This window comes from Lissotriton vulgaris, chromosome 10 (assembly GCF_964263255.1).
Source record: "Lissotriton vulgaris chromosome 10, aLisVul1.2, whole genome shotgun sequence".
Lineage (NCBI taxonomy): Eukaryota > Metazoa > Chordata > Amphibia > Caudata > Salamandridae > Lissotriton > Lissotriton vulgaris.
In genome coordinates this window covers 216,681,597-216,825,775 of record NC_141698.1, presented here as the reverse complement: position 1 = coordinate 216,825,775, position 144,179 = coordinate 216,681,597, and positions in this window count along the sequence as shown.

Sequence of the window (144,179 nt, the reverse complement as noted above, 5' to 3'; positions counted from 1 at the left end):
CCAGCAAATGCTCTTAGCCATGTTATCCACTTCCTATTAAATAACATGGCTAAGAACTGCTCAGGGCCCCATGAGGAATGCTTTCCATTTAAAAAGGGAAAAATAACATCAAAGACACTAAAATGCCTTCTAAATATGACCCCAAACAACCTATGAAGCTCTAACAGTACATATCCTGAAATTTAATTGATTTCAAAATTCGTTTTTAAACACAACATATAAATCAATTGTATACCTGCATTCATGAAGAAATGACTAAAAATGTCCTTGAGACACATGAAAGTGTTTTCTGGAATGCCCTAGCACCATTTTTGGGACACTATTAACATGGCTAGGTAACTCCCATAATCAAAATCTAAATTTGCCAAGCACAAGTGGGAGCGTATTTACAAGACACTTGCCCCATGAGGAACACTTTACATTTTAAGAGGTAAACATAACATCGCAGAAAAGTCAGCGATATTCATGCATTTTCCAGCAAATGCTCTTAGCCATGTTATCCACTTCCTATTAAATAACATGGCTAAGAACTGCTCAGGGCCCCATGAGGAACGCTTTCCATTTAAAAAGGGAAAAATAACATCAAAGACACTAAAATGCCTTCTAAATATGACCCCAAACAACCTATGAAGCTCTAACAGTACATATCCTGAAATTTAATTCATTTCAAAATTCGTTTTTAAACACAGCATATAAATCAATTGTATACCTGCATTCATGAAGAAATGACTAAAAATGTCCTTGAGACACATGAAAGTGTTTTCTGCAATTCCCTAGCACCATTTTTGGGACACTATTAACATGGCTAGGTAACTCCCATAATCAAAATCTGAATTTGCCAAGCACAAGTGGGAGCGTATTTACAAGACACTTGCCCCATGAGGAACACTTTACATTTTAAAAGGAAAACATAACATCTTAGACACTCAAATACCTTATAAATATGGCTCAAAACAACCTATGAAGCTCTTGCAGTACATATCCAGAAATGTAATTGATTTCTTAAATCGTTTTTAAAAGCAACATATCTGTTTCAGCTTACATAACAGACCATGGAATGGGCTCCATATATCACAATATCTTGTGTTACTGCATGCCAGAATGTTACACCAAATATGCAATTACAATTTCTCTATGAAACTAATTCTATTACTATATCACTAGAGACAAAACCACATTTTAAAAACACAGCTTTCTTCATCATTTTCTCCTTAAATCATACTATTCTCTATCTAAATTAAATAAATCTTTTCTCACCTTAGCAAATATTTTTGGAGTTTTGAAAACAGTCTCAGAAATACACCAAATTGTCTTCAGCAGAAGAAAAAGGATGCACTCCAAAGGCTGCAGCTATTGAAAGCACAGAAATACAGATATTCATTTCACATATCTCTCATATTAGCCAATCATACCTCTTCCCTCACTTTTTTCAAATCAAAACCCTTCCCCCCTCTGCCCTATCTGCCTTGTTTCCATAGCAACCACCTCCTGGAAGACCTCTCATGTTTGCAAATTCACACAACAATGTTTCAATTGAACTGTGAACTCTCAGTGCACCTGCGTATCCAGTGCAATCTTTCATTAAATGTTTCTTCCTTGACCATTCAAATGACATGTTTCAAAGAACACATCCATGCACCCTAACTTTCTGTTTTCAGAAATGGAAATGCACCAATCACTGCTAATGAATCATTAGCATTGTAAATCCACAGTTTTTTTTCTTTAGAAACTCCTACTGTTTCAACTGCCCTTTCATTACCACACTTCATCTGACTGCAGAACAACCTTCTCCCACCATGTTTAAGGTCTGGATTGTTGGACATAGTTACATCCACTGGGCTCAAAGGTATGCTGAGAACAGAAATTTACCTAACCTCAATTTACAAGATGTGGAAATTAAGTGGTTGGGCCAAAGAGGATTAAAATGTCACCAATTGATACCATTGGTGAAAACCTTTATGCATTTGCCAAAACCTGACCTGTTAATAGTGCACTGTGGAGGTAATGATTTGGGCACTTTGACAGGGGTAGGTCTGGAAATGCTTTTAAAGGACACCTTTGAGCAATTAATGGCACTTTTTCCTCAAACTGCCTTGGTATACTCCAATATATGCCAAAGACAGAAATGGAAGTGGTCCAACCAATTTTGTCCACAAATTGAGAAAGCGAGGAAGCATGTAAACAAATCTGTTTCAGCTTTCATGAGAGACCATGGAATGGGCTCTCTGTACAACAATAACTTGCGTTACTACATGCAAGATATCTACAGAGGAGATGGAGTTCACTTCTCAGATGAGGGCAACAGAATTTTCATTCTGAATTTAAGACTGTGCATTGGTACCTACTTATAAGTACCTAAATGTACCATAAACCCAAAAGCTCTTCTCAGAGCTACCCTTCATCTGATCACTCACAATTATTATGTTTTTCTAATTTTTTTCATTATTTTTCCACAAAATTCGCTCCCCGGGGCGCTACCCGGTTCGCGAACCGAAAGCTAACCTCGCGGAATTTTTTTAAAAAAAGTTTTTTTCCGCACATATAAGCCTCCTCAGCCACCCTCAGAAAACCTAGAGGGTCAAGATAAGTCTACCATGACCCCTTCTACCCATTCTAAACATTATTTGCCCTCCATCTTGTATCTTAATGCGCCCGAAACACAAAATGGTGGACTCCCGTGACGCTTAAGGTTCGCGAACCGGGCCGCTTCCCGGAAAGCGGTCCAAAAAAAAAGGTGGGAAAGTAATTTACAGAAAAACGACTAGAGACACTCTCACCAAATATAGATTAGCTCATACTACATAACAATCCCTTCCATTCTCACAAATTTCATTGAAATTTCATTTAGCCATTTAGCCTGTAGACCTCTCCAAGTACCATGAGGTAAATTACTTCACAAAACACATCTGAAGTGTTGGAATTGACAACCAATGAAAATGTTACTTACATTTTCTACTTTTATTACCTGACATTTGATTGGTTATATACCTGAATATATATAAAGGAAGAGAAGGAAACACAGCCATTTTGACTACTACTTGTTGTTGTATATATCATTTAGAATACCACTAATAACATCAACTTGTTTCTAAAGGTAAGTTGTTATTTTTAAAACTGAAGTATATTGTGCACTATAAGTAAATATGGTAAACTTTTTCAGATAGTTATATACTATCCCTCTGTAAGAGTTAGACATTGAGAAAGGCTTCTTTATTATAATTATGGACTGATTTAGGTTTCCGTGGTATAATTATGAATTTACTTAGGCTTCTTCACAGGCACTTTTTAATAGTACTACTTCACGCCTGAAACCATACAGTGCCCATAGATTACTTCTCTGTTATAAACTCACAAGTGCCTGTCTGAACTTAAACCCAACAGTGCCCTATCTCTACTGATATATTTATTTTTTATGCAAATTACAGCAATAAAATGGAAGGTGAGCAGAATGTTTCCTTCGAAATTGTTCTGGAGAACAACACAGAAAAAGTTAATGAGGACAATGATGACTCAGATTTCATGGATGAATCACGGGACCATGAATTAGTTCAATGTGTAGAATCTGTGGATCATTTACTTTATTATGATGACGGACAAATGTTGGAACTTATGTTCACTGAACAAGAACACATATCAGACAGTGAAATGCTAGACGTTGTATTAAATTTTGAAAAACAATCCGAAAAATAAAATTGTATGTAATATTAAAAAATTGTTTGAGTCTTTAATCATTTTTATATGTAATTCATAAACTAGTTAAATGTTAGAAATGTTATTAAATTTTGAAACACAATCACAATAATAAATAATTGCTTAAAAAATAAAAAAATTAAAAAATAATCAACAAAACCAACAAATAATTAACATACAGTATTAGAAAAGTCTTTCATTCTTTTATCCATAAAGTTCGCTGCCCAGAACGCTTTCTGGTTCGCGAACTTGGCGCTTACCACGCAAAAAAAAATTTTTTTTTTTTTTTTTTTTGGACCCTCCTAGGCCCTTTTAAAACCTCCACATAAAACCTAGGGGGTCAACGAGGATCTACTATGCCCCCTTATGGTAATTTCCCCCTTTGTTTTGGCCTCCTCTTGTCTCTCGATCCTACCGAGAGACAAGATGGCGGCCGCTCCGGACTGTTTAGAATGTTGACAGACACCAGAGGGCCAATCAGCTTCGCATCGCAAAGTTCCGATACGCGAAAAGTTCGCGAACCGGATCGCTGCCCGGAGCGCTGTTACAGATATATATCTTGATTTAAACGTTAATTTCTCAAAATCCACTGAAGCACATATATTGAGACCTAGCAAAGGCACATCGGGCTAACAGTCCCTACAATTTTGAAAAAGTTTCGTGCAAATCCATTCAGCCGTTCGGGCTGAAAGTGAGTCCAACCGCCCTATGGAAATTAACATGGAAAAAACGCGTTTTGGGACCCCCCTTTTTTCTCGGCCCCCCCTCCACAAAACCCCCCCTAATTTTCAAGGGCTGCTCAGAAACAAAATGTGCCATTTTCCTGAAAATTTCAGCCAATTCCGTCCACAAACGCAAAAGTTATTAGGCATAGAATTTTCAGAAATCCCATAGGGAAAAAATCCTAACTATATATACCTACTGGCGACCGCCAGTAGGTAATATATATATATATATATATATATATATATATATATATATATATATATATATATATTTCACACACTCCTAACACCGGCACCAGAATCAAACCCCCAAAGCATTAACATAAACAAGTAAGCAAGGAGCCAAGCAAGGCTAGCCTCAAAGCTAAGAGCCTGGTCCAGCTGGGGTTGAGAGGATGAGACAGTGTGAGGAGCAAGGGCAACCAACCATTCAAGTAAGGCTTGAGCGGCAGGCAACTGGTGGCAGTTTTTATGGGCTGCCATCGGAGGGTGGAGCCAGGGGGAGCGGAGACAGCCTGGCTAGGTCCAGGTGCGGTCTGTAAGCCCCGATAAGCTCCCCTGAACTTGACCACAAATTAGATCCAGAACCAAAGCTGATCACAATACTGACTTTAAAACAATTGCCTTGACTATCTCACAGTTTATCGCACCACTCTGTGCAACCAGCTGGTTGAACCAGCCATCCATTCAGTGCAGGAAGCCCTGGAAATCTTCCCCTCTGTACCGTCAGTGCACTGTGGGTCACAACCACTGTTTTGGGAAGTAGGGCAGCACTCTCATCACTCTTTTTCACAAAGCCCTGTCTAAAACTGAACAAACAGCCTTCCAAGTCAGGTAGATCAAACAAAGTGTTTATGCAAAGACCCAGCATTATGACCAAAAGAAAGGCCTTACCTTGGAAAAAAAGGAACGCTCTTGTAGATGACCCCTTCACACCATCATCAGTATCTTCCCCCCAGGAATCCAAGCTTTGCGCCCCCTCCCTTACTATGCTGAGAGACCAAGGGTGATGGAGATCAGTCAAGCGGGTTCACCCATGCCCTTACTTACGGCCACAACTGAGTACTGAGCGGGATTCAAGGGTTGATTAGTGAACATCTTTATAAAACCCCTGTCCAAGTAACCCAACCACCCTTTCAGGGACTATTCAGTGAATGTTTTCGAAAGTTTCAGCTCCATGAAAACTGACCACCATCCCAATAGAGCCTGTGGGAGTCCCAAAACCTTTCAATGACTTTGGTATAGTGAAACCCAAGAGGGGCCGCCTGCAGTTGGGCTAAAACCTAGCAAGTCGCGTTCCTGCCTAGGGCCACACTGGGAGGATCAAAGCAATGAGGAGATACCATTACTTCAGCCTCTATCAGGCCATAAAAGGATGTCGATTCAAGGAGCCATCCCTGAGAGAGCAGCAATGTAAGGAGAAAAGAGACAATCACCTCCCTAGCGAGAATAGGAGCTTGAGAAATGGAGAAGCCACTGAGCAAACAGTGCTTGCGGGTGGTGACAGGAACAGCAAAAGTGTATGCAATTGCAGCTGTTTCTCTGCCTCAGACAAGATAAACGGAACAAGATCCGGGAAAAAACATATCGGAGGCTAATTTCACTCAGCCAGATACCCAGGAGGGAAAGCATATCTGATCAGGAGCTGATTAACCTATCGAATCGCTTTCTAGCTACACTAGAAGCCCAAAGTGAAGCATCACTAGCACAAACACCAGTATTAGGCAGGGAGCTCCAAGGCAGCTCCATCAGCTCCATGCAGGCAGGGGTACTAGCATCACCCTCTCACTGGGCTTCTCATCCCCTCTCTGGTTTCTCTGAACTCCATTAGTTTCAAGCAAGACACGATTGCTAGTGCACTTTTATGGCAATCTCAGAAAATGGAACTACGGATAGATTTAATTCAATCTATCACCTTGAGTTTAGTGGACTTGGAACTCAGATTAAGCTCATTGGAAAATCTTACAAGATGAGCTGGTGGATAAATCTTGATCATGCTCCCCACTGATCAACAAATGGAGCACTTTACCAGAAATACTATGGTCACTCATGGATAGCATTAAGAGCAAGACCTGGAGCCCTGGAACAAATACAAACAAATTGCTCTTCAACAGCATGATCTCATCCCAGCCAATCAATACTTATTACTGCCCTTCTTCAGGCACTTCAATAACGGCCTTCCTGGAAACCGAAAAGTGGTCCCACTCTGCCATTACTCAGCCCACTCACATCTCCTGCACCACAGTGGGAGTGTCCTCCCAGAGTCTGTCTGAAGAATGTAAACTTGTCAAATCATGCACCACAGTGGTTTTGTCCACCCCAAGCCATACCAAAGAAGGTGAGCCAGTCCTACACTAGAGACCAACCCACGGACATCCGGGGATGATCTACTGCTCATACCCATTGCCAAGCTATCTAAGGCAAACAAGGAGAGCCTCAAAGGTGCACATACATTGAGCTGTGTGTAGGGAGCAATAGGAAACATCGCCCTTCCGATAAGGCAGACGGGTCAGCACACAGAGGTCGTGCCCAAGGCGTCTTTATCTAGTGCATTACATAATCAAACAGCAGCCACTCAAGGGTTCAACAGGACTCAGCCATCAAAGGTTAACAAGCAGGAGTTTTGGGATCTTACACCCACAATTGCTTCTGGGAAACAAATGTCAGAGATAAGCACCAACACAATCCTTCTCTACATTGACTTAATCAACAGGCCATCCCTCACAAAAGATCCTCTTAGTTTCACCAGTTGTGGTCAAAACACTTCCTGGCCCAAACCCTCTCTGTCCAACAATTTGGTTCATGGGGCTCCAGAGTACGGCCCAAGCAGTAACCTGCAACAAGCTCAGCTAACTTCCCACAGACCCCATCAAGATAATCTGCCAAATGGTCAGAGGAATAATGGTTTCACAAGCAAACCTTCACTGGACCATATGAGCTGCTTTTCCGTGGAACTCTGGCCCTCACGCTCTCAAACTCCATGTATTCTAGAGCCCTTAGATCATGGGACGTTATCCATGTAAGCACCACGGAACAGTGTGACTTGGTGTTTATTCCACACTAAACTCCTAAGGGCTCTAAAGATATACTTAGCATAGGTAACCTTTTAAGCCTATTTTAACACATTTGAACATTGAGGGAGTGTCCATTGATTTAACAGCTGTAAAGTACGCTCAAATCCAATAAAAAGGTACCTCAGATGCCACCATAACCACATGGTCGAGAGAGAGCCTCAAGGACATAGTTTTGAGCAAAAAGAAGATCTTTACGGATTGAGTTATTTAAGCCACATCTGACCAAATACTCCAATGTGCTATGGCAGCAGGATCATCCAAGGTCACACAGGAGCAAGTTGTGAGTCGTGTGGGGCCCTAGCCATGATTGACTCCATAGTACTTCAAAAAGTTGCAAAGATCTTAGAAATATCATCCGCTCATAATCAAAGAACTGTAAGATGTTTCAAGAAGGAGCAGCAATCACGACGGGCAGAGCTCCATAGTGGCAGCTGTGAAAATGATTCCTAGCTTCCACTTCCCAGGCCAACCTCAAACCCAGAAATTCATTTTGGGGCCTTGGCTCATAATTCCAACTTGGAACATGGCAAGCCTTAGGTCAACCCTGACAAGTGAGCTTGTGCTGGCCTGCTTGGATAGCAGCAATATACTCTGCTTACAGGAGGCATGGGAACTTACTCTATCAGATTTATACGGCTCCTATGACCTTTTTAAGCCAGCAAAACGTACCAATTCATTTGACCAGCGATCGGGTTGAGGGGGTTGTCTCAATTTTTGTTACGCACTCTTGCAAGATTGACTTCTTGCCCCTCACCCAAAACTCCCCAGCCGTGCAAGTAGCAGTAATTTCATGGATAACAACATGCTACCACAGTTCGACCAAAGCATCAAACTTTAAACTACTGAAGCACTCCACGACAGTTTGGAGGACCTTTTTTGGGAGTTTACCAAACCTGAAATTCTGTTGGTAGGGGATTTCAGCATCAGGAATTTAGGGTAAATCCAAAGTACAGGCAAACATGAATAATCTTTTTTGTGTTCCAATTTTGTATTGAACAAACAGAGGTTACACATCATGAACACTTAATGACATTCAAACATAATAATTCTGAACAGTGATAGGATGGTGCGATACAATTTACCGAAGGGAGGGGTATATGGACATTTGGAAAAAGACAGAATCCAAGAGACTCTAAGCCCAGTATTGCTAACCTGGGAGAGACTACCTCCCCAGTACAAGTCCATCCCTTAGAAGTCATATGTAGAAAGGGGCTGGCTGGTCAGGTGCCCTCGTGTAGGGGAGTGCAGGTGTAGAGGTACTGGGGTTAGTTTCCTGTGAGGAGAAGTGGCAGGGCGGTCGGGTGTGTATCCAGGGGTCGGGTGTTGCAGACAGCAGGGCTGGAGGGAGGCTGGAATCATGTTGAGGGGGAGAGAAAGCACTCTGCTGTTGGTGTGAGTAGATCCCATGTCCATTGCTAGGAGGGTGGGTGGATTCTTTGTGAAAGATGGGGCGAGAGGAACTGGGAGCAATGTTGGCTGCCCTTGGGGAAGGAGGGGATCTGTCGCCTTTTGGACCTGAGTATCCAAGGGAGGGAGGGAGGGAAAAGAATGATGAAAGGAGGAGGTGGGGAAGATGAGAAAGATGAAGGGGGAAAGGGAGAGGCAGGTGCGGAAGGGAGAGTAGGAGAGGCTGTGGAGAGAGATATGTAATCACAAGGGAGGAGAAGGAGAAGGGGAGATGGGGAGGAGGAAGAGGGGGAGCTCAGGAAAGCTGAAAGACTGGATAAGGAAGGGTGGAGGGTGAGGGGGCATCATCCTTACGTGGGTAGCAAGGGGGAGGGAGGTGGGGGATAGCTCTTGTCCAGTAAGACAGCAGTAGTCAGTTGTACGATTCATGGGGGTGGAGGTCCTGGGCCAGCGTGCCAATCAGAGGTCTCAACACTGAGGAAGGGTGCCCCCGTCTGTAAAAATAGCTCAGTCTGGTCCTGTCAGTTGTAAATGATGCGTTCATGTGAGGCTGTTTGGATCATGGCCACCAACCAAGCTTCCTGAGATGGGGGTATGGGAGACCTCCACTGGGGGAGAATACATATCTTGGCTGTAGTCAGGGCTGTGTGATGGAAATGCCACTGTGGGCGGGAGAGTTCTGGTGAGTCCCAAGCTACGTGGAGTTCCACGAGTGGCTGAGTGGGTTACCTTGTGCCGTTCGCACTTATTTTTAATTCCAGGTGTTTGTTCTGCGCTGTAAAATCAGTGCAAATGGCATCTCGCACAGTGCAAGAGGGCATTGATTCTTTCTGCTGCTCGAGCGGCAGCTTCCTCAACGCTCAATGCGAGCGGTAACAACCATTTGCGACCGCCTGCATTGACAAATCTCTCAGGGAAGTGGTCTAGCATTAGATTTTCCTCACTCACGCTCACCAGCTTACCATTGCTGAGCACGAGAAAGGATAAAGCTCCGCTCTGCTACGTTGAGTGGAGTTTTTTGGAACTCTGCAAGCTCTGCAGAGTGTAAAAAACTCCTCAAACTCTGCAAATGGAGAGGAGTTCACCACCCAGGCTTGTGTATTACTCACTCTCCAAACAGCGCAACAGTAGGGAAAGTGTTTGACTTTAGAGGGGATAGATTTACTATTCCCCCTCCAAACAGAGCAACAGTAGGGAAAATACTGTACTTTGAAGGGGTTAGATTTCCTATTTCTACTCCAGTCAGCGCAACAGTAGGGGAAGAGTTAGACATCAGAGGGGTTACATTTACAATTCTTCCCAATCCAGTCTAAGCAACAGTCAGAAAATCGTAAGACTTTGTTTACATTTACTATTTTTACTATTCCTACTCCAGTCAGTGTAGCAGTAGGGAAACTGTTGGACTTCAAAGGGGTTAAAATATTATTCCCCCTCAAAACAGCGCAACAGAAGGGAAAGAGTTGGACTTTAAACAGGTTCGATTTACTAATTCCACTTTAGTCTATGCAACAGCAGGGAAAGCGTTGGACTTCAGAGGGGTTACATTTATTATTCCCACCTCACTCTAAGCAACAATAGGAAAAGTGTTACATTTTGGAGGTGTTACATTTACTATTCACTCCAGTCAGCGTAACAGTAGGGAAAGTGTTGGACTTCGGAGGCGTTACATTTGGTATTCCCACTCCAAATAGCACAACAGTAAGGAAAGTGTTTGTCTTCAGAGGGGTTACATTTACATTAACAGTGCAATTGTTGGAAAAGTGTGAAAATTTAGACTTAGGAGGGGTAAAAATGTACTTGTCCGACTCCAGTTCATGTAATGGTAGGAAAAGTGTTGGACTTCGGAGGAGAAAGATTTATTATTCTCCATCCAGTCAGTGCAACAGGAGGGAAAACAATGGACTTCGGAGGGATTAAATCTGTTATTCCTACTTCATTCAAAGCAACAGTAGGGAAAATACTTATCTTCAAACACATTACATATTTGAATAACCCTAATAATTTAGAAAAGATATTAAACTTTTAATATACGCATTATAAATTAGCATTAAATATACATATTTAGATATTAAAAAATAAAAAAAACAGTAAAGCAGTTAACATAATTATTAATGGATTTAGTAACTAATTATCAGTAAAATGAGTAAATACTAATTTAATAATAATAATTTACTATATAGAATTCATTTAAATAATCATTTACTGTTTTGAAAAAATAAATATACAGACAATAATTTAATTCATATTTAAATAATTACCAACCCTATACCTCTACAAACCTAGCAGCCCACACCTAGAATAAAACTAAAATTATCAAGCGTATAGTACAATTTACATTAATAATAATAATTAAATACATAATTAGCAATTATTAGTTAATTATGTGTCACTTAATTAACTTCCCAACCTACACCCCTACAAACACAGAAGCTGCACCTAAAATATTATTTATTTATTTATTATTTTATTTATTTACTTCACTTCTAAAGCGCATTATCACCTAAAAAAGGCATCCTGGCGCTAACAAGCTCATATTGAAAGGGGGCCCTCTAATAGCGAGCTAAGGGTTTGGGAAAAGCCATGTTTTCAAGTGCCTCCTGAAAGCAAGAAGGTCAGGGACATGCCTAAGTTAAGCTAATATAACTATAATATGTAAATATTTTACAATTTACACAATTAATAATCAATAAAAAAATGTAATTGCCAATGAAACCTTAATTGTTGAATAAAGTATTACTTAGTTAACCCCCTATCTTAAGCCCCTAAAAATCGAGGAACCACATCCCAAAAATAACTAAAATATATAAGCATCACCCAATTTACATATTTAGTAATTAATTAAATAATTAATTCCAAATTAATTGGTTATTAATTACTACTTAATTAACTTCCCATCCTATAGTCCTATAAACATAACAACCTGAATCTAAAATTTAACTAAAATAAATCAGAATAATATAATCTACAAATTTAATATCAATAACATAAATAATTTAAACAAATGAATTAATGATTAATTATTACTTAATTAACTTCACATTGTAGCCCCCTACAAACTGAACAACCCGTTCAGCACTATACATTACTATTGACAATATGATAGAAAAATTCTAAATCACTTACAATCAGAAACTATATAAAAAAAGAATAACAAGTATGCAAACAATAGTACCACAAAATGTATGTATGAACTACAACAAATAATTAAAAAAAGATAATATTTAGAACATTATTTCTGAAACCGACATTAAAAGATTATTACGTACTTAAAAAAATGTGGATAGGGCAGGGTGCTCCTCACACACAAAGGTTGTCAACAGGCATAAATATTTAACCACCGGAAAAACTCTTCATTTATTTATTTAAGAGGTTTTATAAAGCGCTGGCCAGACACTATACACTCCCGTACCTTTGGACATTAGAGCTGAAGGATTGATGTACTGCCAGAGCAGTGCCTTGCTGCTTGAGGACTGCCTTGCTGTCGGAGAAGGATGGCTGGAACTGCAGGCTTTTATCCCAGGCTAACCTGAGTGACTACAAGAATCAGTTGGCTGTCTTCTTGTTTGAGCTATAGAAACATAGGCCTCCAGAGGTCTCCCTTCATCTGTTCCAGTTGATCTGTTGTAGCTGGACCTGCTACTTGACCTACCCGAGCCCCGCTTTCCTCTGCTGAAGTGAGTTCCTGATCCGTAAGAGGTGCCCCAAGGATCCTGGACCCTTGTCTAGAATATGTGTGAGCTCCTACTAAAAAGAAGAAAATTTGAAATCCTGAAGTTTAGGTTCTTCGCAACTGCAAACGAGCCACTTTGTGCTACTGCCAACGTGAAGCTCTGGTGAAGACCTCTCCATTCCACAGTGACCTCCAGCAATGACAAGCAACATAAGATATGCACATCATGCTACAGCAATGACAGCCCACGGTGAACGTCAAAGAGGAACTCCAGCAACAACTGCTCACAACAGCCAACTGATTGTTCGTGCTACAGTGACGACAGCCCACACCACCGGCCTGCTTTTTGGACTACAGCACTCTCCCTGCTCTTCCCGGCCTCCTCCACCACCAACAGAACTCTTCATGCCAGTCTTTGAGAAGGTAATTCTTCTCAGTTGGACTGACGTGATCCCCTCATCACAGTTTTTTCTTGTGTTATGTTGTCACATTATTACTGTTTATGTATGGCATAATTACTTTATACATTTCCTCTTGGTTAAGCCTGACTATGTCTGTGAAAAGCTACCAGAGTTTTAAGTGTAGGTCTATGTTGAAAAGGATGGTGGTTGTTGCTTGAGCAGGGCTTCCACACCTCTCATGAAATAACGCAATTTCTGACATTGGTGTTCAGTGGTGTTATCCAGTACTTGTGTTTGTGCAGTGCCATTCAGGGATTTAGTGCAAACTCAATATCCCATAAATAATGTAATATCAGATGTATATTTTCTTAAATGAACCAAAAGTATGGACAGTGTCCCCGCCAGAAGAAAGGAGGTGGAAGGAAAATATAAGGAGTTCTCTAGAGGCCCTCTAAACAGTTCTCAGGAGAAATATCCTCAGTCCCCACCTGATCAAAAGAAGAGTTGTTTTCCTTACCTGATCAAAAAAATAATAGTTTTCTTGAGAAGAAATCCTCAAGGAAGGTCTCTCCCAGATGATAAAAATGCTACAGCTACAGGCATGTCAAGGGGAACGATCCTAGATGCCGGTCAAAGCGCTGCGCTGATCCTTTTGGACCTCAGCGGGGCCTTTGACACGGTGTCTCATAACATCCTTCTTAATCGTTTGGAGACCTTTGGAGTAGCTGAGCATGCCTTGGAGTGGTTCAGATCTTTCCTCGATAACAGGTCTTTTCGAGTCTCCGCCCCCCCCTTCCTGTCCAAACCCCACCCCATCCCGCAGGGAGTTCCGCAGGGCTCTGCGTTGAGCCCATATCTTTTTAATCTCTATGTCCAGCTATTGGCGGCAGTGGCCAAAGAATGGGGCTTGACATTAGTGTTGTACGCCGACGACACACAGCTGGCCATCGCTCTCTCAGAAGGCCCCTCCAGCTCATCCGCTAACTTTAAAAACGGACTCTCTGCGGTCGCCCAATGGATGACAAAGAACTGTCTTCAACTCAACGGCGGAAAGACAGAGGTGCTATTCCTTGGCAAAGACACCAGCCTCTGGAATGAGCACTGGTGGCCGTCTTCCTTAGGCACCATCCCTCCCCCCAAAACCCTAGTAAAAAATCTAGGTGTTTGGATGGACGCCTCACTCAACTTTCGGTCACATACCAAAAAAGTTGCCGGCACCTGTATTGGCTTGCTGAGAAGCCTCAGCCACATACTAGGCTTTTTCAACGCTAAAACCCGCCAACTCATTATCCAAGCCACAATCCTCTCACGTCTGGACTACGCTAATGTGCTCCTTTTGGGTGCCAACAAATGCGAGATAGCACGGCTCCAACGCGTGCAGAACTCTGAGGCTAGAACTCTGGTCGGCCTCCCCCGCAGATGCTCAGCCAGATCGACCATCAAAAAACTACACTGGCTCCCCGTTGACTCCAGAATCAAGTTTAAGACCCTCATTCTGTCCTTCAAAATCTTCAAACTCAACAACCCTCCTCTGCTTCGACCCCTTCTCACCCCCTATGCGCCGTCACGGAACCTAAGATCCTCCAACCAAAACCTCCTACGCGTCCCACGCATAAAACTTAGCCGCATGGGCGGCCGCTCCTTTAAGTTCCTCGGAGCCAAGCTGTGGAACGACCTGCCACAACACATTCGCTCCATTGACAGCCTACCGGTATTCCGGAAAGCAGTTAAAACGTTCCTATTCCCTTGCCTGTAAAACCCCCCTCCTGCCTGGCTCTATCTACTCAGACTAGGACCCTGGGTTCTTAGCGCCGGGACGCCTCATTGCTGGGGCAGCTGTCGCGCTCTACCAAAACCGAATAGAATAGAATAGAATAGACTCCCAACCGATTTTATAGGTGACTATGCCTGCTGTAACCAGGCTATCATGGGAATCTTTACCGAGTGCATTTTCCCAAAAATCTGGTGACTAGCCGGAGAACCAACTTTATGTTAGCATACATGGAGTCAATATGGGCTGATTGTGGAGTAAACTACAAGTACTCCACACCCTTTCACTCCCAAACTAATGAGCTTATTGAAAAAAAAACAAGATTCTCAAAGGCATGATCAGAGGCCTATCAGAGCCCTTAAGCCGGAAGTGGGATATCCTGAAACCATGAATGTTGTTTGCTTACACTGAGTTGCTGCAGATGGAAGTAGGGTTCAGTCCCTTTGAGCTTCTGTACGGACATCCTGCAAGAAGGCTTTTCAGCCTTTTGAAGGAGGTGTGGGAACAAGCTCCCAAGAAAGAGCCACAAGATATAGTCAGCTATATGTTGGCTCTCCAGACTCAGATGGAGCACTTTGTAAGCTAACCACTGAGAACCTTGAAGTCAGCATGTTATGAAATGCAGGCATGACCAGACAGAGACTCTAATTGAGTTTCAGCTCTGTAAATATGTGTCGGTGATAGAGTCGGGGGAACTCCTAGAATTGCAGGACTAGTGCACTGGGCCCTGTGGGGTGAAGGAGTGGATGGAGGAGGTCATCTATCTGGTAGATCTAAAGGTACCCCAGGAACCCTTTAAAGTTCCTGCATTTCAATCTCCTTAAACTCCACTTTGAGAGGTCTCAGGTAACATGCTCCTGGTAAAGGAGAACAAACCTTTCCCTGATCTCCTATCTTCAAAGTAAAAGGATGAGTCCGGGAAAGGTGTTGCCCTCTCCCTTACCCTGATCCAATAGCAATAGAGAGACTAATGCAATTTGCTGGGGCTGTTTGCCTCACTGTTCTCACTAACCCCAGGGCTCACCACTTGGTGTACCGTTGATATTAACACCGAAGACAGCAGGCCTGTGAAGAATAAGATCTGCAGGCTATCTGACAAGGAAGGAGCCAACATAAAGGAGGAAGTATCTAATTATTGAGCACTCCAGTTACCCTTCGTTCAGTCCAGTGGTGCTGCTACAGAAGGCCACTCCACTGGGTGCAGCACTAGCACTCTGGTTTTTTGTGCATTGTAGGGGGCTCAACTTAGTCACCATGACTGATACACACCCAAACCGTGCGCAGAGGAGCTCATAGATTGGTTGGGAGCTGTCATGTTTCTGAGCATATTTGATTCTCGTTGGACTTGGCCCTTTTTGCAGAGTCATCCCTGAACTTTTTGTCTTCCTCCTGTATTTTTCTGCCCTTTTGTTGGCTGTTTTATGACTCTGGGCATTTTACCACTGCTGATCAGTACTAAAGTGCATATGCTCTCCCTATTGTAAATTGATGTATGGATTAGTGACTCCATGATTGGCTGATTTGGTTTACTTGTCAGATCCTAGTACAGTGCACTGCGTGTGCCCAGGGCTTGTAAATCAAATGCTGCTAGTGGGCTTGCAGCACTGGTTGTACCACCCACAGACGCAGCTTGTAAAGTGTGTCTCAGGTCTGCCATTGCAGAGCCTGTGTGCAGTCTGGTACTGCCATGTTGACTGGGCAGGTGCACCCACTTGCCAGTCCATAAACCTTCCCTTTTCTGCATATTAGTCATATTAGCCTCATGGTAGGCCTAAGGGCAGGGTCCATTGTAGGTAAAAGGTAGTACATGCCCTGATGTGTGTGGCATTTCCTTATAAAAATTCGAATTTACTATGCCTGAACTCAGAATGATAAAGTACATCTTTTAGTGAAGTTGGCTTTAACATTCTGTGTTTGAAAATACCACTTTTGGAGAGCAGGTATTTTCTTGCCTAACCATCCAAGCCTACCTCTGCTGGCTTGTGTATTCCTTGTCTGGAGTTTGAGTGACAGGGGCTGGGGGATTCCAGGAGACAGGGTGAATCAGCACAGGGCTGAATAGAGAGATCTGGATGTAGATGGGTGATAGGAGTTGCACCTGGTACCAGAATAGGGCTGTGCCTCCCTCCACAATGCTGGCTCCACCTGCTGTGGTGGGTCTGATGTCCCTGGCCTGCACTGAGAAAGGAAAGAAGGAGTCTTGTCAACAATTTGCTCCAGGACTAACCAGAACCTGTTTGGATTAGGCAAAGGCCTCTCTGCCTTCAGAGAACATAGAGAAAATGAGGATAAAAGGGGGGACCCAGAACCCAGAACTTTAGATCACTTTTGGGAAACAAGAAAAAACCTCTTCTGACTAGAGGAACCAGAGAGACTGAGGAGGAGATTATTCCTAAGCTGAGTGCTGATTGGCCTGCAGTGGTTGCCTGACTGCGAAAGAAAGGAGAAAGAACATTGTGCTACATCCACTCCACTTGTGAAGTATCTCCAAGGGCTTGAGATAGAGCTTGCCTCCAGCTGAAGTCTCAGGGACAACAGACTTCACCCACCAGCTCCCCAAGAGTTCTTTGGAAGTGCCTGCTGTTGCGTTGGGCCTTCTGAGGGACTGCGTGTTGCAAGGAGCTGGAAGCGCGACTCACGAAGGAGAAGCGTGTCGCAGCCGCTGTTGACGCATCACTGAAGAAGGGTGTCGCCGCTGCCGCTTCGCAATACAGAAGTGCCTCGCATCGCTGGAGAAGAGGATCGCCATCGCATCAGATTCCGCCCTATCACCTGGAAGCGTGTCGCAGGGCCTGTCATGGCTCAGAAGGATTGTTGAGTTGCCACACGGCCGTCGGGCGTGCACACATCGTTTTGCATCAAGAAGAAGACGCCATTTTGTTCATTGCACCAGATCTTCATCGCATCACGGCGCTGCTGGTCACATCGCCTTGGAAGCAAAGTAAGAAACCGACGCATCACCTCCACACGCCAAGAAGAACCGACGCATCTCCTATGCAAGCAAACAGTTGTTCCTAAAGGAATAATTTTACGTTATTTATAATTTCAAATTTGTCACAATAGTGAACATGAAATCACAGTACTCAAGAGTCAATTTATCAAAACCAGTTTCTTTTTTTATATATCAAATTTTTTAAACATACACTTTTTCATTTGCATACGTCTTATTCCATATGTACATCCATGTACTGCAACATAAATCTGTACTGCTACTCAGTTTTTTGATACGTGCAGTACGTTTTGACACTTTTCCCAGATATATGGACAATATTTACATCAGCCATATATACATTATTTAACATTTATATACATATTCATAATCCATTCAGTTATAATAGTATATACAAAAAAGCATCAGTGTCGTCGACGTTTCGGTCTCAAATAAAGCCATTAATCGAGACCATCCTCAGGACATGTGTTGCACCATGAATCTATTACAAAACAACATATCAACAAACAACAATCAATTATGTACATACAATCTCTTGAGAACATGATATAAATCGTCTGCTCCCACCAATCTAGGTGATATTGCCAATTATAGTGCCAGTTTATATATACAATTAATCCCACATCTCACCAATGGTGTCAAAAACAATGTGCACTAATTAACTAATATGTGTAAAAACAAAACAAACAGATACACTCAGTGTCATGCCCCTTCTTGTCATGCACCCACTGGTTAGATCGTCATATTGTGATACTCACAACAACTATTGGCACAAGTTCTTTGGTCCTATAAAACAAACCACAAACAATAGCCATTTTACATGTGTTACCAACATACAGAAGACCAAGCCTCATCTTGCGGTCTTACCTTCTGCCTCTAATGCTATAATGTTCTAAATGAAACAAACCAACCTATGAGCATGGAAACCTCAGACTACAAAAAAGGTTTGTACACTTAGAAAAACGCAGTAAATAACAAACGCGCATGTGTACTCACAATTACACGGCAGTAACGAAAGCCACAAAGTTTGCCCTCGCAGTATGTAAAACGAAGATAAAGAAATACTCGGTTATAGAAAACCGGAACAGCTCCATCAAAATCTACCTCTACTACGTGCGTAAACTAGAAGTTGCCTTACTTGTGTGAAAAATTCACTTCAACCTCGTCTGCCCTCTCTTGTCAGGAACATCGAGCAATTGCCGACATCATTCCCCTCTTCCAAATACAACCGGGATCCAATCACGTGACCCGGACCAAATCATGTGACTGCATCGATGGCCTAAACAACGCGCCCATATTAGAATGGTCACTGTGGCATTACTATGCCCATAATGCATGTCTAGGATGTTATCAACTGAAGCCTTCACTCACAATAAATCGATGACTTCATTCACAAAAAATCACAGGAATCTGTACATTCAAGCGTTTGGCTCCATAACGATGTGTATCCGCATCCGTGATATTACAATTTTAGCCGCATCTGTATCATAGTCAATGCGATATAGCTATGCGCCCAAATGCATGTCTTCGATGTTACTAGGCCACGACTATACTCAAAAAATCGGCTGTTTAAGGGTATACTACCGCATCCATGATAATATATATACTCCGATTCAGTCGATTCTGTATTGCACCATTGTTGGCCAACGTTGGAATGAAGCATTCAGCTTTGCAGTTCCTTATGACATACCAACTAAAAACGGCAATGACTGTATATATATACATACAGGCAGTAATATTCAATATATGAGTATCCATAACGGAGAAGGATCAAACCCATTTACTAAACAGTGACACTCATTCATATAAAACAAATGAATTCAGTTTCATATATAAGCTAGTCCATCAACGAAGGGATGATAACACTTGCCATTCCACAAAACAATTCAACGCTTTCTTCACTGTGTTAGCTGACCAAATCCACCTATTTTCTTTTTCGGTGAGCAGGTGATCTACATCATGTCTCCTTTTTGATTGTTTCACAGTTTCCAAAACAAACCATTTCATTTCACTTGGAGAATGATCTTTTTTAATATAATGTTCTCCCAAGGGGGCTGTCTCTACTTTACATTGTATGCGGGATTGGTGTTGCATGATCCTCTTTTTGACTTCCTGTGTTGTTTTCCCTATATAGTATAGGGCACATGGGCATTCTATGCAATAGATCACATTTTGCGTCAAACAATTTGTATGTTATCGAATTACCCAGTTTTTTCCATTTATACAGCACATCTTTACCACTGAAGTTGTGTTGCATGCTACACACGAGCCACACGGAAAGTGTCCAACCACGGGCGTTAATCCCCATAGATTATGGATTGTGCTAACTGTGGATTCTTTGTATGCATTTACAAGGTGGTCCCTCAGATTATGTGACCTTTTAAAGGCGAACCGAGGTACTGGGAGTTGAGGTTCAACTTTTTGAATGAGATGCCAGTTCTTTGTCACTATCTTTTTAATCGCATTTGATTCTGATCTGAATGCAGTGACACATGTAACTGAATCAGCATCGGCATCATGTTTTATTTTTGGTTCCAGTAATGCCTGCCTGTCATAATACCAGGCCCTTTTCATAGAGTGTTTCACCTTTCTATAGGGGTATCCCCTCATTGACAGCTTCATTTGCAGTATTTTCGTCTCTTTAAAGTAATCATCCTTTTTGGTACAGTTCCGTCTCAAACGCAAGAACTGACCAAAAGGGAGATTATCCCGTAAATTACGTGGGTGGTGACTTGTGTATTTTAAAAGCGTATTACGCGCCGTTGGTTTTGTAAAAAGACTAATTGACAGTTTGCCCTCATCATTCCATATTTTTAAGTCCAGGAAATGTATGCTCTCCTTATCATACTCCATGGTGAATTGTAAATTTTAATCCTGGTCATTAAGCCACACATGGAATTCTTGAAGTTGTGCAATTGGACCCTCCCAAATTAGACACACATCGTAGATGTAGCGCAGATATTCATTTATATGGTTTGCGAAGGGATTGTTGGTATAGATGACTCGGTCCTCAAATGCCGCTACAAACAGATTCGCTATATCTGGGGCAAAAATTGCCCCCATTGCTACGCCTTTTATTTGGCCAAAGTATTCATTGTTAAAAATAAAATAATTTTCATTTAGTGCAATTATGGCGCAGTCGACAATAAAATCAGTCGGTACTTGGTATGGGGATGGTCTATTTTACAATACACTTCTGATTACATTCACAGCCTCTTCTTGTGGAATACTAGTGTAAAGGCTTTCGATCGATGTCCTTGGTTACAAGGACATTTATTTGGTTGTTAAATTGTTTGCCTTCCAAACAATTGATCACACTAGTGCTATCTCTGGTATAGGATTTTGTCGATGCCACTTCTGATTTAATAAAACAATCCACATATTCAGCTAGGGGTTGCAGAATTGATTGACAACCCGCAACAATAGGTCTACCTGGGGGTTTCGTGTTGTCCTTATGCACCTTTGGAAGCATGTAGAATGCCGGAATTGAGTAGTCTTTTTTGTTTAGATAGTCAAATTCTTTTTGACTAAGCCACCCACCATCCAGGCCTTGTTTAGTAAGGCATAAAAGGTTAGATCCAATTCTGTCTGTGGGATCTCTTTGTAATCTCTTATAATGAAGAATATTTTGCAATTGTCTCACAACTTCCTGGTCGTAATCAACTTTGTCCTGTACAACAATGCTTCCGCCTTTATCGTCCGGTTTGATCACTTTTTCGTCTCTGCTGGCAAGGTTTCTCAGTGTTTCAAACTCATCTTTTGTGAAATTGTATTTAATGAACTTCTTCTCACTGAACATCTGTTCAATCTCAGTTATTATCACATTTTCAAATGTAATCAGTGTAGGAGAGTAGGGTCTGCTATCCTATGGTCACCCCAAATTTTTGCTTTTTGCTTCACTGGTTTATGACTTTATGTGGCTGTGGGCCTGCTAATCAGACCCACAGCCTGCTGTTCTCTCTCTAAAGTACTGCCAATGCACTCTAGGTGCATTACGAATTGGAACTGGTTCACCTTATAGGCCCCTGTAACAGTGTACCACAGGTACCCAGGGCATAGGTGTAGCCAAGGCCTACCAGGGGCATGTATTGTGCCACCCCTGGCCTGGCCTCCATATTTTGACACAACTGGCTTATCACTCAGCTGGGGTAAGTTGGTGTAATCACCTCTTGCTTAGATATAGTATCCCTATATCTAACCTTAACTGGACACATGTTAACCTATAAGCCATTCCTATGGAAGGCCCCTGCAATCCTTGGGGCAGAGTGCGTGGTTTCATGTGAGATGGTGCTCTAGCATGAGCTGAGCATGTCTGCAGCTGTCGGGAACAACTCCCTTAGCTGTTCCGGGATATTGCCATACCATAAACTCTTAAGAGCATTATAATCTTCGCGGTTATATGCTAACTTTGGTTTGGCTTCATCAAACATGTCGAGTAAGGTGTCATACGATTTGGAATACTATCCCCTCGACAGTTCTGTCGATGGGGATAGCATTCCACCCTTCTAGAAGGACACGACATGTACATAGCCTTAACCCCGGTTAAAGTTAACCAGAGCCTCAGCATCACAAAATGGGTGCTGCCACCACAGACACAAGTCTGACCTCCTGCTGCTGCGAGTCCTTCCAGCGAGGGAGGCTTGGACAAAGGGTTTCCTGCCTTGGGAGATGTGAGCACCACCCCAGACAGGATTTTGTGTATTGGGTAGGACAGGGCTGAATAGAATCAGACATGCCTGGGGCACACAAGGTGTCCTCATGCATAAGCCAGTCCAAACCGGTCCTGGGACTTTTCAGACCCAGGCCTGGTGAGGAGCTGGACAAAGGAAATGGGGTGTAACCGCCCCCTTCCTGGTCCCACCCAGAGGAGGGACCTAGCAGGTGATCCACCCCTCAGATTGGGAATAAGAGTGGGAGCAGTGCCATAGCACCTCAGATCATCCTGAATCAACTTTAAAATAAGAAGACGACTGGACTTCGACATTCTGCTGCACAGAAGACTGAAGAGCATCTCCCTTGTGGCCTAGGAGTGGCCACCCTGTGAACACAGGCACCATCCAGCAACTCGAAGTCTGCTTTGCCGCTGCCTCCTGCTGGAGCCCGAGCCCAGAGCCTGACGAGTCCCAAACTCCCAGACTTTTTACCGCCCGATCCACAGTCCCTGCAAAGAAGGGACCCGTGGAGGCACCGAGAGACGTGGAACTGGACACCTCAAAAGACCCCCGAGAAGCTGACTGCGCAGCACCCGAGACACCCTCGATGCTGTGCTTTGGGGATTGAGAAGCCCCACAACCGAGCAGCCCTTGCACCGAAGATCAGCCCCCCAGCATCGCCACAATCTGCTTGGGGCCCTTTTGCATCGTGCCACTCGACGTACCATCCCGGCCATTTGCCACGCGGTCAGCGGCCATCTTGGCAACGAAACCTACAATCTATACTGCGAGTCTGGTTGCTCCAGACTTGCCCTCGCTCCTGTAAAAAGGAGCACCCGCTCTGACCTTGCTGGTCCGAGTGATAAGCTTTTTCTACTTCCTGCGTGGCTTGTATTAGCCAAGGCCTGTTTGCTCCGATCAAGTTGCCGACACCGCCATCAGCTAGAGCCTTTGTGGGACAGCTCGTGATTGGACATCCTAGACCTCTTCGTGTCCATGTGGCTGCAGAGAGAAGCTACACCTCATCGCCTGTTTGCACCCGACATCGCCTGGTTCTATCCTGGTTCCACGGTAGTCACTGGCTAGTGACTTTGAACATTGTCCCCTCTGCTTTCAGGTCTTCACCACTTCAGATCCACCCTTGAGTCCACCGGAACTCTTCACATCGAGCCGCCTGCAGCTTCTTCAGCTGCAAGCACCATCGACCTGCTTGACGAAACCCGACACTACTTCCCACCTGTGCACCCGCTTCCTCTGGGTGAGGTAACTCAGCAACACTGGTGTTCCTACACTGGTACACACCTCTAGTGTCAGTGTCTAAAGTTTCATTCTTCTAGGTCACTCGGAAGGTTCCTTAATAACTAACTTTGTAACTTTTACACACCATTGACTTAACATTGGTATATGCGTGCACTTTCCGCACTGCACCCAAGTCCTGCGGGCCTTTCCCGACTTCTTCACTGTTAGTCCCGAACCGCTCCAGCTATTCCCCAGGCCCTAGGCCTACTTCCTTTCAGTGGGGTGGCTCTTATACCACTATTTTAGTATATGGTTTAGGTGGCCCCTAGGGCTCATCCATATTGTGCAACTTTCGTATATTTAAACTGTGTTTTGTTTTAACGCATTTGCTTCTGTGCTCATAAAGAGTATAGGGGATTTTGTAGTAAATAAATATATATATTTTCAATATATATCTGTGTGGTGTCTTTTCATTTGGTATTCAAGGGGATAGTGTATGGTAAAACAGCTTGCTTCACATGCCTTTACAGAGTTTAGCCTAAGACTGCTTTGTCCACGCTACTAGGATAGCTGGTCTATAAGGTTGACTTACAACCAATCATCATAAGGGTTGCTTGGCATGGTACAAGGTGATCACTAGACTTAGTGAGCATCACATACCAGGCCAACTTCTCACAATCAGTTCTTTAGGCATCAAATTGGTAGCAGGATAAAAAGTGGAAGGACAACGCAAACCTGTCACTGTCAATTGCAATGGTAAGGGAGCTTTGTTAAAGAAATGTTTTAAGTGTATAGTTCTAAATAGTTTGTACATTTCCACATAAGTGTTAAACTGATCATTTCTGCTTGTCGGCACAAATGACAAACCATAGCGTAAGACATCTAATTCTTTTTTACTCAATGTGTGAGTGGAGATGTTAAAGATCGGTACTACCTCCAGATTTGAATTAATCTGATCATTCCTTTCTGATAGATTGGTCATTGTCAATAAGTTATCAATACAGGTATTGTCTATCATTCGTAGTAATTGTTCCTCGTTTGCCGAAAGCCGGGAGTGTATTGGTTCCTGTACCAACCCCTCCTGGTACTCCGAGTTCGTCCTCTCTGGGGGGCCTGACCTCTCCCTAAAAAAGTGGGCGGATTTTGTCCTCTACCTCCTATATAGTTGGGGTTGGTCCCTCTACCAGCGCCTTCGTCAGAACTAGAGGATGCTGTGTCTGAAAAATTAGGGTGATTTGGAACCCAGTTGGATTGATTTTGTACAAAGAAATCTGTCTTCAAATAAGGATATGCACGATCCCTTGCGTAATTCTTTATATCCTTTTGCAACTTTTCAGTCTTTTTTAATATATTAGTTCTCTGGAAATCAGCAATTGTTGTTTCCAATTTTTTCAGGTACTCTTGATTATCTGTAGAGCTTGTATCTTCTAGAACTTGTTTCTCTAGCTCTGCAATTTATTTTTTCAATCTATCTATATGCTTGAGGGCAGTCGCATTACTCAACACCATCCAGCTTCTTGAGCACTTATTTGAAACAAAGCTGAACCCGACTTTGAAATCTTCGTCGTTTACAAAGATTACAGGGATGTTTTGTACCTGTAGTCCCACCGGGATGATGTTATTATTGAGGCAGTCAGCAAGGACCTTTGCATGTAATTCAGTTCTTATTAACTTTTTATGTAACCTTTCTAGGTTATTTCTTAATGTTGTCTGTTGGGTACTTAGACCTATATTACTCGTTTGTTGGCCTAGCAGGGATGGACCTCCTGCGTGTCTTGCAATGTATTCATCTGTGTATGAAAGTGTTTCAAGTTCAGACATTTGTGGGCTAGACCTACAATATATATAAACAGTGCACCCAAAGCATGTGACCACAAACCCACACCTAATTGCAAAAAAGTTACAAAGAATTCAAAAAAGCAGACTAATAAAATAAATGAATTATACACAACCACTTCTCTTACAAAGGACCCTTGCAGACAGCGTCCGCGCATCAATTTAAAAAAACAATAGGGCGACCCAATAGGCCCAAGGAACTGGGTATAATCAATAACAAGCAAACAGTTGTTCCTAAAGGAATAATTTTACGTTATTTATCATTTTAAATTTGTCACAATAGTGAACATGAAATCACAGTACTCAAGAGTCAATTTATCAAAAACAGTTTCTTTTTTTATATATCAAATTTTTTAAACATATACTTTTTCGGTAACTAGACATAATATCGACTCCACAATATCAAATGGACAAAATATCGAGTTAAAAATATCGACAATAATAAAATATCGATATCAAAAATATCGTTGGTCAAAATATCGACTAAAATAATGATTAAAAAATATCGATTAAAAAAATATCGACTCAAAAATATCGACCAGACAAAATATCGATAAATAGTCAAAGTAAAAAATATCGAGATTATGTAGAAAAAAGGTTAAAAAATATATATATATATGATTAATAGTAATATAAATTGTAGTTAATGTTTAGGAGCGGGTTGTGGGTTTATAGGGGAAGTGGGTGGGAAGTAATTTAATAATAATTAATTAATTAATATATGTTTGTAAATTTTATTTATTATTAATTAATTGGTAATTAATTAATATTAATTAGTTAATTAATTAATATAATTTTGTACATATTTTTTATTAGTAATTAATTGGTAATTAATTAATTTTAATTAGTTAATTACATTAATTACAGTAATTTATTATTATCTATAATTTTGTGTTATTGTTAATTAATTAATTGGGAAAAATGAATATTAATTAATAAATTCAATTAATTACAGCTAACGAGCTAATATATTTACTTTATTGTTATTGTTAATTATTAATTAATTGGTAATTTAATAATAATAATTAATTTTGTGTAAAGGAGTATTTTTAGGGTTCAGGGTCAGTTTTCAATTCTTGGGTAAAGGGGTATTTTTTTGGGTTCAGGGTCAGTTTTCAGTTTGTGGGGAAAGGGTTTTTTTTAGGATTCAGTGTCAGTTTTCAGTTTTTGGGTAAAGGTTTTTTTTTAGGGTTCAGGGTCAGTTTTCAGTTTTTGGGTAAAGGGATATTTGTAGGGTTCAGGGTCAGTTTTCAGTTCTTGGGTAAATGGGTATTTTTTGGGTTAAGGGCCAGTTTTCAGTTTGTGAGTAAAGGTTTTTTTAAGGGTTCAGGGTCAGTTTTCAGTTTTTGGGTAAAGGGGTATTTTTAGGGTTCAGGGTCAGTTTTCAGTTCTTGGGTAAAGGGGTATTTTTTGGGTTCAGGGTCAGTTTTCAGTTTTTGGGTAAAGGGGTATTTGTAGGGTTCAGGGTCAGTTTTCAGTTCTTGGGTAAAGGGGTATTTTTTGGGTTCAGGGTCAGTTTTCAGTTTGTGGGTAAAGGGGTTTTTTAAGGGTTCAGGGTCAGTTTTCAGTTTTTGGGTAAAGGGGTATTTTTAGGGTTCAGGGTCAGTTTTCAGTTCTTGGGTAAAGGGGTATTTTTTGGGTTCAGGCTCAGTTTTTATTGTTTAGGTAAAGGGGTATTTGTAGGGTTCTGGGTCAGTTTTCAGTTCTTGGGTAAAGGGGTATTTTTTGGGTCCAGGGTCAGTTTTCAGTTTGTGGGTAAAGGGGTTTTTTTTGGGTTCAGGGTCAGTTTTCAGTTTTTGGGTAAAGGGGTATTTTTAGGGTTCAGGGTCAGTTTTCAGTTCTTGGGTAAAGGGGTATTTTTTGGGTTCAGGGTCATTTTTCAGTTTTTGGGTAAAGGGGTATTTGTAGGGTTCAGGGTCAGTTTTCAGTTCTTGGGTAAAGGGGTATTTTTTGGGTTCAGGGTCAGTTTTCAGTTTGTGGGTAAAGGGGTTTTTTAAGGGTTCAGGGTCAGTTTTCAGTTTTTGGGTAAAGGGGTATTTTTAGGGTTCAGGGTCAGTTTTCAGTTCTTGGGTAAAGGGGTATTTTTTGGGTTCAGGCTCAGTTTTTATTGTTTAGGTAAAGGGGTATTTGTAGGGTTCTGGGTCAGTTTTCAGTTCTTGGGTAAAGGGGTATTTTTTGGGTCCAGGGTCAGTTTTCAGTTTGTGGGTAAAGGGGGTTTTTTTGGGTTCAGGGTCAGTTTTCAGTTTTTGGGTAAAGGGGTATTTTTAGGGTTCAGGGTCAGTTTTCAGTTCTTGGGTAAAGGGGTATTTTTTGGGTTCAGGGTCAGTTTTCAGTTTTTGGGTAAAGGGGTATTTTTAGGGTTCAGGGTCAGTTTTCAGTTCTTGGGTAAAGGGGTATTGTTTGGGTTCAGGGTCAGTTTTGTGTTTTTGGGTAAAGGGGTATTTTTAATTAATATTAATTAGTTAATTAATTAATATCATTTTGTACATATTTTTTATTAGTAATTAATTGGTAATTAATTAATTTTAATTAGTTAATTACATTATTAGCTTGACTGGAGTACGAATAGTAAATAATTATTGGTCAGTGTCCAGCACCTTCCATGATATTAGCTTGACTGGAGTAGCAATAGTAAATATTAATTGGTCAGTGTCCAGCACATTTACATATATTTTTACATTACTGTGTTATTATATTACAAAATAATGCAAAATGGATGTTTTCAAAAAACTTTATTAAACATTTTTTATTTTTTAATGTGTACTACAATACAATCACAAACAAAAATAACAAAACATTATTTTGAAATGTAGTATTCGCAGAATAACACATTATCATTTATATACATGTTGTAAATTATCACACAAAATTATTTAACAACATTTTTTCTGTAAATAAAAAATATTTTCATCATTAACTTTGAGTAACAAGTATTTATATTGAATTAAATAAAAAATAAAAAAATTTCAGCTTCTTCCATTTATATTTAATAATGTTAATATTATATATAAATATTATTAAATATATTTTTTTTACATTTACATTTTTATAAAGTAACATGACAATTATTATATTTGCTCAAGAAATGGAAATACAAATTAAGACATTTTTTGGTACATATTTCAGACAATGTTGTTTTTAAATGAAACATATAAATATATTATGTTGTAAACTTTATAACAGTATAGGGGAACAATATGTTTAATAATAATATCTGGTATTGGCAAAAGATTATTTATGCAATTATATACTTTAATCATACTTAGAAATTATTATAAACCATTTTGTAAACATTAATAAAAATAATAACAAATATAATTATTATTATTATTATTAATTAGTAAACATAATCATTTATTTCTTCTTTTCAGAAAAACATACATTCAGAGAAAAAAAAATACATTAATTCAGGGCATTTTTTATATATTAAATGGTTATATTTTTGATATTAATAACAATAAATAAGTTATATTATTTATTATTATTAATTATTAACATAAACAATTATAATGTTTAGTTAAAAACAAACACAAAGTTATTCCTATAAATGTACACAATAAGAAATTATTTACATATATTATTTCAAGTCTTACATAATTTTTTAATATTATTAATATATAATAATTACTATATATTAATTAATATTAAATATATTTATATTTTTTAAACATGTTAAATTATAATGAGTCTAGTGTATTAATTTGTTAAAATAACAATGTGTATGTATTATATTTTTTAACTATAACATTGTATTTTCTATGATACCTTTTCAAAAATGGTTTAAGGGGACTACTTTTTTACCGCGTAAGGTTATTGCGCTTCATTCAGGACTGGAGAAGCTCGCGGTTGGGAGTTGCTTCGCGTGGAGAGAGGTAGGGTTAATTTTACATACAAATTATAACTGAGTGGTAATGTTTGAGGGTATATTCGAACTGTGTAGTGTTTTGTGTGTATGTATGAATTGTTTAAGTAGCGTTTAGGTGAAATGTCGTCGTTAGAGATGCGTCGTGTATGTTTTAGTTCTAGTGTTATTTTAAGTGTTAGGAAATGTCTTCTTACATGGTTAATGTTAATTGTGAGTGTATTTACAAATGTTATGGGCTATTTGTGGGTGGGTTTCGTTATGTCTGTTTTTTTACAGGTTCCGGTTCCTCGCATGAAAACTACATGGAAGGAAGCGTGTTTTTTTCCGGAGAAACTAATGTATGACTTATTATGGTTATATTTTGACATGTATCTCCTATTTTTCGTGTTTGCCAGGAGCGGATTTTACATTTTTTAAACATTTTTCGGGTTTTTGGAGGGTTTCGAATTGGATTGATACATTGATATGCGTGACCGTTTTTTAAAAGTTGTGTGTATATCACTTTAAATAGTAAAGTGTCCACACTACTGTTTTCGGGATTTCCTGGAGCGTTTATTTCTTTTTTACTTAATTTTCGGGTTTTTGAGGGTTTCCCATATTGGAATTGTCCTATATTGGAATGGATTATATGGATTGTATTTTGCTTGATTACGTCTTTTTCATCTACAAAAATTGTAAGTATTTAAAGTACTTTTTTTATTGGGTGGGAAATGTTGATATTTATGTAATGTGTATGTGTGATGTAATTATAAATATTGCATATTTGTTCAGAAATAATGTCCCAAATTTTGATAAGTTTGTTAAACAAATATGTATTATTTATAATTGTTTACAAATGTTTATGATTTTTAAATTTACCATTATTGTAAGAAGACATTAGTATATTTTGTAGACATTTTTATAGCAGGCTTTTAGCTATTATTGACAGGTATTCTAATCCTCTAGTTGTAGGATATAGTGTGACTTGACTTTGCAGTAGTCGGAACATTTGTTTAGTTTGTTTAGTGAGTTTTGGACCAATTTGGGTCACAGATTGTTCCATTCTTAGTTCTTGATAGCTTTGTTCTTTTTTCAAAGCTTCTAGTAGGTTATGAAATGTGGGTTTGCCTCTGCTTGTGGTAGCTTGGAAAGCATTATGCCACCCTTCTACACTGTTGTTTGTTTTAGCCTCTTGGTTTAAAGTACTATGATAGACATTCCACCAAGGCATTTGGAATTTGGGTTGGCGTCGATGTCCAGATCTGTGCAACCTTCCCACCCAAGTATCTTCGAAATAGTCCAGTAATGGGGTTAGTTTATCTTCATTCCTCTTGTAATATGTGCTGTCAATTAATAAATTGTAGTGTTCCGCTACATCGGTAACAGGAACGTAGGCCAGTGCTATACATTTTTTAACTTGATAGGCAAAGGTGCTATCTGTTGAGTATAGTATACTTAAAGTTGATTTCTGGAGATGCCTCCATATGCTCTGATTGAAATGATAATAGCAACCCTGGATTGCTGTGTGGGGAAATGTTCTCAAAATGCTATTAATCATAGCTAATTCGAAATCAATAATTATTTTTTGTGGAAAATAATGATTGATTTCAGTTTTGAGAACATTTAATATTTCTGTATAAGTGTTTTGCTGTTTGTTGGGTAGCAAACAGTAAATGAAAGGGATGTTATAGTTATGGTATAAACCGTGGATGGAATATTGTTGATAAAAAGGTTTTGGGCATGGTTTAAATGTTCCATCCATCATCCATTGGGTACACTGTTGGATTTTTCTTAAATTACTTGCAGTTGCAAACATAATGATTCTGTTTGTACTGCTTTCATTGCCAAAAAGGATAAATTTGTCTTTATTGTGTGTGATGCACATTTCTGGTGAAATGATAATTTCCTCAAAAGTAGTAGGGTTGGGTTGGGTTGTGCTAGTGAGTCTTTTAGTGCGTGCAATTGTGCGTTTCAGGGAGTCAATAGAGGGTAGTTGACCTGAAGCATGAGCTGGGACTTTTAACAGTTCTTCTTTAAGGATTTGTGTTGTTGGTTTATCACTTTGTGTGCTAGCAGTTTTTATACTTTCTAAAGCATCTCTTATTTCGATTTCTGTGACATTTGGGGGATGATTGTGTTCCCTGGTAAATAACACATTAGTTTCCTCAGTAGTAGCCCTCCCATAACATTTGTTTGAGTAATATTTGGTACACTTCCAAAAAACTTTTCTACCACTTTGTCTTTCCTGATTATACACATAACCCATATAACATAATAGTAATTTATTTTTCTGTGACATAACAAATTCTGCACCTTCTGTCATTTTGTTTTACTTGTTCTAGGAAAGAGTAGAAAGAAACAAAATCAAAAAACATATATTTCACTTTGTGGTGCAAACATAATTAATGATGTATTTATACTTACAGTTACTAAAAGTAGTAATCACAAATGCAGAATGGAAAGGGGCGACCATTCGGTCCCCCCGAACGTATGGTGGAGTACCCCGATCCCCCCGGGAAGCCATTTTTGGGCGGGAGGCGCGTCTCGGCTGGTATGCCCGAAGCGGCGTAGCTGGGGCGCGCATTTTTTCCCGCCCAAGAGAGGGTTGTCCTAGACACCGACACCGCTAGCCACACCCAGGAGGCGGATTGGAGGTGGGTCCACGCCCGCCCGAAGAAGGATAAAAGGAGCGACAAGCCAGGAAAGCATCCTCTTGTTCCTGTGCTCTGAAGCTGCACCTCCCCGTTGCACGTGAGCTCGAGACGGAACAAAGAGCCAATTTTGACCCACCCACCAGCCCCTGATGACAGCAATTTGTTTTGAATAAAGTTGAGTGACGTGATATGGTTTCTCTTACAGGTTGTACTGAATAAAAATTGTAATTAGGTATGTAATAAAGTGATAATGTTTCTTTTTCAGCATGTTTATTCAGCAAAAGTGGTTGCAACTGAACTGAACAGTGATGCCCAGTAGAGATTATATTTTGAAGTGCTTAAATGTGATTGTCTTTTCTCCTCGTTAGCTTAGATTGTCGTATTTATTTTGGTCGGGCGGTAAGGTCATGATCGGTGAGCAGTAATTGGAAGATCCCTAGAGGTTTGGGCGTCACCCATTATGGATGGGAGCGCCCGGGGGAGGCGGCCATTGGCCCCTCAAACGGGGAGGCAGTCCCCTCTAAGGATGGGGACGCCGAAAGGGAAGGCGGCCATGGGCCCCTCCCTGGGGAGGAGGGGCTACGGCCCCCTCCTGGGAATTTCCCGGGGCCAGGACATCTGCGACGGCAGATGTGGTAAGTTGTGTGGGGTGGGAGGGGGGTCTACGCTACCTTCTAGACACCTCACACGAGTCCTCGGATGACCACTAAGATAGCGTCGAGTTAACAGGGGCCCCCGCTAAGGCAAGGGAAATTGGAAGTAGGCACAGAGGTACAGTCCGCTGTGTGACCGCCCCTCACAAGTGAGGGGGGAGTTCTGGTATTGGGGATCTGACACCGGTTACGACCTTGCCGTTGGCCCGTAATGTTAGGATGTACAATTTCAATGTTGAGAAATGCATTTGCAGGATGTTTAGTATCGGCCAGGAGAACCTTTGTATTAGAGATATGTTAAGGTCAGCCAAGAACATCGTAATGTGTAAATGAAAATGTACATGATATGAAACTGTTATTTTAATGTTTTTAATTTTGTTTCATATTTTAATAAATACGGCCGGGAGGGTAACTCCCTCCCGCCTTCCAAAAGTTCAGAACCGTTTCCGTCTTCCCATCCTTGGGGATTGTGTTGAGAGGGGGTGGCGGGTATCTCAGCCATACAAATGCAGAACTGTATTTTGAAGGATTTTCTTGTATGTATTTCTTTATTTACTGTTGGTATGACAATATAGAAATGCTAAGTTAATTTTTACAAATAACAAACGTTTTTCCTAGGAAAAAGCAGCTATTTTGCTTAGTAGTACATTTGATGTAAACATTACATATACTTACTTGTTTAAATAGTTGAGTTGTAGTATTTGATGGAGTACATCAAGGTAGTAAAGTTCAGATCTGTAGAGAAGATAGAATAAATAAATGTAAATTATTATAAATAATATTTGGAACCGTTGGGAAATGGGAAATATTTAAAAGTATACTAACTTCTAAATAAGTAGTTTTCTTTGCTGTAGGTAGAATAGATGTATTATGTATTCAGAATATCTGTAGAAGAAATATAAAATATATAACATGGTGTTAAGAACATAGTTTGCGTTTTTTTCGGAAGTTTTAGACAAATTACAAGTATACTTACATATTTTTACAAGGGTAGTCTTGTCTTTTGGTATAGTTGATGTTGGATGTTTTTATAGGATCTGTAGGGAAGATGTAATATGCAAGATATGTTGTTTAGAGAATAGCATTTTTAATATTGGTTGTTTAATAACAAAAACATATATACTTACATGTTTAATTAGTGTAGTTTTATACATTTGTAGTGTAGAAATAGGAAAATCTCAGAATATCTGTGAATAAAATGTTTAAAATAAAGAATGAATCTTGTGAAATAGTGTTTAAAAACAGCAGTTGGTGTATAACAGAGCATTAATATATACTTACTATCTGATTTTCCAGGTGAAGAAATATGAGCATGTATTAGGAATTTATTTGGAGTAGTTTCTATCAGAAATGTAGGACGAGATAAAAATAAAATAAATGCAAGAGTTAGGAGATATAAGTAAAATAGTACACTACTAATTTAGATTTCTAAATAATGCACTGTAACTTACTTGAATAATTAGCTAGTGAGCTGGATCTTTAAAGATGTTTGTTCAGGAACAAAATCTTCAGAGTGTTGGCATCTTCTTTCTATAGAGTTAGCAGCAACAAATGGTAGAATGCATGTATCCCTTTTATAGTATGTGTATTTTGTGTGCTTTGATTTGATTGGTTGTAGGATGTAATGAAGCATTGTATAGGCTAGTTTGAATTTTTTTGTTTGTTAATTGGTGTGTTTGTTGATGTGAGAATGGTGGTATGTGGTGATTTCCGCATTAAAGCAGGTTAGTTGTTAAATAAAATAGATGTGTAAGTGAAAATAAGTAATGAAAATGTTTGTTAAATATAAAGAATATTTTTAAAATGATAGAACGCATTTAATAGGATGTATAGCAAATGTAGATAAATAGGAATGTTATAAAAGTAACAGGTATTATATGTAAAATGTATTTTGTATAGAGCAATGACTTTTATTGATGATTAATATGGTATTTTAGACATGAAAGGGTACAAAAATGAACTCGATATTTTTTTGAAAACGATATTTTAGTAGTCTATATTTTAGTTGTCGATATTTTTGTAGTGTTAGGGGTAATTTCATGTAAAACGATATATTTGTAGTCGATATTTATTAATGCGATATTTATGTTCTCGATATTCTAAACAGTCGATATTTTTGACTCGATATTTTTGTAGTTTGTCTAATAAGTATAGAAAGTCGATATTTTTGTCGTCGATAATTTTTTAACGATATTGTAGCAAGTCGATAATGTGACCGTCGATAATATTTTAGTGATCCATACTTTTTCATTTGCATACGTCTTATTCCATATGTCCATCCATGTACGGCAACATAAATCTGTACTGCTACTCAGTCTTTTGATACGTGCAGTACGTTTTGACACTTTTCCCAGATATATGGACATTATTTACAAATCAGCCATATATACGTTATTTAAAATTGATGTACATATTTGTTATCCATTCAGTGATAATAGTATATGCAAAAAAGTGTCAGTGTCGTCGACATTTCAGTCTCACATAAAGCCATTCCTCGAGGCCATCCTCAGGACATGTGTTGCACCATGAATCTATTACAAAACAACATAGGTATCATCAATTATGTACATAAAATCTCTTGAGAACATGATATAAATCGTCATCTCCTATGCATCAGTAGGGACCCGACTAATCACCATTCTTGTGTGTAAAAAAACCACGCATCACCTTCCCTGCAACACTTTCGTTGTATAGTGTTACGCATCCAAAGGTACATTGAACTCAAAGTGTAGCATTTGTCATCTAAAGAGAACTAAGATAATTCTACCATTTATGAAGTACAGTGTAGTGGATTTTCGTTGTTTGTGGTCTAGTGTTAAGTCTATATAAAGATACGTATTTTTAATATACAACTTGTGTGGTGTCCATCTGTAGTGTTATCACTGGGTTACTGTATGTGTTCAGAAATGCTTTACACACTGTCTCTGAGATAAGCCTGCCTGCTCGTGCCAAGCTACCAAGGGGGGGAGCAAGGGTTATTCAAGGAGTGTACCCCCTTTCCCTGACTAGAAGCAAGGGTCCTATTTGGTTAAAGGAACCTACCTCTGCCAACTAGAGGCCCCCAAATCCAACAATTTGACATCCATGTACTGGCAGATTGCCATAACTAAGTGGCTAACCAGAGGTCTGCATTCTCCACCCCAGGAAGCTACTTTCAATTTAGGTTATGGCCTGCTGTTTACAGAATGCCCCTTCCCCCTTCCAGAGTTTGGAAAACATAGTCCTGGCTTGGGTGGAGGCTTTCCATGGAGCCTATCTAGATGACATTGCAGTCTTTAGCTCCAGTTGGGAGGACCACCTGTTCCACCTCCAGCAAGATTTTCAGGCCCTGCAAAGACAGGCTTGTCTATTAAAATCAGTAAATGCCAGATAGGGCAGGGATTGGTAGTCTACCGGGGACACCAAGGTGGTGGGGCAAGGAGCAGGCCCTCCAGGCTAAAATTCTGACCATCTTGACTTGGGAATCTCCCTGAGACCTAGATTGAGAGCCTTCCTGGGCCTCACTGGTCATTACAGAAGATTTTCCAAGGGGTATGTCTGCATTGCTGCTCCCTTGACAATTCTAGCCTCTGCAAAGCAGCCCATAAAGGTGATCTGGACAGAGGAGTGCCAGATTGCTTTTGACACCTTCAAGGAGGCTATGTATAGATCCCTGACTTCTCCTACAAGTTAATTGTCCAGGCAGATACCTCAAATCATGGGGTCGAGGAGCGCTCTCATAGCAAAACAAAGAGGACCTACACAAATTTGCAGGCTTCATTAGCAGGAGACTACTTCCCAGGATGCAGAGGTGGAGTGCTACAGAGAAGAAAGAATCTGCAGTGGTCTGGGCACTGATAAAGTTGAGAACATACTTGTTTGAGACTCACTTCCAGTTTCAGATCGACCACAGGCACCTCAGATGGCTAATGCGGATGAAGAGTGAGAATCCCAAACTGTTGAGGTCATCCATCTCCTTACATAGAATATATTTTATGGTGGAACATCGCCCTGGAATTCACAACGCCAATGCTGATGTTCTTTCCAGGTTCTTCTGCTTTAGCGATGAGTACTCCTTTGGGGGTGAGTTATTCTCCTTGCTTTCAGCTGGTGTGGACGCATGTTGGACCTGACATCCTTGACATACTATTCCCTCCAAAACATTTTGCCTTCACCCCTCCTGTTTTCTAAATATATGTTTATTGGCATTAGAACTCTGTGAATTTAACTCCTTCCAACCAGTGCGAAAGTGCTTTTGCTCTCTTTGGAAGATATGCTAAAATTGGCCTAAATCTGATTGGCCCATTTAATTTATTTGTACGCCCCTATTGGATGATTCTACATGGATCCAGGAGCCAGGACCCTGTAAATTAAATGCTACTAGTGGACCTGCAGCAATCATTGTGCCATCCATAAAAGAAGAATTTTAGACCTATCTCAGCCCTGCCACTCTAGCCTGTAGGACAGTTTAAACTGCCATATTGACCTAGCAAAAGAAACCTTTTGTCAGGCCTGAACATTCCCTTTTAATACTTATAAGTCACTTCTAAGGTAGGCCCTAAAAGCCTACAGGGCAGGGTGCATGGTATTTAAAAAGTAGGGCATATGTATTTATATTTTACAGGTGCTTGAAGTAAAAACTCCTAACATAATATTTCACTAATGTATGGGCTATCTCTGCCCTCATGGCCAATGCAAGCAGGGGAGCTGAGCTAACCTTTGATGAAGTCAGTTTTTCCTCACCCCTCGTGCCTGAGGATACTGCCAGAGGCATACCTGTAGGAAATTTTAGTCACCCATGTTTAAGGATTGCGTGCTTAATAATGTTTTGGCATTTTCCTCTCCGTATACTTAGTGTGTGAATACAAGGCCTCCCTCTCGTGCCCCTGTAGGAGCAGGTGCAGTTATAAATGTGGTTGAGTGACCCTATGACCCCAAATACGAATATTGTATATTATCACTTTAAATATTCGTTCTTTTTTTTTTGATCCTCATTCGACCTGTTCCACCTCTGGCGCATATAACTTGGTAATTCCAATTTCAGCCGATGTACTTACAGGGAATACCCGTAACACACAATCTGAGCTGACCAGATGTTTTAATCATTGGAACTTATCCTGACCCTTAATCTAACATGACTCATCCAGTTAAAGGGTCATCCAACAAAATCCAAAACATCCCCGTATCTGACTTTTCTCTATGTGCATTTACTCTCTGATCTAAAGCTCTAAAGTATCTTACAGAGTTCCACCATGCATTCCAAGTAGGAGGTACAGTCTGACGCCACAATTTACAAATCTCTCTCCTGGCCAACAGGGTTAAATAAAACACCAATGTATGATGCGCCCCCCCAACAGGACTAGCACTCCCCCCGGCCTAGGGATAATACCAAATAATATAAGAGATGGGCTTACCTCTACGACAGAACCCAGAGCCCTTGAAATAGTCTTACCCACACTTCTCTCGAATTCTTGTATCTTAGAGCAAGAAGCAAAAACGTGAACATCATCTGTATTCTGGCTGCCACATCTCAAACAACTAGCTAGGCCATTGCCCTTTATTCTGGCTGTCTTAAGAGGTGACCAATAAATCCTGTAGAGTGTAAAAAATGGTTTCATCAAAGTGCAGCAAATGTAACCAGTGAGTAAAGAATATCTAGAGATACCAGCCATAAATCCTTCAGCTCGTCCCTCGGCAAGTAGTTCTCCCAGACCCGGTATGGCTGTTCCATGCTGCTTCCAGAAGATGATTATACCATTGAGCCACATCTTTCTTCCTTGGGGCCAAATCTTGTAGCTCATTTTCCATGTAATTATCTTCCATTAGGGGCCAATGTTGGCTCTTTCACCAAGACGAAAGTTGATTAAACTTAAATCTAGACAGAGCTCCATTCATGATTTGAGTCCAAAAGTCCCAAGAATAACATTCATTCCCCGCTACAAGATCCTTCGAATTTAAAACTCCGGCCTCTTTTAGTGGGTAAGCTAGAGCGTCAAAAAGGCATTCCGGTGTACCGGGAGAATCCCACACTGGGGCCCATTCACTATAATAAGAAAGTTCCAGACAATCGCGACAGTCTGACCGTAACTTGGCCACCATACGCAGCGTCTTCAAACTGACTTTTTAAAAAAAATTAAGAGAGCCAAATTTATACATGAAGCCTTGCTCCACTATGCCCACTAGCATAGCTTTAAACATAACATCTATCAATGAGCCATCTGGAGTGAGCAGCAGCATCCTACAATTATTTAGTTGGTAGGCCCAGCAATACAACTGGAGATCTGGTAGGCTCATGCCATCTCGTAGCAATTCGTGCCTAAGTTTTTTCCAGGACAGTCTAATCCCTTTGCTTTCCCAAATATAAGAGGCTATCTTACCCCTGATTTTAAGAATATGAGCTCTCGCAAACTCTAGGGGAATATTATTAAACAGATAGGTGTATTTCGCGAGGACGCACATCTTGATCAGGTTAACCTGCCTATAATGGGAGAGTGGGATGTTCTGCTATCTTTTTAATTAAAGATCAACCTCTTTTGAGACTCTAGCTAGATTGATTATAGCGATTTGAGTATGGTACTACATTATTATAATTCCCAAGTATCTGAGCTCCTAAGCAAAGATCCCCTCCTGATCTATGATATTCTATGCCATGATCTCAGTTTTGCCAATATTTATTTTGTAACCCGACAATTCCCCAAAAATCTGAGCTTCGCAGGAAGCTCCGAGAAGGTAAAATTAACATTAGAGGATAATAAGATCAGATTGTCAGCATATAGCGCTAATTTCCTCAAGAACCCATTTATTTGAAAAGAAGCGATCTTCTGATTTAGTCTTAAACTCTGTGCTAATGGTTCTATACACAAATCAAACAAAATGGGGGACAATGGGCAACGGTGCCTAGTGCGGTGCCCTATTCTGATAACAGGGGAGAGGTTACCGTTAACCAAAATCCTCGCCCGCGGAGACTTCAATATTTTTTTAAGAACCTCCCTGAAACCGCAGACGAAGCCAAAGATCTTCAAGGTCCTATCCAAGTGCCAGTTCACACGATCAAAGGCTGTGGCTGCGTCAACAGTAATGATTGAAAGAGGAAGATCCTGGATGAAGCCAGATCGACTGCCCCAATTAATGTATGTATTAGGCCCAACATCTTCCGTCCCGGCAAGAAAACTTTTTGGTCCTCATGGATTATTGGACCTATGATCTTACAAAGCCGATTATTCAATATTCCAGCAAAGACCTCATAGTCAGCATTTAATAACGAAATCGGACGATATGTCTGGCACTGAGTAGGATCCTTGCCAGCCTTAGGATCAAGGCAATAACTGCATCATTCAGAGAGTCGGGCAGGAGTAAACCTTAATCAGAATCGTGTTCGGCCTTGCTGCTTTCCCTTTTTTGGTGGAATCTGATACTGTTAATATCTCGCTCCCAGTTATTTCTAAGGTGAGGCTTTTCTGACTGCCCTCAGTTAGTTTAGGGAGCTGTTTGCCTTTGAGCCTCCGATCTATATGTTCCTCCTCCACCTGAAGATCTTCTTGATATAAAACCTGAAAAAAATGCGCAAAAGCTTGTCCTATATTCTCTTTATCTTCGGAGGTTTGTATGCCTACTTTAATCTTAGTAATATAGTTATTAGAACTATCAACCCTACTCTTCATGGCAAGAAGTTGGCCACAGTTTTCCGTCTGCTCGAAATCCCTCATTTTGCCTCGAGGGAACATGGCAGCCAGCTAGTTCGCCGGTCTCTGGTCAGTTGCCCTCAAGCCTTTACCTTGCAGATTTGATTTAGTTCTGATATTCTGATGTTGGAATCCCTGTATTCTCCTTAAAACGGTTTGTGCCTATCAGTTTTGACACCCTGTCTCCTCTGCCCTCTGTCCCCCTTGCAGTGCTGCGTCTCCGTTTGCCGTGAGTGTGGTGTTCGGAGCCGCGTTGGGTTGATGTTGGGTCTCTCAGACTGCCGCTGGAGCTCTGAGTGGTCCTGCCCAATTCCGGGTGATTTCGGAATGATTCCAGAGTGAGGAGAACTGAAGTGGAAGTTCGGCCAGCGGGATGGTGCCTCTTAGTTTACAGCAGCTTAGGGGGTCCATGGTGGAGACGACGCGAGGTCAGAGATGCTTTCTCAATGCTTCCTCTATGCGATGCGGTAACGGGCGGGCGGGTTTTCATTGAATTTTATCGAAGCCTAATCGAAGCCTTGGGCTACTGAGCTCTTGGATGTGTGGCTATTCCATTTACCCATTGTTTAGGGCAGCGGGGGCACTTGCTGAGTGCCGGTGTGTCCGAAACCTGCCTTATGTTCAGCTGCCTAATTCTGCCTAATTCTTGCCTGAACTATTGTAGAAACAGCAAATGTGGTGCAATCTACCCAGAAACAAAGCCTCCCATTATCAACGTCAGGCGCCAAACACAGCTGGATTTCGGCATTAAGCTTGGGTCTAGAGCTGTGTCAGAAGAAAGCTATCTAGCATAGCCTCTGATAACATGTTGTATATAAGTTAACTAAATTAAGGAATGAGACCGCCCCTTGCTCTATGGAGTTAGCCACACAGCAAACTGGACAACCTGACGGCTTGAAAAAAGAGGGGATCAGCCTATCGAGGTGGGCCCATCAAAACCAAATAAACCAGAGGTTCCTCTAGGCAAAAGGTATAAATTAAAGTCGCAAGCCCTGGTAGGAGGTGAGGCTCCTGTACAACAACCTGAACAATTGCGCCAAGTCGTGGATACCTCAGTAACAAATCACAAACATAGAAAATCGCTTAATAAATCTGGGAAATCCACGCCTGTGAAGAGTCGGAAGAAAAATCAAGTCCCTATTAAAATAACTAACTGATCTAAGTGACTCCCTCACTTAGATCATACTTTATGGCTAATCCTCAGGGTGTTGGGAGAACTGTCAAACAGGTTGCATAGAGTGAGTCCCAGGAGTTAAATATCGCTATTACTCTATCTAATCGATTTTCTGCAGTAAGTGAGAACACAATGACCTCCAGGGCAGGGAGTGTGTAGCCAAGCTGAATCCGATGAGCCAGGTGATACGTCCCCAACCCCAGAAACACAAAGTCCGGATACATTACATGGGATGTTAAGGCAGCTATCATTAGAGATTGGGGTTCGTTTCTCCACTTCTGAAATGAAGCATGAGAAAATTCAAGACACCTGCACTACCCTAGAGGAAAATATGTTTCCACTGACGCACCGGATGGAGGCCCTAGAGGAAAAAGTCGGGGAACTGAGGGTAGAGGTTAATGGTAATACCCAAGAAGTGCTCAGATTGAAAGAAAAGGAGCAAGATTTAACAGAAAGAATGGAGAGGCTGGAAGATATTTCAAGAAGAAAAATCATTAGGGTCTTGGATTTGAAAGAAGGACTGGAAGGTGATAATTTAAAAGTCTATGTTATTGATATTTTAGTTAAATCCTTTCGCCAGATTGCTGCAGCCTATGTTTGGGAAACTGAGATCCAGAGAATCCACGGGGACCCTTTTAAGTTGAATCCTGCTCGGAAAAAACCCAGGAAAATCTTAGTTTACATTCAGGCCTATCTTCTTATAGAGCAACTACTGGGGCAGCTCTTAAATATAAATCTATCCAGGTTCAGGATGCCTCCTTTAGAATACGGTCTGATATCTCCCGAATTACAGAGGATAAAAGATGGGATTTGGGCAAGAGAATGGACGCACTAAGGCACCAGGGAGCACAAGTGCAGCTGAGATTTCCTGCCTTTCTAAAGGTTGTTTGGGCTAACAAGATGTTCAATTTCAGGTTTCCGGAGGAAGTAGATAGCTTTTTGGCGCAAACTAAATCTAGCATGTAGTCTTTAGTTTAAGGGGATTCAACTCTTATTTTCTAAATCTTTTTTTCTTCTTCCTTTTCTTTTTTAGGCTGAGGGCTTCGACTCGAAAGGCAATAGTTTATTGCCAATGGGTAGTCAGGCAAGGTTCCCGAAGTTGGGTGGGGGGGTGGTGAAGGGTTTTCACAGTTGTTGGTGGGGAGCATTGGGGGGAAAAAAAGGCATAACAACAATCTCATGTGACATAACAACCTCCAGTAGTCGTAGCAGAAGGCGGAGTCAGGATAATGATGGGAGATAGATCGGCTCAGGGAGGTAAACGACATCTCGAATTCCTACGCTGGAATGTAAACGGCTTAAGGGTTAAAGGGAGACAGCATCTAATTCTGCAGTACTTATAAAACAGCTCAGCTAGGATCCTTATGATCCAGGAGACCCATCTTTTACAATCAGAGTCTAAGGCATTATTTGAGAAGATAAGGTGGGTAGACAACTTTATAGCTACAAACCAGCAATGTTGCTCAAAAGGAGTTGCAGTCATACTTAAAGTGAATTTGGGAGTCGAGCTCATTAAGTCCAAGGATGATGATAAAGGGCGCTGGGTTATTCTGGAAATCAAGTGTCAGGAGTCTAAATATACACTTGTTAGCCATTATGGGCCCAACGAGGATGATATAACCCCTCTGAATAATCTCTGTCTTACCCTGGCTGACTATGAGTTTCCTTTCATTTTGGAAGGTGATTTGAATGTACTTTTAAATAACCAACTCAATAGGTCATCCCCTAGAACACAGATAGCAGTTCCGCGTGTCAAAGCCTATCTCGTATTTAACAACAAGGGGTGGTGATGGACAGAGTTTCTGAATGAAGCAGAATACTCTCACCCAGTCAAGAGATCAGGGCTAGATCCAACACCGTTTTTTAGCTCACTGCACCATCCCAGCTCAGAACCTGGCTATATGCAAATTAGTCCGTTCCTGTCCCAGTGCATGATGGGAACAGGGCAAACCAAACTACCAAGCCAATTCTTACACTGGGAAGGAAACAAGCTTCCGGGGACCGGTTTCTGGCATTTCAGCCGTCGTCGGCCCGGCTTGCTTGAATCCTGATGGTGCAATGAGCAAGGGACTCGCATCTGAGTATACCCTTCCACGCTTATGGTGGACAAAATATTTAACAACAAGGGGTGTGATGGACAGAGTTTCTGAATGAAGCAGAATACTATCACCCAGTCAAGAGATCAGGGCTAGATCCAACGCCGTTTTTTACCTCACTGCACCATCCCAGCTCAGAACCTGGCTATATGCAAATTAGTCTGTTCCTGTCCCAGTGCATGATGGGAACAGGGCAAACCAAACTACCAAGCCAATTCTTACACTGGGAAGGAAACAAGCTTCCGGGGACTGAAATGCCAGAAACTGGTCCCCGGAAGCTTGTCTCCTTTCTGGTGAAGAATTGGCTTGGTAGTTTGGTCTGCCCTGTTCCCATAATGCACTGGGCCAGGGACAGACTAATTTGCATATAGCCAGGTTCTGAGCTGGGATGGTGCAGTGAGCTAAATAACGGTGATGGATCAAGCCCTGATCTTTGGACTGGGTAAGAGTGGTCTGCTTAATTCAGACACTCTGTTCATCACCACCCCCTTTTCTGAATCGTTTTTGGCCACTATAGGTGTGGCAGGGTATACTCAGACATGAGTCCCTTGCTCACTGCACCATCAGGATTCAAGCAAGCCTTACCGATGACGGCTGAAATGCCAGAAACCGGTCCCCGGAAGCTTGTCTCCTTTCTGGTGAAGAATTGGCTTGGTAGTTTGGTCTGCCCTGTTCCCATGATGCACTGGGCCAGGGACAGACTAATTTGCATATAGCCAGGTTCTGAGCCGGGATGGTGCAGTGAGCTAAATAACGGTGATGGATCAAGCCCTGATCTTTGGACTGGGTAAGAGTGGTCTGCTTAATTCAGACACTCTGTTCATCACCTTCCCTTTTCTGAATCATCCAAAGCCTATCTCGTTACTAACCCTGGGCAAAGCACTACGCTATGCTGGCGTAGTTTGCGAAGTTTGTGCAACTTCGCACTACGCGAACTGTCCGTAGCACAGTGCAAACATGCGTATCATAGTGCAGCGGGCATTTCTTGCTTGCTCGCGGTCCTCAACGTCAAGTTGGCAACCACGAGCAAGCAAAATTACATCCTCACGAGACTTTTTCCTTGTTCCCGATCAGCAACATAAAGTTGCCAATCTCGAGCATGGAAAATAAATATCCCGGTGAGATTCTCAATGCGGGGAGGTCAGGTTTCTCAATGCGAGTGGTCGTGCATGATCGCGACCGCTCACGATGAGAAACTACCAGTCCGTGTTGAGAAAGCTGCAGCTCGAGTAAAAATCTAATCGAGCGGCAGAAAAGTACAGCTTGCACTGTGCAAGATGCCATTTTTAATGATTGCACAGTGCCGGATGCTTGTCCACACTGTGCAATCATTGAAAACGACATCTTGCACAGTGCGAACATGCTTGTACGTAGTTCGCGTAGTGCTACGCGTAGCTCGCATAGTGCGAAGTGCACTTTGTGTAGCTACGTGTAGCGCTACTTCACGAACTACGGCCACCCTTACCGTGACTATATTAAAAACTTCAATCTTTGTGATGTATGGCCGAAAAAAATGGGAGGGATTACAGAATACTCTTTATATGGCAAGAAGAAGTCCCACTACTCTAGAATAGACTATATATTTATGGACCACTCAGACCTCGAAAATGTTAGCTCAATTGAATACCTGCCCATACATCTATCTGCTCATGGTGCCATAGCACTAAACCTAGAACTCCCCCTAGTCCCCACCCAGAGGAGGTGGACTTTAAATAAGAGATTTCTTCTGCAACCCTCAACCCCCGGTTCTTTAAAATTTGAAACATTCCACTTTCTTCAGGAAAATTTGGGGTCAGCGCCCTGCAAGTGGTTTGGGACACTTTCGAGGCCTGGATGAGATTGATACTAAAAGGGGCGGTTGTGGGGTGGGTTAGGGCTGAGAGGAAAGATCTTGCCAATCTAGAACTACAGATAGCAGGGGCAGAAGCAGATTTAAAGTTGAGCTGTTCTCTCAGCACGAAAAATGAGTATCTAATTAAGAGAGTTAAGGAGTTGCAGAGAAGTTCAGACTTGAGGGAGTCAAGTAAAATGTGAGATTTTAAATATTCATTCTGTTTGCAAGTGATAGTTGTGGAATTGGTGTAAGTTTGAGCAACCCTACATTGAGGGTCTGTATGTGTGAATGAGACCACATGTGAGTTCACATTCATTTCACTCACCTTGACTTGTAACTGAAAGCAAAAAGATTTATGAGTGAGTGCATCTGGTTTGATAGCACTGGGATCACTGAAAGACGCGCTTTCCAAATGGTAATATCTTAATTGTCACAGCACTTATCCGCTTGGGGACTGCCTGTGAAGTTTCATGGCAACGGTACGGCAACTATTGGCTTTACAGCAGAAATTACAGCCTGTACTTTTGTACCATTTCTTTCCTACAGGTAATTCCCTCAGAAAGCAGGGGCAAGCATATGCCTTTTTCAAAATTCTTTCACGTGCAAATTGCATGCACACACTATTCATGTCTTTGGGGGAATTGACACCATCGCTACCCACCCGGACGAAGGCACGGGACCTCATATAGGCCGTTAGGAAAGGGCTGAAACATGTTGGTGTTTTAGGGTCATACGACCATCACATCCTTTAGCCTACATCCTTTTAAACCTTCCCTCCCATCCCACAAATAAAGGATACTTTTGGAGTGGGAGAGGACTTTTATCTTTATAGGTAATGCCCCATACACCCAGTATTTATAAGTGCTCCTTGAAACATGGTTGAGCCCACACCAACTTTTAGGAGTTGGGGTGAACCCGATGATGAAGTATGTCACTACTAGAGTGAGTAAGGGTTATATAAAAAAAAGGGTCTCTTTCCCTTACCACCCACAATAGTGGGTGTGCTGCCATCTGATGTACTGACCATCCTCCATCTCTTTACCTCTACAACAGAAACCTTCCTGCTTCCAGAGGGGATACTACTGTGTTTTTGAATAGTACATTTTATCCCTACGCTACGAACACTTTCCCTACTGTTGCACCCACAGGAGTGGGAATAGTAATTTTTACTCCTCTGCTACCCAACACGTTCCCTACTGTTGCACTCCTTGGAGTGGGAATAGTAATTTATACCCATTCACTCTCCAAAACTTTCACTACTGTAGCACGCACTGGAGTGGGAATAATAATTTATACTCCTCCGCTATCCAACACTTTCCCTACTGTTGCATTGACTGGAGTAGGAATAGTAATTTTTACCCATCCACTATCCAACACTTTCCCTATTGTTGCACTCATTGGAATGTGGAGTGGTAATAGTAATTTTTACCACTCTGCTATCCAAAACATTTCCTACTGTTGCACTAACCTGACTGGAGTGGGAATAGTAAATTTTACCCCTCTGCTTTCGAATAATTTCCCTACTGTTGCATTGACTGGAGTGGGAATAGTACATTTTATTCCTCCGCTATCCAACACTTTCCCTACTGTTGCACTCAGGGGAGTGGAAATCGTAATTTTTACCCCTCCGCTATCCAATACTTTCCCTACTGTTGCACTCATTGGATTGGGAATTGTACATTTTAACCCTCCACTATCAAACAATTTCCCTATTGTTGTGCTCATTGAAGTGGAAATAGTAATTTTTACCCCTACACTATCCAACACTTTTGCTACTGTTGCACTGAATGGAGCGGGAATAGTGAGTTTCAAACCTCCACTATCCAAAACTTTCCCTACTGTTGCATTCACTGGAGTGGGAATAATAATTTGTACCCATCCGCTATCCAACACTTTCCCTTCTTTTGCACTGACTAGAAGTGGGAAATTTAAGTTTAATGATTTTAAAATGTTTAATGTTTTAATTTATATTAGAATGTTTTTAATAGATTTGATGTTCTTATTATATGTACATATATTTATTTAATTAATTTTCATATACTTTTTAAATTATAAAATAAATTAAAATTAATAGTTTATTAATTGTTTTAAAGTATATACATATATATTAATTAATATTTATGTGTTTATCTCTTGTTAATTAAGTTTATTTGTTATGTTTGTTAAAATTTAAAGTAAAGCCCATTTTTTAATTAACGTTATTATTTAATGTATTCATTATTTTATTTATATATATATATATATATATTACCTACTGGCGATAGCCAGTAGGTATATATAGTTAGGATTTTTTCTCTATGGAACTTTTGAAAATTCTATGCCTAATAACTTTGGCGTTTGTGGACAGAATTGGCTGAAATTTTCAGGAAAATGGCACATTTTGTTTCTGAGCAGCTCCTGGAAATTTGGGGGGGGTTCGTCAAGGGGGAGCCGAGAAAAAAGGGGGGTCCCAAAACGCGTTTTTCCCATGTTAATTTCCATAGGGCGGTTGGCCTCACTTTTAGCCTGAACGGCTGAATGGATTTCCACGAAACTTGGCAAAATTGTAGGGACTGTTAGCCCGATGTGCCTTTGCTAGGTCTCAATATATATGCTTCAGTGGATTTTGAGAAATTAACGTTTAAAACAAGATATATATCTGTAACAGCGCTCCGGGCAGCGCTCCGGTTCGCGAACTTTTAGCGTATCGGAACTTTGCGAAGCGAAGCTGATTGGCTCTCCGGTGTCTGTCAACATTCTAAACAGTCCGGAGTGGCCGCCATCTTGTCTCTCGGTAGGATCGAGAGACAAGAGGAGGCCAAAACAAAGGGGGAAATGAAGGAAAGGGGGCAAGGTAGACCCCTTCTGACCCCCTAGGATTGATGAGGGGGATATTATAGAGCCACGCCGGGCCCAAAAAAAAAATAAAAAAATCCGATTTTTTCGCCGTAGAGACGCGTCTTAGTTCGCGAACCGGGCATCTAACCGGGAAGCTAACCGGCAGTGTAACGGGAGTCTGAGGAGTAGCTGATTGGCTGTCAACATTGTAAACAGTCCAGAGCGGCCGCCATCTTGTCTCTCGGTAGGATCGAGAGACAAGAGGAGGCCAAAACAAAGGGGGAAATGAAGGAAAGGGGGCAAGGTAGACCCCTTCTGACCCCTAGGATTGATGAGGGGGATATTATAGAGCCACGCCGGGCCCAAAAAAAAAAAAAAAAATTCCGATTTTTTCGCCGTAGAGACGCGTCTTGGTTCGCGAACCGGGCAGCTAACCGGGCAGCTAACTGGGAAGCTAACCGGCAGTGTAACGGGAGTCTGAGGAGTAGCTGATTGGCTGTCAACATTGTAAACAGTCCGGAGCGGCCGCCATCTTGTCTCTCGGTAGGATCGAGAGACAAGAGGAGGCCAAAACATAGGGGGAAATGAAGGAAAGAGGGCAAGGTAGACCCCTTCTGACCCCCTAGGATTGATGAGGGGGATATTATAAAGCCACGCGGGGCCCAAAAAAAAAAATCAGATTTTTTTCGCCGTAGAGACGCGTCTTGGTACGCGAACCGGGCAGCTAACCGGGCAGCTAACCGGGAAGCTAACCGGCAGTGTAACGGGAGTCTGAGGAGAAGCTGATTGGCTGTTATCATTGTAAACAGTCTGGAGCGGCCGCCATCTTGTCTCTCTGTGGGATCGAGAGACAAGAGGTAGAAAAAAAAAAGGTGTAAATGAATGAAAGGGGTAAGGCAGACCCCTCCTGAACCTCTAGGATTGATGAGGGGGCTATTAAAGTTCCCTGGGGGTGAAAAAAAAACAAAAATTGCGATTTTTCGCGGTAAAGGTGCTTCCTGGTACGTTAACCGGGCAGCTAACCGGCAGCGTAACGGGAGTCCGACATATTGTGTTTTTTGAACGTTTGTGATATGTGCACGTGTGGATTTTGTCTAATTAAGGTTAAAAATATATATATATATCTTTAAGTGTGTTCTGGCGTGCTTACATTTTGGGTTTGATTTGCGCTGCAGAGACGATACGTCACGGTTATGCGATGCATCATGAGGCGTCTCACGGGCTACGTGATACGTCACTTAATAAAGAATATATTTTACAGCTATAGATATTAGCTTTTAAAAAAACAATGAAATTCACAGAAAAAACCATAGGTTATAGACCATATATAGTTAGGAATTTGCATTTACAAAACCTTGAAAATTCACTGAAAAAACCATAGGTTATAGACCATATATAGTTAGGGATTAGCATTTAAAAAACCTTATTTTATTTGCACAAAACCATTGAAATTCCATATATAGTTAGTTTCACTAACTATATATCGCGGACCCGCAATCCACTGCTAATGATGTCACATATTACATCATTCATGACATGGTCAGTGACATCACTGATGACATCACTGATGACATCTCAAATGACATCACTGATGACATCACTGATGACATCACTGATGACAACACCCAGTGACTGTATGTTTCTGTAAAGTTAAAATATGTCTTACATATTGAAGAATGAGTGGATGTATAAGTGTCTGGATGAAGGATTTAGTAGGTGCATGACTGACTGTATGAGAGAATGATTAAATGTGTCTCACTGAGTGCATGGGTTAGTGATTAAAGTGTCTTAATTTGGCAATCATTATTTATTTTCTTCTGTAAACTGCTGCATGTTTAAATCAGTAGCTATATCAGTAACTATATGGGTTATTGAATGGTTGCCCAAGTATTTGTATGGGAGACTGAGTATGTGTGTGGGTGGCTGGGAGGTGTATAACTCTGTGCATAGATGTGTGAGCAGTTGATTCCCTAGGTGTATGGGTTCAAAAGTGCATGTAGAAACAGCTGAATGGACAGTTGACTGTGTGCATGAGTATATTGGTGAGTGAATGGATATCTCAGTGCTACATGTCAAAGTAAGTACATATGTAAAACACACTCCATGTGAGAGTTGACATATATAAATAACTGAACATAAGAGCCAGTGAATGTGAGAGTGGCTGTATGAATCATTGTGAACTTGTATCAAGGATTGTATAAGAGAGTAAATATGTGTTAGTATATGTTTGAATAAGTAAGGTGTGTATAACTGTATAGTTGAGGAAATGGAGATGTGATTGATTCTTTGCATGACTGACTAGGTGTGTGAGTAACTCCATGGATGTGTGACAGTCTGTGAGTGCCTGTTTACACTGAGTGTATCTAAGGTTATATTAGAGTCTGAAGATGTATTATCACATAAATGATATCATCAGTGATGTAATCAGTAATGTCAAATGAGATGTCAGTGATGTCATCAGTGATGTCATTTGAGATGTCATCAGTGATGTCATCAGTGATGTCATTTGAGATGTCATCAGTGATGTCATCAGTGATGTCACTGACCATGTCATGAATGATGTAATATGTGACATCATTAGCAGTGGATTGCGGGTCCGCGATATATAGTTAGTGAAACTAACTATATATGGAATTTCAATGGTTTTGTGCAAATAAAATAAGGTTTTTTAAATGCTAATCCCTAACTATATATGGTCTATAACCTATGGTTTTTTCAGTGAATTTTCAAGGTTTTGTAAATGCAAATTCCTAACTATATATGGTCTATAACCTATGGTTTTTTCTGTGAATATATATATATATATATATATATATATATATATATATATATATATATATATATATATATATATATATATATATATATATATATATATATATATATATATATATATATATTACCTACTGGCTATCGCCAGTAGGTATATATAGTTAGGATTAATTCCCTATGGGATTTCTGAAAATTCTATGTCTAATAACTTTGGCGTTTGTGGACGGAATCGGCTGAAATTTTCAGGAAAATGGCACATTTTGTTTCTGAGCAGCCCCTGAAAATTTGGTGGGGTTTCGTCAAGGGGGGGCCGAGAAAAAAGGGGGGTCCCAAAACGCGTTTTTCCCATTCATTTTTCCATAGGGCCTTTGGCCTCACTTTTAGCTCGAACGGCTGAATGGATTTGCACGAAACTTGGCAAAATTGTAGGGACTGTTAGCCCGATGTGCCTTTGCTAGGTCTCAATATATGTGCTTCAGTGGATTTTGAGAAATTAACGTTTAAATCAAGATATATATCTGTAACAGCGCTCCGGGCAGCGATCCGGTCCGCTTACTTTTCGCTTATCGGAACTTTGCGCGCAGAAAGCTGATTGGCTCTCCGGTGTCTGTCAACATTCTAAACAGTCTGGAGCGGCCGCCATCTTGTCTCTCGGTAGGATCGAGAGAGAAGAAATTGTCTAAAAAGCAACTCAACTGTATAGTTGAGGAAATGGAGGTGTGATTGATTCTTTGCATAACTGACTAGGTGTGTGAGTAACTCCATGGATGAGTGACAGTCTGTGAGTGTCTGTTTACACTGATTGTATCTAAGGTTATATTAGAGTCTGAAGAGGTTCATCGTATTATCACATGAATGATATCATCAGTGATGTCATCAGTCATGTCAAATGAGATGTCATCAGTGATGTCATCAGTGATGTCATTTGAGATGTCATCAGTGATGTCATTTGAGATGTCATCAGTGATGTCATTTGAGATGTCATTTGAGATGTCATCAGTGATGTCATCAGTGATGTCACTGACCATGTCATGAATGATGTAATATGTGACATCATCAGCAGTGGATTGCGGGTGCGCGATATATAGTTAGCGCATCTAACTATATATGGAATTTCAATGGTTTTATGCGAGTAAAATAAGGTTTTGTAAATGCAAATTCCTAACTATATATGGACTATAACCTATGGTTTTTTCATTGAATTTCAATGGTTTTTTAAAAGCTAATATCTGTAGCTGTAAAATGTATTCTTCTTTAAATCTTAAAATATATTTTACATGTTTTTTATACAATTTTTTTTTTGTTTCGCTCCCAGTCCACGAACCGGTCAGCTTCCCGTTAGCTCAATTTAAAGCCGCGACTCGGTCCGCGAACCGGTAAACGTTCCTTTAGCGTAACTGTTACGTTAGAATGACGTTTTGCGTTGTCGCGTAATACGTCATTTGACGCACCAAGTTAGCGGACCCGGAAGCGGACCGGAAAGCGGAGCAAAGCGCGAAACGTAAACACAGCAGGTCATGTGACTCGGTAATAACATTTTTCATTGGTTCAATTCACTTTTGGTTTCCTAATGATGTAATACTAGGTCATGTGATCTAAAATTAACACTTTTCATTGGTTTAGAACTTATACTTTTACCAAATGATGAAAACCCCTCCTTCTTTCCTCACTCTGAATTTCATCTTGGTGAGAGAAAGACCCTTTATTAACATTGTGATATGGCTTCAATAGTAGCTACAGCTGGTTCTAACCCACCACCTCCACCAGATCCAAGGAAGAGAGGACCACCTGCTGAAGTAATCATACAACAAGAAGAGGAAGATCAGGAAGAAGAGGAAGTGCAGGAAGAGCCAGAGTTTTTGCCAGAGGAGCCCAGGAGGTATAATCGAAAAGAGAACTACATTTGGCAATTTTTTTAATTTCCTGAGGGGCAAAAAAAAGTGAATGCACGCTATGTGTTTTGCTGTATATGCGATGATAGACTGTCAAGGGGGACTGATAAAAAATACAGCTACGGCAATTACACTATGTATAGGCATATGAGTAGGTGGCATCCAAACAACTATAGTGCTGCCCAGCTACGTGATGAGCAACAAAATACCCCTGCGATGGCAAGAAGATCGGTTGTTCAAGAAGTGTCGGGACCAGAGGCGAGGGAGATGGTCCCAAACATTCAAATGAACTTTGGGGAAGTGAAGCAAGTGTGCGTGCGCTGTAACCAACTCATTTGCTACAGAGAAAGTAGCATTACTCTAATTATGAAAGCTATTAATAATCATGTTTGCCCGAAACGCCCCAAACAATAAATTCTTCTTTTTTTCGTTGCTCCTGTTGAGCCCTTTTCAATGAATCGTTTTTGTTTCCCCCCTCCCCCAAAAAAAACAAAAAAATATCAAAATGTTCAGAAAATACAAAAAAAATAAAAAAAATGTTCAGAAAAATAATAAAAAAAATTTAAAACAACAAAAACAAAAAAAAAGTTCTTTTCAGAACTACCTCCCCATTATAAAAAAATTGGTAGAATTTTTGAAACTCTGCCAACCTCTATTTCTTTTAGTTCGCTTCCCGGTTCGCACTCCGGTACGCGAACCGGGAGCAAACCAAAAATTTTTTACTGATGACATCACTGATGACATCTCAAATGACATCACTGATGACATCACTGATGACAACATCCAGTGACTGTATGTTTCTGTAAAGTTAAAATATGTCTTACATATTGAAGAATGAGTGGATGTATAAGTGTCTGGATGAAGGATTTACTAGGTGCATGACTGACTGATTGAGTGAGTGATTAAATGTGTCTCACTGAGTGCATGGGTTAGTGACTAAACTGTTTTAATTTGTGCATCATTATATCTGTTGTTCTACAAACTGCTGCATATGTTGTTCAGTAGCTATATGAGTAACTGTATGGGTTATTGATTGGTTGTCCAAGTATTTGTATGGGAAACTGAGTGTGTGTGTATGGGTGGCTGGGAGGTGTGTGACTCTGTACATAGATGTGTGAGTAGTTGATTCACTATATGTATAGATTCACAACTGCATGTGGAAACAGCTGTATGGGCGGTTGACTGTGCATGAGTGTATTAGTGAGTGAATGGATATCTCAGTGCTACATGTCAAATTAAGTACATATGTAAAACACAGTACATGTGAGAGTTGACATCTATAAATAACTGTGCATAAGAGCTAGTGAATGTGTGAGTGGCTGTATGGATCATTGTGAACATGTATCAGAGATTGTATAAGAGAGTAAAGTAAATATGTGTTAGTATATGTTTGAATAAGTAAGGTGTGTATAACTGTATAGTTGAGAAAATGGAGGTGTGATTGATTTTTGGCATAACTGACTAGGTGTGTGAGTAACTCCATGGATGAGTGACTGTCTGTTTACACTGATTGTATCTAAGGTTATATTAGAGTCTGAAGAGGTTCATGGTATTATCACATGAATGATATCATCAGTGATGTGATCAGTCATGTCAAATGAGATGTTATCAGTGATGTCATCAGTGATGTCATTTGAGATGTCATCAGTGATGTCATCAGTGATGTCACTAACCATGTCATGAATGATGTAATATGTGACATCATCAGCAGTGGATTGCGGGTGCGCGATATATAGTTAGCGCTTATAACTATATATGGAATTTCAATGGTTTTATGCGAGTAAAATAAGGTTTTCTAAATGCAAATCCCTAACTATATATGGCCTAAAACCAATGGTTTTTTCATTGAATTTTCAAGGTTTTGTAAATGCAAATTCCTAACTATATATGGAGTATAACCTATGGTTTTTTCTGTGAATTTCAATGGTTTTTTAATAGCAAGTATCAAAAGCTGTCAAATGTCAAGTACGTGATAGGTAAAAGCGTTTTCGTGTTTATGCACGCTGATGTGCTTTGAACGCTGCCCCCCCCACTCCCCTCTTTTCTCTTAGTAGTACTCTCTCTTTGCAGATAGTGAACGGTAGTTAACTCAGACCTTTACCCCTGTTGTAATCCATCGTACCTGCTTGTCTCTCCATTTGATTGATTATTATCCAAGCATTTACTGTTTTACAATTGGTTCTCTTTGGATCATTCTCTATTTACAAACAAGCACAAAGTCGCAATACTCTGTTTAGTCTTTGCAGATAGTGAAAAATCGTGTAAAAAAATAAAAGTAATCGAGCAAAATCAGTAGACCACTAATTCGATCTCTTTTTGACCTCGGTAAAATACAAACATTAGGAATAACCCTTCATGAGAAATACGAAAATAGTGAAATGAACTGAGCTCCACACCATGAGGGCTGCAAAACAGCTTGACTCCGCCACCCACACCGCCCAAAATAACGGCAAACCCTATGCAAATATTATAAATATACACAACACACCACCAAAGAAACAGAGTAAAACATTTTATTAAATAACTATTTACATAACTATTTTATACTTTTTATTGCCCGATCCGGCTAGCTCAATCGATCGAGCATGAAACTCATGCACTGATAACAAGCGTTGAGAGTTTGTAGAATGATGGCTTCAGATTTTCCACATACGGTGTAGTGGCGCGAACTGGCAGGGGGCGTTTGGATTCTACCCCTTCTCCAAATAAGATTTTCATACGTGAATGTTCGTTCATGCTTTTTGTCCCTGAGTTGCTTCCATGTCACTGCCTTACATAAATGGCATAAGTCCTGGTTGTTGAGTGCCATACTTCAGAGTTCTAAGCAGCTCTTGTAACACTGTTTAAACCTTATTTGCACCTGCTGCAGCTTCACTATTCAAAGTAAGTGGGGTCCATTTGTGGACCTGACTGCATTGGAAAACAATGTGATACGGTGCCTCCCTAAACCGCTTGACGGAGGCCCCCGAGGGGCGGTGAGATGGCGCGGACTGAGAGGGGGCGCTTGGCTCCTGCCCCCTCCCCAAGTCGTGTTGCCCTGGTGAGGCCTGAGATCGCCCCCGGCATAGGCGGCCGGCTCCCGGGGTCCAGCGGAATTTTTTCCCTTTTGAAGAATCTTTCATTCTGGACCTTGTCCCACAATCCGTTTCACCTGAAGACACGCTGTCGTAGGGCGCCCCTTTACCGTTTTAGTTGCCATTCCGCCCGCTTTTGGTACTCTGTGCCTCTTCCGCCATTCAGCTGTTTACCGCTCGCTCTTGCGACTACAACGTCTCGCTCACCATGTAGTTGAGTTGCTCCCGCTCTTAAGATTTGACCGAACTTTTTGGACTGCTGAAAGCGGTTGTATTCCGACCGCTGGTTGGTGGAGACATTTTGACTATATTCTGCACCTGCATTGTCGCGTAATGCGTCATATGACGCGACGCGTTAGCGCACCCGGAAGTGCTCCGGTGCGCAAGGCGCAGCTTCCCGGAAACGATCCAGAGCGCGCCGCGCAGCGCGTAACGTAAGCATAACAGGTCATGTGACTTGTTAATAAAACTTTTCATTGGTTCATTTTACTTTTCTTTTCCTAATTATGTAAGACTAGGTCATGTGACCTAAAAATAACACTTTTCATTGGATTAAAACATTTTTTTTCCCCAAACGATGAAAGCCCCACCTTGTTTCTGGATGTTTCAGACTGAAGCTGGCGTCACCATGAGAGCACCACCATCTCGTAGCTCCGTCGTGGCCATTCCGCAAGCAATCATGGCAGCCGCTCCCCACCGGAAGCCTGCGGGAGTCGAGGGCCCCCAAGACTTTTGTACAATCTTCAAGGCTGAGGGGACGCTTTCGAGAATGGAACCCAAGCCCTGGCAGACAAGCGTCCGAGTTCCAAGGTGTCCCAGGGCCATTTTACTGGACCAGGCCCAAATCCGAAGAGCCGGCCGCCATTTTAAGAGTCCTGTGGCAGCCGCCTATCGCTGCACCGCAAGAGTGGGAGCAACTCAACTACATGGTGAGCGAGACGCTGTAGCCGTAAGAGCGGGCGCTAAACAGCTGAATGGCGGAAAAGGCACAGTGTAGCAAAAGCGGGCGGAATGGCGACTGAAACGATAAAGGGGCGCCCCACTACAGCAGACAAGCCTCCGCCATGTGCTTCAAAACTGCATATGTATCTCGTGATATCAAGGTTGGGCAACCAGTACAGAACAAGCAGTTACGAGTCCCATTTACACCGGCGCCATTTTGGGCGCGGCCGGGCAGGTCCAGGATCTACTGAAACATAAAAAATGAGGCTGACGTCTCTGAAGCAGTTGACGAACAGCAGGACATAGTAAATAAACATGAACTCTCTAAAGCTGTTAACTCACTGCAGGACAAAACAAGTGAACCTGAAACCTCTGGAATAATTGTCGCTCAAAAGAACAACACACAAAACTCTGTAGAGCCTGAAGAAAAAAAAACAGAAGGGCACTGTAGTTTCAGACACACTTAACACTAATGACTAAACAAAGATATCGTCTGTTTATAAAGCAGTTATCATCTTGACAGAATTGACAAAGAAGTGTACAGACACCAATGCATCAGCATTCTCGGAGATAACATCTTAAGGAACAAAGAAAGACCTGTTCACTCTTGACACCCCAGGTGCTGTGTATATTGCACTATAGTGCTGCATCGAGAAAACGGGCAACCCTATTGATGTGGATTTTTCATTATTGATTATTGTAAAGAAATGGCGACTCCCCCCTTTAGCAGATTAGCTAAATGTTTGCGTAATTTAGGCATAAAAGTTATATTATTGTTGTTGTTGTTGTTATCGTTATAGTTCAGGTTAATTTCTAAAAATGGTTAAATATATTTACAGTTTTTGTTGCGTTCGTTATATTTAAATGTTAATAAAATTTTAAAATGTAACTGTCTTGGAGTACTATATTTTTTTTAAAAATCGGGTGAATGGGGCCTTGAATCGGGTTATTGTCATGTGTGGGCTTTGCAAGTGTACTGCTACAAGATCGGACATTTCAAACTCAAATGCACGTTCTTTTTCTTACCTTTCCGAAGCATGGAGCGCAATAGCAGGCAGAGAAAGGGTGATGCACGTGTTGAACACTGCCTGGCCTGCAAATTGCTGGCAGTGCCCCCCCGCCCGCTCCTGAAAGAGGGCACACACACACCGCCGCCCCGAGTACTTCACAAATCTTTAAAAGACCATGCGCTTGTTCAATGGGAAGTGGATAACATGGCTAAGAGCATTTGCTGGATAATGCATGAATATCGCTGACTTTTCAACGATATTCATGCATTGCGGCCGTTTTTTATCGCATTTGCAATAAACCTTGCTAATAGCAAGGTTTATGTGCGATAAAATTCGCCGAAGTGCGGCGATAATTTTTGTCTCTAAACAAGTTAGAGACAAAAATTACCGCTAGTTTTTGGTAATATGCCCCCGGGTTTTTCCTTGCAGGAATCGGGAAGCGAAAGACTACCACTGAAATAAGTAGTCTCACGCCTGAATCGGGAGGGTTGGCATGTCTGGATACTCTACAGCTGGGGCCATAAACTACATCCGCAGGGCTAGGTGATAGCCTAGGTCCGGCCTGGACAATCGGACACAGAGGAAGAGGAGTGTCAGAGGGTGCGGTAGTGAATAGGGTGAAAGGGAGGTGTCGAGCGGGCACAGGGTGTGATTCTCAGAGAAGAGCAGCGCAGATGGGGGAAGTATATGTCCCATGCATGAGAGAGAGAGCGGGGGTGACCATTGCGTGGGGGAGATGCGTGCGAGGGTGGGGAGCCATGCTGAGAATCGGCGGCGTGCAGAGAGTGGCCCTGGTCAAGGCATCTAAAATGGCTGCCGTGCACGACAAAATTGTGGCATTGGACAAAAACGCAAGATGGCGCAGACAATGTTTATCAATAAGGATTCATTTATAACAAAATATTTACTCGCAGTGACAAAATGGTGTTCAACACTTCCTGATTTCCATCGAATCGAACGATAACAAACGTCACGCACAGAGCAGTTTTTAGCCATGTTATCCAATGGAAGGTGGATAACATGGCTAAGAGCATTTGCTGGATAATGCATGAATATCGCTGACTTTTCAACGATATTCAGCGGGGCTAGGTGATAGCCTAGGTCCGGCCTGGACAATCGGACACAGAGGAAGAGGAGTGTCAGAGGGTGCGGTAATGAATAGGGTGAAAGGGAGGTGTCGAGCGGGCACAGGGTGTGATTCTCAGAGAAGAGCAGCGCAGATGGGGGAAGTATATGTCCCATGCATGAGAGAGAGAGCGGGGGTGACCATTGCGTGGGGGAGATGCGTGCGAGGGTGGGGAGCCATGCTGAGAATCGGCGGCGTGCAGAGAGTGGCCCTGGTCAAGGCATCTAAAATGGCTGCCGTGCACGACAAAATTGTGGCATTGGACAAAAACACAAGATGGCGCAGACAATGTTTATCAATAAGGATTCATTTATAACAAAATATTTACTCGCAGTGACAAAATGGTGTTCAACACTTCCTGATTTCCATCGAATCGAACGTTAACAAACGTCACGCACAGAGCAGTTTTTAGCCATGTTATCCAATGGAAGGTGGATAACATGGCTAAGAGCATTTGCTGGATAATGCATGAATATCGCTGACTTTTCAACGATATTCATGCATTGTGGCCGATGTGCGGCGATAATTTTTGTCTCTAAACAATTAAAACGAAGCACAAAATGGCGAATTCCCGTTTCGCTACCAGTTTGCGGCCCAGTTCGCGGCCCGAGAAACGCTTCTACCGTGAAAAATCATTTTTTTTTTCTTTTCCCCACGGGACCCTTTAATAACCCCAACAACATTCCTAGGGGGTCAAGAGGGGGATACCTTGCCCCCTTTCATTAAATTCCCCTTTCGTTTTTCACCTCTTCTTCTCTCTCGATCCTACCGAGAGACAAGATGGCGGCCGCTCCGGACTGTTTAGAATGTTGACAGACACCGGAGAGCCAATCAGCTTTCTGCACGCAAAGTTCCGAAACGCGAAAAGTAAGCGGACCGGATCGCTGCCCGGAGCGCTGTTACAGATATATATCTTGATTTAAACGTTAATTTCTCAAAATCCACTGAAGCACATATATTGAGACCTAGCAAAGGCACATCGGGCTAACAGTCCCTACAATTTTGCCAAGTTTCGTGCAAATCCATTCAGCCGTTCGAGCTAAAAGTGAGTCCAACCGCCCTATGGAAAACTCAATGCAAAAAACGCGTTTTGGGACCCCCCTTTTTTCTCAGCCCCCCCTTGACGAAACCCCACCAAATTTCCAGGGGCTGCTCAGAAACAAAATGTGCCATTTTCCTGAAAATTTCAGCCGATTCCGTCCACAAACGCCAAAGTTATTAGACATAGAATTTTCAGAAATCCCATAGGGAATTAATCCTAACTATATATACCTACTGGCGATAGCCAGTAGGTAATATATATATATATATATATTTATATATATATATATTCACTGAAAAAACCATAGGTTATAGACCATATATAGTTAGGAATTTGCATTTACAAAACCTTGAAAATTCACTGAAAAAAACATAGGTTAGAGACCATATATAGTTAGCTGGACATTTTATTGACATAAAACCAATGAAATTCCATATATAGTTAGTTGCACTAACTATATATCGCGCACCCGCAATCCACTGCTGATGATGTCACATATTACATCATTCATGACATGGTCAGTGACATCACTGATGACATCACTGATGACATCTCAAATGACATCACTGATGACATCACTGATGACATCTCAAATGACATCACTGATGACATCATCTAGTGTCTGTGCGTTTTTGTAAAGTTTAATTATGTTTTACATATTGTAGAATGAGTGGATGTATGGAAGACTGATTGTGTGTGTGGCTGGCTGGGAGGTGTGTGACTCTGTGCATATCAATGTGTACTTGTATCAGTGATTGTATAAGAGAGTAAGTATGTGTTAGTATATGTGTGAAAAGTATGGTGTTCTGTGTTTAACTGTATAGATGAGGAAATCGAAGTGTGATTGATTCTTCACAGGACTGACTAGGTGTATGAGTGCATATGATAGTCTTGTAATAATGAGTGACTGTATGTATGAGTGATTGTATGGGTGAATGAGTGAATGTGTGTGTAGACGTAGGAATCAGTGAGTGCTTATGTAGTAACTGGTATTGGTGTGTCATGATGTCATCAGTGATGTCATTTGAGATGTCATCAGTGATGTCATTTGAGATGTCATCAGTGATGTCATCAGTGATGTCACTGAAGTATGGTGTTCTGTGTTTAACTGTATAGATGAGGAAATGGAAGTGTGATTGATTCTTTACAGGACTGACTAGATGTGTGAGTAACTCCATGGATGAGTGGCAGTGTGTGAGTGTCTGCATAGGTGTATGAGTGCATATGATAGTGTTGTAATAATGAGTGACTGTATGTATGAGTGATTGTATGGGTGAATGAGTGAGTGTGTGTGTAGACGTAGGAATCAGTGAGGGCGTATGTAGTAACTGGTATTGGTGTGTCATGATGTCATCAGTGATGTCATTTGAGATGTCATCAGTGATGTCATCAGTGATGTCATTTGAGATGTCATCAGTGATGTCATCAGTGATGTCACTGACCATGTCATGAATGATGTAATATGTGACATCATCAGCAGTGGATTGCGGGTGCGCGATATATAGTTAGTGCAACTAACTATATATGGAATTTCATTGGTTTTATGTCAATAAAATGTCCAGCTAACTATATATGGTCTCTAACCTATGTTTTTTTCAGTGAATTTTCAAGGTTTTGTAAATGCAAATTCCTAACTATATATGGTCTATAACCTATGGTTTTTTCAGTGAATTTCATTGGTTTTTTAAAAGCTAATATCTATAGCTGTAAAATATATTCTTTATTACGTGACGTATCACGTAGCCACGTGAGACGCCTCATGACGCGTCGCATAACCGTGACGTATCGGCTCTGCAGCGCAAACAAAACCCGTAACGTAAGCGTGCCGGAGCACGCTTACAGATATATATATTTTTTTTTAACCTTAATTAGACAAAATCCACACGTGCACATATCTTGAGGCCTTGCAAAGGCACATAAAACAAACAGTCCCTACAATTTTGTCAAGTTTGCTGGAAATCTATTCCCTTAATTTTTTTTTTACTGTTTCTCTTGGTTTTCCCCTTGTTACGCTTACCGGGACGCTACCCGGTACGCGAACCGGAAGCTCCAAAAACACAAGATGGCGGACTCCCGTTACGCTGCAGGTTAGCTGCCCGGTTCGCGTACCGGGAAGCGCCCCTACCGCGAAAAATCGCGGGGGACTTTAATATCCCCCTCATCAATCCTAGGGGGTCAGGAGGGGTTTACCTTGCCCCCTTTCCTTCATTTCCCCCTTCTTTTTTCACCACATCTTGTCTCTCGAACCTACCGAGAGACAAGATGGCGGCCGCTCCGGACTGTTTACAATGTTGACAGCTACGCTGCCGGTTAGCTGCCCGGTTAGCTGCCCGGTGAGCTGCCCGGTTCGCATACCGGGACGCGCCTCTACGGCGTAAAATCGCAAAAAAATTATTATTTTTTTTTTTGCCCCGCGGGGCACTTTAATATCCCCCTCATCAATCCTAGGGGGTGAGGAGTGGTCTACCTTGCCCCCTTTCCTTCATTTCCCCCTTCGTTTTTCACCACATCTTGTCTCTCGATCGTGCCGAGAGACAAGATGGCGGCCGCTCCGGACTGTTTAGAATGTTGACAGACACCGGAGAGCCAATCAGCTTCGCTTCGCGAAGTTCCGTTACGCGTAAGGTACGCAAACCGGGGCGCTAACCGGAGCGCTGTCACAGATATATATTTTTTTTAAACGTTAATTTCTCAAAATCCACTGGAGCACATATATTGAGACATAGCAAAGGCACGTCGGGCAAACCATATCTACAATTTTGCCAAGTTTCATGTAAATCTATTCAGCCGTTCGAGCTAAAAGTGAGTCCAACCGCCCTATGGAAAAATGAATGGGAAAAACGTGTTTTGGGACCCCCCTTGTTTCTCGGCCCCCCCCTTGACGAAACCCCCCCAAATTTTCAGAGGCTGCTCAGAAACGAAATGTGCCATTTTCCTGAAAATTTCAGCCAATTCCGTCCACAAACGCCAAAGTTATTAGACATAGAATTTTCAGAAATCGCATAGAGAAAAAATCCTAACTATATATACCCACTGGCTATCGCCAGTAGGTAATATACATATATAAACATATATAATCTGCATATCTATATAAATATAAATGCATGCATACATATACATATGCATGTCATTTACATGAAAGTTTTAAAAACACTAATAAAAGCAAAGCTAAAAAGCCACCTCATTACAAACAGAATGGCTTTAACTTAAACGAGGGCGAGATCTATTGCATTTTCAATGCTTGTTTACTTTGGTTCTATCAAGAAGGCATTCAGATGTTTCACACATTTGCCATAAATTCTGAATGTTAGCCCTCTAGTTGCTCATTAGATCACTGTAGTAAAGCTAGTGCTCACCAGGGAAGTCTGCTGCTAATCATGGTTTGCAGCCATTTTCCAGCATTTTTTATCCCGCAGACTTTCAGTCCGCATACCATTATCCGGCAAGGTCATTGACCTCGCATACCATTATCCCGCATTTTTTCAAAACGCATGTGCATTTATCGCGCATGCCTTTACAAAGAATTGCGTTTTAAAGACATGTATGGTAAATGCATTTGCGTTGTGAAAACCACGATGACGAGAGAGGTAAGTGGGTTTGTGTTAATTTTTTCGTGGGTTAGTGATTGTGTAGTGTAGTGTAGTGTTGTGTAGTGTAGTGTTGTGTTAGTGTAGTGTAGAGTTGTGGTGGTTGTTTAGTGTAGGGTCATGCTGGGGGTAGTGTTTTAGGGTTTAGGGTTGTGTTGTAGTGTTTGCGTAGTGTAGGGTCATGCTGAGGGTAGTGTTTTAGGGTTTAGGGTAGTGTTGTAGTGTTTGCGTAGTGTAGGGTCATGCTGGGGGTAGTGTTTTAGGGTTTAGGGTTGTGTTGTAGTGTTTGCGTAGTGTAGGGTCATGCTGGGGCTAGTGTTTTAGGGTTTAGGGTAGTGTTGTAGTGTTTGCGTAGTGTAGGGTCATGCTGGGCGTAGTGTTTTAGGGTTTAGGATAGTGTTGTAGTGTTTGCGTAGTGTAGGGTCATGCTGGGGGTAGTGTTTTAGGGTTTTGGGTAGTGTTGTAGTGTTTGCGTAGTGTAGGGTCATGCTGGGGTGTAGTATTTTAGGGTTTAGGGTAGTGTTGTAGTGTTTGCGTAGTGTAGGGTCATGCTGGGGGTAGTGTTTTAGGGTTTTGGGTAGTGTTGTAGTGTTTGCGTAGTGTAGGGTCATGCTGGGGGTAGTGTTTTAGGGTTTTGGGTAGTGTTGTAGTGTTTGCGTAGTGTATGATCATGCTGGGGTGTAGTGTTTTAGGGTTTTGGGTAGTGTTGTAGAGTTTGCGTACTGTAGGGTCATGCTGGGGTGTAGTGTTTTAGGGTTTTGGGTAGTGTTGTAGTGTTTGCGTAGTGAAGGGTCATGCTGGGGGTAGTGTTTTAGGGTTTTGGGTAGTGTTGTGGTGTTTGCGTAGTGTAGGGTCATGCTGGGGGTAGTGTTTTAGGGTTTTGGGTAGTGTTGTAGTGTTTGCGTAGTGTAGGGTCATGCTGGAGGTAGTGTTTTAGGGTTTAGGGTAGTGTTGTAGTGTTTGCGTAGTGTAGGGTCATGGTGGGGGTAGTGTTTTAGGGTTTAGGGTAGTGTTGTAGTGTTTGCGTAGTGTAGGGTCATGCTGGGGGTAGTGTTTTAGGGTTTAGGGTAGTGTAGTGTTTGCGTAGTGTAGGGTCATGCTGGGGGTAGTGTTTTAGGGTTTAGGGTAGTGTTGCAGTGTTTGCGTAGTGTAGGGTCATGCTGGGGTGTAGTGTTTTAGGGTTTTGGGTAGTGTTGTAGTGTTTGCGTAGTGTAGGGTCATGCTGGGGGTAGTGTTTTAGGGTTTAGGGTAGTGTTGTAGTGTTTGCGTAGTGTAGGGTCATGCTGGGGTGTAGTGTTTTAGGGTTTTGGGTAGTGTTGTAGTGTTTGCGTAGTGTAGGGTCATGCTGGGGGTAGTGTTTTAGGTTTTAGGGTAGTGTTGTAGTGTTTGCGTAGTGTAGGGTCATGCTGGGGGTAGTGTTTTAGGGTTTAGGGTTGTGTTGTAGTGTTTGCGTAGTGTAGGGTCATGCTGGGGGTAGTGTTTTAGGGTTTAGGGTTGTGTTGTAGTGTTTGCGTAGTGTAGGGTCATGCTGGGGGTAGTGTTTTAGGTTTTAGGGTAGTGTTGTAGTGTTTGCGTAGTGTAGGGTCATGCTGGGGTGTAGTGTTTTAGGGTTTTGGGTAGTGTTGTAGTGTTTGCGTAGTGTAGGGTCATGCTGGGGGTAGTGTTTTAGGGTTTAGGGTAGTGTTGTACTGTTTGTGTAGTGTAGGGTCATGCTGGGGGTAGTGTTTTAGGGTTTAGGGTAGTTTAGTTGTTTAGTGTATGCTAAAGGCATATTCGTTCTAAAAGTTTTCGTTATTTTAATTTGCGGCCTAATAGTACATGCAGGATTTTTTTTGCGGACTGATGGTATGCAGGATTTCGTCATATATTCGCTAATCATACTTTCTATGGCAAAATGAACCCCCTCATTTTGTTCCTTTTTAAATTAAATGTTTTAAGAGTTACCACTTTATTCCAATCAAGATGGCTTCAGGTGTGCCATACCTTTGTAATAAGTAGGACTGTTAGCACTCTAGTTGTTCTTTAGAACACTCTGGGACATTCTGTCATTGGGCTATAGTTGGGCTACATCTGGCTGATATTTGGGCTACATTTGTTTTTTTTGTCTCTGGTGGCCATCTTTGGGCTACATTGGGCTACATTGGGCTACATTTGGGCTCCAACATATATATAGCCCAATGTAGCCCAATATATATTTTTCAAAGTTAATTTTCGTAAAAACCACTGGAGCCTATATCTTGAGACATAGCAAAGGCACATCGGGCTACCAGTCCCTACAATTTTGCCAAGTTTGGTGTAAATCCATTCAGCCGTTCAGGCTAAAAGTGAGGCCAACCGCCCTATGGAAAACTGCATGGGAAAAACACGTTTTGGGACCCCCCTTTTTTCTCGGCCCCCCCTTGACGAAACCCCCCCAAATTTTCAGGGGCTGCTCAGAAACAAAATGTTCCATTTTCCTGAAAATTTCAGCCAATTCTGTCCTCAAACGCCAAAGTTATTCGACATAGAATTTTCAAAAATCCCATAGGAAAAAAATCCTAACTATATATACCTACTGGCTATCGCCAGTAGGTAATATATATATATATATATATATATATATATATATATATATATATATATATATATATATTACCTACTGGCACCAGGGCGCGTACCGGGAGCGACACGCGAGGTGCGCACGGAAAGCTGATTGGCTCGCGGGTGTCTGTAAACATTCGAAACAGTCCGGAGCGGCCGCCATCTTGTGTCTCCGTAAAATCGAGACACAAGAGGTGGCAAAAACAAAGGGGGAAATGACCATAAGGGGGCAGAGTAGACCCCCCTGACCCCCTAGGTTTGATGTGGGGGTCATAAAAGGGCCCCGCGTGGCAAACATTTTTTTAAAAAAAAATTCTTTTCGCAGGGGGAGCGCCCGGTACGCACACCGGGGAGCGTACCGGGGAGCGTACCATGGGGAAAAAGAATGACAGTTTTTTTAAAAAGTAGCTGTTTAACAAAAACATTTTTTTTATTTTTTATTTTTTTAACTAAGTACCTACATGTAGGTACCAATGCAGAGACTTAAATTTAATGTACACGGTCTCCTCTGTAGATATCTTGCATGTTGTTATAGAAGTTATTGTGGTATATGGAATCCATAACATAGTCTGTCAGGAAAGCAAAAACAGATCCTTTAAGCACTCCCTGAAAAGTCCTAGGGGATCATGGGTAGTCTATCCTGCTCCCTTATGATGAAAAAGAGATGTAAAATACACATTGGAGATAATATAGTGGAAGAAAGGTAGTAACTATGAGTAAACTTACTATGTAACACAAAAAAGTTGCACAGTATACTAGAAGTCTCATTTTATAATATAATCATTTTGGTACTACTTCATGAATTACATATAAAAATGAATATTGTCTCAAACTATTTTTAATTATTAAATATAAATGTATTCTTCCGATTCTTTTTCAAAATTGCGATTCTCCTATTACCATGACCAGAGAATCTGGATTTCATTAAAGACACGGAGGCTCACATTATGCATACAACTTTTAATGCGTCTCCAAGCAGCCGCAAACATCATAATAGAAAGGTTCCATTGAGAACATTCAAAACAAATAAACTCCAAGAGCCATCAGAAGACTGCCTCTTTTAAATGAGGAAATTACAGAGAAGTCATAAAACAGCAAAAGGATCCAAATAAAGTTCATAAAACTGTAACAAGTTCCAAATTATCCAATAACTTCAGGTGGAAATTCAATCCAAAGGAGATGGAGTTCAACGAGGATCCAAGCATCCCAAGATTTAAGAAGGAATATCTGAAAAGAATAAAAAATGTGTAAGTTTGAGAGTAAACAATATCAAGGAATCATTTATAATGAAACATTTTAACAAAGTATATTCAATAATATAAGCTGTATTGAAAAGGAGACAATTGTAAATAAGTACGGTTCAAACAAATACACTTCACATCCCAGGGAGGGATGGGTGGGATAATGTGAGCCTCCGTGTCTTTAATGAAATCCAGATTCTCTGGTCATGGTAATAGGAGAATCGCAATTTCATTACAAGACCGGAGGCTACATTATGCATGTTGGTAGCTTTGTAAAACTACATCAGACATATGTTCTATAGGTTTGCAGTAATGACGAGCAAAGGTGCTAGCGTTTGACCAATCAGCAGCCTTAAGAATATCATCTAATTTACCTCCAGACCAAAGTGATTTGCTAGCCATAGCACCTCTTACAGAATGAGCTTGAAATTTACGTAAATTAATACCAGCTAGACCCATAACAGATTTAACCCATCTAGAAATAGAGCTAGAGGAAATGGCTTTATGAGGTTTAACAAAAGAAACCAGTAATTGATTAACGTTTGGAAAACGGAGAAGGGACATTCTGTGTTCATACTCCCGTAAGCAGTCAACAACACAAAGCTTAGGACATGAGTCAAAGCGGGGATAGAAGATAGAATCAGACATAGTCTTAGTTCTACGATAAATTTCAAACTTAACACCAAACATGTTGAAAGATCTATTAGAAATGTCTAAAGCTTTAACATCAGAGACCCTTCTACAAGAAATGAGACAGAGAAGAGTAGCGAGTTTGAAAGAGAGAAATTTTCTGGTGAGAAAATTGTTGTGAGGCCAAGAGATAAAGAGGTCTAAAATTAAGTTAACATCCCATAGGGAATCATATTTCGGCTTTGGTGGTCTTCTCAGACGGATGCTCTTCATGACTCTACAAATAATAACATTCTTACCTACCGTCTTACCATTCACCAGAGTATGGCCAGAAGAGATTGCAGATCTATAGCAATTGATGGTTCTGTAGCTAAGACCTCTATCAAATTGTTCGCCAAGAAAGTTAACTATGTGGACAATAGGAGCCTCAAGGGGATCCAAGTTTCTTTCCAAGCACCAACGAACCCATGTTCTCCAGATGTTGTTATATCTGTAATGGGTTCCTGGAGACCATGATTCAGAGAGGAGAGTTGAAGCCGTTGTCGAAAGTCCTGAGACTTTGTTAGATCTCCTGACACTCTCCAAGCAAGAAGGTTCAAATTGCCTGTCTGTATTAGAGGATGAATTTCGCCATCTACGCCTATTAGTAGATGATCCTGGCACGGGATTAGGAAAGGGGTGTCGTAACTCAGTTCCAGAGCAGTTGGGAACCATGCTTGGGAGGGCCAGAAGGGAGTGATTAGAACAAGGCAACATTGTTCGACTCTGACTTTCTGTAGAACTCTCTGGATCATTGCGAAGGGGGGAAAGGCATAACACTTCAGATTCTTCCATGATTGAAGAAATGCATTCACGGCTAGAGCTGCGGGATCGGGCATCCAACTGAAGTATTTTTTGAGTTGGAATGTTAATCTGCTTGCGAAAAGATCTATTTCTAAGGGTCCCCAAACTGTATTGAGCGAATTGAAAACCGAAATATCGAGTTTCCAGTCGCTGTGATCTCTGAGGAATCTCGAGTTCCAGTCTGCAGAAATGTTCATTTTCCCAGGAAGATATTCCGCTTTCAGGGCGATCTTGTGTTCCAAGCAGAACATCCAAAGTTTTTTGGCCAGATTCGAAAGGTCTGCAGATCTTGTGCCACCCAGGCGCTTTATATAGGCTACAGCCGAGATATTGTCCATCTTCAAAACGACCGATCTCTCTTGTAAGGAGTGTCTGAAACTCATTAAGGCGTAAAGACCAGCGGTGAGTTCCAAATAATTTATGTGTTGGAGAGATTCTTCCTGAGACCACGTTCCACCAGTATTCTGGTCTAGGAGGCAAGCACCCCAGCCATGTAAGCTGGCATCTGACTCCAAAACGAATTCGGGTTTCGTGCCAAAAATCGCTTTTCCGTTCCAGGCATCTAGATTTTCTAGCCACCAGTTCAGTTCTAGGCTGGCATCCTTGTCTAATGAAATGAGGTCCTCGTACCAAAGACCGGATCTTAGAGCTCTCCCTTTCACTCTCTGGAGAGCTCGATAATTCAAGGGTCCCGGGAATATTGCTTGGATAGAGGAAGAAAGGAGACCAAGGAGTCTTGCAAGATCCCTGAGGGGAAATTCTTTGAGCTTCAGAACACGACGTATTTCTTTTTTGATTTTCGTAATTTTTTGGGAGGGGAGAAGAGGGAGACACTTGGATGTATCCACAGTGAACCCCAAAAACTCCATCGACTTTGAAGGAGTTAAGACAGATTTCTCTTTGTTGATTATGAAACCTAAATTTTCTAAAAGGTTCATAACAGTTTCCAGATCTTTGGAGATTTGAGAGAGTTCTTGAGACATAATTAGAATGTCGTCTAGATAAATGATTAAACGTATTCCTCTTTCTCTCAGAAAGGAGGCAATAGGTCTCATCACCTTGGTAAAGCACCAAGGGGCTGATGAAAGACCGAAAGGAAGGGCTTTGAACTGGAATAAACGATCTTTCCAAATGAATTGTAGGAAGGGTTGGTGAATTTCTGCCATGGGAATGGTGAAATAGGCATCCTTCAGGTCTAGTTTTACTAGCCAGTCTCCTTCTAGAAGAAGATCCCTTAAGAGATGAATCCCTTCCATTTTGAAGTGTCGGTACACCAAAAATTTGTTGAGATGTTTTAAGTTTATAACTGGTCTCCACCCTTTTTCTTTTTTCTCCACAAGGAAGAGAGTGCTTACGAATTTGAGTTCTTCCATTGGGACTTGCGTGATCGCCCCTTTTTTGAGCATGGAAGAGATCTCTTCCTCTATTATAGTTTCTTGATCTGAGGGTATCTGAAAATTCTTTGGAAGAAAGGACTGTTTTGGGGTTTCTGTGAAATCTATCTTGAAACCTCGGACGGTGCTCAAAACCCAAGAATCTTGAGTGATTTTTTCCCAGTTCCGGGAAAAGAATTTGAGTCTCCCTCCCACCTCTGAGGGGAAAGAAAGAGGGATAGGAGGGGAAAAGGTACTCACTTGGTGTGGTGTCACTTGAAGATTGGCCGCGGGATCTGTAGCCTCTTGAACGAAAACCACGTCCTCTTTGCGGAAAGAATTGTGAGTAGTTGGATTGTTGGGAGCCTCTTCCAAAACCTCTTGATCTTGAATTGGACCTTTGATTATATCGGCCGGAAGAGCGGCCCCTCGTTCCGGCCCGTCCAAAAAGGTTGTTGTTAAAAACCTTACGCATATTCTGTTGCGCCTTGTCCAAGGCTGTAAACATGGAAACATATTTTCCCAGATTTTTAATGAGTTCTTCGCCAAATAGAAGACCTTTTGGATTTAAAGATGTTTCTTTGTCGGCCAAATCCGAAAGTTTTGGATTAATCCTAGTTAGGACAACTCTCCGTCTTTCAGCATTCAAGCCTGAATTGGCATTTCCGAGGAGAATTAGGGCTCTTTGACTAAGACCTCTTATCAAATCAGTGTCAAGTGGAGTTCCATTAAGATGGCTCTCCTCTGCGGCATCTATAATCCTTGCTAAGGGGCCAAGGATATCTAGGACAAGGTCTTGGCAACCTTTAAGAGACCTCTCCAACCCTTTTCGGGGGTCTCGTCCAAGTTTAAAAAGAAACTTAATTAATTCAGGGTCCAAATTAGGAGTCTGGCACACTTTATCGCCAATAGAGGGTCTTGCGCACTCAGCCCTTAGGATATTACGAGTATTGCGCTCGAGAGGAAACCTCAACCATTTGTTAATGAATTTAGCCACGTGATCGTGGGGCCACCATTGAGAGCTCCTTGGGTGTGTAAGATTAAGGGGTGAAAACATTTCTTCCCCGAGAGGGTCAAGAATTATATCTTTGGGAATGGAAGAAGAGGAAGATTCTGGGGGATTAAAGAGATCTTCATCATAATCGTCATTCAAATCTAATACGTATTCGTCAGGGGTGCTATCGGAGTTATCGTCTCCAAAATCATTGAGGATCTCAGGGTCATTAGCACTTTGTTTTTGTGTGCCGCTAGGGACACCAAAATATCTTGTGCCGCGTTGGACACCATAATATGTTGTGCCGCGGTGGACACCATGATATGTTGTGCCGCGGTGGACACCATGAAGTGTTGTGCCGCGGAGGACACCCAACTGGTTTGAGGTGCGAGGACCTCCCATATACAGCGAGGTGCGAGGACCTCCCATAGTGCTTGAAGGGGGTAAGTCTTGTAAATTTTTAATCTTTTTGGCTTTTTTACCCCCTTTTGATTCATAAGAATCTTGAAAAAAATTTAATAAAACTTCTAACATAATATTGTCCGGAATTTCTTCATAATTATTAGTACATGATTCTATTTGTTCCAAACATTCTATTAACTGTTGGTCCAAAGATTCATTCATGAAATCAAGTTCATCTTTTTGTTCTTCTGGATTTTCCACCTTTCTTTCGAAAGAAATAACAGTTGATTGTTTTTCTCCTTCCATTTTCTTTCTGAAAATTGCATACAAATTAACTATATTAGTAGAGTTAGGGTACTGTTGGGTTTAAGTTCAGACAGGTACTTCTGAGTTTTTAACAGTGAAGTAATTTTTGGGCAGTGTATGGTTTCAGGCAGGAAGTAGAACTATTAAAAAGTGCATGTGATGAAGCCTTAGTAAATTCATAATGATACCAGAGAAGCCTAACTCAATCCATAATTATAACAGACAAGTCTATCTCAATCTCTAACTCTTACTAAGGGACAGTATATAACTATCACAAAACGTTTTCCCAAATTAACTTAAAGTGCACAACATAGTTCCCCTTCCAAATTAACAACTTACCTTTTTCAAAGTAGTTGAAGTTTTCTGTGAAAATTCTTTCAAAATGTACCTCAGGTAGTATTAGTCAAAATGGCTGTGTTTCCCTCTCATTTTTCATATATATTCATGTACTTAACCAATCAAATGTCAGCACATAAAAGTACAAAATGTAAGTAACATTTTAATTGGTTGTAAATTCCAACAGTTTCATATGTGTTTTTGTCATGTAATTTACCTCAGGATATTTAGACAGGGCTACAGCCCAAATGGCTCAATGGAATACCATCAAATGTGGGATAATGGTAGGGACTGGTATGCAGTAGACTCTATTCTATATTTGGTGAAAGTCTGTCCAGTGGTTTTTATGTAATTTCGTTTCCCACTTTTTTTGGGAGCGCTTACCGGTGCGCGCCCCGGTACGCGAACCGGGAGCGCTACGGGAGTCCGCCATTTTGTGTTTCAGTCGAATTGAGACACAAGATGGAGGACAAACAACGTTGGGAATGGGTAAAAGAGGGGCACAGTAGACACCCCCTGACCCTCTAGGTTTTCTGAAGGGGGGAGTTTAGGAGGGGCATATATGCCAAAAAAAAAAAATTAAATTTCCCAGGGGGAGCACCCGGTACGCGCACCAGGGAACGTACTCGGGAGCGTACTCTGATGAAAAATAGTGAAAAAAGTTAGAGAAAGATAATCATTTTGAGTGATCAGAGGTAGGGTAGCTCTGAAAAGAGCTTTTAGGTTCTGTGGCTGATTTAGGTACCTACAAGTAGGTTCCAATGCACAGTCTTAAATTCAGGAGGAATATTCTATTCCCCTCATCTGAGAAGTGCACACCATCTCCTCTGTAGATATCTTGCATGTTGAAACGCAAGTTATTGTTGTACATTGAATCCATTCCATAGTCTCTCATGTAAGCAGAAACAGATTTATTCACATGTTTCCGTGCTTTCTCAAATTGTGGACAAAATTGGTTGGACCAGTTCCATTTCTGTCTTTGACATATATTGGAATATACCAAGGCAGTTTGTGGAAAAAGTGTCATCAATTGATCAAAGGTGTCCTTTAAAAGCATTTCCAGACCTACCCCAGTCAAAGTGCCCAAGTCATTTCCTCCACAGTGCACTATTAAGAGGTCAGGGTTTGGCAGATGCAAAAAGGTTTTTACCAATGGTATCAATTGGTGACATCTCAATCCTCTCCGGCCAATCCACTTGATTTCCACATTTGTTATATCAAGGTTGTGAAAATTTCTGCTAGCTGCATACCTTTGAGCCCAGTGGATGTAGCTATGTCCAATAATCCACACAGAATACATGGTGAGAGAAGGTTCTGGTGCAGTCAGATGAAGTGTGGGAATGAAAGGGCAGTTGGAACAGTAGGAGTTTACAAAAAAATAATTGTGGAGTTTCACTGCTCTTGAATCACAAGCAATGATTGGTGGATTCAGATAGTTGAAAACTAAAAGTTAGGGTGCATGGTTGTGTTTTGTGAAAGAAGCAATTTGAATGGTTAAGAAAAAGTCATTTAAAGAAACATTTCATTGGATAAGCTGGTGTATTGAGAGGTCAAACATCCTTGCTTAGTTCATTTGCAACATTGTAGAATAAACTTTTGAACCTGAGAGTTAAGTAAGGCGGGAGTTGCTATGGTAACATATAGAAAGGGCAGAGGGGGGAAGGGTGTTGGTTTGAAAATAGTGAGGGAAGAGTTTTGATTAGTTGAAATGAGGCATATCTGTGTAGAATTAGAGGTTTTCTGTGCCAGTCATGGTTGCAGTGTGTGGAGTGCATACCTTTTGCTCTGCTAAAGAAAAATTGGTGGGTGTGTCTGACATTGTTCTCTATCTCCCAAAGCATTTGTAATGGTAATAAATGATTCATTTAATTTAGATAGAGACTTGTATGCTCTATGGAGAAGATTTGGAAGCAATTGTTTTTTTTAATGTTGTTTTGTGTCATGTTTTTTGTTAATGCTTGGTTAAAAACATTTTAATGCATAGAGGAATTGTATTTTGTGAAATAGTGAAGTTTCAGAAGTGAAATTGAATGCTTGTACATAGGACCTGTGCTGTGTTTCTAAGATGTTATTTAAAAAACGATTTTGGGGTAAATGAATGCCTTTTATATTTTTGAGAAGGAATCATTAGTGTTTGCCTCATTAAATAAATATATTTGAACCTTTTACAATGATGTCACCTGCATTACCTTAGATTAGTATGCAGATTGAGCTTCTTTCTGGTTGGTTTGTGTCATGTTTTTGGATAATGCTTGGTAAATAGGTTTTGCAGCATAGGGGAATTGCATTATGTAAAATTGAGAAGTTTCTCTAGTGACATGGAATGCTTGTACATAGGACCTGTGCTGTGTTTCTAAAATGTTATTTAAAAACGCTTTTGGGGTAAATGAATGCCTTTTATATTTTTGAGAAGGAATTATTAGTGTTTGCCTCATTAAATAAATATATGTGAACCTTTTACAATGATGTCACCTGCACCACCTCAGATTAGGATGCAGATTGAGCTTCTTTCTGCTTGGTTTGTGTCATGTTTTTGGATAATGCTTGGTAAATAGGTTTTGCAGCATAGGGGAATTGCATTATGTAAAATTGAGAAGTTTCTCTAGTGACATGGAATGCTTGTACATAGGACCTGTGCTGTGTTTCTAAAGTGTTATTTAAAAAACGATTTTGGGGTAAATGAATGTCTTTTATTTTTTTGAGAAGGAATTATTAGTGTTTGCCTCATTAAAAATAATATATTTGAACCTTTTAAAATGATGTCACCTGCATTACCTCAGATTAGGATGCAGATTGAGCTTCTTTCTGGTTGGTTTGTGGCATTATGTTTGGAAATACTTGATATCAACATTTGCAAGATAGAGGAATTGTGTTTTGTGAAATAGAGAGGTTTCAGTAGTGAAATTGTATGCTTGTACATAGGACCTGTGCTGTGTTTCTTAAATGTTTTGCGAAAAACGATTTTGGGGTAAAGGAATAGTTTTTGTATTTTTGAGAAGGAATAAATAGTGTAGATGAAGTGAGGCCTGTCCAGGGGTATAGATGAGGTGAGGCTTGCACAGGGGTGCAGAGGAGGTGAGGCCTGTGTTCAAGAGTGTAGTGGGAGAGAAGTCTGTTCAGGGGTGCAAAGGAGGTGAAGTCTATGTTTTAGTATGCAGTGGGGGAGAGGCTTTTTGAAGTCTTGTCCATTGCACTCTTCGACACAGGCCTCACCTCCTCTGTTCTCCTGGACAGGCATCACCTCATCTGCACTCCTGTTTAGGCCTCACTTCATGTGCACCCTATCACTTTTAATTATACCCAATACATTGAGGTCTGTCAAGGGGGCACAGAGGAGGTGAGGCTTGCCCAAGGGTCAGATAAGGTAAGTCAAGTCCATTGCACTATTGGACACAGTGTTGAACTCTTTTGCACCCCTGGATAGGCCTCACCTCATTTGCTTAATCTGTTTACTAATCTGAGGAAACGCAGGTGACATGATTGTGAAATGTGTTAATATATTTATTTAATGAGGCAAACACTATTAGTTCTTTCTGAAAAATATAAAAGCCATGCATTTACCCCAAAATCGTTTTTTAAATAACATTTTAGAAACACGGCACAGGTCCTATGTACAAGCATTCCAGGTCACTAGTGAAACTTCTCAATTTTAAATAATACAATTCCCCTATGCAGCAAAATCTTTTTACCAAGCATTATCAAAAAACATGACACAAACCAACAAGAAAAAAGCTCAATCTGCTTCCTAATCTGAGGTAATGCAGATGACATCATTGTAAAAGGTTCAAATATATTTATTTAATGAGGAAGACACTATTAATTCCGTATCAAAAATATAAAAGCCATTCAATTACCCCAAAATCGTTTTTAAAATTACATTTTAGAAACACAGCACAGGTCCTATGTACAAGCATTCAATTTCACTACTGAAACTTCACTATTTCACAAAAGACAATTTCTCTATGCAGCAAAATGTTTTAACCAAGCATTATCAAAAAACATGACTAATCTGAGGAAACATAGATGACATGATTGTGAAATGTGCTAATATATGTTTTGAATCATGCAGATACTATCTAATCAACCTTTTTCTTTGTAATATTCTAGCCTTGAGTTACTCCCTATTACACCTTTTGTCTGTTTTATACCGTCTCTCTCCCTCTTTCTGACTTTTTTTCTTTCTTCTTGTTACACCCTCTGTCTGACCTACTTCTTGTCACATCCTGTCTCTGATTTACTTCCACTTACACCCTCCCTCAAACTTACTCTCTGTCTCTTCCTTTACAGGCTCTCTCTGTTTTAGTCTCTTTTACAACCTTTTCCCTTCTAACACCCTCTCTCTGTGTTACTTCCCGTTACAACCCTCTCTCTGTTTTACACCCTGTTACATCCTTTTTCTGACTTACTCCCTTTTTGTGACTTACATCCTTTTTCTGTCTTTCAACATATTATACACTCTCTCTGCCTTAGTCCTTTTGTATGTTTTACTCCCTCTACCTGTTTCTTTGTCTGAGTCTCTCAGTGTTTTTGTGTTACTCCCTCTAGCTATTTTTTTTGTCTGACTCCTAGTTACATAGTTGCTGTGGTATAAACTTAGATATGTTGCAAATTAGTGTTTATATCGTTTGCTTATTGTCATTGCTTTGTTGTTTGCTAATAGTGGTCTATAATGTGTTATTTTTTTCTTTACCACAGATTGAAATCAACATTTCAAAAGTAAGCAAAAATGCCGTCAAAGCAAAGGAGAAGAAAAAATACCATACGGAAAAGAACAAAATCAGCAACGGAATTAAAGGAATCCTCTACAACAAGTACTTCAAAAAAGCTCCTGGTAAGACAACTAAGTCTTTTTTTCGCAACATATGTAGAAGAAAAAAAAATGTTAACGGGAATGTGAACATCCAGAAGGAGAGAGCAAATTTGAAAAGGAAGAAGAGGCCCTTAAAAAATGTTCCTACTGGAGCAGGAGAGAAGAGTATGGATAGCAATAGAAGGCAAAATCAATTTAGGGACATTCGTAGACGAATGTTTCGCAATAGGGTAGTTTTAAATTTGCTAAAAAATGAAAAGAAAGGTAAACAGAGAGCTGCTTTTTACAAGAAAAAGAAAAGTGTAGAGAAGATTGTTGATCAGGCTTTTGAAGTTAAGAAAAAATTATTTATTTTAGTAATCAATAGAATTAGGATACTTAACAAGGCAATTGATGTTTTCAAATCGAACAGTAGATGGAAAAGAATAATTAATCAGACTAATTTTTGTGAAGTATTTTCTGGAGAATGGATGCATAGTTCAAGTTCTGAGCCATTTTTTAATGAGGAGAGTTACATTCAGGAAAATTATTTGGTGCATGCAGTTGACACCAGTGGTCGAGCATATGAGGTGAAAGATGGTTGTGTGATGGAAAAAGAGAAACTTGTGTCTAGAGATGCAGAAGAGGTGTTAGCTGATGAAGTTTTAGGGAGACGTACCAAGGGTCCAGTGTACACATGGAAGTGCAGTAGTATTTGTAGTGTGCAACAGGATTCAATCGATTTGCTTCGAAATTTCTTACGTACATATAGTAAGGAAAGTGTAAAACAGAAAATGAACATCTTGCAAGAGTTTGATCCTTGCAGAGTGAGAGAAAACACAGGTTTGCATGGGCATTCACTGGCTTGTCTTTCTAGAAAAGTATGTCAGAGTGTTTTTCATCATTTTAGGATATTAGAAGTGCATCATAATAAAGGTGAGGAAATTGGTGAGAAGGTTGTATTATGCAAAAAGTCCAGCACTTAAGCTTAAACAGTTAAACAGTGCTCTTTTGCATGGATCTGAAGTAGATGTGAAGACTATTTGTGAAGAAATTGAGTTTTGTTATTTTGGGAACAAAGAGGACAATGTAGAAATGGATATAGTAATGGATGGTAATGTGGAAGACAATGTACAGATGTCAAGTATAGAAAAGTTTGATGAGGAAATTACCAAGTTTAAGGTGAAATCAAGTGAAAGGCCTAATTTAACTTGTGTGTGTTGTACAAAAGAAACTCTGGTACATGTGTGAATAACTCTATGTATAAGGGTAGGTGTGTAACGTGATGCATAGGTGTATGAGTATATATGATGAGTGAGTACATGTTTGAGTGACTTTATAGAACTATTGGTGAATGAGTGGATGTGTGTGTAGATGTTGGAATCACTGAATAGGATGTTCTAACTGGTATTGGTATCTCTATTTTTCTGAAAGTTTTAGTTTCTATGTTTGAATATGTGTATCAAAGGTTATATTAGGGTGAGAGGAGGTCTGCCACTCTTTCACAAGGATGATGTCATCAGTGATGTCATCAGTGATGTCACTGACCATGTCATGAGTGATGTAATATGTGATGTCATCAGCATTGCATTGCGGGTGCGCGAGTTATAGTTAGCTGAACTAACTATAACGGGGAATTTCAATGGTTTTGTATGAGTGAAATGTCCAGCTAACTATAACATGTGTGAAACCTATGTTTTTTTCAGTGAATTTGCAAGTTTTTTTAAACGCTAATTCCTAACTATAACGTGGCTGAAACCTATGGTTTTTTCAGTAAATTTCATAGGTTTTGTAAATGCTAAATCCTAACTATAACGTGGCTGAAACCTATGGTTCTTTCAGTGAATTTCAAAGGTTTTGTTAATGACAATTTTTAAATGTATTAATTGTTATATATTTTTTTTATACTGATTTACTACATTTTTTAAACTATTTATTTTTAGATATTTGATTTTGTAAATTACATTGTAATTACATTATACATTACATTACAAAATATACTTTCTCAGAATGAATTACTTTAGTTTAAATACTTTGCAAATAGGGAATAGACTTTTAAGTACAGTAGTTACAGTTGTTGCAACGGGCAAGACAATTTCAAACACAATGCAACATTGACCTCAATGTGTTTTTCTAGCTTTGTGCAATTAGTTACTTTATGGATTACTTTTCTAAACACAGGATTGGATCCTAGATTCAGTCCTTGGATATCTCCTGTAAATGGTTGAGTAAAAGTGTTTTAGTTACAGTAATTATTTTTATGGAATATTATTGTATTTTAAAAGTTGACACTTGGAAATGTTTTCACATAGAATCACTAATATTATAGTATGGGAGGAAATTCACTTAGCAGGTAAGTAGTGTTGTCATTACTTTTTCTTACTCGGTGGTGGATCCTGGTTCCAGCACTGGTGCATCTCCTATAAAGAGTTGAAAGAATGGAAAGGGGCGACCATTCGGTCCCCCCGAACGTATGGTGGAGTACCACGATCCCCCCGGGAAGCCATCTTGGGCGGGAGGCGAGTCTCGGCTGGTATGCCCGAAGCGGCGTAGCTGGGGCGCGCCTTTTTCCCGCCCTAGAATGGGCTGTCCTAGACACTGACGCGGCCGGCCACGCCCTCGGAGGCAGGCGGGGGCGGGTTTACGCCCGCCCTGAAGACGGATAAAAGGAGCGGAAGCCAAGAAAGCATCCTCTTGTTCCTGTGCTCTGAAGCTGCACCTCCCCGCTGCACGTGAGCTCGAGACGGAACGAAGAGCCAATTTTGAGCGTTGTAATCTTTCTTTTGTCTTACAGATATCCCGTCTGAGAATGCCCAAGAAAGTCGGAAAGCGGGTCGGTACCGAGCAGATGCTCCGCATGCTCATGAAGGAGATAGCCGATTTGAAGAAAAAGGTGGAGGCTAAGGACGGGGAGGGAGGACCGAAACGGCCTTTGCAGGGAGCAGTCCCCGGTGGAAGAAGCAAGAGGCCCAGAAGGGGGGCACTTGGGGGGGACACCCCGGTTCCCGATACCCCACGTGAGGAGCCAATCCCGGTGCCGAAAGAGGGGAATCCAATCCCTGTGGTGGTCACCCCCGTGAACAGGGAGGATATGCCCCCCGAGTTAGCGGCACAATTGGCAGCGTGGTTGGGAAAAGATAGCGAGGGCGCCACGGCTGACGACGCCCGGGCAGTAATGAGGCAACTCCGGGAATCTAGGGAGGCTGCGAAGGCACCACCTTCTGTTCCCCCACAGGTTCCGGCGGCTGAAAGTGCAGCAGGCCCAAGTTCGGCGGCAAGTGCAGGGTCTACTTCAGGTAAGCGGCCATTGCCGATTGCGGGGGAGGGGTCTGTACCTTCTCGAAGGGAGAAGATTGCCCAGCATGTTCCACTAGAAATTAAGGAATTGATTTGGGCGGATAAGTATGTAAACATGTTTTCATTGCTTACCGACCATTACGAGATAGAGCATGTGAAGAGCCAAAAGGAGCTCATGCATCCGAGTGTTTGGCGCACAAAAATGGCCGCCTTTAAGGTTGACGAGAACATTGGTACGTGGGGCAGAGCGTGGGGCATATTTACCTCCATCATGGGCGAGCGCAGGCCCGAGTTGCTGACCGAGTTACCTATTTATCAGTCACGTATTATGGAGTATTCTGTGGCATATGGGGGCAATCAGTGGTTCTGCTATGACAATCTTTTTAGAAAAGCTAAGGAACACGACCCATTGTTGACTTGGGATTGTTCCGACTCCGTGTCATGGCAAAAAATGGAGAGTACAGGAATGTTGAAGGTACCATTGGTAGGGAGTAACGGAGGGGAATCTTCCCGCCAAAACTCTGGGACACCCTTTCGGACGGGTGCAGGTAACGAGTACCACTCGAAGCCGAGTGGCAACACAGGGAAAAGGGGGATCTGTTGGAATTTTAACAGAGGGAAATGTACGAGGCCCCAGGGGTCATGCAAATTCAGACATGAGTGTGGGGGGTGTGGGCAGCCATCCCATCCTGAGTCCTTGTGCAGAGCCAAAACGGGTGATAACGGTGGTAAGGGAGGCACCAAACAGGTCTGATATAGTCCGAGGGGCGCCTTTACCTACCCCGATTGATACCATGGCAATGATTCCTTGGCTCAACGAATACCCGGATCATGCTTCCGCTGGGGTGTTGCGAAACGGGTTCTCATATGGTTTCCGCATCCCAGTGGGGGATTTTCAGGGTGTAGCAAACTGTAAGAATCAACTATCGGTCTTGCAGCACGCGGCGGTGGTACAGGTAAAGATTGGGAAGGAGGTGACTCGAGGTCGTGTCGCCGGTCCATTCGATTTGCCACCGGTTGCTAACTTTGTTTGTTCCCCTCTAGGGGTGGTCCCCAAGAAGGACCCGGGTGAGTTTCGGCTGATACATAACTTGTCAGCCCCACGTGGTCTTTCTGTGAATGACGCGATAGACCCGGAAGTGTGTTCAGTGCGGTACGCATCTTTCGATGAGGCCGTAGTCATGTTGAATCGCCTGGGGCCCGGGGCGCTGATGGCGAAATCAGACATCGAGTCAGCGTTCTGGTTGCTCCCGGTACACCCAGACGATCAGCGTCTTCTTAGTTTCATGTTTCAGGGTCGCTATTACATGGATAGATGTATGCCAATGGGGTGCTCGATTTCATGTGCCTATTTCGAGAAGTTCAGTTGTTTTCTGCAGTGGGTATTCACAAGGAAGACAGGTTTTCAACATGTTATGCACTATCTCGATGACTTTCTGTTTTTGGGGGCAGCCGGGGATCCTGAGTGTGGACAGGCTTTACATGAATTTTGTGTCTTAATGAATCGATTTGGTGTGCCATTGGCGCCAGGTAAGACTGTGGGTCCCTCGACCTTGATCGAGTTTCTGGGGATCGAGCTCGACTCGGTAGAAGGTTGTTTTCGATTACCCAAGGAAAAAGTGTTGAAATTCAGGTTATCCCTTGAGACATGTATTCGTGCAACAAAAGTAAACCTGCATCAATTGCAACAGGTGGTGGGTCAGTTGAATTTTGCCCTGAGAGTGATACCAATGGCGCGCCCCTTTTCCCGCTCGATTGCACAAGCCATGGTCGGCCTGAAGGAAGGACATCACCGCACGAGACTCTCGGCAGAGGTTCGCCAGGACATGCGCATTTGGTTGGCATTTCTGGCGGATTTCAATGGTCGAATTGTCTGGAACAAACCAGCGGTGTCCTCCGAGGAGCTGGGGCTTTGGACAGATTCGGCGGGGAGTATAGGTTTTGGTGCCATATTTGGTACACAATGGTCGGCTCAAAAATGGCCGTCATGGTGGCATGAGTGCGGGTTGACGAGTAACATTGCTTTTCTCGAACTTTTTCCTATTTTGGTGGCCCTGAAAACGTGGCCCGGGGGTTTCCGTGATCACTCTGTGGTGTTCTGGTCTGATAACATGACCGTGGTTGAGTGTATCAATAGTCAGGCAGCACGATGCATATTGATTCTGAGACTGCTCAAGGAAATTGTGTTGTTATGCATGCAACTGAATGTACTGTTTAGGGCAAGACATGTGCCGGGGGTGATGAACCAAGCGGCTGATGCGCTTTCTCGTTTCCGTATGCAGGCCTTCTGGGGTTTTCTGCCCACAGCGGACCCGGTGGCGGCACCCTTTCCCGAAGCTCTCTGGTCTCTCGGTGCCCCGAACTACAAAACCTCGTGGGAGAGAGTTTAGCACCCAGGACGAGGAAGGCATATGAAGGGGCGTTCCGTTCCTATTGGGACTTTTTGGGTACTGCTAGGGGGGAGCTTTGGGGTCAGGAAGAGTTTGTAGTGAAATTTCTGCTCTCTTTACATCAGGCAGGCAAATCAGTAGCTACGGCCCAGAGGCATCGGGCCGCCATTTCCTTTATGGCAAAGGCTCATGGGATCCAGGACCCGACAGCGTCTTTCGTTGTGCAGAAAGCGCTACGTGGGTGGCAACGCCTTGAGGGTCGCAGAGTGGATGAGAGGCACCCGATAGGTCTGGATAGGTTGGCCCTGTTATTCTCCGTACTCCCTGCAACATGTTCATCCTAGTATGAAACTGTGTTATTCCGAGCCGCATTTGCGCTAGCATTCCATGGGGCTATGCGGGTAAGCGAACTAGTGGCAAAGAACAAGCGGGATACGATGGGGGGATTGTGCCGGGAGCACATTCAGGTCAGGGGGGAGACGATGACGGTCTCATTTGTTAGGTCCAAATCCGATCAAGGAGCAATCGGGGACTGCGTAATCATTCAGAGGATCCCCGGGTCTTCCATGTGCCCTGTGGTATGCGTAGAGGAATATTTGGCACAGAGGGTTGCAGCATGGGGGGGGACCTTCTTGAGACACGCTGACGCCACCCCACTGACGAGGTTTCAGTTCCAGAGGGTGCTTGCGATGTCGATTTCGGCCGCGGGCTTGAACCCCGGCGAGTTCGGGACCCATTCCTTTCGGATAGGGGCTGCTACTGAGGCTACAGCCAGGGGTCTGAGTGTGGAACAAGTAAAACGTGTGGGGCGTTGGTCCTCGAACTGTTATAAAAGGTATGTGCGGTTGCACATGTTGTGAAGCTGTAATGATATACTCACGCTTCTTGTTTCTGTTTGATTTTCAGTTACGCAAGCTTACGAAGCGGGGCGGACTGTACAGTCGACCCGACTCCTGGGGACCAGCGGTCGGAAATCACCGTCTGCGAATAAGGAGGTGTGGGTCGTGGGCCACTCATATGTGAGGCGTGCCGCGGACATATTCAAAGCAGGTGATATGATTCACGTGGCTGGGGAATACGGGTACAGGGTGTCCTTCTACGGAAAGGGCGGGCTCTGTATTGACCAGTTTCAATTCTTTTTTGAGGGTTTGTTAGAGCGGACAAGGTCACCGCCGTCTATAATCATAGTCCATCTTGGGGGTAACGATCTGGTGGCCACTGGTAGACGACTTCTTCTTGAGGCAATGCTTTCCACAGTAAGTTGGTTGGCAAGAAGAGTTCCAGGGTGCACAATTGCATGGTCCCATATGATCCCACGGAAAGTGTGGCGGGGGGCTATTTCGGTTACTGCTCTGAATCATTCAGTAAAGAAAATAAATAACAAAGTGAGTAGATTGTTTCGTTCAAATACACTACATTCTGTTTCGCATGGTTGTATCAAAGGGGACAGTATGTATTTGGGGGACGGGGTTCATTTGTCCCGGGTGGGGAATGAGTTACTCATAGGAGACTTCGTAGCCTGGTTAAGGAGTTTACAGCATGACCTTTAGGTAGGAGTTTTGTGGGGGGTCCGGATAGCCGGTCAACTATCCGGCCTGTGGCGGTAAGGTCATGATCGGTGAGCAGTAATTGGAAGATCCCTATGAGGGGGCGTCACCCATTACGGATGGGAGCGCTCGGGGGAGGTGGCCAATTGGCCCCTCAACGGGGAGGCGGTCCCGTCTAAGGAGAGGCCGCCGGAAGGAAAGGAAAGGTGGTCAAGGCCCCTTCCTGGATAGGAGGGGCTACGGCCCCTCCTGGGGAATTTCCCGGGGCCAGGACATCTGCGACGGCAGATGGGTAAGTTGTGTGGGGTGCGGGAGGGGGTTTACGCTACCTTTTAGACACCTCACACGAGTCCTCGAACGACCGTTAAATGGCGTCGAGTTTATTGGGGCCCCCGACAAGTACAAAGGGAAATTGGTAGATGCACTTGAGGTACGCCTCTGTGCGGTCGCTCCTCTCACAAGTGAGGGGGGTATTTCTGGTTTAGGGATCTGACACCGGTTACGACCTTGCCGTTGGCCCTTAACGTTAGGATGTACAATTTCAAGTCAAATGTTTTGTAGGATGTTAGTTCGGCTAGGAGAACCTTTGTATTAGAGATCTGTTAAGGTTAGCCAAACATCGTAATGTGGAAATGAAATTGTACATAATATGAAACTGTTATTTTAATGTTTTTATTTTGTTTCATATTTTAATAAATACGGCCGGGAAGGGTAACTCCCTTCCCGCCTTCCAAAAGTTCATGAACTGTTTCCGGTTTCCCAATTCTTGGGGATTGTGTTGAGAGGGGGTGGCGGGTATCTCAGCCATATGGAAAGGGGCGACCATTCGGTCCCCCCGAACGTATGGTGGAGTACCACGATCCCCCCGGGAAGCCATCTTGGGCGGGAGGCGAGTCTCGGCTGGTATGCCCGAAGCGGCGTAGCCGGGGCGCGCCTTATTCCCGCCCTAGAATGGGCTGTCCTAGACACTGACGCGGCCGGCCACGCCCTCGGAGGCAGGCGGGGGCGGGTTTACGCCCGCCCTGAAGACGGATAAAAGGAGCGGAAGCCAAGAAAGCATCCTCTTGTTCCTGTGCTCTGAAGCTGCACCTCCCCGCTGCACGTGAGCTCGAGACGGAACGAAGAGCCAATTTTGACCCACCCACCAGCCCCTGAGGACAGCGAGTCGTTGTGAATACAGTTTTGATATAGTATCTCTTTTGTTTTTCTCTGTTTTCTTACAGGGTGTGATGATTGTCGTGAAATTTCTAAGATGCAATAAAGAATGGTTATTTTCAGTATGTTTTGCAAATAAAGTAATTTTGAACGAGGATTGATCAGTATTTACGCTTGGTAATAAGTTATGTTTGCTTTGTAATCTTAGTAAGTTAGGTAGAATTGTCGTATTTATTTTGGTCGGGCGGTAAGGTCATGATCGGTGAGCAGTAATTGGAAGATCCCTATGAGGGGGCGTCACCCATTACGGATGGGAGCGCTCGGGGGAGGTGGCCAATTGGCCCCTCAACGGGGAGGCGGTCCCGTCTAAGGAGAGGCCGCCGGAAGGAAAGGAAAGGTGGTCAAGGCCCCTTCCTGGATAAGAGGGGCTACGGCCCCTCCTGGGGAATTTCCCGGGGCCAGGACATCTGCGACGGCAGATGGGTAAGTTGTGTGGGGTGCGGGAGGGGGTTTACGCTACCTTTTAGACACCTCACACGAGTCCTCGAACGACCGTTAAATGGCGTCGAGTTTATTGGGGCCCCCGACAAGTACAAAGGGAAATTGGTAGATGCACTTGAGGTACGCCTCTGTGCGGTCGCTCCTCTCACAAGTGAGGGGGGTATTTCTGGTTTAGGGATCTGACACCGGTTACGACCTTGCCGTTGGCCCTTAACGTTAGGATGTACAATTTCAAGTCAAATGTTTTGTAGGATGTTAGTTCGGCTAGGAGAACCTTTGTATTAGAGATCTGTTAAGGTTAGCCAAACATCGTAATGTGGAAATGAAATTGTACATATTATGAAACTGTTATTTTAATGTTTTTATTTTGTTTCATATTTTAATAAATACGGCCGGGAAGGGTAACTCCCTTCCCGCCTTCCAAAAGTTCAAGAACTGTTTCCGGTTACCCAATTCTTGGGGATTGTGTTGAGAGGGGGTGGCGGGTATCTCAGCCATATGGAAAGGGGCGACCATTCGGTCCCCCCGAACGTATGGTGGAGTACCACGATCCCCCCGGGAAGCCATCTTGGGCGGGAGGCGAGTCTCGGCTGGTATGCCCGAAGCGGTGTAGCCGGGGCGCGCCTTATTCCCGCCCTAGAATGGGCTGTCCTAGACACTGACGCGGCCGGCCACGCCCTCGGAGGCAGGCGGGGGCGGGTTTACGCCCGCCCTGAAGACGGATAAAAGGAGCGGAAGCCAAGAAAGCATCCTCTTGTTCCTGTGCTCTGAAGCTGTACCTCCCCGCTGCACGTGAGCTCGAGACGGAACGAAGAGCCAATTTTGACCCACCCACCAGCCCCTGAGGACAGCGAGTCGTTGTGAATACAGTTTTGATATAGTATCTCTTTTGTTTTTCTCTGTTTTCTTACAGGGTGTGATGATTGTCGTGAAATTTCTAAGATGCAATAAAGAATGGTTATTTTCAGTATGTTTTGCAAATAAAGTAATTTTGAACGAGGATTGATCAGTATTTACGCTTGGTAATAAGTTATGTTTGCTTTGTAATCTTAGTAAGTTAGGTAGAATTGTCGTATTTATTTTGGTCGGGCGGTAAGGTCATGATCGGTGAGCAGTAATTGGAAGATCCCTATGAGGGGGCGTCACCCATTACGGATGGGAGCGCTCGGGGGAGGTGGCCAATTGGCCCCTCAACGGGGAGGCGGTCCCGTCTAAGGAGAGGCCGCCGGAAGGAAAGGAAAGGTGGTCAAGGCCCCTTCCTGGATAGGAGGGGCTACGGCCCCTCCTGGGGAATTTACCGGGGCCAGGACATCTGCGACGGCAGATGGGTAAGTTGTGTGGGGTGCGGGAGGGGGTTTACGCTACCTTTTAGACACCTCACACGAGTCCTCGAACGACCGTTAAATGGCGTCGAGTTTATTGGGGCCCCCGACAAGTACAAAGGGAAATTGGTAGATGCACTTGAGGTACGCCTCTGTGCGGTCGCTCCTCTCACAAGTGAGGGGGGTATTTCTGGTTTAGGGATCTGACACCGGTTACGACCTTGCCGTTGGCCCTTAACGTTAGGATGTACAATTTCAAGTCAAATGTTTTGTAGGATGTTAGTTCGGCTAGGAGAACCTTTGTATTAGAGATCTGTTAAGGTTAGCCAAACATCGTAATGTGGAAATGAAATTGTACATAATATGAAACTGTTATTTTAATGTTTTTATTTTGTTTCATATTTTAATAAATACGGCCGGGAAGGGTAACTCCCTTCCCGCCTTCCAAAAGTTCAAGAACTGTTTCCGGTTTCCCAATTCTTGGGGATTGTGTTGAGAGGGGGTGGCGGGTATCTCAGCCATATGTGTTTAAGTCATACAGGCGATTTTTTAGGAATATTTTTAGTTTGTGAAAATAGACACAGAAACTTTTCTGGCGAAAACCAGACGAAGGAAATTCAAGTTACTGTAAGTATGGTTAGAATTACTTTTCAGGATCAGTAGTGGGCGGAAAGATGCAGTACTGAGGTCTCTCCTGATAACAGGTGAGTAAATCAGAATTCTTAGTTCGGCTGCTTTTAGAGGAATTTTTTAAAGTTCCAAAACTCCACACTTTAAAGAATTTCCAAATGAAACCAGTCAATCTTAACCTATGGAAGGAAATTCAAGTTACTGTAAGTATGGTTAGAATTACTTTTCAGGATCAGTAGTGGGCTGAAAGATGCAGCACTGAGGTCTCTCCTGATAACAGGTGAGTAAATCAGAATTCGTAGTTCGGCTGATTTTAGAAGAATTTTCTTTTAAGTTCCAAAACTCCACACTTCGAAGAATTTTCAAGTGAAACCAGGCAATGTTAGCCTATGGAAGGAAATTCAAGTTACTGTAAGTATGGTTAGAATTACTTTTCAGGATCAGTAGTGGGCGGAAAAATGCAGTACTGAGGTCTCTCCTGATAACAGGTGAGTAAATCGGAATTCGTAGTTCAGCTGATTTTAGAGCAATTTTTTAAAGTTCCAAAACTCCACACTTAGAAAAATTTCCAAGTGAAACCAGTCAATGTTAGCCTTGAAAGGAAATTCAAGTTACTGTAACTACGATTAGAATTACTTTTCAGGATCAGTAGGGGGTTGCAAGATGCAGCACTGAGGTCTCTCCTGATAACAGGTGAGTAAATCGAAATTCGTAGTTCGGCTGATTTTTGAGGAATTTGTTACATTTCCAAAACTCCACACTTAGAAAAATTTCCAAGTGAAACCAGTCAATGTTAGCCTATGGAAGGAAATTCAAGTTACTGTAACTACGAGTAGAATTACTTTTCAGGATCAGTAGTGGGCTGAAAGATGCAGCACTGAGGTCTCAGCTGATCACAGGTGAGTAAATCGTAGTTTGTAGTTCGGCTGATTTAGGAGGAATTTTTTAAGTTACAAAACTGCACACTTAGGAAAATTTCCAAGTGAAATCAGTCAATGTGACTTGTGGGACACCCCCGCGCCGCACGGCCACCAGCTGCTGCGTGTGTTCCCCTCTGCCTGCCTTCTGCCTCGCCGCCGGCCTCGCTGACGCCGTGGTCGCTCCCCTCTGGTTTCCCAGTTGTTTTGCCCTAAATTTGTGCTTGTCTGTTTCTGCCGTCTGCTCGCGTATTTTGCTGTTTTTCCTTGTTTTGCCCGTAATTTGTGCTTGTCTGTTTCTGCCGTCTGCTCGCGTATTTTGCTGTTTTTCCTTGTTTTGCCCGTAATTTGTGCTTGTCTGTTTCTGCCGTCTGCTCGCGTATTTTGCCGTTTTTATTTGTTTTGCCCTAAATTTGTGCCTGTTACTTTCATTGTATCCCCTGTGCCGTGTCCAGTTTCCTTCCTGATTGGCCGCCTACCTCGCCGCCCTCCGCTCTCGCTTCCCGCCACCGCCATTGGCCCCGCCCCTTTTTCTCTTCTGTTCCCTCCCCGCTCCCGCCTCCCAGCTGCTCCGCCCACCCGCGCACTTCGCCTTAAATGGCGACCGTGCGGACGCGCAGCGGTCACGCGCAGCGGGCGCGCCGATTGTGCGCCGAAGGCGCGCCAAAGGTAAGCCCGTCTACGCCCGTCCGCGACCGGATCGCGACCAGTGCCAGGACCCCTGGCCCACGAAGACCCCGACCGACCCGCCTGACGTACTCCGCCGCCACCCTCACCGCTCTCAACACCGGCCGACTCCCAGAATGCCATCAAGCCTCTCCACGACGTACCCACGGACCCTTCAGCTGCCACGCCTGCAAGTTCACCTGCATCCGGACCTGCCTCGCACCAGCACCCACCAAGCCGAACACCAGCAGTACCCACCTCAAGTGCATCCTGCTCAACACCCGCTCCATCCACAGACATGCCATCGAACTCTGGAACCTCCTCGACACCACAGCTCCAGACGTTGCCTTCCTCACGGAGACCTGGATGAACGCCTCTTCAGCTCCCGACATCGCCATCGCCATCCCAGAGGGCTACAAGATCGTCCGGAGGGACCGAAACGCCAACCAGATGGGAGGAGGCATCGCCATCATCCACAGGAGCACCATCCGTCTCACGACCAGCACCGACAACTCCCTGACCACCGCCGAACACCTGCATTTCCAGATCCACACCAACCCGAACACCACCCTCAGAGGCACCCTGATCTACCGACCCCCTGGACCACGCACACAATTCAGCGAGGACATCGCCGACTTCGTCAGCCCACATGCCCTCCCCTCCGCTGACTACATCCTCCTGGGAGACCTCAACTTCCATCTGGAGAACAACAACGACCGCAACACCAGCACCCTGCTCGACAACCTCACCAACCTGGGACTCAAGCAACTGGTGTCCACCCCCACCCACCTCGCCGGACACACACTCGACGCTGTCTTCTCATCCAGCAAGGACATCAACTTCAGCCACACCACAGAGCTTCAATGGACGGACCACAGCTGCGTCCACTTCACCTTCAAGAAAACAACGACCCACCACCACCAGCAACAGACCGCCCGCAGAAGCTGGAACAAGATCACAGCAGACCAGCTCGCCACCTCCCTGAGCCAGCACCCTCCTGCCAGCTCAGCGAACCCCAGCCAGGCCGCCGACAACCTCACGAAGTGGATCAGCAACTGCGCGGATGAACTCGCCCCGCTGAGGACCCCGCCCAGCAGACCCGGCAGCAAGAAAGCCCCATGGTTCACCGACGAACTCAAGAGCTCCAAGAAGAACTGCCGAGCCCTCGAGAAAGTCTGGAGAAGGGAACCGACACCGGACAACAGGACCTCCTTCAAACTTGCCACCCGGAAACACCACCAGCTGATCCGCGCCGCCAAGAAAACAGCATTCAAGGACCGGTTGGACAACAACGCACACAACTGCAAGGAACTCTTCAACATCGTCAAAGAGCTTTCCAACCCCAGCGCAGGAAACAACGACATCACCCCATCGCAAGACCTCTGCAACTCCCTGGCCTCATACTTCCACAACAAGATCGCGGACATACACAACAGCTTCAACAACCAACCAACGCACACCATGACCGAACAACCACCCCCCACCACCACCCTCCACGCCTGGACCCCGATCAGCACCGAAGACACCATCCGCACGATGAACTCCATCCACTCCGGATCACCGACCGACCCCTGCCCTCACCACGTCTTCAACAAAGCCGACGCTGTCATCGCACCCCACCTGCGAGACATCATCAACACATCCCTCGACACCACCATCTTCCCCGAGAGCTGGAAACACGCCGAACTCAGCGCCCTACTCAAGAAACCAACAGCGGACCCCACCGACCTCAAGAATTACCGCCCCATCTCGCTCCTCCCGTTTCCAGCCAAAGTCATCGAGAAGACCGTCAACAAGCAGATGGCCGCTTTCCTCGAGACGAACGGATCCCTCGACCCCTCACAGTCCGGCTTCCGAGCCAACCACAGCACCGAGACCGCCCTCATCGCCGCCACCGACGACATCCGAGCCCTGATGGACAATGGAGAAACAGCGGCCCTCATCCTCCTAGACCTCTCCGCGGCATTCGACACGGTCTGCCACCGCACCCTAGTACGGCGCCTCAGCAACGTCGGAATCCAGGACAAGGCGCTGGAATGGATCACCTCCTTCCTCGACGGGAGAACACAGAGAGTCCGCCTACCACCGTACAAGTCAGAGGCCACCGAAGTCATCTGCGGCGTCCCCCAAGGATCATCTCTGAGCCCCACCCTCTTCAACGTCTACATGAGCCCCCTCGCGGCCATCGTACGCAAACACAACCTCAGCATAATCTCCTACGCCGACGACACCCAGCTGATCCTCTCCCTGACCAACAACCCCGCCGCCGCCAGAGCCAACCTGCACGAAGGGATGAAAGAGGTAGCCGAGTGGATGACGACCAGCCGCCTGAAACTGAACTCGGACAAGACGGAGGTCCTCATCCTGGGCTCCTCTCCCTCCGCCTGGGACGACTCCTGGTGGCCTCCCGCCCTGGGCACCGCACCCAAACCGACAGACCATGCACGCAACCTGGGCTTCATCCTGGACTCCTCCCTCTCCATGACCAGGCAAGTCAACAACGTCTCCTCGGCATGCTTCAACATCCTACGCATGCTACGGAAGATCTTCTGGTGGATCCCCACCGAGACCAGGAAGACCGTCACCCAGGCCCTCGTCACCAGCCGACTGGACTACGGCAACGCCCTCTACGCCGGGACCACCGCCAAGCTCCAGAAGAGACTCCAGCGGATCCAGAACGCCTCAGCCAGACTCATCCTCGACATCCCACGAACCAGCCACATCTCCGGACATCTGCGAGACCTTCACTGGCTCCCCGTCAACAAAAGAATCACCTTCCGCCTCCTCACCCACGCACACAAAGCCCTACACGACCAAGGCCCGAGCTACCTCAACAGCAGAGTCAACTTCTACGCTCCCAAACGCCACCTCCGATCAGCCAACCACGCCCTCGCCGCCGTCCCCCGCATCCGAAGAGCGACTACAGGAGGAAGGTCCTTCTCCCACCTGGCCGCCAAGACCTGGAACTCCCTCCCGACCGACCTGCGCCTGACCCAAGACCACCTCTCCTTCAGGAAGAAGCTGAAGACCTGGCTGTTCGAGCAGTAGCGGCTCCCCCCCCCCCCCCCAGCGCCTTGAGACCCCACGGGTATGTAGCGCGCTTTATAAGTGTCACTGATTGATTGATTGATTGAATGTTAGCCTATGTAAGGAAATTCAAGTTACTCTAACTACGATTAGAATTACTTTTCAGGATCAGTAGTGGGCTGAAAGATGCAGTACTGATTTCTCTCCTGATAACAGGTGAGTAAATCAGAATTCGTAGTTCGGCTGATTTTTGAGGATTTTTTTTTAAAGTTCCAGAACTCCACACTTAGAAGAATTTCCAAGTGAAACCAGTCAATGTTAGCATATGGAAGGAAGTTCAAGTTACTGTAAGTATGGTTAGAATTACTTTTCAGGATCAGTAGTGGGCTGAAAGATGCTGCACTGAGGTCTCTCCTGATAACAGGTGAGTAAATCGGAATTCGTAGTTTGGCTGATTTTAGAGGAATATTTGTACGTTTCAAAAATCGACACTTAGAAACTTTTCTGGTGAAAACGACACAATAGATTCCTATGGAAGGAAATACAAGTTACTGGTAAGTACGCTTAGGTTTACTTTTTCTGGGTCCGTACTGGGCTCAAAGATGCAGTACTGACGTCTCTCGTGATAACAGGTGAGTAAATCGGAATTCGTAGTTCCGCTGATTTTAGAGGAATATTGTGCTCAATAGTGAAGGAAGGGGGCGGGGCCTGAGGTGACATGTGTGCAAACACGCCCTGTGGCACGTTTTAGATTGGGGAATTCATTCCTCTTCAATCATGAGGTCCCCTGTGAGCCAATTAGCCCACCAGGTACCTCCAGTATGCGCCAGGGAGCTATGTTCCAGAGAGGTGTTTAGAGGGCACGCCCCCTTTTTACATCACTCTGCAACGCAGCTCAGTGGCACTTAATGGAGGTACCTGTTGGACTAGTTGGCCCCTAGGGGACCTCTGGATTGAAGAGGAATTAATTCCCCAACTTAAAACGCTCCACAGGGCATGTTTGCACACATATCACCTCAAGCCCCGCCCCCTACCACCACTGTGAAAACGCATCCGTAGCGTGTTCTAAGTTGGGGGATTAAGTCCCCTTGCATACTGTGGGTCCCTGGAGGCCAACTAGCCCACCAGGAACCTCCAGTATGCGCCAGGGGGCTGCATTGCAGAGAGGTGTAAAAAGGGGCATGGCCTCATTACACCTCTCTGCAACACAGCCCCCTGGCACGTTTGCGGAGATGGAACTAATTCCCCTTGCATACTGGGGGTCCCTGGGGCCAACTAGCCCACCAGGAACTTCCAGTAGGTGCCAGGGGGCTGCATTGCACAGAGGTGTAATGAGGCCCCGTCCCTTTTTACACCTCTCTGCAAGGCAGCCCCCTGGCGCGTTTGCAGAGGGGGAAATAATTCCCCTTTCATAATGGTGGACCCTGGGGGTCAACTAGCCCAGCAGGAACCTCCAGTATGTGCCAGGGGGCTGCGTTGCAGAGAGGTAATGTGAGGCCACGCCCCTTTTTGCACCTCTCTGCAACACAGCCTCCTGGCGCGTTTACAGAGGGAGAACTAATTCCCCTTGCATATTGGGGGTTCCTGGGGGCCAACTAGCCTACCAGGAACCTCCAGTATGCGCCATGGAGCTGCATTGCAGAGAGGTGTAATGAGGCCACGCCCCTTTTTACACCACTCTGCAAATCAGCTTTGTGGCGATTACTGGAGGTACCTGGTGAGCTAGTTGGCCCCCAGGGCCCCCCAGTATTCAAGGGAAATTACTTCCCCCTCTGCAAGCGCGCCAGGGGGCGCGTTTGGGGAGTGGTGCAGGGAGGGAGCAGGGCTTGAGATGATGGATTGCACCACTCTGCAAACGCTAGTTTATGCTGTTTGTTGAATTCTGTGTTCGAGAAATGTAGCACTAACAGAACAAAAGTAGAAAGTGTGTCTGAAGTTCGTTATCTGTTAGACGAATGTTTAGGTCAAACAGACTTCTCTGAAAATATTCAGCAGTATTGTCAGGAGTTTTTAATGTATATGCTTGATGTATTGCAAGATGAGGGCGTAGATGTAGATCACCTGTTTGGGCTTTCTTATCAATGGCAGCATGACTGCGAGAACTGTAGGGTATCAAGTACTACTAGTGTAGACTCAGAAAGATTTATATATTTAACTTTGCCAGACAGTAAATCAGTGTCCTTTAATAAGCTAGTAAAAGCAGCTGATCACAACATGGAGTGTAGCCAATGTAAGTCTGCTATGCTGTCTAGATTATTGGTCAAAACATTTGATTATAATGTCATTTTAAAAATCTAACTATATAAACCTGATGCAAGTAAGTCTGCTTCATAGTAAGCAGTATCAGTGTCATAGGAAAAGTAGAACATGAGTGAGCAAGAAGGGTAAGATATTAGTAGTCCAGGATTAAGAAAGTAATCTTAAATGTTTTCTTTCTGAAAGTTGCGAAAATAGAAAATGACGGGATTTGCTTACAAGAATTCCAAGAGTTGTAAATCGCTCTAACATGATTTGGCCATGTGGAAACATGTGGTAGAATGTGAGAAGTCTTTTATCTATGTAACATATTTTTCAAAACGATGGAGGTTTTCTTTCAGAAAGTGGCGGGCTGAAAATATTAATAGCACAACAGAGTGTAAGCTGTTCATAGGACATCCTTCGAAGTCATAGAAAGTAAGTTAATTTTAAGGAGTTTTGAATTCAGATTTCTTATGTTGTATGGGTTTTTTAAACACAATCATTTTGATTGTGTTTTTTTCCCCGCTGTTACATGATGAATACCTTCAAGTCACTGATTTTAGTGAAATTTCATACATTCTGAGAACAGCAAAAATAAACCATTTAACATGTATAATTAATTCTCTACTTTTTGTACTTATGATATACATTTAGAAATGTGAGGTAGACATGGAGAAACTGAGGCTTCTGTAAGTGTCAAAGTTAATGCATACACTGCTGCACTTCTGGGTACTGTTTCATATGCTGGACTACATCTGCACTATGAGATACCTAAGCAAAGGCAACACAGGTGATGGGATTGTTAAATGAGCAAAAGAAACTCCACGTTTTTCAATTACATCACCTGTGTTTCCTAAATTTACGAATGACATTGTGCAGATGAAGTTTAGGTCTGTCCACGGACACAGAAGAGGTCTGGCCTTTGTTCAAGAGTGAAGTGGACATGATTTACTTCATTGGTAGGCCTTCACATGTATTATCTATTATTATTATGTATTATTTAAAATCATAAATTTGATATGCAACCCTGAGTAGGCCTCACCTTAAACAAACCTTTGGAGAGGCCACACCTTATCGTCATCCTGAATCAATCATTTAACATGTTAGGGACAGATTTATGATAGGTGTATGCCTCTTTTGCGCCACTGTGCGTCACTTTTGTGACGCAGTGGCGGTGGAAAACTTTTGCTATAAGACGACAAAATTACAAATTGATGCATCTAGGCAGATGTGTCGTGCTGTAAAAAAAACGTGCCACATGAAACCGATGCAGCAGTGATGCAAAAGATGCACCATGTTGCAAGATAGGACTCACTTCATCTGCATCAAGATACTGTTAGTTTAAAATGTATATTTTTAGGACTGTGTAGGGGCATGGAGAAGCAGAGGCTTCTGTAAGTGTCAAAGTTGTTGAAAAACTGTTTGTCCTTCAATCTTTTTCCTTGTCTTTTCTAATTTTTAAAAACATGTTTTAATATTTTTCAAATGTTTGTTCTCTCTTTCACAGATTGAAAGTATAAAAATAACAAATGACTAACTTAATGACAATTATAAGGTAAATGTTTTGTACTCTTTTTGTTATATCTATCACATTTAACTTCTATTAGTTCCACTGCTTCATTTCTTTAACCCTTACTTTCCTGCCTTTGCTACTTCCCTCATTCCTTTGTCTATTACTTAATTACTCTACTCCTTCCACTATTTTTCTCAGTCCCTCTCTACTCATACTTCTTCACTCTTGTTCACTCACTCTGTCTCTATTATTGTTACTGTTTTTGACTGATCAAAAAATTTGTTTTAAAAAAAGAACAGTAAGTATAAGGGAAGGAAACAGACAGTTATGTTAAAAGAAAGACAGCTATAGGGAGTAAACTAGGGATACTGTTACCCGCAATCCACTGCTGATGATGTCACTGACCATGTCATGAATGATGTAATATGTGACATCATCAGCAGTGGATTGCGGGTAACAGTTTCTCTAGTTTACTCCCTATAGCTGTCTTTCTTTAAACATAACTGTCTGTTTCCTTCCCTTATAATTACTGTTCTTTTTTTTAAAAAAAATGTTTTGGTTCGCTCCCGGTTCGCGTACCGGAGAGCGAACCCGGAAGCGAACTAAGAGAAATAGAGGTTGGCAGAGTTCCAAATATTTTACCAATTTTTTTTATAACGGGGAGGTAGTTCTGAAAAAAACTTTTTTTTTATTGTTTTTGTTTTTTGTTTTTTTCAATTATTTTTCTGAACTTTTTTTTAGTTTTTTTGTATTTTCTGAACGTTTTTATATTTTTTTTGTTTTTTTGGGGGGGGGAGGGAAACGAAAACGATTCATTGTAAAGAGCTCAATAGGAGCAACAAAAAAAAAGAATTTATTCTTTGGGACGTTTCGGGCAAACATGATTGTCAATAGCTCTGTTGATTAGAGTGATGCTACTTTCTCTGTAGCAAATTAACTGATTGCAATGCACGCACACTTGTTTGATTTCCCCGAACCTCATTTGTATATTTGGGACCATCTCCCTCGCCTCTGGTCCCGTCACTTCCTGTACTACTGATCTTCTGGCCATCGAAGGGGGATTATCTTGCTCGTCACGTAACTGCGCAGCACTGTAGTTGATAGGATGCCACCTACTCATGTGCCGATGCATTGTGTAGTTGCCGAAACTGTACTTCTTCTCGGTCCCTCTGGACAGTCTATCTTTACATATAAGGCAAGTTACGTACCGTGCATTGACTTTCTTTTGGCCCGGGGGAAATTTAAAAAATTGCCAAATATAGTTTTCTTTCCGATGATACCTCCTGGGCTCCTCATTCAAAAACTGTGTCTCTTCCTGCTCTTCCTCCTCTTCCTGTTCTTCCTCTTCTTGCTGAATTATAACTTCAGCAGGTGGTCCTCTCTTCCTTGGATGTGGTGGAGGTGGTGGGGAAGAACCAGCTGAAGCTACTAATGAAGCCATTGGTCACTGTTAACAAAGGGTCTTTCTCTCACCAAGATGAAAGTCAGAGTGAGAAAAGAAGGAGGGGTTTTCATCATTTGGGAAGAACAATAGTTCTAAACCAATGAAAAGTGTTAATTTTAGGTCACATGACCTAGTCTTACATCATTAGGAAACCAAAAGTTAAATGAACCAATGAAAAGTGTTATTACCGAGTCACATGACCTGCTGTGTTTACGTTACACGCTTTGCGCCGCGTTCCGGTTCGCTTCTGGGTACGCTAACTTGGCGCGTCACATGACGTATCACGCGACAACGCGAAACGTCATGCTGACGCGACGCGTCACGATGTTGTTTTCTAACGCAACAGTTACGCAAACGGAACGTTTACCGGTTCGCGGACCGGGTCGCGGCTCCAAATTGAGCTAACGGGAAGCTAACCGGTTCGCGGACCGGGAGCGAAACAATAAAAATAATTTAAAAAAAAATTGTACTAAAAACATGTAAAATATATTTTAAGATTTAAAGAAGAATACATTTTAAAGGTTTTGATATTAGCTTTTAAAAAACCAATGAAATTCACTGAAAAAACCATAGGTTATAGACCATATATAGTTAGGAATTAGCATTTACAAAACCTTATTTTACTCACACAAAACCATTGAAATTCGCATATATAGTTAGTTGCACTAACTATATATCGCGCACCCGCAATCCACTGCTGATCATGTCACATATTACATCATTCATGACATGGTCAGTGACATCACTGATGACATCACTGATGACATCTCAAATGACATCACTGATGACATCACTGATGACAACATCCAGTGACTGTATGTTTCTGTAAAGTTCAAATATGTCTTACATATTGAAGAATGAGTGGATGTATAAGTGTCTGGATGAAGGATTTAGTAGGTGCATGACTGACTGTATGAGTGAGTGATTAAATGTGTCTCACTGAGTGCATGGGTTAGTGACTAAACTGTCTTAATTTGTGCATCATTATGTCTGTTGTTCTGTAAACTGCTGCATGTGTTGATCAGTAGCTATATGAGTAACTATATGGGTTATTGATTGGTTGCCCAAGTATTTGTATGGGAGACTGAGTGTGTGTGTGGGTGGCTGGGAGGTGTATGACTCTGTGCATAGATGTGTGAGCAGTTGATTCACTAGATGTATGGGTTCAAAAGTGCATGTGGAAACAGCTGTATGGGCGGTTGACTATCTGCATGAGTGCATTGGTGAGTAATTGGATTTCTCAGTTCTACATGTCAAAGTAAGTACATATGTAAAACACAGTACATGTGAGAGCTGACATATATAAATAACTGTGCATAAGAGCCAGTGAATGTGTGAGTGGCTGTATGGATCATTGTGAACTTGTATCAGGGATTGCATAATAGAGTAAATATGTGTTAGTATATGTTTGAATAAGTAAGGTGTGTATAACTGTATAGTTGAGGAAATGGAGGTGTGATTGATTCTTTGCATGACTGACTAGGTGTGTGAGTAACTCCATGGATGAGTGACAGTCTGTGAGTGTCTGTTTACACTGAGTGTATCTAAGGTTATATTAGAGTCTGAAGAGGTTCATTGTATTATCACATGAATGATGTCATCAGTGATGTGATCAGTAATGTCAAATGAGATGTCATCAGTGATGTCATTTGAGATGTCATCAGTGATGTCATCAGTGATGTCATTTGAGATTTCATGAGTGATGTCATCAGTGATATCATTTGAGATGTCATCAGTGATGTCATCAGTGATGTCACTGACCATGTCATGAATGATGTAATATGTGACATGATCAGCAGTGGATTGCGGGTGCGCGATATATAGTTAGTGCAACTAACTATATATGCGAATTTCAATGGTTTTGTGTGAGTAAAATAAGGTTTTGTAAATGCTAATTCTTAACTATATATGGTCTATAACCTATGGTTTTTTCAGTGAATATATATATATATATATATATATATATATATTCACTGAAAAAACCATAGGTTATAGACCATATATAGTTAGGAATTTGCATTTACAAAACCATGAAAATTCACTGAAAAAACCATAGGTTAGAGACCATATATAGTTAGCTGGACATTTTATTGACATAAAACCAATGAAATTCCATATATAGTTAGTTGCACTAACTATATATCGCGCACCCGCAATCCACTGCTGATGATGTCACATATTACATCATTCATGACATGGTCAGTGACATCACTGATGACATCACTGATGACATCTCAAATGACATCACTGATGACATCACTGATGACATCTCAAATGACATCACTGATGACATCATCTAGTGTCTGTGTGTTTTTGTAAAGTTCAAATATGTTTTACATATTGAAGAATGAGTGGATGTATGGAAGACTGAGTGTGTGTGTGGCTGGCTGGGAGGTGTGTGACTCTGTGCATATCAATGTGTACTTGTATCAGTGATTGTATAAGAGAGTAAGTATGTGTTAGTATATGTGTGAAAAGTATGGTGTTCTGTGTTTAACTGTATAGATGAGGAAATCGAAGTGTGATTGATTCTTCACAGGACTGACTAGGTGTATGAGTGCATATGATAGTGTTGTAATAATGAGTGACTGTATGTATGAGTGATTGTATGGGTGAATGAGTGAATGTGTGTGTAGACGTAGGAATCAGTGAGTGCGTATGTAGTAACTGGTATTGGTGTGTCATGATGTCATCAGTGATGTCATTTGAGATGTCATCAGTGATGTCATTTGAGATGTCATCAGTGATGTCATCAGTGATGTCACTGAAGTATGGTGTTCTGCGTTTAACTGTATAGATGAGGAAATGGAAGTGTGATTGATTCTTTACAGGACTGACTAGGTGTGTGAGTAACTCCATGGATGAGTGGCAGTGTGTGGGTGTCTGCATAGGTGTATGAGTGCATATGATAGTGTTGTAATAATGAGTGACTGTATGTATGAGTGATTGTATGGGTGAATGAGTGAATGTGTGTGTAGACGTAGGAATCAGTGAGTGCGTATGTAGTAACTGGTATTGGTGTGTCATGATGTCATCAGTGATGTCATTTGAGATGCCATCAGTGATGTCATCAGTGATGTCATTTGAGATGTCATCAGTGATGTCATCAGTGATGTCACTGACCATGTCATGAATGATGTAATATGTGACATCATCAGCAGTGGATTGCGGGTGCGCGATATATAGTTAGTGCAACTAACTATATATGGAATTTCATTGGTTTTATGTCAATAAAATGTCCAGCTAACTATATATGGTCTCTAACCTATGGTTTTTTCAGTGAATTTTCATGGTTTTGTAAATGCAAATTCCTAACTATATATGGTCTATAACCTATGGTTTTTTCAGTGAATTTCATTGGTTTTTTAAAAGCTAATATCTATAGCTGTAAAATATATTCTTTATTACGTGACGTATCACGTAGCCACGTGAGACGCCTCATGACGCGTCGCATAACCGTGACGTATCGGCTCTGCAGCGCAAACAAAACCCGTAACGTAAGCGTGCCGGAGCACGCTTACAGATATATATATTTTTTTTAACCTTAATTAGACAAAATCCACACGTGCACATATCTTGAGGCCTTGCAAAGGCACATCAAACAAACAGTCCCTACAATTTTGCCAAGTTTGCTGGAAATCTATTCCCTTAATTTTTTTTTTACTGTTTCTCTTGGTTTTCCCCTTGTTATGCTTACCGGGACGCTACCCGGTACGCGAACCGGACGCTCCAAAAACACAAGATGGCGGACTCCCGTTACGCTGCCGGTTAGCTGCCCGGTTCGCGCACCGGGAAGCGCCTCTACCGCGAAAAATCGCGGGGGACTTTAATATCCCCCTCATCAATCCTAGGGGGTCAGGAGGGGTTTACCTTGCCCCCTTTCCTTCATTTCCCCCTTCTTTTTTCACCACATCTTGTCTCTCGAACCTACCGAGAGACAAGATGGCGGCCGCTCCGGACTGTTTACAATGTTGACAGCTACGCTGCCGGTTAGCTGCCCGGTTAGCTGCCCGGTGAGCTGCCCGGTTCGCGTACCGGGACGCGCCTCTACGGCGTAAAATCACAAACATTTTTTTTTATTTTTTGCCCCGCGGGGCACTTTAATATCCCCCTCATCAATCCTAGGGGGTCAGGAGTGGTCTACCTTGCCCCCTTTCCTTCATTTCCCCCTTCGTTTTTCACCACATCTTGTCTCTCGATCGTACCGAGAGACAAGATGGCGGCCGCTCCGGACTGTTTAGAATGTTGACAGACACCGGAGAGCCAATCAGCTTCGCTTCGCATAGTTCCGTTACGCGTCAGGTACGCGAACCGGGGCGCTAACCGGAGCGCTGTCACAGATATATATATTTTTTTAAACGTTAATTTCTCAAAATCCACTGGAGCACATATATTGAGACATAGCAAAGGCACGTCGGGCAAACCATATCTACAATTTTGCCAAGTTTCATGTAAATCTATTCAGCCGTTCGAGCTAAAAGTGAGTCCAACCGCCCTATGGAAAAATGAATGGGAAAAACGCGTTTTGGGACCCCCCTTTTTTCTCGGCCCCCCCTTGACGAAACCCCCCCAAATTTTCAGGGGCTGCTTAGAAACAAAACGTGCCATTTTCCTGAAAATTTCAGCCAATTCCGTCCACAAACGCCAAAGTTATTAGACATAGAATTTTCAGAAATCACATAGAGAAAAAATCCTAACTATATATACCCACTGGCTATCGCCAGTAGGTAATATACATATATAAACATATGTAATCTGCATATCTATATAAATATAAATGCATGCATACATATACATATATGCATACATATGCATGTTATTTACATGAAAGTTTTAAAAACACTAATAAAAGCAAAGCTAAAAAGCCACCTCATTACAAACAGAATGGCTTTAACTTAAACGAGGGCGAGATCTATTGCATTTTCAATGCTTGTTTACTTTGGTTCTATCAAGAAGGCATTCAGATGTGTCACATATTTGCCATAAATTCTGAATGTTAGCACTCTAGTTGCTCATTAGATCACTTTAGTAAAGCTAGTGCTCACCAGGGAAGTCTGCTGCTAATCATGGTTTGCAGCCATTTTCCCGCATTTTTTATCCCGCAGACTTTCAGTCCGCATACCATTATCCCGCAAGGTCATTGACCTCGCATACCATTATCCCGCATTTTTTCAAAACGCATGTGCATTTATCGCGCATGCCTTTACAAAGAATTACGTTTTAAAGGCATGTATGGTAAATGCATTTGCGTTGTGAAAACCACGATGACGAGAGAGGTAAGTGGGTTTGTGTTAATGTTTTCGTGGGTTAGTGATTGTGTAGTGTAGTGTTGTGTAGTGTAGTGTTGTGTTGGTGTAGTGTAGAGTTGTGGTGGTTGTTTAGTGTAGGGTCATGCTGGGGGTAGTGTTTTAGGGTTTAGGGTTGTGTTGTCGTGTTTGCGTAGTGTTGGGTCATGCTGGGGGTAGTGTTTTAGGGTTTAGGGTAGTGTTGTAGTGTTTGCGTAGTGTAGGGTCATGCTGGGGGTAGTGTTTTAGGGTTTAGGGTTGTGTTGTAGTGTTTGCGTACTGTAGGGTCATGCTGGGGCTAGTGTTTTAGGGTTTAGGGTAGTGTTGTAGTGTTTGCCTAGTGTAGGGTCATGCTGGGCGTAGTGTTTTAGGGTTTATTATAGTGTTGTAGTGTTTGCGTAGTGTAGGGTCATGCTGGGGGTAGTGTTTTAGGGTTTTGGGTAGTGTTGTAGTGTTTGCGTAGTGTAGGGTCATGCTGGGGCGTAGTGTTTTAGGGTTTTGGGTAGTGTTGTAGTGTTTGCGTAGTGTAGGGTCATGCTGGGGTGTAGTGTTTTAGGGTGTTGGGTAGTGTTGTAGTGTTTGCGTAGTGTAGGATCATGCTGGGGGTAGTGTTTTAGGGTTTTGGGTAGTGTTGTAGTGTTTGCGTAGTGTAGGGTCATGCTGGGGGTAGTGTTTTAGGGTTTAGGGTAGTGTTGTAGTGTTTGCGTAGTGTAGGGTCATGCTGGGGGTAGTGTTTTAGGGTTTAGGGTTGTGTTGTAGTGTTTGCGTAGTGTAGGGTCATGCTGGGGCTAGTGTTTTAGGGTTTAGGGTAGTGTTGTAGTGTTTGCCTAGTGTAGGGTCATGCTGGGCGTAGTGTTTTAGGGTTTAGGATAGTGTTGTAGTGTTTGCGTAGTGTAGGGTCATGCTGGGGGTAGTGTCTTAGGGTTTTGGGTAGTGTTGTAGTGTTTGCGTAGTGTAGGGTCATGCTGGGGCTAGTGTTTTAGGGTTTTGGGTAGTGTTGTAGTGTTTGCGTAGTGTAGGGTCATGCTGGGGGTAGTGTTTTAGGGTTTAGGGTAGTGTTGTAGTGTTTGCGTAGTGTAGGGTCATGCTGGGGGTAGTGTTTTAGGGTTTAGGGTTGTGTTGTAGTGTTTGCGTAGTGTAGGGTCATGCTGGGGGTAGTGTTTTAGGGTTTTGGGTAGTGTTGTAGTGTTTGCGTAGTGTAGGGTCATGCTGGGGGTAGTGTTTTAGGGTTTAGGGAAGTGTTGTAGTGTTTGCGTAGTGTAGGGTCATGCTGGGGGTAGTGTTTTAGGGTTTAGGGTAGTGTTGTAGTGTTTGCGTAGTGTAGGGTCATGCTGGGGGTAGTGTTTTAGGGTTTAGGGTTGTGTTGTAGTGTTTGCGTACTGTAGGGTCATGCTGGGGCTAGTGTTTTAGGGTTTAGGGTAGTGTTGTAGTGTTTGCCTAGTGTAGGGTCATGCTGGGCGTAGTGTTTTAGGGTTTAGGATAGTGTTGTAGTGTTTGCGTAGTGTAGGGTCATGCTGGGGGTAGTGTTTTAGGGTTTTGGGTAGTGTTGTAGTGTTTGCGTAGTGTAGGGTCATGCTGGGGCGTAGTGTTTTAGGGTTTTGGGTAGTGTTGTAGTGTTTGCGTAGTGTAGGGTCATGCTGGGGGTAGTGTTTTAGGGTTTTGGGTAGTGTTGTAGTGTTTGCGTAGTGTAGGGTCATGCTGGGGGTAGTGTTTTAGGGTTTAGGGTAGTGTTGTAGTGTTTGCGTAGTGTAGGGTCATGCTGGGGGTAGTGTTTTAGGGTTTAGGGTTGTGTTGTAGTGTTTGCGTAGTGTAGGGTCATGCTGGGGCTAGTGTTTTAGGGTTTAGGGTAGTGTTGTAGTGTTTGCCTAGTGTAGGGTCATGCTGGGCATAGTGTTTTAGGGTTTAGGATAGTGTTGTAGTGTTTGCTTAGTGTAGGGTCATGCTGGGGGTAGTGTTTTAGGGTTTAGGGTAGTGTTGTAGTGTTTGCGTAGTGTAGGGTCATGCTGGGGGTAGTGTTTTAGGGTTTAGGGTTGTGTTGTAGTGTTTGCGTAGTGTAGGGTCATGCTGGGGGTAGTGTTTTAGGGTTTTGGGTAGTGTTGTAGTGTTTGCGTAGTGTAGGGTCATGCTGGGGCTAGTGTTTTAGGGTTTTGGGTAGTGTTGTAGTGTTTGCGTAGTGTAGGGTCATGCTGGGGGTAGTGTTTTAGGGTTTAGGGAAGTGTTGTAGTGTTTGCGTAGTGTAGGGTCATGCTGGGGTGTAGTGTTTTAGGGTTTTGGGTAGTGTTGTAGTGTTTGCGTAGTGTAGGGTCATGCTGGGGGTAGTGTTTTAGGGTTTAGGGTTGTGTTGTAGTGTTTGCGTAGTGTAGGGTCATGCTGGGGCTAGTGTTTTAGTGTTTAGGGTAGTGTTGTAGTGTTTGCGTAGTGTAGGGTCATGCTGGGCGTAGTGTTTTAGGGTTTAGGATAGTGTTGTAGTGTTTGCATAGTGTAGGGTCATGCTGGGGGTAGTGTTTTAGGGTTTTGGGTAGTGTTGTAGTGTTTGCGTAGTGTAGGGTCATGCTGGGGTGTAGTATTTTAGGGTTTAGGGTAGTGTTGTAGTGTTTGCGTAGTGTAGGGTCATGCTGGGGGTAGTGTTTTAGGGTTTTGGGTAGTGTTGTAGTGTTTGCGTAGTGTAGGGTCATGCTGGGGGTAGTGTTTTAGGGTTTTGGGTAGTGTTGTATTGTTTGCGTAGTGTAGGGTCATGCTGGGGCGTAGTGTTTTAGGGTTTTGGGTAGTGTTGTAGTGTTTGCGTAGTGTAGGGTCATGCTGGGGTGTAGTGTTTTAGGGTTTTGGGTAGTGTTGTAGTGTTTGCGTAGTGTAGGATCATGCTGGGGGTAGTGTTTTAGGGTTTTGGGTAGTGTTGTAGTGTTTGCGTAGTGTAGGGTCCTGCTGGGGGTAGTGTTTTAGGGTTTAGGGTAGTGTTGTGTTTGCGTAGTGTAGGGTCATGCTGGGGGTAGTGTTTTAGGGTTTAGGGTAGTGTTGTAGTGTTTGCGTAGTGTAGGGTCATGCTGGGGGTAGTGTTTTAGGGTTTAGGGTAGTGTTGTAGTGTTTGCGTAGTGTAGGGTCATGCTGGGGGTAGTGTTTTAGGGTTTAGGGTAGTGTTGTAGTGTTTGCGTAGTGTAGGGTCATGCTGGGGTGTAGTGTTTTAGGGTTTTGGGTAGTGTTGTAGTGTTTGCGTAGTGTAGGGTCATGCTGGGGGTAGTGTTTTAGGGTTTAGGTAAGTGTTGTAGTGTTTGCGTAGTGTAGGGTCATGCTGGGGTGTAGTGTTTTAGGGTTTTGGGTAGTGTTGTAGTGTTTGCGTAGTGTAGGGTCATGCTGGGGGTAGTGTTTTAGGGTTTAGGGTAGTGTTGTAGTGTTTGCGTAGTGTAGGGTCATGCTGGGGGTAGTGTTTTAGGGTTTAGGGTTGTGTTGTAGTGTTTGCGTAGTGTAGGCTCATGCTGGGGGTAGTGTTTTAGGGTTTAGGGTTGTGTTGTAGTGTTTGCGTAGTGTAGGGTCATGCTGGGGGTAGTGTTTTAGGGTTTAGGGTAGTGTTGTAGTGTTTGCGTAGTGTAGGGTCATGCTGGGGTGTAGTGTTTTAGGGTTTAGGGTTGTGTTGTAGTGTTTGCGTATTGTAGGGTCATGCTGGGGGTAGTGTTTTAGGGTTTAGGGTAGTGTTGTAGTGTGTGTGTAGTGTAGGGTCATGCTGGGGGTAGTGTTTTAGGGTTTAGGGTAGTGTTGTACTGTTTGTGTAGTGTAGGGTCATGCAGGGGGTAGTGTTTTAGGGTTTAGGGTAGTTTAGTTGTTTAGTGTATGCTAAAGGCATATTCGTTCTAAAAGTTTTCGTTATTTTAATTTGCGGCCTAATAGTACATGCAGGATTTTTTTTGCCGACTGATGGTATGCGGGATTTTGTCATATATTCGCTAATCATACTTTCTATGGCAAAATGAACCCCCTCATTTTGTTCCTTTTTAAATTAAATGTTTTAAGAGTTACCACTTTATTCCAATCAAGATGGCTTCTGGTGTGCCATACCTTTGTAATAAGTAGGACTATTAGCACTCTAGTTGTTCTTAAGATCACTCTGGGACATTCTGTCATTGGGCTATAGTTGGGCTACATCTGGCTGATATTTGGGCTACATTTGTTTTTTTTTGTCTCTGGTGGCCATCTTTGGGCTACATTGGGCTACATTGGGCTACATTGGGCTACATTTGGGCTCCAACATATATATAGCCCAATGTAGCCCAATATATATTTTTCAAAGTTAATTTTCGTAAAAACCACTGGAGCCTATATCTTGAGACATAGCAAAGGCACATCGGGCTACCAGTCCCTACAATTTTGCCAAGTTTGGTGTAAATCAATTCAGCCGTTCAGGCTAAAAGTGAGGCCAACCGCCCTATGGAAAATTGCATGGGAAAAACACGTTTTGGGACCCCCCTTTTTTCTCGGCCCCCCCTTGACGAAACCCCCCCAAATTTTCAGGGGCTGCTCAGAACAAAAATGTTCCATTTTCCTGAAAATTGCAGCCAATTCTGTCCTCAAACGCCAAAGTTATTCGACATAGAATTTTCAAAAATCCCATAGGAAAAAAATCCTAACTATATATACCTACTGGCTATCGCCAGTAGGTAATATATATATATATATATATATATATATATATATATATATATATATATAATCACAGAAAAAACCATAGGTTTTACACACGTTATAGTTAGGAAGTAGCATTTAAAAAACCTATGAAATTCACTGAAAAAACCATAGGTTTGACACATGTTATAGTTAGCTGGAAATTTTACTGACATAAAACCAATGAAATTCCACGTTATAGTTAGTTGGACTCACTATAACTTGCGCGTGCAATGCACTGCTGATGACGTCACATATTACATCACTCATGACATGGTCAGTGACATCACTCATGACATCACTGATGACACCATCCAGTGAATGTGTATCTTACTGAAAAATAAATATTAGTGAATAATGTTTAAATATTTAAATATATATATTAGTGTTTCACTTTGTGTATAAGTGGCTACATGTGTTGGTAAGTAGCTACATGCGTATGTATATGGGTTATTAGATGTTTCTCTTAGTATCAGTATGAGTGTCTATATGGTTTGGTGGGGGTATTACTTAGCACATAGATGCATGAGTGACTGACTCTCTGTTTGTATGTGTTTTGAAGACAGCATATGTGCAGGAGTGTATGGGTGGATGAGTGTGTATATGTGTTTGTTAGTGAGTGAATGACTGTCTCACTAGTGTCTTTATCAGTAACGACATATGTTTTAATCTAGTATATGTGAATATTGATGTATATAAGTGACTATATGTGAGAGTAAGAGATTGAAAGAGTTCCTGTTTAAATAAGTATGTGTTTCTATAAGTGATTGTTTAAGAGAATAAATATGTGTAATTTTCAATAGAAGTAAGGTGGAAGTGTGTGTATAACTCTATATTCAAATAAATGGATGTTCAATAGTTTATTTCCACGTGTGAGTATGTGTGTGAGTAACTTTTCGATGATTGTCGGTGTGTAACAGGATGTATAGGTGTATCACTTCATATGATGAGTGAGTATATGTATGAGTGGATGTGTATATAGATGGTGGAATTACTGAATTACTTGTTGTAACTGATATGGGTATCTGCATTTTTTTTTAAATTTCTGTTTCTATTTTTGAATATGTGTTTCAAGGGTTACATTACAGTGAAAGGAGGTCTGTCACTATGTCACAAGGATGGTGTCATCAGTGATGTCACTGACCATGTCATGAGTGATGTAATATGTGACGTCATCAGCAGTGCATTGCACGCGCAAGTTATAGTGAGCCCAACTAACTATAACGTGGAATTTCATTGGCTTTATGTCAGTAAAATTTCCAGCTAACTATAACATGTGTCAAACCTATGGTTTTTTCAGTGAATTTCATAGGTTTTTTAAATGCTACTTCCTAACTATAACGTGTGTAAAACCTATGGTTTTTTCTGTGAATTTCATTGGTTTTTAAAATGCTAATTCAGAAAAATGTCGTATATGCAACCTATACTTTTGGCAATAAAGTTCTGGCAATATTTTTTTCGAAAACAAGCCGTTTTCTTCACTGTTGAAGTTGCATAGAGACTCCTTGTAAAGCAATACAGAATTCGAAAGTCTGTACCTTGCCTTTTTTTAAACACATTAAAATTTGTCTGTAAATAAAAATAGCCTTACTAAACTTTCGTGCGCGACCCGGTGTGCGCACTCTCGGCAACAGTTGTCAATAAAATGGATATCGCATTTCCAGGCTTTCGTGCGCGACCGAGTGCGTGCACAGGCCTATATATTTCGTAAAAACCTTGCAATTTGAACTTATTGAATTTCTTCATACACCCCTCAAAGAACTTATAGTACGTCAAAGAGACTGTACCTAGACTTCTTTTATATTCTTATGAAACTTTTCAGTAAATGGAGCCGAATGTCTTTTTAAACTTTCGTGCGTTACCGGATGTACACACCTTGGTATTTTTTTTAGAAATATAAAACGTTTCATACTTTAACAATTGTGTGCTTAAATCCAGCTCAGAAGATATACAAAATCATGATGGTAGTTGGTTCAACCCGGACCGTTTATTAGAGATAGATCGTCCAACTCCACCGAAAGACACCCCTAATAAAAAGGACATATATATAAAATGCCGACTAGCCGCTGTATCGTGCTAGCAAACTATAACATATAAATCGTTAGAAAAAACAAAAGGAATCGAGCAAAATCAGTAGGCCACTGATGGGATCTTTTTTTGACCTCGCTAAAATAGAAAAATTAGGAACAACCCCTCATGAGAAATATGACACTAGTGAGAGAAACCGAGCTCGATGCCATGATGGCTGCAAGACAGCTCGGCTCCGCCGCCCACCCCACCCAAAATAACGACAAATATTATAAAGATACACAACACACCAGCAAAGTAACAGGGTAAAACGTTTTATTAAATAACTATTTACATGGCAGCCTACTGCAACATGAAAACAACACTTTCAATTGGTTCTTAATAGTTTCAATTCTGGAATTTACACGCAGAACTCCACCCACTTCCCTCACTATCTTTTTTACTCTCAAGAGACAACAACGTCCTACATCTTTCGGAAGACTTTGGTGAAATGGCTACCGTATCTCATTCCTCTTCCGAATCTGACCAAAATGATCGACTACCTTTAATAAGAAAAAATAAATCTTTCATCTGGCAATTTTTCACTTATCCTGAAGATCAAAAGAAAGTGAATGCACCAAAAGTAACCTGCACGATATGTGACTTGGTTCTCTCAAGAAGAAATCCAGCAAAAAAATATTCCTTTTCCATACATACCATGGTGCGGCATGTCAAACAAGTGCACCTCTGCAATTTGCAGAGGCAACGACAAGAGCCCTGGCCACGCTATTACCATTAGAGGTGGCCAGCACATCTTCTGATCGACAACCTGTATCTCCATGGAGTGCAGAGATGGACTTCAGATATTTAACTATATATGGTCTATAACCTATGGTTTTTTCAGTGATTTTCTTTGGTTTTTTAATAGCAAATATCAAAAGCTTTTTTGTGGAAAATGACTAAAATTAGGTATACATAACCGGCGTTTTTTTATGTTCACCACAGCCATTTTTAAAAGTAAAGTGAAAGTCGCGAAACAGTGGCCACGCCATCTAGTCCCTTTTAGGCCCCATCATGCACGTAAGTAACAGCCATTTTCTGTGTCATGGCCTCTCTGCCCACTGCCAATAGCCTATGATTGTTCAAAATTGGTTCTCTTTGAGTCATTCTCTGTTCACAAATAAGCATAGAGTCGCAATGCTCTATTTAGTTTTTGCAGATAGTGAAGGATAGGTAGTGCACACTTTTGTCCCCTTTGTAACCCGTCATGCCTATCTCTGCCCCGTTTGTTGGTAGTTGGTTCAACCCGGACCGTTTATTAGAGGTAGATCGTCCGACTCCACCGGAGGACCCCCCTAATATAAAGGACATATATATAAAATGCGGACTATCCGCTGTATCGTGCTAGCAAACTATAACATATAAATCGTTAGAAAAAACATGAAACTAGAGAGACGAACCGAGCTCGACGCCATGATGGCTGCAAGACAGCTCGGCTCCGCCACCCACCCCGCCCAAAATACCGACAAACACTATGCAAATATTATAAATATATACAACACACCAGCAAAGTAACAGGATAAAACGTTTTATTAAATAACTATTTACATGGCAGCCTACTGCAACATCAAAAAACAACACTTCTAATTGCTTCTTAGTAGTTTCAATTCTGAAATTGAACACCCAGTACATCCAGAGGTCATGTCCGACAAGTTGTGTGGGGGGATGCCTTGCTAATGCCGCCACCCCCACCACCTTCTGTAGGAAGGACTCTGGATATCCTTGGTCCCTGAGAAGCTTCGATGTCCCTGCCTTGCACAAATGTCATAAGTTCTGGATGTTGAGAGCCATACTTCAGGGTCCGACAAGTTGTGTGGGGGGATGCCTTGCTAATGCTGCCACCCCCACCACCTTCTGTAGGAAGGACTCTGGATATACTTGGTCCCTGAGAGGCTTTGATGTCCCTGCCTTGCACAAATGTCATAAGTTCTGAATGTTGAGTGCCATACTTCAGGGTCCAATAAACGCGGACTCGGAAGGGACGCTTGGCTCCTGCCCCCTCCCCAAGTCTTGTTCCCCTGGTATGGCCTGAGATCGCCCCCGACATAGGCGGCTGGCTCCCGGGGTCAGGCGGAACTTCTTGCCTTTTGATGCCTCTTCCATTCTGGACCTTGTCCCACAATCCATTTGACCTGAAGACACGTCCTGCGGTGCCCTGGTCCGACCATCACATTTACACCGTCTCACCCGCCATCCGGATGAATTGCACCCACTCTTCCGATACAGCGACAGGCGGCTGCCACGGAGCTCAGGAAATGGCGGTCGGCTCCACAGACTTGGGCCTGGCCTGCAAGGATGGCTCTGGGCATCCCTGGAACTCGGACGCTTGACTGCTAGGGCATGAGCCCCATTCCCAAAAGCGTCCCCTCAGCCTTGAAGATTCTACAAGAGTCACCGAGGCCCCCGACTCCTGCAGACTTCCGGTGGGGAGCGACTGCCATGATTGCTCGCGGAATGGCCACGACGTAGCCACGGGGTGCTCTCATGCTGACGCCAGCTTCAGTCTGAAACATCCAGAAACACTGTAGACTACCAATTCTATCAGTTCCGGTGGAGCCCCAACGACGTATCGCGTTCTTGCGTAATCCGTCATATGACGCACCGCGTTAGCGCACCCGGAAGTGCTCCGGTGCGCGAGGCGCGAAGCGCAGCTTCCCGGAAGCAATGCGGAGCGCATAACGTAAGCATTTACATTTCAGTTGGTTCTCCCTCACAATATTTTCAATGTCACATAAAAGTCACCCATCACCCACTGCCATCTCTGGCTGTTTCCATGGTAACACCTCATTCTGCACCTGGCTGAAGGCACAGGTCAAAAGTTCATATCTCAACGTTCTACAGCAAAGTAACAACACTGTTTTCCCTCCAGAAACACCTGCCAATCCACAGCTCTGTTACATGTCTTTTTTTTCACACCCAATAGTACTTTCCGTTTAACATAAACATTAACATGCAACGTACTGTTCAATCTCCACTTCTTACAATCAACCAATCATTTTTATTTTTTAAACCACACCCAGCCTCTTCCTTTTTCTTTATTTAGAATTTCAACTTCTAACTACCATTCCACTTCCAGAACCGATCGGAGGACGACTACAAATCCCTTGAAAATGAAGGTCTGGCGAATAGGACACAGTTATATTCACTGGAGTGAAAAATATGCAGTAAGCAGACGAATTTGCAACCTCAGCTTACCAAATGTACACATAACATGGATTTCCAAAAGAGGATTGAAATGTCACCAATTGATTCCATTGGTGAAAACTTTTATGCATCTCCCAGAACCAGACCTTATAATTGTGCACTGTGGTGGGAACGATCTAGGCACAATCACTGGGGTAGGTCTGGAAATGCTTCTAAAAGACACCTTTCGACAATTGATGACACTTTTTCCTCGATCTGCCTTGGTATATTCCAATATATGCCAAAGACAGAAATGGAATTGGTCCAATCACCATTGTGCACAATTTGAGAAAGCAAGGAGACATGTAAATAAATCTGTTTCTGCGTTCCTCAGAGATTATAGCATGGGTTCTATTTACCACAACAACTTGCGATACCACATGCAAGACGTCTATAGGAGAGACGGTGTTCATTTCACGAATGAGGGAAACAGAATCTTCCTCTGCAACATCAGGCTCTGCATCGGTACTTACTTATAAATGCAGAAAACACTCAATTAACACAATGGCTCTTTTCAGAGCCACCTTATATCTAAGCACTCAAACTTCTGATTTATCTCCATTTTCACACTCTTGTAAAAAGGTGTGCGCGACCAAGTGCGCGCACCACGCAACTTTAAAAAAAAAATATATATATATTTTCGCCTTTAAGGGCCTTACTGCACACCCTGAGAAAACCTACGCAGCAAAACAATCTCTACCTTCTCCCCTTTCCATGTTCCAAACCTTTGAAATCAACAATATATTTACTCGCAATGACAAAATGGCGGTCAACACTTCCTGATTTCCTTCGAATCGAACGTTAACAGACGTCACGCAGCAAAATTCCGCTCGCGCGCGCGCAGCCGTTTGGGTGCACGCACGTGTGCGCGCGTATAGATATATAATTGACTTTAACTTCAATTTCCTCAGCAACTACTGAACGGATTTACACCATTCCAAAAAAAGCGTAATCTGCGAGCCGGACTGTACAGTTTTGCCAAATTTCTTATAAATCCATTCACCCGTTCGACCTGTAGCCGAGTCTAAAGGTCCTATGGAAAATAACATGGAGAAAACACGTTTTGGGACCCCCCTTTTATCGCAGCCCCCACTTGACCAATCCCCCCCAAACTTTTAGGGAAGGAGCGCAGCGGATCGAGCCATCTTCTTTGAGAAATTCGCTAAGATTCTTCAACCAGGGCCAAAGTTATTCCAAATAGAATGTTGAGGATTTCCTATGGAAACTAGGTCCTAACTATAACTACCTACTGGCGACCGCCAGTAGGTTATATATATATATATATATATATATATATATATATATATATATATATATATATATATATATATATATATATATATATATGTGTATATATATATATATATATATGTGTATATATATATATATGTATATATTCAATGAAAAAACCATTGGTTATAGAACATATATAGTTAGGAATTTGAATTTACAAAACCTTATTTTACTCGCATAAAACCATTGAAATTCCATATATAGTTAGATGCGCTAACTATATATCGCGCACCCGCAATCCACTGCTGATGATGTCACATATTACATCATTCATGACATGGTCAGTGACATCACTGATGACATCACTGATGACATCTCAAATGACATCACTGATGACATCACTGATGACAACACCCAGTGACTGTATGTTTCTGTAAAGTTAAAATATGTCTCACATATTGAAGAATGAGTGGATGTATAAGTGTCTGGATGCAGGATTTAGTAGGTGCATAACTGATTGTATGAGGGAGTGATTAAATGTGTCTCCCTGAGTGCATGGGTTAGTGATTAAACTGTATTAATTTGTGCATCATTATATCTGTTGTTCTGTAAACTGCTGCATGTGTTGATCAGTAGGTATATGAGTAACTATATGGGTTATTGATTGGTTGCCCGAGTATTTGTATGGGAGACTGAGTATGTGTGTGAGTGGCTGGGAGGTGTGTGACTCTGTGCATAGATGTGTGAACAGCTGATTCACTAGATGTATGGGTTCAAAAGTGCATGTGGAAACAGCTGTATGGGCGGTTGACTGTGTGCATGAGTGTATTAGTGAGTGAATGGATATCTCAGTGCTACATGTCAAAGTAAGTACATATGTAAAACACAGTACATGTGAGAGTTGACATATATAAATAACTGTGCATAAGAGCCAGTGAATGTGTGAGTGGCTGTATGGATCATTGTGAACTTGTATCAGGGATTGTATAAGAGAGTAATTATGTGTTAGTATATGTTTGAATAAGTAAAGTTTGTATAACTGTATAGGTGAGGAAATGGAGGTGTGATTGATTCTTTGCATGACTGACTAGGTGTGTGAGTAACTCCAAGGATGAGTGACAGTCTGTGAGTGTCTGTTTACACTGATTGTATCTAAGGTTATATTAGAGTCTGAAGAGGTTCATCGTATTATCACATGAATGATATCATCAGTGATGTGATCAGTATTGTCAAATGAGATGTCATCAGTGATGTCATCAGTGATGTCATTTGAGATGTCATCAGTGATGTCATCAGTGATGTCACTGACCATGTCATGAATGATGTAATATGTGACATCATCAGCAGTGGATTGCGGGTGCGCGATATATAGTTAGCGCATCTAACTATATATGGAATTTCAATGGTTTTATGCGAGTAAAATAAGGTTTTGTAAATGCAAATTCCTAACTATATATGTTCTATAACCAATGGTTTTTTCATTGAATTTTCAAGGTTTTGTAAATGCAAATTCCTAACTATATATGGACTATAACCTATGGTTTTTTCATTGAATTTCAATGGTTTTTTGAAAGCTAATATCTGTAGCTGTAAAATCTATTCTTTTTTAAATCTTTAAATATATTTTACATGTTTTTAATACATGTTTTTAAAAAATATTTTTTTGTTCCGCTCCCAGTTCGCGAACCGGTCAGCTTTCCGTTAGCTCATTTTAAAGCCGCTCCTAGTCCGCGAACCGGTAAACGCTCTTTCAGCGTAACTGTTACGTTAGAATGACGTTTTGCGTTGTCGCGTAATACGTCATCGGACGCGCCAAGTTAGCGGACCCGGAAGCGGACTGAAAGCGGCGCAAAGCGCAAAACGTAAACACAGCAGGTCATGTGACTCGGTAATAACACTTTTCATTGGTTCATTTCACTTTTGGTTTCCTAATGATGTAATACTAGGTCATGTGATCTAAAATTAACACTTTTCATTGGTTTAGAACTTTGGCTTTTCCCAAATGATGAAAACCCCTCCTTCTTTCCTCACTCTGACTTTCATCTTGGTGAGAGAAAGACCTTTGTACAATCCAGAGAAATGGCTTCTGTTGTTGCTTCTGGTAGTGTTCCCCCACCACCACCTCCACCTCCTCATGGAAAGAAAGGACCACCAACTCAACCAATCTTTCAAGAAGAGGAAGATGAGGAAGAGGAGGAAGTACCTGAATATTTGCCAGAGGAGCCCAGGAGGTACAACAGGAAAGAAAATTTCATTTGGCAATTTTTTAAATTTCCACCAGGGCAAAAGAAAGTGAACGCCAGGTATGTCTTTTGCCGTATCTGTGATGATCGTCTTTCTAGAGGCACGGACAAAAAATATAGTTATGGGAATTTCACTATGCACAGGCACATGAGCAGGTGGCACCCAAATAACTATAGTGCTGCTCAGCTTCGGGACGAACAACAGAATTCCCCAGCAATAGCCAGAAGATCGGTTGTGCCAGAAGTTTCGGGACCTGAAGCAAGGGAGTTGATCCCAAATATTCAAATGGACATGGGGGAAGTGAAACAAGTTTGTGTGAGGTGCAATCAAATATTATGCTACCGCGAGAGTAGCATAACTCTTATAATAAGAGCCATCAAAAATCATGTATGTCCAAAACGCCCCCAAAAATAAATTCTTCTTTTTTTGTTGCTCCTGTTGAGCCCTCTTCGATGAATCATTTTTGTTTCCCCCCTCCCCCCCAAAAATAAAAAAAATACAAAATGTTCAGAAAAAAACAAAAAAAATATAAAAAATGTTCAGAAAACTAATAAAAAAAATTTAAAACAACAAAAACAAAAAAAAAGTTCTTTTCAGAACTACCTCCCCATTATTAAAAAAAATTGGTAGAATTCTTTGAACTCTGCCAAGCTCTATTTCTATTAGTTCGCTCCCAGTTCGCACTCCGGTACGCGAACTTTGAGCGAACCAAAAAAAAATTTAAAAAAAAAGAACAGTAAGTATAAGGAAAGGAAACAGACAGTTATGTTACAAAAAAGACAGCTATAGGGAGTAAAGAAAAGATACTGTTACCCGCAATTCACTTCTGATCATGTCATATATTACATAATTTTTAACATGGTCAGTGACATCATCAGCAGTGGATTGCGAGTAACAGTTTTTTTTGTTTACTTCCTATAGCTGTATTTCTTGTAACATAAATGTCTTTTCCTATCCTTATACTTACTGTTCTTGTTTTAAAAAAATTTGGAGATCATTCAGAAACAGTAACATTAATAGAGACAGAATTAGTGAATAATAATGACGAAGTATGAGAAGAGAGGGAGTGAGAAAAATACTGGAAGGAGTAGAAAAATTAAGTAATAGAGAAAGGAATGAGAGAAGTAGCAAACACAGGAAAGTAAAGATTAAAGAAATGAAGCAGTAGAACTAATAGATGTTAAATGTGATAGATTAAATGATTGATTGAGGGTGACGATAAGGTGTGTCCTCTCTAAAAGTTTGTTTAAGGTGAACCGTACTCTGGGTTGCATATCAAATTTATGCTTGTTGAAGAATACAGAGGAGATAATAGAGGTGAAGACCTACCATTGTAGTAAAACATGCCCACTTATTACATCATTCATAACATAATCAGTGACATCATCAGCAGTGGAATGCGGATTATAAAAGTAGAAAACATTTACCTTATAATTCTTGATAACTTTGAAAGAAAATTTTTCATATATTCAATCTGTAAATGAGAGAACAAACATTTCCAAAAATATTAAAACATGTATTTAAAAATTAGAAAAAAGAAGGGAAAAGGTTCAAGAAGAAACAGTTTTTAAACAACTTTGTCACTTACAGAAACCTCTACTTCTCTACGACCCGTACACAATCCTAAAGATATTTATTTTAAACAAACAGTATCTTCATGCTGATGAAATGAGGCCTATTTTGAAACATGATGCTTCTTTTGCATTGCTTATGTCTCACAATAGTGATGCAATAACAGCGCAAAAGAGATGTAAAACCATCATAAAATTGTGTCTAACATTTTAAATGATTGTTTCAGGATGCCAATAAGATGTGTGCTTTCAAGAGCTTTCTTAGAGGTGAGGCCTATTTCTTTTTTTTCAAAAAAAACAGTACCCAGAAGTACAGCACTGTAAGCATTAGAATTGACACTTACAGAAGACTCACTTTTTCCATATCTACCTCACATTTCTAAATGTATATCATATGTACAAAAAGCAGAACATTAATTATACATGTTAAATGGTTTATTTTTGCTGTTCTCAGAATGTATCAAATTTCACTTAAATCAGTGATTTGAAGGTATTCATCATGTAACAGCGGGGAAAAAAAAACACAATCAAAATGATTGTGTTTAAAAAACCCATACAACATAAGAATTCTGAATTCAAAACTCCTTAAAATTAACTTACTTTCAATAACGTCAAAGGATCTCCTATGAACAGCATCCACTCTGTTGTGCTATAAATATTTTCAGCCCGGCACTTTCTGAAAGAAAACCTCCATCATTTCGAAAAATATGTCACATACAAAAAAAGACTTCTCACATTCTATCACATGTTTCCACTAGGCCAAATCATGTTGCAGCGATTCGCAAATCTTGTAATTCTTCAAATCAAATCCCGTCATTTTCTATTTTCGCATCTTTCAAAAAGAAAACATTTGAGAATATTTTCACAATCCTGGACTACTAATATCTTACTCTTCTTTGTCACTCATGTTCTCCTTTTCCTATGACATTGATACTGCTTACTATGAAGCAGACTTACTTGCATCAGGTTTATATAGTTGGATTTTAAAATTGACATTATAATTAAAAGTTTTGGACCAATAATCTAGACAGCATTGCAGACTTACATTCCCTCTACTTGATGAACAATTTCCAATTCCTCACAGGAAATCCCCAAAAACTTTCTTTAAAATTTTGGTTTTAAAAACACCAGGTAAGAATTTTTAAGGTCAAACGGCAATTTTTTTTTGAAAGTTACAACAGAATCATTGCAGAATGACCAGCCGTTTCGAGACTTTAAGTAAGCTGTATAATGTCCTGATGTTGTTGAAGGACCATCGTGATAGATAATTGCTACAGTTACAAAAGTCCTCCCTGATATTGACAGCTGAGAAGCCACAAATTTTTTTATTAAAGTTGACAATTTTGATCCATCAGGCTTACATCGTTGGATCATTAAAATGACATACTGGCCATATCTACGTATAAATAATGTTGACATCATATCACATTTACATTGGCTACACTCCATGTTGTGATCCGCTGCATTTACTAGCTTATTAAAGGACACTGATTTACTGTCTGGCAAAGTTAAATATATAAATCTTTCTGAGTCTACACTAGTAGTACTTGATACCATACAGTTCTCGCAGTCATGCTGCCATTGATAAGAAAGCCCAAACAGGTGATCTACATCTACACCCTCATCTTGCAATATATCAAGCATATACATTAAAAACTCCTGACAATCTTGCTGATTATTTTCAGAGAAGTCTGTTTGACCTGAACATTCATCTAACAGATAACGAACTTCAGACACACTTTCTACTTTTGTTCGATCAGTGCTACATTTCTCGAAAACAGAATTCAACAAACAGCATAAAATTTGTTCTGAATTCAACAGAATCTGTTCTTTTAAACTCTCTAGTGAAAAGAGAACATTAACCACTACATTTGCATAGCAGTTGACACCAGAACTGTTTTCAAATTGAAAACCGACAACATCTTCAACAGAATCCACTTTCTTTCTGCTAACAATTTTCGGTTCATTGACTTTTGGTCTTTTTGCTACAACCTCCCTACTATTACTGATATTTCTACATTTCCGGCCTACCACACGTTTCTCAAACAAAGGATATTGAGGCAAATGTGGCGCATACTCTCTTCTTAACCTATTGTATTCCTTAACACAATCTAGATCCGCACAAATGTTTGTGACATCACAGTCAATCAAGTACAATCCCGATAAAGTTCTAACTCGTGACAATGCCACATATGCCATACCCTCCTTGAACACAGAACTGCCAATATTCACCAATGCACTGTCTACACTTAAACCTTGCGATTTATGGATTGTCACCGCATATGCCAAGCAAACAGGAAACTGTTTACGGCGAACATATAAGTCTTTAACAAGCAAAAACCTAGCAGAACAACGACCAATTTGCTGTACTTCCTCAATGCCATCAAATTTAATTCTTAAAAATTCTATTCCATCTCTATTTCTGTATTTCTCAAAATCAACAACATTACCCATTGATCCATTTACCAGACCTCTTTCTACATGTAAATTCCTTCTCAAAATGATTCGGCAATTTAAACACACATTCAAAGTCTTTTCAAAACCCGCTGTTTTAGATATAGTCTTCTCTAATGAATCCAATTTTGATTTCAAATTCTCTGACAAAATAATTGTTGATCCCATATGCTCTAATTTGTCAATAGCTTCAAGTTTCACAATCTCTTGCTTTTCTAAATTCAACATTTTGTTGTTGAAGATGGCACATTCTGCAAGAGTTGGCATCAAACATATCCCAGATTTCTTCTCAGTAATTTTCTTAAAAATATTCTCAGGCACAATCTCTTGTTCAGGATATAAATTGGACAGTAATCGTGCATTTAAAGCTTCTTTCCCATGCTCGGTCACTTTTCCAATTCTAATATCTTGTAGAATATTCTTGTAATCTTCATCCTTTGCTTGACGCATATTTTCATGCAGTTCAGCATAATTGAAGTTTAACCATATATTGACGTTGCCAATGCTCCCTAGGCACTTCCTGGTATCTTCATGCGTGAGTATTTTGAACACAGGTTGACCTTTTACTGGTGTCAGCTGCAGAAGATCTCCGAAAACAGTGATGTGTTTGCCACCAAATAACACATCATATTCAGTTTTAAGTACTTCTTGCATTCTCAAATGCACAAAGGCAAGCATGACATTGGAAACCATGCTTACTTCGTCAATGATAAGTAGTTTCATTTTCCTCAAGACTCTTGAAACTTCACAGCAAGCATCCCCAGATAACTTGTTGTATTGTAATTTGTTGTCATGCTCCACCGGCAGCATCAGTAGACGATGCAAAGTAATACCTTTAATGTTATGTGCTGCCAGTCCAGTAGGAGCGGTGACAACACAAGACAGCGATGACTCAGTCCTTTCCTGCAAATAACAAGAGATTGCTTTAATGAGGAAACTTTTTCCAGTTCCCGCTTCTCCACTCACGTACAGTCGGACAGGCTTCAACGATGTACATGAGCACTCGTTCTTCTCATGACTTAATCCGTGCTCAATTTCCTTGGTAACTTCATCATATATTTTCCTCTGCTCAACGTTGAGTTGTTTTTCCAAGTCTTCTAAGTTAACTGAATCCTCCTGAGCATGTGCCATGGCTCTTTCTACTTCATTCATAGCAGTGGCAGCTTCATTTTCGATAATAGGTCCTCCAAGTGGATCTTGACTCAATGAAACAGAACTCTGACTGTCCTGAGAACTGTCTCTGGCAATTTCGGCTGCAATCGTTGCTTCCTGCTCAATTTCCAAAGTTAGCATTTCTTGATATTTAGAAAAAGCAAGACATTCTATGGACTCCTTGGCTGCATTGAAAGAGTCTTCGTAACAGAAGAAATCTCCAAGCAGTTCCTCTTCTGCACGCCAAGGCTTGAAAAGTTGCAAAAGTGCTAAATAGAAAAACTCCTTTTTTTCTGGAGATTCACCACTCAATTTTTGATGGTTTACTAATTGGCATTTTCTTTGCTTGACCAGGCATCCCTCACTTCCAATTACAGCATACACTCCTTTCTCAATATCTTCTTTGATGTTCCTCTTGAATATATAATTTTGGAGAACCTCATATAGACAAACATTCTCAAGGTGACTGCTTCGATTTGGATAATATGTATCCAACATGTTGGTCTTCAAAATGTCGGTACTGTTTGGTTCCTTTTCTGCCAAATACTCAATTTCCCGGACAGGTTTTAGAACTCGATTTCGCGTTGCAGCAAGACCAAGACTCGCCCAAACGAGACTCCTGGATTTGGCATAGAGACTTGCTGAAGACAATCGATCAGAACATTCGTAAGCTCCGATTTCTCGATGCGACAACATCTTCAGACTGAAACTGTACAACTTCTTGCTGAGGCTCTTTTCATGGGAAATGTCCTCCCACATATCCTTCAGTTCGGTCTTTTCTTTTTTGGTGATGTAAGATGTCACATACCGAGCCACAGCCATACAGTTGTCAGCCACAAACTGTATATCCATGTTAGCATTCCACATGGACAAAATCACTGGGTTGTAGTCATTGATGTACTTGGACTCTTCGTTCCTTTTCAAATTGTATGTATTCTTGGGTGATTTCCTCGTCACATTATGTCGCAGCGAAGACATCAAACTGTTCACTCTTCCTTTAGAAATCACCGGTCGTGGAAAGTTGAAACGACATTTGGTGTAGAACTTGTCCTTGTTTCTGAATTTACGACGACAGTACTTTCCACAACGATGGCTTTGGAAACGTAGAACTTGTTCTCTTAGGCTTTTCTTCTCCGTTGCGTTTGGAACAGCACACGTAGAATACTGTTCTATGAAATTCATCACTAAGTCATCCGGATCTGTTCCAAATTTAGGTGCATCCTTGATCCACAACAACATATGTATATGAGGGGCACCTCTTGCTTGGTACTCCTTTCTCCAGAAGAAATCCAACACCTCTCCAAGAGGTGGATTCTTTTTATTTGTGATGAAAGACATCATAGCTTCAAATCTATGATTGAAGTACCTGCATACATTCACTGGATCCAAAGAACACAGTTCTCCAGGTGTCTTGAATTCAATGTTTTCAATATTTCCATTTGCCTCTCGTAGAAATTCAAGTAAGTCTTCCCAGCCATACTCGGCACAGCTCAGAGTGAGGAACCATGTTGGAGTTCCTAAGTTCCTCAGCATACATTTTAAATCACCATGACGACGGTACCAGTACTCATTAGTACCACGCTGACACGCCATGAGATTAATTAAGTGAGAATCCAAAATACTGTCTTGGACATTGACTTTATGCATAAAGTCACTTGCCGAGATGTTTCGCATCTGTATACCACTTTTTAAAATGTGGTTCACTGCATATGACAGTCCTGACAGATCGCTTTCAAACAAGAGATGAAACAAATAGGGAATGCATTGACGAAACCTAGGATCTTCTGCATACAATCGTAAAGTCCGGTATTCAGACGCAGGAATTTGATGAGGTCGCTCATCATATCTTCCTCCTTGACCTGTGGGAAATAGCTGTGGGAAACACCGAGCTTCCAAACTTTCCTCCCAAACACTAATGGGACTCCCTTTGGCTTGTTTCATTTGAGACAACTCAATTGCATTCCCCATGACTTCCTTGGAATGCAAAGGATGAACACTATAATGTTCATATATTTCTTCACTATTAAACACCTCTACTTTCTCAATTTGGCCAGCACACAAAACGCTATCCTCTTCATCACTTACTTCCTCTTCTGCAACATATACATTCTTATAGTACTTATTATTTTTCTTCAAATACAAAGTTGCATTTTTCACTTTCCTAACATCCACTAAATCTTGCCATATTTTCTTATTCTTTGTCGGAACCCCATTAACCAAGATAACCAGAGGTTCCTCTTCCACTTTCTCAACTCCAATTGTGTTAATGTTTTTGTTCAAATCTAGAGGCAAATAAACAACTCTTCCCTTTAATCCTCTCTGTAAATCTGCTGGAGGCAACTTCCCTGTCTTTGGCTCCATTCTTACAATAGCCTGAAAGGGATGGATGCTTTGAATCAAAATAGATTCATAAGTATTTAAATCCTTCAATTCTGAAGGAATCTCAACCAATTCCAGATTATTATGAACCGCCCTAGCAGGCATCTGGTTTTGATTTAATTTATTACAACAATAAGTACACACACGTTGGTCCACTCCCAAATCAAAACAATTTTCTACCATCAAGTATGTGGCAAAATCCTTCCATTCACTATTATTTTCCCTTTCACTTTTTGCATATAAATCCACTAACTTAGTCTGATTCTTATAATAAGTGCGTCGACAACATACACAAGTGAAATTAGGCCTCTCACTTGATTTCATCTGAAACGTGGCAATTTCCTTCTGAAAATAATCTGTACTGGAAACCTGTACATTATCTTCAACATTACCCTCTACTTCAGGGTCAATTTGAACATTCTCATCTTTACTACCAAAGTAACAAAACTCAATTTCTTCACAAATATTCTTCACATCTATTTCAGAACCATGCAAAAGAGCAGCACATAATTGTTTAAGCATAATTGCTGGACTCTTAGCATAATACAACATTCTCACTAATTTTCTCACTTTATTATGATGCACTGCTAGCATCCTGAAATGATGAAAAACACTCTGGCATACTCTCCTGGAAAGACAAGCCAGTGAATGACCACGCAAACCTGTCATTTGTCTCACTCTGCAAGGATCTAAATCTTGCAACAACTTCATTTTCTGCTTCAAACTTTTCTTATTAAATGTCCGTATAAAATCACAAAGCAAATTGATGGAAACCTGTCGCACACTGCAAATAGAACTACACTTCCAAATGTACACAGGACCCTTAGGACGTCTTCCTAAAACCTCATCACTTAGCGCCTCTTCTGTCTCTGTTGTCACAAGTTGTTCTTTTTCAACTGGACAACCATCCTTCACTTCATAAGCTCGACCACTGGTGTCAACTGCAAACACCAAATCATTATCCTGAAAATAACTCTCCTCATTAAAAAATGCCTCACAACTTGAACTATGCATCCATTCTCCGGAAAAAACTTCACAAAAGTTAGTACGATTTACTACTCTCTTCCATCTACTTTTTGTTTTGAAATCAGAAATTACCTTGCTTAGTTTCCTAATTCTATTGATTACCAAAATAAACAACTTTCGCTTAATTTCAAAAGCATGATCAATAATTTTCTCTACATTTTTCTTTTTCTTATAAATGCCGCTTTCTGTTGGCCTTTTTTTTTTATATTTTTCAATAAATTAACTATTATCCTGTTACGGAACATTCGATTTCGAATGTCCCTAAACTGTTGTTTCCTTCTACTATCATGCACAGAGTTATCTCTTCCTCTACCAGTAACATTTTTGATGGGTCTCTCCTTTCCATTTAAATTGCTTTTCTTTTTGTGGACTGAAACATTTTTTGGAGAAAAACTTTTTTTAGTACAAATATTTCTTAAGAATGATTTCGTGCTCTTACCCGGACCTTTCTTGGTGTTTTGACAAGTATTTGGGGAAGAGGACTGCTGCAATAAAAGATCATCCTGCTGTCTTTGACGTTTTCTAGCCTTTCTAAGTCTATTTTTTGTAGGCATTTTCCAAACTATGAAAGAATCTGCAGTTGAATCTGTGGAAAAATATAATAAAAAATGTTATTAACCACTATTACCAAACAGTAAATGAATAACAGTCATCTAAAACTTAATGCCCTACTAATTATTTAACATAGCAAATGTTTTCCACCAGCACTGCATCACAAAAATGACACTCAATGGTACAAAACAGGCATAGAACAATCATAAATCACTCCCTAATATTTTAAATGATTAATTCAGGATGACGATAAGATGTAGCCTATCTAAAGATTTGTTTAGGCCCAGATCTTTAGACTGGGGTGAATGTGTGTCAATGATCCACATTCGGTCCATCACCTGTTTTGTTTATTTGAGGTGAGGCCAACACATGGTTGCAGATAAGATTTTCACTGAAAAAAACCAAGGTAAAAAAACATGTGAAGGCCTACCAATGAAGTAAATCATTAAATGAAAACCAATACATTTCTGTAAATATGCACTGCTAGTGCTTCATAAGTTGTTTTGGGTCATATTTATAAGGCATTTAAGTGTCTATTATGCTATTTTACGTTCTTCATGGTGCAAATTTCTTGTAAATACGCTCCCACCTGCGGTTGGCAAATTTAGATTTTAATTATGGCAGTTTCATAGGCATGTTAATAATTTCCCAAAAATGGTGTATGGCCCCAAACAACCTATGAAGCTCTAGTAGTACATATTCAGAAATTTAATTGATTTCAAAATTCGTTTTTAAACACAGCATATAAATCAATTGTATACCTGCATTCAAGAGGAAATGACTGAAAATGTCCTTGAGACACATGAAAGCGTTTTTATGAATGCCCTTGCACCATTTTTGGTTAATTTTTAACATGGCTATGTAACTCCCATAATCAAAATCTAAATTTGCCAAGCACAGGTGGGAGCGTATTTACAAGACACTTGCCCCATGAGGAACGCTTTCCATTTAAAAAGGGAAAAATAACATCAAAAACACACAAATGCCTTATAAATATGACCCTAAACAACCTATGAAGCTCTAGCAGTACATATCCAGAAATGTAATTAATTTCAAAAATGGTTTTTAAAAACAACATATCTGTTTCAGCTTACATAAGAGACCATGGAATGGGCTTCATATACAACAATAACTTGTGTTACTGCATGCCAGAATGGTACACCGAATATGCAATTACAATTTCTCACAGAAACAAAATCTATTTCTATATCACTACAGACAAAGCCACAGTTTAAAAACACAGCTTTCTTCATCATTTTCTCCTTAGCAAGATTTATTGCAAATGCGATTAAAAACGGCCGCAATGCATGAATATCGCTGAAAAGTCAACGATATTCATGCATTATCCAGCAAATGCTCTTAGCCATGTTATCCACCTCCCATTGGATAACATGGCTAAGAACTGCTCGCAAATGCAAAAAAAAACGGCCGCAATGCATGAATATCGCTGAAAATTCAGCGATATTCATGCATTTTCCAGCAAATGCTCTTAGCCATGTTATCCACTTCCCATTAAATAACATGGCTAAGAACTGCTCAGGGCCCCATGAGGAACGCTTTCCATTTAAAAAGGTAAACATAACATCAAAGACACTAAAATGCCTTCTAAATATGACCCCAAACAACCTATGAAGCTCTAACAGTACATATCCAGAAATTTAATTGATTTCAAAATTCGTTTTTAAACACAGCATATAAATCAATTGTATACCTGCATTCATGAAGAAATGACTAAAAATGTCCTTGAGATACATGAAAGTGTTTTCTGGAATGCCCTAGCACCATTTTTGGGACACTATTAACATGGCTAGGTAACTCCCATAATCAAAATCTAAATTTGCCAAGCGCAAGTGGGAGCGTATTTACAAGACACTTGCCCCATGAGGAACCCTTTCCATTTGAAAAGGAAAACATAACATCAAAGACACTCAAATGCCTTATAAATATGGCCCAAAACAACCTATGAAGCTCTAGCAGTACATATCCAGAAATGTAATTGATTTCTAAAATCGTTTTTAAAAACAACATATCTGTTTCAGCTTACATAACAGACCATGGAATGGGCTCCATGTACCACAATAACTTGTGTTACTGCATGCCAGAATGCTACACCGAATATGCAATTACAATTTCTCAAAGAAACTAATTCTATTAGTATATCACTAGAGACAAAACCACATTTTAAAAACACAGCTTTCTTCATCATTTTCTCCTTAAATCATACTATTCTCTATCTAAAGTAAATAAATCTTTTCTCACCTTAGCAAATATTTTTTGAGTTTTGAAAACAGTCTCAGAAATACACCAAATTGTCTTCAGCAGAAGAAAAAGGATGCACTCCAAAGGCTGCAGCTATTGAAAGCACAGAAATACAGATATTCATTTCACATATCTCTCATATTAGCCAATCATAACTCTTCCCTCACTTTTTTCAAATCAAAACCCTTCCCCCCTCTGCCTTCTCTCCCTTTTTTCCATAGCAACAACCTCCTGGAAGACCTCTCATGTTTGCAAATTCACACAACAATGTTTCAATTGAACTCTGAACTCTCAGTGCACCTGCGTATCCAGTGCAATCTTTCATTAACTGTTTCTTCCTTGACCATTCAAATTACATCTTTCAAAGAACACATCCATGCACCCTAACTTTCTGTTTTCAGAAATGGAAATGCACCAATCACTGCTAATGATTCATTAGCATTGGAAATCCACACTTTTTTTTCTTTAGAAACTCCTACTGTTTCAACTGCCCTTTCATTACCACACTTCATCTGACTGCAGAACAACCTTCTCCCACCATGTTTAAGGTCTGGATTGTTGGACATAGTTACATCCACTGGGCTCAAAGGTATGCTGAGAACAGAAATTTACCTAACCTCAATTTACAAGATGTGGAAATTAAGTGGTTGGGCCAAAGAGGATTAAAATGTCACCAATTGATACCATTGGTGAAAACCTTTATGCATTTGCCAAAACCTGACCTGTTAATTGTGCACTGTGGAGGTAATGATTTGGGCACTTTGACTGGGGTAGGTCTGGAAATGCTTTTAAAGGACACCTTTGAGCAATTAATGGCACTTTTTCCTCAAACTGCCTTGGTATATTCCAATATATGCCAAAGACAGAAATGGAGGTGGTCCAACCAATTTTCTCCACAAATTGAGAAAGCGAGGAAGCATGTAAACAAATCTGTTTCAGCTTTCATGAGAGACCATGGAATGGGCTCTCTGTACAACAATAACTTGCGTTACTACATGCAAGATATCTACAGAGGAGATGGAGTTCACTTCTCAGATGAGGGCAACAGAATTTTCATTCTGAATTTAAGACTGTGCATTGGTACCTACTTATAAGTACCTAAATGTACCATAAACCCAAAAGCTCTTCTCAGAGCTACCCTTCATCTGATCACACACTTTTATTATTTTTTTCTAACTTTTTTCCTGTAATTTTCAACAAAATACGCTCAAAGAGCGCTATCCGGTACGCAAACTGGAAGCTAACCGCGCAAAATTTCAAAAAAAAAGTTTTTTCTTCACACATATAGTCCTCCTCAGCCACCCTCAGAAAACGTAGGGGGGCAAAATACTTGTACCATGCCTCCTTCTACCCATTCAGAACATTATTTACCCTCCATTTTATACCTTGATTCGACCAAAACACAAAATGGTGGTCTCCCGTTACGCTCCTAGTTCGCGGACCGGACCGCTTCCCGGGAAGCGGTCCAAAAAAAAGGTGGGAAAGTAATTTACAGAAAAACGACTAGAGACACTCTCACCAAATATAAATTAGCTCATACTACATAACAATCCCTTTCATTCTCACAAATTTAATTGAAATTTCATTTAGCCATTTAGCCTGTAGACCTCTCCAAGTACCGTGAGGTAAATTACTTCACAAAACAGATCTGAACTGTTGGAATTGACAACCAATGAAAATGTTACTTTCATTTTCTACTTTTATTACCTGACATTTGATTGGTTATATACCTGTATATATATAAAGGAAGAGAAGGAAACACAGCCATTTTGACTACTACTTCTTGTTGTACCTCACATTTCAATACCTTCCAAAAACTTCAACTTCTTTGTGAAGGTAAGTTATAATTTTTAAAAATGAAATATATTGTGCACTATAACTTAATATAGTAGACTTTTTCTGCTAGATATACACTATCCCTCTGTAGTAGTAATGTATTTAGATAGACTTCTCTGTTATAGTTATGAATGGAGTTAGGCTTGTCTTGGTTACATCACATACACTTTTTTATAGTCCTATTTCCACTCTGATACTATACACTGCCAAAAGATAAATTCACTGATAAAAACTGACTATCTAAAATTAATCCCAACATTGCCCTATCTCTACTAATATATATTTTTTTAATCCAAATTGCAGGCAAAATGGAAGGCGAGCAGCAAGTTTCTTTTGAGATGGACCTGCAAGAGAGCAGCCAGGAATTGATTGAACAAATTGACATGGAATTTATGGATGAAAGCTTGGATAATGAACTGCTGCAATGTGTCCAAGCAGTAGATGCCCTCCTTGCAAATGAGGACATTTTACAACCTCACAGATTTCAAAGAATATTTCAAGAAAATAATGACATTTCAGACACTGAAATGTTAGAAAGTTTAATAAATTATGAAAAACAATCAAAATAAAAAAAACTTTAAAAAAAAGAAAACAAAAAAAAACAACAAAAACAACAAACAATTAACATACAGTATTTGAAAAGTGTATCATTCTATTATCCTTATAGTACGCTGCCTAGAACGCTTTCCGGTTCGCGTACTAGGCGCTAACCACGCAAAAAAAAAATATATATTTTTTTTGACCCTCCTGGGCCCTTTTAAAACCTCCACATAAAACCTAGGGGGTCAATGAGGATCTACTATGCCCCCTTATGGTAATTTCCCCCTTTGTTTTGGCCTCCTTTTGTCTCTCGATCCTACCGAGAGACAAGATGGCGGCTGCACCGGACTGTTTAGAATGTTGACAGACACCAAAAAGCCAATCAGCTTTCCGTGCGCAAAGTTCCGTAACGCGAAAAGTACGCGAACCGGATCGCTGCCCGGAGCGCTGTTACAGATATATATCTTGATTTAAACGTTAATTTCTCAAAATCCACTGAAGCACATATATTGAGACCTAGCAAAGGCACATCGGGCTAACAGTCCCTACAATTTTGCCAAGTTTCGTGAAAATCCATTCAGCCGTTTGGGCTAAAAGTGAGTCCAACCGCCCTATGGAAATTAACATGGGAAAAACGCGTTTTGGGACCCCCCTTTTTTCTCGGCCCCCCCTTGATGACCCCCCCCCCCAAATTTTCAGGGGCTGCTCAGAAACAAAATGTGCCATTTTCCTGAAAATTTCAGCCAATTCCGTCCACAAACACCAAAGTTATTAGACATAGAATTTTCAGAAATCCCATAGGGAAAAAATCCTAACTATATATAGCGGTCGCCAGTAGGTAGTTATAGTTAGGATTTTTTTCAATGTTAAATCTCAAAATTCTATTTGGAATAACTTTTGCGCCGGTTGACGAATCTGCCTGAAAATTTCCTGAAAATGGCCTCGCGGCGTTCCGGTCCTTCCCTGAAAGTTTGGGGGGGATTTGTCAAGCGGGGGCCGAGATAAAAGGGGGGTCCCAAAACGCGTTTTCCCCATGTTAATTTCCATAGGGCGGTCGATTTCACTTTTAGCCCGAACGGCTGAATGGATTTCCACCAAACTTGGCAAAATTGTAGGGACTGGTAGCCCGATGTGCCTTTGCTATGTCTCAAGATATGTGCTCCAGTGGATTTTGAGTAATTTAGGTTCAAAAAAATATATATATCTATAGCAGCGCACCGGTGCGCGCACCGGGGAGCGCTCCAGGCGCGCCACGCGAGGTGCGCATGGAAAGCTGATTGGCTCTCGGGTGTCTGTAAACATTCGAAACAGTCCAGAGCGGTCGCCATCTTGTGTCTCGGTAAAATCGAGACATAAGAGGTGGCTAAAACAAAGTGGGAACTGACCATAAGGCGTCAGGGATAGACCCCTTTGACCCCCTAGGTTTGATGTGGGGGCTATAAAAGGGCCCCGCGGGGCATTTAAAATATTTTTTTTTTTTCGTTTTGCGCGGGGGAAGCGCACGGTGCGCGCACCGGGGAGCGGCCCTGGGAGCGCACTATGATGAAAAAAGGTGACAGAGTGTTTAAAAAATGAAGTTTTGATTTAGAAATTGGAGGTAGTTCTAAAAAGAACTTTTTTTTTTCTTCTTTTTGTTGTTTTATATTTTTTTTGTGTTTTTTGAACTTTTTGTACTTTTTTTGGCTTTTCAAAACAGTTTTATATATTTTTTTGTATTTTTTTGGGGGAGAAACAAAAAAAGGGAATTGAAACTGGCTCAACTGGAGCAAAAAAACAAAAAACCCAAAAAATTACTTCTTTTTGGGGCACTTGTGATTATCACCTGCAAGGACGATGAGTTTCACACTTTGTTCCCCATAGGAGATAAGTTTGCCACAAGCTTTGCAAGTAATTTTAAAATCAGCAAACCTCGGCTGAATGCAAGGCATCACCTCAGATGTTTCTGGTTGCGAGGAAGTGGGTTGGTTTCTTTGGGAGGGGGTCCTTGATGAATGGGGGAGGTTACTGGCCAGTTCCCGGAACTCTGCACGAGAGTAGTTGTTTGGATGCTTTCTTGTCATGTGCCGAATCATGGTATAGTTACCAAAAGAATATTTCTTATTTGGGTTGCCCCGTGAAAGTTCATCATTGCAGATGAGGCAAGTGACTTTTGGCGCATTCACCTTTTTTTTCCCCACTGGAATTGAAAAAAACTCCCAAATGAAGTGTGGTTTGGGTTTATAAGGTGTGTTTTCTTCAGGCAGCCATCTTCTTCTCCCCTCCTCCTCTTCCTCTTCCTCTTCCTCCTCCTGTTCTTGACCACCAACATAATTTGGAGCTGGTCCTCTTGGTGGTTGTGGTGGTGGTGGTGGGGCAGATGCACCAGCTGATGCTACTAATGAAGCCATTTTATAGTACAAAATATTACTCAAAGAGCAAAAAAGTAGACAGAGCAACAAACAGGTCTTCCTCAGTCAAAGGACAAAGTCAGAATAAGGAAAAAAGGTGGGGTCTTTCATCATTTAGAAAAAAAAACTGTCCTGAACCAATGAGAAGTGTTATTTTCAGGTCACAAGACCAGGGGCTTCATCATTATGAAACCAAAACTGTTATGAACCAATGAAAAGTGTTATTTTCTGCTCACATGACCCGACGCGCTTACGCTACGCGCCCGGGGCGCGCCCGGGGGCGCGCCCCGGGTCGCGCAGCGTAAGCGCGTCGGAAATTTACGTTGTGCGATCGTATTCGCTCGAGTACTTCCGGGTGCGCTTACGCCGTGCGTATCACGCGGTCGCGGCTACGCGATACGTCACGATTATGTTTTCGTTTGCGATATTGGCGCTTACGGGACGCTCCCCGGAGCGCGCCCCGGGGCGCTTTGTAAAAATACGCTTTTCGGGGCGCTCCCCGGGGCGCGCTCCGGGAGCGCTCCCCAAAATAATTTTTTTTAAAAAAATTGGGAAAATTGTAGGGACAGGTAGCTCTATTCTGAAGTGGTTTGTAAAAAACATTAACTTTAGAAAAATATGTATTGTGCTACATTGGGCTTAATATATGTTAGAGCCAAAATGTAGCCCAAATGTAGCCCAAAGTAGCCCAATGTAGCCCAAAGATGGCCACCAGAGATCAAAAATTGAAAATGTAGCCCAAAATTCAACTAGATGTAGCCCAACTGTAGCCCAATGAGAAAATGTACCAGAGTGTTAAAAAGAACAACTAGAGTGCTAACAGTCTTATTTATAAAGTGAAACTTATAGTTAGGAATTAGCATTAAAAAAACCTTTGAAATTCACTGAAAAAACCATAGGTTTCACACCAGTTATAGTTAGGAATTAGCATTTAAAAAACCTATTAAATTCACTGAAAAAACCATAGGTTTCACACCAGTTATAGTTAGCTGGAAATTTTACTGATATAAAACCATTGAAATTCCCACGTTATAGTTAGTCGGACTCACTATAACTTGCGCGTGCAATGCACTGCTGATGACATCACATATTACATCACTCATGACATGGTCAGTGACATCACTCATGACATCACTGATGACACCATCCTTGTGACACAGTCACAGACCTCCTCTCAGTGTAAAGTAACCCTTGAGACACATATTCAAAAATAGAAACTGAAATTTTTAAAAAATGGACATACCTATATCAGTTACAACAAGCAATTCTGTACTTCCACTATCTATATACACATCCACTCATTCACCAACAGTTCTATATAGTCACTCATACATATACTCACTCATCATATGAAGAGATACACCTATACATCCTGTTACACACCGACATTCATCCAAAAGTTACTCACACACATATTCACACGTGCAAATAAACTATTGAACAACCATTTATTTGAATATAGAGTTATACACACACTTCCACCTTACTTCTATTGAAAATTACACATATTTATTCTCTTAAACAATCACTTATAGAAACACATACTTATTTAAACAGGAAATCTTACAATCTCTTACTCTCACATATACTCACTTATATACATCAATATTCATATATACTAGATCAAAACATATGTAGTTACTGATAAAGACACTAGTGAGACAGTCATTCACTCACTAACAAACACATATAGACACTCATCCACCCATACAGTCCTGTACATATGCTGTCTTCAAAACACATACAAACAAAGAGTCAGTCACTCATGCATCTATGTGCTAAGTAATACCTCCACCAAACCATATAGACACTCATACTGATACTACTAAAAATATCAAATAACCCATATACATACGCATGTAGCTACTTATCAACACATGTAGCCACTTATACACAAAGTGAAACACTAATATATGAATTTAAATATTAAAACATAACTCACTAATATTTATTTTTCAGAAAGACACATATTCACTGGATGGTGTCATCAGTGATGTCATGAGTGATGTCACTGACCATGTCATGAGTGATGTAATATGTGATGTCATCAGCAGTGCATTGCACGCGCAAGTTATAGTGAGTCCGACTAACTATAACGTGGGAATTTCAATGGTTTTATATCAGTAAAATTTCCAGCTAACTATAACTGGTGTGAAACCTATGGTTTTTTCAGTGAATTTAATAGGTTTTTTAAATGCTAATTCCTAACTATAACTGGTGTGAAACCTATGGTTTTTTCAGTGAATATATATATATATATTACCTACTGGCGATAGCCAGTAGGTATATATAGTTAGGATATTTTTCCTATGGGATTTTTGAAAATTCTATGTCGAATAACTTTGGCGTTTGAGGACAGAATTGGCTGAAATTTTCAGGAAAATGGAACATTTTGTTTCTGAGCAACCCCTGAAAATTTGAGGGGGTTTCGTCAAGGGGGGGCCGAGAAAAAAGGGGGGTCCCAAAACGTGTTTTTCCCATGCAATTTTCCATAGGGCGGTTGGCCTCACTTTTAGCCTGAACGGCTGAATGGATTTACACCAAACTTGGCAAAATTGTAGGGACTGGTAGCCTGATGTGCCTTTGCTATGTCTCAAGAAATAGGCTCCAGTGGTTTTTACGAAAATTAACTTTGAAAAATATATATTGGGCTACATTGGGCTATATATATGTTGGAGCCCAAATGTAGCCCAATGTAGCCCAATGTAGCCCAATGTAGCCCAAAGATGGCCACCAGAGACAAAAAAACAAATGTAGCCCAAATATCAGCCAGATGTAGCCCAACTATAGCCCAATGACAGAATGTCCCAGAGTGTTCTAAAGAACAACTAGAGTGCTAACAGTCCTACTTATTACAAAGGTATGGCACACCTGAAGCCATCTTGATTGGAATAAAGTGGTAACTCTTAAAACATTTAATTTAAAAAGGAACAGAATGAGGGGGTTCATTGTGCCATAGAAAGTATGATTAGCGAATATGTGACGAAATCCCGCATACCATCAGTCCGCAAAAAAAATCCCGCATGTACTATTAGGCCGCAAATTAAAATAACGAAAACTTTTAGAACGAATATGCCTTTAGCATACACTAAACAACTAAACTACCCTAAACCCTAAAACACTACCCCCAGCATGACCCTACACTACACAAACAGTACAACACTACCCTAAACCCTAAAACACTACCCCCAGCATGACCCTACACTACGCAAACACTACAACACTACCCAAAACCCTAAAACACTACACCCCAGCATGACCCTACACTACACAAACACTACAACACTACCCTAAACCCTAAAACACTACCCCCAGCATGACCCTACACTACACATACACTACAACACAACCCTAAACCCTAAAACACTACCCCCAGCATGACCCTACCCTACGCAAACACTACAACACAACCCTAAACCCTAAAACACTACCCCCAGCATGACCCTACACTACGCAAACACTACAACACTACCCGAAACCCTAAAACACTACCCCCAGCATGACCCTACACTACGCAAACACAACAACACTACCCAAAACCCTAAAACACTACACCCCAGCATGACCCTACACTACGCAAACACTACAGCACTACCCTAAACCCTAAAACACTACCCCCAGCATGACCCTACACTACGCAAACACTACAACACTGCCCAAAACCCTAAAACACTACACCCCAGCATGACCCTACACTACGGAAACACTGCGACACTACCCTAAACCCTAAAACACTACCCCCAGCATGACCCTACACTACGCAAACACTACAACACTACCCTAAACCCTAAAACACTACCCCCAGCATGACCCTACACTACGCAAACACTACAACACTACCCTAAACACTAAAACACTACCCCCAGCATGACCCTACACTACGCAAACACTACAACACTACCCAAAACCCTAAAACACTACCCCCAGCATGACCCTACACTACGCAAACACTACAACACTACCCAAAACCCTAAAACACTACCCCCCAGCATGACCCTACACTACGCAAACACTACAACACTACCCAAAACCCTAAAACACTACCCCCAGCATGACCCTACACTAAGCAAACACTACAACACTACCCAAAACCCTAAAACACTACCCCCAGCATGACCCTTCACTACGCAAACACTACAACACTACCCAAAACCCTAAAACACTACACCCCAGCATGACCCCACACTACGCAAACACTACAACACTACCCAAAACCCTAAAACACTACACCCCAGCATGACCCTACACTACGCAAACACTACAACACTACCCAAAACCCTAAAACACTACCCCAAGCATGACCCTACACTACGCAAACACTACAACACTACCCAAAACCCTAAAACACTACCCCCAGCATGACCCTACACTACACAAACACTACAACACTACCCAAAACCCTAAAACACTACCCCCAGCATGACCCTACACTACGCAAACACTCTACAACACTATCCTAAACCCTAAAACACTACGCCCAGCATGACCCTACACTACGCAAACACTACAACACTACCCTAAACCCTAAAACACTAGCCCCAGCATCACCCTACACTACGCAAACACTACAACACAATCCTAAACCCTAAAACACTACCCCCAGCATGACCCTACACTACGCAAACACTACAACACTACCCTAAACCCTAAAACACTACCCTCAGCATGACCCTACACTACGCAAACACTACAACACAACCCTAAACCCTAAAACACTACCCCCAGCATGACCCTACACTAAACAACCACCACAACTCTACACTACACTAACACAACACTACACTACACAACACTACACTACACTACACAATCACTAACCCACGAAAAAATTAACACAAACCCACTTACCTCTCTCGTCATCGTGGTTTTCACAACGCAAATGCATTTACCATACATGCCTTTAAAACGTAATTCTTTGTAAAGGCATGCGCGATAAATGCACATGCGTTTTGAAAAAATGCGGGATAATGGTATGCGAGGTCAATGACCTTGCGGGATAATGGTATGCGGACTGAAAGTCGGCGGGATAAAAAATGCGGGAAAATGGCTGCAAACCATGATTAGCAGCAGACTTCCCTGGTGAGCACTAGCTTTACTACAGTGATCTAATGAGCAACTAGAGTGCGAACATTCAGAATTTATGGCAAATGTGTGAAACATCTGAATGCCTTCTTGATAGAACCAAAGTAAACAAGCATTGAAAATGCAATAGATCTCGCCCTCGTTTAAGTTAAAGCCATTCTGTTTGTAATGAGGTGGCTTTTTAGCTTTGCTTTTATTAGTGTTTTTAAAACTTTCATGTAAATAACATGCATATGTATGCATATATGTATATGTATGCATGCATTTATATTTATATAGATATGCAGATTATATATGTTTATATATGTATATTACCTACTGGCGATAGCCAGTGGGTATATATAGTTAGGATTTTTTCTCTATGGGATTTCTGAAAATTCTATGTCTAATAACTTTGGCGTTTGTGGACGGAATTGGCTGAAATTTTCAGGAAAATGGCACATTTTGTTTCTGAGCAGCCCCTGAAAATTTGGGGGGGTTTCGTCAAGGGGGGGCCGAGAAACAAGGGGGGTCCCAAAACACGTTTTTTCCATTCATTTTTCCATAGGGCGGTTGGACTCACTTTTAGCTCGAACGGCTGAATAGATTTACATGAAACTTGGCAAAATTGTAGATATGGTTTGCCCGACGTGCCTTTGCTATGTCTCAATATATGTGCTCCAGTGGATTTTGAGAAATTAACGTTTAAAAAAATATATATATCTGTGACAGCGCTCCGGTTAGCGCCCCGGTTTGCGTACCTGACGCGTAACGGAACTTCGCGAAGCGAAGCTGATTGGCTCTCCGGTGTCTGTCAACATTCTAAACAGTCCGGAGCGGCCGCCATCTTGTCTCTCGGTACGATCGAGAGACAAGATGTGGTGAAAAACGAAGGGGGAAATGAAGGAACGGGGGCAAGGTAGACCACTCCTGACCCCGTAGGATTGATGAGGGGGATATTAAAGTGCCCCGCGGGGCAAAAAAAATAATAATAATTTTTTTGCGATTTTACGCCGTAGAGGCGCGTCCCGGTACGCAAACCGGGCAGCTCACCGGGCAGCTAACCGGGCAGCTAACCGGCAGCGTAGCTGTCAACATTGTAAACAGTCCGGAGCGGCCGCCATCTTGTCTCTCGGTAGGTTCGAGAGACAAGATGTGGTGAAAAAAGAAGGGGGAAATGAAGGAAAGGGGGCAAGGTAAACCCCTCCTGACCCCCTAGGATTGATGAGGGGGATATTAAAGTCCCCCGCGATTTTTCGCGGTAGAGGCGCTTCCCGGTACGCGAACCGGGCAGCTAACCGGCAGCGTAACAGGAGTCCGCCATCTTGTGTTTTTGGAGCGTCCGGTTCGCGTACCGGGTAGCGTCCCGGTAAGCGTAACAAGGGGAAAACCAAGAGAAACAGTAAAAAAAAAATTAAGGGAATAGATTTCCAGCAAACTTGACAAAATTGTAGGGACTGTTTGTTTGATGTGCCTTTGCAAGGCCTCAAGATATGTGCACGTGTGGATTTTGTCTAATTAAGGTTAAAAAAAATATATATATCTGTAAGCGTGCTCCGGCACGCTTACGTTACGGGTTTTGTTTGCGCTGCAGAGCCGATACGTCATGGTTATGCGACGCGTCATGAGGCGTCTCACGTGACTACGTGATACGTCACGTAATAAAGAATATATTTTACAGCTATAGATATTAGCTTTTAAAAAACCAATGAAATTCACTGAAAAAACCATAGGTTATAGACCATATATAGTTAGGAATTTACATTTACAAAACCTTGAAAATTCACTGAAAAACCATAGGTTAGAGACCATATATAGTTAGCTGGACATGTTATTGACATAAAACCAATGAAATTCCATATATAGTTAGTTGCACTAACTATATATCGCGCACCCGCAATCCACTGCTGATGATGTCACATATTACATCATTCATGACATGGTCAGTGACATCACTGATGACATCACTGATGACATCTCAAATGACATCACTGATGACATCACTGATGACATCTCAAATGACATCACTGATGACATCATGACACACCAATACCAGTTACTACATACGCACTCACTGATTCCTACGTCTACACACACATTCACTCATTCACCCATACAATCACTCATACATACAGTCACTCATTATTACAACACTATCATATGCACTCATACACCTATGCAGACACTCACACACTGCCACTCATCCATGGAGTTACTCACACATCTAGTCAGTCCTGTAAAGAATCAATCACACTTCCATTTCCTCATCTATACAGTTAAACACAGAACACCATACTTCAGTGACATCACTGATGACATCACTGATGACATCTCAAATGACATCACTGATGACATCTCAAATGACATCACTGATGACATCATGACACACCAATACCAGTTACTACATATGCACTCACTGATTCCTACGTCTACACACACATTCACTCATTCACCCATACAATCACTCATACATACAGTCACTCACTATTTCAAGACTATCATATGCACTCATACACCTAGTCAGTCCTGTGAAGAATCAATCACACTTCGATTTCCTCATCTATACAGTTAAACACAGAACACCATACTTTTCACACATATACTAACACATACTTACTCTCTTATACAATCACTGATACAAGTACACATTGATATGCACAGAGTCACACACCTCCCAGCCAGCCACACACACACTCAGTCTTCCATACATCCACTCATTCTTCAATATGTAAAACATATTTAAACTTTACAAAAACACACAGACACTAGATGATGTCATCAGTGATGTCATTTGAGAGGTCATCAGTGATGTCATCAGTGATGTCATTTGAGATGTCATCAGTGATGTCATCAGTGATGTCACTGACCATGTCATGAATGATGTAATATGTGACATCATCAGCAGTGGATTGCGGGTGCGCGATATATAGTTAGTGCAACTAACTATATATGGAATTTCATTGGTTTTATGTCAATAACATGTCCAGCTAACTATATATGGTCTCTAACCTATGGTTTTTCAGTGAATTTTCAAGGTTTTGTAAATGTAAATTCCTAACTATATATGGTCTATAACCTATGGTTTTTTCAGTGAATATATATATATATATATATTCCATATACAAAGCTCCCAACTGAGGACACCACATCCCACTCAAAGACTTACTGGTCAAAAGCCACTTCCAAGAAAAACCAAAACAGAACTGGCTGGAAATGCAACGGAAAGGATTCTAACCCTGTAACTCATGCAAAGCTTGCAAGATTGGCAAAAGTATGAAAGTGATCGAGGAACCAGATGGCAAGTTAATGAGAATAGAACAACAAATCTCATGCACCTCAAAAAACGTTGTTTACATAATTGAATGTAAATGTGGAATGAAATACGTGGGGTGCACAACCTGCATGTTGAAAAAAAGAATTTTGGAACATATTCGAGCAGTAAAAAAATTCCAACATGTAATATGCCACTGCAAAGCACATGAGCACATGCCAGAACAGTGATTGGAGGCAAATGCATTTCTTTGGGGCAAAAGTTTTGGACAAAATGGAACGAGGAGGTGATGTGGTTCGAAGACTGCGACAAATGGAGTCACGTATGATAATTAGACTCCGGACCAAACACCCGAAGGGGATGAACTTTGGAGAGGATCTGCATATTCACCTGGAATAATAACCTCAGAACAAAATCGGGTACTATACCCTCAACAGCAATTGACGAATAACAAACATCAATGAAAGACAAGGGTACTACACCCAAAATTACAAACATTAATTGTTACCAAAGTGCTATAACTTAAAAGCATGCAAAGTCTTTCTTTTTTAATTTAATTTTGCCACTGAAATGCATTGAAACTACAGTTCCCATAATGCCTCATAAATGGCTAACTATGGGCTAGTATAAATACAAACACAGTAGAGGGACTAACCAACCGTGAGCAAGGCCGAGTGAGGCCGAAACGCGTTGGTGGGGTGAAGTCTTGAAATAGATAAGGCTTGAAATCGATATCCTGATTGTGCCGCCTCTTTTGTTCTAAAAAAAAAAATATATATATATATATATTCACTGAAAAAACCATAGGTTTCACACCAGTTATAGTTAGCTGGAAATTTTACTGATATAAAACCATTGAAATTCCCACGTTATAGTTAGTCGGACTCACTATAACTTGCGCGTGCAATGCACTGCTGATGACATCACATATTACATCACTCATGACATGGTCAGTGACATCACTCATGACATCACTGATGACACCATCCTTGTGACACAGTGACAGACCTCCTCTCAGTGTAAAGTAACCCTTCAGACACATATTCAAAAATAGAAACTGAAATTTTTAAAAAATGGAGATACCTATATCAGTTACAACAAGCAATTCTGTAATTCCACTATCTATATACACATCCACTCATTCACCAACTGTTCTATATAGTCACTCATACATATACTCACTCATCATATGAAGAGATACACCTATACATCCTGTTACACACCGACATTCATCCAAAAGTTACTCACACACATATTCACATGTGCAAATAAACTATTGAACAACCATTTATTTGAATATAGAGTTATACACACACTTCCACCTTACTTCTATTGAAAATTACACATATTTATTCTCTTAAACAATCACTTATAGAAACACATACTTATTTAAACAGGAAATCTTACAATCTCTTACTCTCACATATACTCACTTATATACATCAATATTCATATATACTAGATTAAAACATATGTAGTTACTGATAAAGACACTAGTGAGACAGTCATTCACTCACTAACAAACACATATAGACACTCATCCACCCATACAGTCCTGTACATATGCTGTCTTCAAAACACATACAAACAAAGAGTCAGTCACTCATGCATCTATGTGCTAAGTAATACCCCCACCAAACCATATAGACACTCATACTGATACTAATAAAAATATCAAATAACCCATATACATACGCATGTAGCTACTTATCAACACATGTAGCCACTTATACACAAAGTGAAACACTAATATATGTATTTAAATATTTAAACATAAGTCACTAATATTTATTTTTCTGAAAGACACATATTCACTGGATGGTGTCATCAGTGATGTCATGAGTGATGTCACTGACCATGTCATGAGTGATGTAATATGTGATGTCATCAGCAGTGCATTGCACGCGCAAGTTATAGTGAGTCCGACTAACTATAACGTGGGAATTTCAATGGTTTTATATCAGTAAAATTTCCAGCTAACTATAACTGGTGTGAAACCTATGGTTTTTTCAGTGAATTTAATAGGTTTTTTAAATGCTAATTCCTAACTATAACTGGTGTGAAACCTATGGTTTTTTCAGTGAATTTCATAGGTTTTTTAAATGCTAATTCCTTTCTATATCGAGTTTCTAACCTTTTTTTTTTTACAATTTGCTGTTTTTTTGTAAGTATTCATTTTTTTATATAATTTTTTTCTTTTGCGCTCTGGGTGCGCGCTCCGGGAAGCTTTCAGCTAAGCGCTCCCGTAAGCTTTCCGGTGAGCTTACCAGAAAGCGCACCCGGAGCGCTACTGTCGTTCGTGAAAAAAAATATGAATGAAAAGTTAATAATAATGCAAAACTTTTCGTACTATACAAATAAAATCAGTTTTTTTTAATAAGGAAAATGATTATGCATTTCTGTAAAAGTTTGATGACATCACTTCGGCGCGCAACGTAAGTGCCCTCGGAAGCGCCTACGTTCGCGCCGCGTAAACGCACGCAGAAGCGCCTACGATCGCGTCACGTGTGCGCCCCGGAAGCGCCTCCGATCGCGCCGCGTAAACGCACCCGGAAGCGCCCACGATCGCGCCACGTTTGCGCCCCGGAAGCGCCTCCGATCGCGCCGCGTAAACGCACCCGGAAGTGCTCCGGAGCGCGCAGCGTAAGCGCGTCGGGTCATGTGACCCTAAAATAACACTTTTCATTGGTTGCTAACAGTTTTTTTTACAAAGAATGAAATCCCCACCCATTTCCTTCACTATTGCTTTGTACTTGGAGAGAGCAAGAGCTGTTCTGTGTACTATCTTCATCTCCTACTTTCCTGATCTACAGCAATGGCTGCAAGAGAGTCATCCAGCAGTGATTCAGATGCATTTGTAGATGAGGACCCTCCTACGCAGAAGAAAAAAATCCATTTCATCTGGAAATTTTATAACATCCCTGAAGGTGAAAAAAAAGTCAACGCTCCAAAAGTAACCTGCAAAATATGTGGTAGTACTTTATCCAGAGGCAATCCTCTGAAAAAATATAGTTTTGGAAATGCCAATTTAATCAGGCATGTCAAAAGAAGACACCCAAACAACTTTGCGAGGGAGAGTGTCAGAGACCTGGCACGGAAATTACCCACAGATGGCGGCAGCACCTCCACTGGTGGAGCAACACCTTCGGGACCATCCCGTAGAAGAATGGTCCCTAACATACAGCCAGAGTTTGCAGGCATCAAATTTCTGTGCACGGAGTGTAACGAACTGCTCTGCTATGGGGAGCAGAGTGTTGAACTCATTGCCCTAAAGAAACAGCAACACTGCTGCCCT